Here is a 144179-nt window from a genome sequence, read left to right as displayed (position 1 = left end):
ATGATGTATTTAGTGAGAATGAGTCTGCGTCCTTGCCTCCTCATAGGAGTTATGACTGTGCTATTGAACTAAGCCTGGGGTGTAAATTTCCCAATGGTCGGCTCTTCAATTTATCTATACCCGAGCACGAGGCTATGCGGTCCTATATTAAGGAGGCGTTGGAGAAGGGTCATATTAGACCATCCTCTTCACCCTTAGGTGCCGGTTTTTTTTTGTAGCCAAAAAGGATGGTTCCTTAAGGCCTTGTATTGATTATCGTGCCCTCAATAAAATTACTATTAAATATCAGTATCCGTTACCCCTGATTTCAGATCTATTCTCTAGAGTTAGAGGTGCTTGCTGGTTTACCAAGCTTGACCTCAGGGGGGCGTATAATCTTATCCGCATTAAGCAGGGGGATGAATGGAAGACGGCGTTTAATACTCAGGAGGGACATTTTGAGTACCTGGTGATGCCTTTTGGGCTCACTAATGCCCCTTCTGTCTTCCAGTGCTTCATGAACGATATTTTCCGAGACTTTGTCGATAAATTTTTGATTATCTATCTGGATGATATTTTGATCTTCTCCAAGGATTGGGATTCTCATGTGGAACATATTCGGACTGTGTTCTGGATCTTGAGGGAGAATTCCCTGTATGTCAAAGGATCGAAATGCCTTTTTGGAGTACAGAGGATTTCATTTTTGGGATTTATTTTGTCTCCGTCAACTATTGAAATGGACCCGGCCAAGGTACAGGCCATTTATGATTGGGATCAGCCCACTTCTTTGAAGGCTCTCCAGAAGTTTTTGGGTTTTGCTAATTTTTATCGGAAATTTATAGCAAAATTTTCTAGCATTGCCAAGCCATTGACTGATCTGACTAAGAAGGGTGCTGAAGTGTTGACTTGGTCTCCGGAGGCTGTTGCTTCCTTTCAGTAGCTGAAGCGAAGATTTACCTCCGCCCCGGTTTTGCGGCAACCTGATGTCTCACTCCCGTTCCAGGTAGAGGTGGATGCTTCTGAGATTGGTGCAGGAGCTGTTTTGTCCCAAAAGGATCCTGTAACATCTAAAATGAATCCCTGTGCTTTCTTTTCCCGAAAGTTCTCTCCATCTGAACGTAACTATGATGTGGGGAATCGGGAACTGTTGGCCATGAAATGGGCATTTGAGGAGTGGAGACATTGGTTGGAGGGAGCTAAACATCAAGTTGTGGTCCTCACTGACCACAAGAATTTGATTTACCTACAGTCGGCTAAACGCTTGAACCCTAGACAGGCTAGGTGGGCCTTGTTTTTTACACGTTTTGATTTTGTGGTCTCTTTTCTTCCTGGAACTAAGAATGTCAAGGCAGACGCCCTCTCTAGGAGTTTCTTAGCTGATTCTCCTGTGGTGACCAAGCCTGCTACCATCTTAGGCGAAGGGGCAGTTCTTTCTGCCATCTCGCCCGATTTGAGACTTGCGCTGCAAGAGTTCCAGGAGGACAAACCTGAGCGTTGTCCCAGTGGAAAGTTGTATGTTCCTGACCAGTGGAAGAAGAGAGTGATGTCTGAAGTTCATTGCTCTGCATTGGCTGGTCATCCAGGTATTTTTGGTACTAGAGATCTGGTGAGTCGCTCTTTTTGGTGACCCACCTTGTCTCATGATGTCAGGAATTTTGTGCAGTTCTGTGGCACTTGCTCCCGGTCTAAATCTTGTTCTCGCTCTAGTGGGTTGTTGATGCCTTTGCCGGTCCCCAGGAGGCCATGGACCCATATTTCAATGGATTTCATCTCTGATATGCCGGTCTCTCAAAGAATGACTGTTATTTGGGTGATTTGTGATAGGTTCTCTAAGATGGTTCATCTTGTACCACTCCCTAAGTTGCCATCTTCCTCTGAGTTGGTGCCCCTGTTTTTGCAACAGGTGGTTCGCTTACATGGGATTCCTGAGAACATTGTATCTGACAGAGGAGTTCAGTTTGTGTCTAGATTTTGGAGGACTTTCTGTTCCAAGCTGGGAATTCAGTTGTCCTTCTCCTCTGCTTTTCACCCCCAGACCAATGGGCAGACAGAGAGAACAAACCAGACCTTGGAATCGTATTTGAGATGTTTTATTTCCGCTGATCAGGATGATTGGGTTTCATTTTTGCCCTTGGCCGAATTTGCTTTAAATAATAGAGCTAGTTCTGCCACTTTGATGTCACTTTTTTTTGTAACTTTGGGTTTCATCCTCGATTTTCTTCAGGGCAGGTGGAGCCTTCTGCCTGCCCAGGTGTTGACACTGTGGTGGAGAGAATGCACCAGATCTGGGACCAAGTGGTGGATAAGTTATCTCTCTCCCAGGAAAAGGCCCAGCGGTTTTCCAATCGACATAGGACCATTGGTCCCCATTTTAAGATTGGTGATATGGTGTGGTTATCATCAAAAAATATTGCTATGAAGGTGGCTTCTCCTAAGTTTAAGCCTAGATTTATTGGACCTTACAAGATTTTGGAGATTATTAATCCGGTCTCTTTTCGTTTGGCTCTTCCTGTCACATTTAAAATCCATAATGTGTTCCACAAGTCCTTGTTGAAGAGGTTTGTTGAACCAGTTGTCCCTGGGGTGGCACCTCCGGACCCTGTATTGGTTGAAGGTAACATGGAATATGAGGTAGAGAAAATACTGGATTCCCGTTTGGCTAGACGGAGACTCCAGTATTTGGTTAAGTGGAGGGGTTATGGTCAGGAGGATAATTCCTGGGTCTCTGCCTCTGATATTCATGCCAAAAGATTGGTGCATGCCTTTCATCGGGCTCACCCTGATCGCCCTGGTGGCGTGGTTGAGGGTTCGGTGACCCCTCCTCAAGGGGGAGGTACTGTTGTGAGTTCATTTTCCCCTTCGTCACTGAGGTCTTGTGAACTCCCTATTCTGGTAAAGGAAGGTAATGAGCCTGATTATCAGGCACCTGAGTCTAATGAGGATGACTGGCTGAGTGGAGTCACGGACTGGATATAAGGCTGCCGACGCCCTTCTGCCCTGCGGGTGATTTCTCTGTGGACTTCTAGGACACCAGTCTGATTCCTGCACCCCTAAAGCTAAGTTTTTTGCTTTGCCTGTTGCATTTGTATTTTGTTTTTGTTTTCCTTGCTTTTCTGGATTCTGCCATTACCTGCTGGGGTGAGCTGTATCTCCTTTTGCCTGTTGCTCTGTCTTCAGAATATTTCTGAGTACTGACATAGCTTTTTGAAGCCTAGCGTCTTCAGGGCCTTTTTCACTGTCAGTCTGTTGGCTCTTATTTTCATAGGGTTTTTCAGGGATTGCAGACAGCAGCCTTCCTGTCTTTTCCTATGTAGTTAGCTTGGGCCCCGTCTTTGCTCAGTCTATCTTTCTGTCTGTGTTAGTGTTTTCATCTTGCTTCACCGTCATTATATGTTGGGGGCTGCCTATTGCTTTGGGGTCTGCTCTGGGGCAGTTTAGATTTCCCCTTTCTTTCTTTAGGCCTATTTAACTCTCCGGCTGTGATCGAGGGGTCTAGGGCATCGTAGGAACACCCCACGGCTACTGCTAGTTGTGTTGATAAGTTCAGGGGTCTGCAATCCGATAGCTGCCAACTTCTCTGGTCTTCTGGACTTAGCTAGCATTTCTGTTTTTGCCTCCTACGGTGACTCAATCACAACAGTGTGTGTTGAATCCACTGGTGGGTAAAATACACGTCATATGTTAAATACCAAGGCCTAGTATACTAACTAGAGTTGACCGACTAGGATCTGGTTTCATGAAACACAAACTGGTGAAACTCAGGCAAAAAAAGTCGAGTTTCGTTCGAAACCCTCTCACAATGTTAGTTAATGGGAAATAAAAGTCGGCATTGAGCGGATTACATTCATCCACTCAATGCAGACTTTTATTCCCCATTGACTTGCATTGGGGGTTGGGTTTTGAACGAAACGCCGACTTTTTTTCCACTAGTCGGACCAGTTTCATTTGAAACGAATTTGGTTTCATGAAACCCAATCTTACCAAAGTCGCTCAACTCTAATCATAACTATTTATCAATCATGGCCTGGTTAATACACATATCATATTTAACCTGCAGCGTTGCTTACATACCAATATATTTCACGCAGACTAGCGATGCTGCAGTTTAACTGATATGTGTATTTACCTGCCCAGGTGTGAGAACATCATGAATTCACAGGTATACATGGGAAGTTTTTCTATGTTACTATGTTTTTTATTTTATTGTAGTGTAAAAAACATAGTGCACTCGGTACTGGTATCAAAACAGGTTTTTTATTAACATACACACACGAAAATATTTTTACACCATTTCATCTTGCCAGTGCACCCGTCCTATATCAGAGATAAAGTAGGCCGCAAATTGGTCCCTCATTTGGCCAACTTCAACGGATGACCTGAGAGGGTGCTGAGTGAATTCAGGCAATGGGTTAGGAGCAGCATCATCGAGTTCAAAGTTCAGGTGCTCTTCAGCCATCACAAAATTATGTAGAACCACACACGCCTTCACCACCTCATCCACTTTTTCAAGTTTAAGATTAATGGCTGTGCCGAGAATTCGCCATCTGGAGACAAGAATCCCAAAAGCACACTCTACAGTTCTTCTGGCCCTGGTCAGCCTGTAATTAAAGATTTTTTTGGTGTGGTCCAAGTCACGGCTGGAGTAGGGTTTCAATAGGTTTGCGCACATTTGAAAGCCTCATCCCCAACTATTACAAAGGGCAGTGGCGGAGCTTCGGTGTGGGGAAGAGGCAGTGGCATAGGGAAATTAAATTGGTTGCCATACAACCTCCGGCCCATGTCTGAGTTTTTAAAAGCCTGGGAGTCATTACCATGGCCAAATGCTCCAATGTCCACTGCTACAAACATACATCCGGCATCCGCAATGGCCATGAGTACTATTGAAAAGTACTTTTTGTAATTATAGTAATCAGATCCAGTTCTTTTGGGTTTGATGATCCGTATGTGTTTACCATCAACAGCTCCCAAACAGTTGGGGAAATTGCAGACTGTCCAGAATTTGTCAGCAATTTCCATCCACTTTTCAGTGGTGGGCAGGGGCATAAATTCAGGACAAAGAACGTTCCAGAGAGCCCGGCAGGTGTCCGCAACAATTCCAGACAAGGTAGAGATTCCAATACGGTACTGGAAGTGTAGTGAAGATAGGGTCTCTCCAGTCGCCAGGAATCTGCAAAACAGAGAAAGAAGTAAAATTAATATTTCTGTATTTTTTTGGGTGAGGACAAACAATGTTCAAAAAAACGCAAAAGCACTAAAAACACATACAAACGCATACAAACGCTGCATTTTTTCCTGCATACGCATAAAAATGCCTGAAAAAAACGCAGTGTTTGTATGCATTTTTTCATGTGTTTGTGTGCGCAAAAAACGCAACACAAAAAAACGCAAGTGTGAAAGTAGCCTTAGGCCTGTTTCACACTTCAGTTTTCTGTCGTCAGTCAAAATCCGCCAGAGTGTCAAAAAAACGGATCCGTTTCCATCTTGTGAGAAACGGATGCAACCGTTTTTTGTACGGATCCGCTTTAGACACTAGTGCATGAAATTTAAAGTAACACGACTCTCGAAAAGGAGAGAGAGTTGTTAGCCACCAGAATGGCGGGATTTGGGGTTAATATCATGAAAGGACATTCTTCCGGGCTTGCTCAATATAAAAAGACGGATCCGTTGGCGGATTCCGTCAATTAACAGTTGGCAACGGATCCGCCGCCCATAGGCGTCCATTATAACGCATGGTGGAACAGCGACGGATCCGTTTCTATCCGCTGTTTTAACGCACTCAAAAAATGTTTCATTGTCCGTCCACTCAAGACAGCGGACACCAAAATTATGACGGATCCGCCAAAAAACGGATGGAATGGATGACCATCCGTCAAAATCTGCCACAATGGAAGTCAATGGGAAAGAAAACGGATCCGCCAAAAAGAATGGCGGATCCGGTTTTTTTGCAAAACGACGGATTTTGACTGACGTCAAAAAACTGAAGTGTGAAACAGGCCTTAGTCCAGTTAAGAGCACCCTGAGCAGAAGACGGGTGCCCGAAATCCAGAGCTGTTCCACCTCATCCAGTACCCTTATCAAAAGCTATATTTATATATTTATATTTATTGGTGTAATGTTCTAAAATAGGACAAGTTTAATATTCTTTATTAACCAAAAGTCTCTAAAGATAAGAAACAAATACACATTTTTGGTATCCCTAAAACCATAGTAACTAAAGTTATCATGCTGATGTAGGGGGAAAAAAAACCCTAACATAATATAATTATTGTATTTTATGCCTTCCATCTATAATAATAAAAATCATAGGAATGAAACACCAACTTACACTTAATTCTAAATGATACCTGAAAAATTGTGCAACTTGTCCTCCCCCCAAAAGAAGGTCTAACATTAACAATATAGACACAAAAGTAAAAGAAATGGCTGAAGAAATAAAAGATGGAGCACAGAGAACATTCCTTTGGTGCTTAAGGGGGTTCTCTGGGCATACGATATGGATGACCTATCCGAGGGAAAGATCATCTGTAGCCGATCAGCCGGACGTAAACACGATGATCAGAGATGCTGAGCGCAAATCTGGGAAAAGTTGGGGGCTGCCTGTCTGGTGTCCACATGGGTAAGAATCAGTACTTTACATCCTAGATTGTTCAGTTGCCATTTCATGGGGTCAAACTGTAGTTTTTTACTATATACTTATAGTTATACTCAGTTCGACACTTGTCATGGTATAGTAATTTTTCTTGACCTTCTAATGACATCTGTCCATATCTTTAACTTTTAATACAAATGTTATACTTTTTAGGAACATGATTCCCCTGATCTATGTGCTATTTAGCACTGACCCCAGACCTCTTTACCCTTGTCCTTTATGATTTATTTTGGTCTTTATGCTATCATCTTTTATTGATTCCTGTTACTAAATGCTAATATATGATACTTTAATAAAAGGATATCTTGTATAACATTTAAACAGACCTTTTTGACTCTGTTTTCTCAGTATTGAAGCTCTGGTAAAAGTGTAGTGCTCATTGTTGGCTGCTGCCTGCTTCTGCAATATAGATGCTATTTTGCTGAATAGAAGCTGTGCTGCAATAGCTGTCAACAACCAGCAGAGGCCGCTACACTTTGAATGAAGCTGCGCTCAGCATCTCCATTCAAAGTGTATATATTTGGCTGCTGCCAGAAAAAAAAACAAAAAAAAAAAACCCACTGATTTCTGGGTGATGGACTCCCCAGTGATTGAACTATTGATGATCCATCCTATCGATAATTTATCAATCTTGTGCGCCCGGACTACCCCTTTAAAAAAGTGCTTTGACATTACGGGGTTAATGCTCTTGAATCGCTGAGTGACGGTGATTTCTGCATTTCCAAAACTTGACGGACTACAACATAGCAGCTTCTTTATAAGATTTGTAAGGTTTTTTGTTCCCTAAGATTAAAACAACAGAATTTAGAGTTGGAAACAATGTAATAAAAACTGGACAAACAGTAATTGTTAGGTAATCAGGGGGTCCTGATGGGTTGTTCAGTAAGGCTAATCCAGCGTAGAAATGCAAGTAAATTATTTAGAGAGAAGCCTTAGTTCTAGTCGCTGATAGATGAGTATTGATCCTAGCATGACCATGACCTTTATTGTTCTGTCTCATTCGTTGAGTTGACAAAGCGAGGTGATGATGGCCCCCGGCTGTGAGAAGTATTAGCGAAAAAGCCACAGACGTAGCAAAGTTATAGAACTGAAATATACAGCTACATCTACTTTTCTACTGAGGCGACATTCTAGTTAATTGTAGTGAAGGAAATATTCAAGTAGATGTCCCAGTAGGACGGCATGCCAACGCACCAGGCGAGGACAACTGAGAAGGCGAGCAGCCAGGGCACCATAACTGGAAGCTTCACCTTGTCACATAATGTTCCTCGAAATTGGACAATCTTTACACAGTAGTAAAAGAACAGACAGGTGGAGCACCAGAGACTGCACAAAGAAAGGGACATGACTAGCGCTACAAGTAGGACTGTCGCCTTTTCTTGTATGTAGAAGTCAAAAAACAGAAAGTAGGAAAGTTCTTGGGAGACAATAATTGTTCCTTCCACCGAGGATAACATTACAAGAGTTCTGGTTATGGGTTCTAAGCTAGAAAGTGAACCATCAGGATAAAACTGTTTCCAGTGAAGCCAGTTACCATACTCAGAGTGTGGAAGAGTATATCGAGAGCCACCAAAGATCCCATGGTGAAGATCTTGGATGTTTCACAAATATGTCCCTAAAAGTTTGGCAACAGATGGTGTGCTAGTAAGATTTAGGATTTATCCTAAATGTTAATTTTGGCTTAACACCTTCCTTAAAAGCTGTGCTTTAGGAGCTAATAGCTTCCAAACAAGGCTTCAACTTCATGCAATCCTCACAACCCTTAGAAACACCTTACCTATTACCAGCTGCCCCTGCCCCAGCACAGCTGCCCCTGCCTCAGCACAGCTGCCCCAGCCCCAGCACTGCTGCCCCTGCCCCAGCACAGCTGCCCCTGCCTCAGCGCAGCTGCCCCAGCCCCAGCACAGCTGCCCCTACCCCAGCGCAGCTGCCCCAGCACAACCAACCTGCCCCAGCACAGAGCCGCCACCGCACGAGCCTGGACCACTGAATGACCCCTGTGACTACTTCTCCACCTGTGCCGTATCCCTTCCCAGGTAAGCTGAATTCGGACTGTAAGACGGACCCCCATTTGACACATTATTTTTTTTCCCCCTAATTTCCTACTGAAAATTGGGGTGCGTCTTATGGTCCGATGCGTCTTATAGTCCGAAAAATACGGTAGATGACAATGAGAACATATTGGCAAGTCAATAGCATCGGTGTGAATGACCTTTCACAGCTTCATTTTCAGGAATACAAATCAGGCAGTTTACCAAGAACGTGTAAGGTATAAGTGGTCATTGTAACAAGGTATGGGTTACAGAATAATACATAGATTATATTTTATCATCAGGTCAAACCCTGTTCTAATAAATAACCCATTAGGTCTCAAAGGGTATCTGTGAGCAGCTATTTGTTATGTCATTTGAGAGCAGCATGATGTAGGGGCTGAATCCCTGATTCCAGTTATGTATCACTACTAAGGCTGTTTGTTGCAGTTTCAATAAAATCAGTGTTTTATCAGCAGGCGATTATTATCACTAGAGGACTAGTTGTCTTGTGCCATGCAGTCCTCCTGCTCTGAACAAAGCCGCCTCCACCACTGATTAGCAGTTTTCTGCCAACTTAGGCTAGTTTCACACTTGCGTTTTTTTGCGCTGCGTTTTTGTGCATACAAGCGCATGCGTTTTTCCCTATATTTAACATGAGTGCGCCTTATCATGCGTTTGTACGCGTTTGTATGCACATGCGTTTTTTTGTAGTGTGCGCCCAGGCGCACAAAATGCAACCTGTTGCATTTTTGGTGCGTCCGACCTGTCTCAAAAAAACACATGCGCACGCAATGCGCACGGAATTCACCCAAAAACACATTAAAGTCTATGGGAGCGCATGCTTTTTTTGTAAAAAACCATGCGCAAAAAAATAAGAAAATGCATTAAAAATGCATGATACGTTTTTTATGTGTGTTTGCACTGCGCACGCAGCGCAGCGCAAAAAAAGCCAGTGTGAAAGTAGCCTTACAGTGCGCACAGAGAGCTGCCAATCAGTGGTGTGGGCGGGATTATATAGGGTTCAGTATTCAGAGGATTGGGAGATCTGTAGCAGAGAAAACGGTTATTTAAAAAAACGACATCATGCAGACCAGTAAGTGACAGATCACTGGAATCTTGGTGTTTTTCCTATATCATGCTGCTCTCAGATTATATAGCAAAATCCTGGTTACATATTGCCTTTAATGACGTCTCTGATAAAAAGCTATTTCTCTGTTGAACTTTATTCATGCATTACATCCAGGGGCAGGCTGGGCCATGGGGCAGAGCGGCTTATGTGTCTATGTGCATGTCTGCGAGCTTGTCTATAAGCATGTCTGTGTGTGTGTCTATAAGCGTGTCTGCATGTGTGCGTATCTGCGAGCGTGTCGGCGTGCGTGTCTATAAGCGTGTGTGCGTGCATGTCTTGCCATGTTTGCGTGCGTCTATGTGCATGTTTGCAAGCGTGTCTATGTATGTGTCTGTGTACATGTTTGTGTGCGTGCCGTTGTGTGCATGTAGACTTTTAGACATTACACGTCTACATATGTATGTGTGCCTGTTTGCGTGCATGTGTACGTCCGAAGACTTATAATACTTGATGAGACTATTAAGCGGAATGGTGTGAGGAGACAGTTCTGTATGTGGGGAGAAAAGTGTGAGGAGGCACAGAACAAAGACTGGGTAGTTTGGTGGGACGGTATTGAAAAGGGGTAACATGGAGAGACTGAATGCTGAGGAGGGGGGTTTGATGAGGGGGCACAGTTGGAAAGGAGAGGCAGTGAGGAGAGCATGAACCATAAGAGGGACAGAGCATGGCGTCATTTTGTGCAGTATAGTGGGAGTTGTAGGTTTATATGATAGAAATGTATATGGGTCTGATGTCTGTGTACTGTGTGTGCATGTTTGCGTGTGTGCAAATTTCTGCATACTGTGGGGGCATCCCATTGAGCATCTTGAAATAGCTCTGCCGCCATAGTGATGTGATTGTGTGGAGCGGGTTCAGGAGCTGAGCCTGCTCCATACCAGGCAGATATCAGCTGGGATACGTAGCCGGCATCTGCCTGTAACAGCAGTGATCAGAGCTTGCCTTGATTGCTTCTATTTTAAGTGTTTAAATGCCCTTATCAATCACTGACAGTGACATTTGGATGTCCGATGCCTGGACTCACCTCCTCCATCTGACGCAGTTGCAGGTTGCTGTTGAGTGGCCATTTGTTGCTGCCATGTTGGTTATTCTATGAAGTCAAGCCTGAGGTGGGGCTCCTTGGAAGACGTTTCAAGCAGTGACATTATTATCCCAGTGCAGGGACATTATTACTGCACTCTCACTTTGCTGTGAGCCGTGACCGCAACATCTCCTTGCACAGATCCTATGACAGGAAAGGAGTAGCAGTAGGGAGAATAAAACTTGATTGTCTCCCTGTAGACAATCACTCCATAGTGGCACTCACAGTAAGAACAGAGCTGTTTGAACATGTGCGTAAGACATAAATGATTTTTCTTGCCAAGTGAACTACACCACCATGTGTTTAGTATCAGCATTGCTCGTCAGGTTGACTGCTACAAACCGAGTACACCTGCGCTTTCTTACCTTTGCACTTGACTCAGCATATCCCCAGATGTGTGGCATGAGATTATCAGTTTTGTGAGAAACCCCCCCCCATTATTTTGCAATAGTCTTGTGTCAGGGTATAAATAAGTAAATATACAGTATATATCGCAATATTGTGTTTTTGAGAAAAATGGAGTAAATTCAAGAAAAGGTAGAAGTGGACGCATATGTATGTATACAAGTAGATTTTGGTTGGAAACCTAACCAGAGATGTATTTTGCCTGCATCTCTGATGTAAATTGGAAGCAAATGAGTTTGTAAGAAATTTATTTAAATCTGAGAAATGGCCACTTACTTATAGCAAAAGATTTCCATAGTTATGCTATATCCTGTCATCAATAACCTTCTAAAATGTCTGCTGCTAATTTTGATTGAATGCACATGAAGACTCACAATAATGACTGGCGATTAAGATATTTTTCATTTAAAACTGAGGTTTGTGTGTTTTTTCTGTGCTAGGGCAAATGGATATTAAGGATTGCCTCTTAGGAGTGCAGTAAAATATGTGCGGATTATGTGGTCAGAGCCTCACCATTCATACATAATGTTCAATGACTGTGCCAGTGGTTATACTGAAAATTCGACCAGACCTAAAGGAAAGAAAAGAAAACTTTTTTTCAGTTAAATGGAAAATTTCCATTTGGGACAGGTCTGTTCTGACTTACAAAGCAATGCTGTTCTGTCATTCAGGATTGGAAAAATTAATGCTGTATCCACTTATATTATGAAGAGTGAATGCTAACATCACCACACTCTACCCGAACAATGAGCAATAAAAGATGGTGTGCATTCATTACAGTATGTAGGAGCAGGGCCGGCCCGAGAGATTACGGCGCCCTAGGCGAAACTATTTTGTTGCGCCCCTACTATTCTTGGCAGTAGATGAAAACTTGGGATATAAATTTAGGAGCAAAATAAACCACAACAACAATGATTAATTAACTCTCTAATCTTCTGAGAAGTTGTATAGGACAAATATATACAAAGTAATCAATAACACAAAACAAAAACGACCATAGGTAATTCAAATTTTTGTTTCCTTGCCTTTTTTTTTTTTTTAAAAGGATGACACTAAGTCACTGAGATTAATTTGTTTAGCAACTTCAGATTCTATCGAAATTGTTGCCAACCCAACCAACGTCTCTTGCGTCATATTTGCCCTTAAATATGTACACTTTTCTTTCCATCCCTAAAACTTTTTGCCTTTTGAAAAGATTTTTTATAATTTTTTCTATTTTTTCTCTGGCGCCCCCTTTGGGTCAGCGCCCTAGGCAGCCGCCTAGTTCGCCTATACGTTCGGGCTGGCCCTGTGTAGGAGGAAAGAAGTAAAGGAGGCAATGACAATGGCTTGTAGAGATGGATGATGAGTACCTAGTAGACATGTTGCCAATCAAATCACAGGACTCGATCTAATAGCCAGGTGACAGTCAGAGGTGAGCCCTGGGAACTGCCTTTTATCTGATGGTGTGGCTAAGCCGGCTGATCAAAAGTAGAGCCAAAGAGGTATGTGTCGGTTCTCGGTGCTCCCAGCCGACGGCCACAGAATGCTAACCCGGTCGCTGGATCTGGTCATGCAAATTGATTTGCACCAACTCTAGTTTTTAGTACAACTTATCTGTTATCTGAAATTTGACAACTGAGGGCCATTTCTTATTTCACCATCACTCTCTATATTAAATCTCTATATTAAATGACGTTTCTTAAAAAAAAAAAAGAAGGCCAGGATATACCATATCAACATCTTTTACATCCACCTCTGAATAATCCTCCTAGTTCATGTCTAGCACTTGGATGAGACATAGCATATTTGTCACCAAATCTGACTTCAAAATGGTTTCCTAATAACATTTTAGAAAGGATAGGAGAGAGGGCAGAAGCATGAAACGCTGTCCCAAACGACTGGTAATTTATATTTAACTTTTCACAAAAATGTATTTTCAACATTTATTTTATCTGGAAGGAAATACTACATTTTATTTACTACATAATATACTTTTTAATATTTGTTAGAATGATATCTCTCCAAGGTCTTTCATGAAATTACAGAAACTTTACTATCGCCAGAAATCGATTTTACACCTAAAACGTATCTCAACTTGTTTGATAGCTTTCTGTTTCCGAAAATCAAAATAATAGCATTCGCTGTTGGGAAACTAGAGACCAAGATAAAAGAAGCAAGAAATATTACACTCCATACATCCTGCGTTTTATTAAATATAACAGTCTGAGCTCCGTAGAAAATTAGGTAAAGTACGAGAAGAGAAGTCACAGTTCTGGCGGCTGAGATATGAGCTGATATCCTTGTATTTCCAAAACCTTCATTGTTTTTCTTCATTTGTGCCATGTGCTTGAGAAGAGATTTGATGATGGCCCCAGCAGTGAAGAGGATGATTGTGAAAGCCATAGCAGATTGTGTCATATATACATAAAACATACAATTGCATTTGCTCTTAAAATCCAGGTCAATAGTTGATATGTATGTGGCATTATCAGTAGCATATGGACTTTGTCTGTAAATGTCCCAGTAGGATGGGAGTCCAGCGGACCAAGAAACGACAACAGAGAAAATAAGTAGGCAGGGAACAATGACTGGAAGCTTTGATTTCATCTTGTAGAATATTGTCCCATTGAGATTGATGATCTTCACATAATAGTAGAAGCACAGAGTAGTGGAGCACCAGAGGCTGGAGAATGTCAAAGAAGTCATAATAACAGCCAACGAGTTGACAATCTGGACTTGAACATAAAATTCCACAAAAAGAAAGGAACAGATCTCATTGAAGGCAAAAGATCCTTGGAGTAGTAAGTTCACAAAGCCAATGAAGACAATGATTAAGTCAACAGGGCCCAGTTGATGGGTTTTCAGCCAATCTAAAAACTGCACTGATAGGATAAATAGACTTGAAATCACACCAGTAACAAAGAAAAGGATATGAAATGTTACCGGAACAATAGTGTTGGCATAAAAAATGTCGGGACCTGGATAAAATAATTAGCCAAGGTTAAAAACATCTGAGAATTGTTGTTTAGTAGTTATTTTTTCATAGTACTGACCCCTTCATCTTTTAGATCAGATTAGTTTGTTGAATTCAATGTCATCTTTCCATTCAATAATTTGGCAAAATTAATACTCCATTGTCTTCCTTTTTTTTGCATGCTGGCCGGAAAAGTTGATTTCTGTTGTAATGGAATCATCGAAAAGTGAAATTCTAACGTCAAGAAAAATTGTTGCTGTAATCTTGAATAAAAGAATTAAAATGAAGCCAAAGTGATATCTGTTCAGCGCTCTACAGAGCACAAAGTGGTAGGAAAATTAGTTGCAAATATAGAGAATTGACTACATCTTCTTATTTAAACAGGACATATACAAATCCTGAGGCTTTCACTCTATTTCCTATCTAATTAAACTGAAAATAAATTTGTCATCTGTGAATTAATCCCTATCAATGGATATTGAGGTCAAAATCAGTTTTAACTTTTTTTTTTTTGGAAGGGGGGGTGGCACCTATTAGGGTGAGTCTCCATGGTTCGGACTGTCGGCGCTTTGAACAGAGCGGAGACCCTGCTTCGCCCAAAGCGCCGCCCACTTCTGTACTCGCGGTGATTTCGGATGTGCTCATTGAACACATCGGGAATCGCTGTGTCGTATACATAAAGTAGGCTATTTACCATGCGGTGACTGAGCGTCTCCGCAAGGTAAACAGACATGCTGCGGTCTAAAAAGATGTGCCGCATGTTCGAATGCACAGGGCCGCTGGATGCGGCCCTGCACGCATAGTGAAGACGGGATTTCATAAAATCCCCTCCACTATGCTGTAACATCTGGATGCTGCGGATTGAGCGCTGTGGCTGTACGCAGCGTTCAACCCGCAGCTAATCCATATGTAATCCGGCAAGTGGAAACATACCCTCATTGTAAGAAGCTGAGAACTTTCTAGTAATGCTTTACAAGTTTGACCTCATTCAGCTTACACAAAGAGCAAGATTTGCTGTGCAGCACCTCTTACTTTCACATCGGACTGGCGAGTTACCGCCACTGGTAGAAAGGAACAGTTAGTGAGGCAATTGTCTGATGTCCAGCCTGTATCTTGCATATGTCCTCTTAATCAATAATGTGTCTAGGTTTTTAAGTACCCAGAGCAAGAATTCAGGTGGCAACCCTCTACCTCCCCACCCCCTAAGCATATTTGCAGTTTGCACACTTTTTCACATTACGACTAGCTGCTCTCCCTAATTCTCTCAATGTTCAGTGAAAAATTGAGAGAAGCAGGAAGAAAAGCTAGTTGTCACATGACCGTAAGTATGAAAATCACATATGATTGAAGTGGCCGAGTGATGACTGCTTGAACCAGCAAGCAGAGCTGAATCTTTACAGTGAGGATATTACATGCTGTTAGGATTGGTTACAGTGCTTCATTTTATATTTAAAGGGCTTGTCCCACCCATCCCTTCCTCGTTCAACGAACTGTGTCCTCAAATCTTATTTTTTCTCCCCAAAACTGTGTCCTCAAATCTTATTTCTTCCCCTCAAACAGTGTCTTCAAATTTTATTTAATCTCTCACCCCCAAATTGTGTAACCCATATCTATTTCTTCTCCTCTCCACCCCCAATACAATAAATCCTCAGTGTTCAGCTCCAATGAAGCAATTACCACTGTTTGCGCCTCTGCAGCGCCAGCGAGTGATGTCAGCAGCGTAATTACATTACCTTATCACACTGCTGCTGTTACCCTGAGCCACCAGTTAAGGCTTCAATTAGAATCTTGTTTGAAAGACGTGAGTACAATTGATCACTGAGAGCCAGGGCGCTCCACTTTCTCTGAGCCGGCTCTCAAAGTGAACGGCCAACTCCTGATCTGGATGGTGGCAAAATGCAGCCACAGGGGAGACACCTCAGAGCACCGCATCAGGTGGGCCGATAGCACTTCCCCTGATGACTGCCCCCTCAAATACGACTATCTTAATTAGAGTAAGACATCTGCATAAAATATGAAGGGCTTCGATAGTTGCTTTAGTATCTGTCCTATCCAGCAGTGTCTTTGCCAAGATGAAAGGGGTTTTAAACTCCATTGACAAGTCAATGGAAATTTACTTATTAATTATGCAACTTAAGATTAAATATTAACTATACCATATGCAGTATTATAAGAATATTTACTAGTCATAGTGGTGACTGAATCAGTTAATCTTTCTCTCCTTGGTTTATAACCAGTATATGAATTTCCTATAAAAGGGTTTTATTACACTCTGTGAAGAATATAGGGGGATTTAATGGCAGCTTAAAATCCTCCTTGAGCATGTGTAAGGATACCGTTACACCTAGCGATGCACCAGCGATCCCGACCAGCGATATGACGCGGTCAGGATCGCTGGTGCATCTCTAGGTGGTCGCTAGTGAGCTGCCACACAGGCAGATCTCACCAGCGACATCGCTGGGGACGGGGATCGCTACTTACCTGTCAGACGCGGCGATCCTGCGTCCTCCCATCCGTGTCCACGCTCAACGCTCGTCCGCACCACAGGAAGCGCCGCAGGAAGTGACCGACGAGGAATGGTCCAGGAGCTTCTCGCGCGATCAGCGATAACCAGCGGGGGAGCCAGTCGGAGGAAGTATCACATGCAGCGATATCGCTAGCAATATCGCTGCAACGTCACAAAATCGGTGACTTTACAGCGATATTGCTAGCGATATCGCAGTGTGTAACGGGAGCTTAACTGTAACAGGACATCTGGCTCAGCAGGTGGTCCAGCCCCACCAACTAGTTTCCAGGCCATACAGAATGACCACCTGTGGAGCCTACACTATGTGACTGCTTCATTCAAACTTCCTCCATTCAAGTAGGATTTCATAAGGAGATTTAAGGAGAACATGGAGTTATCATACATCCAAGCCACACACCAATTACATTTTTGAGATCTCTGGAAAGGGCCAAATGCCCTCAATCCATTCTAGCACTCCAGGGTGGGGATCCATTCTAGCACCCCAGGGTGGGGTGCTACACAGAATGACTTGTACAAGACAGGTAGCAAAGCTGTGTTTGGTCTTCAAGCATAACAGGGGCCTGGGCTGATCTGATGGTGCCAGAACAGTCACCCTATGACTTTCAGTTGGGAAGTTATTATGCTTCATAGGTTTTGGGAGTTTGGGCTACAAACACCCAGGGGAAGGGATAAGGCCCAACCTGGGGTGGAAAGGAGTGACCAACCAAGGGGTTAAATGCTTGTACATGGCCATGTGTTAACTCTCTCGTTGTCTTTCTTGCTGTTCACTTCTAAAGGGGGGGCCACGTCTAGTTATGTACCGGAACGAACGGGAACCAGTTGGCATCTCCATGTCCGAAAGTGAGACACTGAGGCTCATACACTGCTGTACATGATTACAGCAGTGTATGAGACAAGTGATCAAAATAAAAGTTATACATGTCCCAAGTAAAATAAAAAGGTAAAAAAGTAAAGTAAGAAAAGTAAAGAAAACACAAAAAAGCACACAAATAACTAAAAACGAACAAATCTGTCTTATCACTTGCCGCAAAAATGGCACAAAAAAAGAAATAAAAATAATAACTGAATAGCTGGGTTTTGTTCACTCTGTGTTTAAAAAATCAGAATAAAAAGCATTAAAAAATTATGTAGCCCAAAATGGTGGCAAAAACATCTGCAACACGTCCCGCAAAAAATAAACCCTCATACTGTACAGCACTGCTGGCCAAAAAAAAAAAAGTTACAGCCCTCAGAATATGGCAACATAAAAAACATACTTTTTTATAAAAAAGCATTTTGTGTGATAGCAGCGAAATCTGAAAACCAAAACTATAGAAATCTGATATCACTGTATTCACACCAACCCAAAGAATAAATTTGCCTTTCTCTTATACCGCATGGTGAACAGTTAACAAATAAAAATAAGAACTACTCTTGTACTGTTGTCTGATTGTTCATTCTACCACCCAAAAATCGGAATAAGGCTCGGCTCATATTTATCCTGCGCTCTTCGTTGAGTGCTTACATCAGAGTTTCTGTGTAAATTCCCCAAAACCACATGATTCAGACAAAATGCCCAACGGAAACACTAACTTATGAGACAGATGGAGTCACTTTGGATTGGTCTGTGTTCCACCGGTGTCCCATTATTTTAGATTTCTTTTTAGTGCACAAGTGTGGGCAACCATAGATCTGTGCATGCCTAAAAAGATGGATACTACCAAAGCAGACACTAAATGGAGTTCAAGTGGTCTTTATCTGTCTCATTATGGTGGGTGGTTCCATTGGGGGTTTCGTCTGAATTACATTTTTGTGGGATTTACACAGAAACCCCAACGTAAGTGCTCAGAGTAGAACAAAAGAATGTGATCCCAGCCTTATACTGGAAGCGATCAAAAAATATTATGTACCCCAAAATCTTACCAATAAAAACCCTAATTTATCCTGCACAAAACCAGCGCCTACTCAGATCTGTCACTGGAACTATAAGGGGCTCCCACGTTACTGGTGGAACAAATAATGTGGAAAAGTGACATGGCTCCCGCCCCCTCAAATGAAATCCTGTGAATTCCGCACCCGCAAATCCAAATGCCCTCCTCCTTCTGAGGCCCACTATTCCTAAACCACAATTAAAGGTCACATGTTTGGCATTATTATAATGGAGAGAAGGCACTTCATTTACTGGTGCATATTGCCAGAAGCACAAGCTGGGCACAATGTATGGGGGTGCTACAATATATAGAGGCTCTACAGTATATGGGGGCACAATGTCTGGGTACTCGACTGGCAGATTTGCAATTCTCTAGAAAAAAAATCCTGGCACAGATGTTATAAAACAGTCACTGCTGCCATAGATGAATTCATTGAGAGGTGCAGTTTCTACAATGGGGGTCAGTTTTGTTTTTTTTTCTGCTGTTTGGGCACCTTATGGGCTCTGCAAATGATGCCCTTAAACTATTCTAGTAAAATCTGTGTTGTAAAAGCCAAATAGCACTACTTCCTTCTCAGCTCTGACGTGTGGCCTAACAGTGATTTCTGACAACATATGGGGCAGCACCGAGTTTGGAAGAAATAGTGCAATAAATTGAGGGGTCTAGTTTCACCTATTAAACCTTGTGTATCTGACAAATTTGAAGCATATTCAAAAATGACATTTTTACAACTAAAATGTCATATTTCCACATCTCAATGTTATAAAATTCTGTGAGGCACCTATGGGTTCAAAATACTCACTATTCCTGTAGATGACTTCGTTGAGGGGTCTAGTTTCCAAAATGGGGTCACTTGTGGGGGATTTCTGCTGTTTTCATACATTCGGGGTTTTTCAAATGTGACATGGCATTCACAACCTATCTGTCACGATTAGTGTTGAGCGATACCAGCCGATACTGAAAAATATCGTATCGGAATGGATCGGCCAATCTAAAAAAAGGATCGGGTATCGCCGATTCCGATCCCGGAAGTCCCATTCAAGTCAATGGGACAGAAATATCGGAATTGAAAAAACCCCTCTCTTGCCTTGTACAGCCTGTTCGGGAGGGGGGGGAGAGTGTGGGCGGTGCGTGGGAGGACACTGTGCGTGCCTGTGTGTGCGGGCGGGGTCTGTACGGGCCTCTCGGTGGTCTGTACGAGCCACTCGGTGATCTGTACGGGCCTCTCGGGGGCCTGTGCCGGCCTGTGGGGGAGCCTGTGCGGCTATCGGTGGTCTGTATGGACCTCTCGGGGGCCTGTGCCGGCCTGCCGGGGGCCTGTGCCGGCTGCCGGTGGTCTGTATGGGCCTCTTGGGGGCCTGTGCCAGCCTGCCGGGGGCCTGTGCCGGCTGTCGGTGGTCTGTACGGGCCTGCCGGGGGTCTTGTGTGTGTGCAGGCATCGTCCGATGGGACTACAAGTCCCATCGGGCGATGCCTGCTACACTGACAGTGATTGACACATTAGCCAATGATGGGACAGTAGTAGTCCCATCATCCGGCTAATGTGTTGAATGTTAGAAAAAAAAAACATACTACATACATACTACATATATACATACTACATACATACTACATATATACATACTACATACACACTACATACAACATACATACTACATACATACTACATATATACATACTACATACATGCTACATACATACTACATATATACAACATTCATACAACATACATACATGCTACATATATACTACATACATACATACTACATACTACATACATGCTTCATATATACTACATTCATACAACATATATATATACTACATACTACATATATACTACATACAACATACATACATACTACATACATACTACATATATACTACATTCATACAACATACATATATACTACATACATACTGTGGGGAATAGATAGCTCAGCTGGGATCTTTGCTTTGGCACAAGCGTGTGGCTATGAAGTCACTTCAGCAGACTAGCAAGTTTCACATGAATATGGACACGGCATATTTATTGTGCACACTTGTTATTCAATGTTACACATGCCAAACATGAAATAAAATATCTAAGGCCGTCTGGCCACTAACTAACAACAGCAGGCTAACTACAAAATAAACCTATATAACAGCAAAGAAGTCCATGTAATCTTACTGTGTCAGCTCCCAGCTCAGCAGACCAGAGAGAGTGAGAGATCCCAGCTCCTCCTGATTATATCAGCTGGACCAGTCAGGAAACCAAAACCTGGATTGAATAAGTGGAGGGGGAGCTACCAGTCCTTTCCATGCTGATCACTAAGGAACCAGGACTGGATTACAGTGAAATAAACTGGCTTCATCATCAGTACAGGGAGACATATGAAATGAAACGGGGAGAAATATACCTGTTTTCTAGTACCTCTCCCCTTGGCACCTCACACACCCCCCTCCTCTGTTTGAGCCCGTGGGGTCGGACACGACGAGTCACCAAGCAGCGCGTTCAAGACAACGCATCCGCATTTCTGTGCGCTGTGCCCGCCCTGTGCTCAACGGAAAATTTAAACCCTTGTAATGCTAAGAACCAGCGTGTCACCCGCGCATTGCCTTCTTTTGCCCGGGACATCCACGTTAGGGGCGAATGGTCCGTCACTAGTCTAAACTGGCGACCTAGTAAATAATAGCGCAAGGTGCACAGGGCCCATTTCACAGCCAGGGCTTCCCGCTCAACTACACTGTAGTTCTTTTCTGCTCTCGTAAGCTTTCTGCTTAGACAGGCCACTGGGTGTTCCTCGCCATTTACTTCTTGGGACAAAACCGCGCCGAGGCCCACCCCAGAGGCGTCCGATTGGACAATAAACTCCCATTTAAAGTCTGGTGCAACCAACACTGGTTGGTCACAGAGGACTGTTTTCAATCGCTGAAAGGCCTCCTCTGCTTCTGCGTTCCACTTTATTGTGACAGATTTCGACCCCTTAGTAAGATCTGTGAGAGGAGCTGCGATGGTCGCAAAATGTTTGATGAACCGCCTATAATAACCAACGATCCCTAAAAAGCTCCAACCTGTTTTTTGGTTACAGGTCGTGGCCAATTTTGAATAGCGTCCACTTTATTGGCTTGAGGCTTCACGACGCCTCTCCCTATGCTATATCCCAGATAGCGAGCCTCTTCCAATCCCAAGGTACATTTCTTGGGATTGGCAGTCAACCCAGCTGTTTTTAGGGAGTCTAAGACGGCTTGTACTTTTGACAAATGCGTCTCCCAGTCATCGCTAAAGATAATGATGTCGTCCAAGTACACGGACGCATACTGGCCATGGGGTTTTAGGACAATATCCATTAGACGTTGGAAGGTGGCTGCGGCACCATGCAACCCAAATGGCATATCTCGGTACTGGAATAATCCCTGGGGCATAACAAAGGCAGTTTTCTCTTTGGCTGATTCCGTGAGGGGAATCTGCCAATAACCTTTTGTTAAGTCAATAGTGGATATGTACCTGGCCGAACCCAGTCTCTCTATCAGTTCATCGACTCTTGGCATCGGGTAGGCATCGAATTTTGATACTTCATTTACTTTCCGAAAATCGTTACAAAATCGGATAGTCCCATCGGGTTTGGGCACCAGTACGATAGGGCTAGCCCAATCACTCCGGGACTCCTCAATGACCCCGAGCTCTAACATCTTCTTCACTTCCCGGGCAATGGCTTGTCTCCGAGCCTCTGGAATTCAATATGGTTTTAGCCGTACCCGCGCCTGTGGATCAGTAACAATGTCATGTTTAATTAGGTGAGTCCGGCCAGGAAGTTCCGAGAAAATATCTGCGTTACTCTGTATGAACTCCCTGGTCTCTTGTTTTTGGCGTGTCTGCAATACCCTCTTCTGGCGGAGCTACCTGGGGGTCCTTTACCTTAGAAGGTGGTGCCCCTCGAGGCCCATCCTCCAGGGCAGCTCCTGCCACCAGACTCTCCCTATCCCGCCAGGCCTTAAGCAAGTTTATGTGGTATATTTGTTCGGGCTTTCTCTTGTCTGGTTGGTGTATCTTATAATTTACTTCACCTATTCATTCCAGCACTTCGTATGGTCCCTGCCATTTCGCAAGAAATTTATTCTCTACGGTAGGCACCAATACCAGCACCCTGTCTCCGGGTTGAAAGACTCGTGTTTTTGCCGCTCGGTTGTATACCGTGCTTTGGGCATGTTGTGCGCGCTCTAAACATTCTTTAACTATTGGCATAACTGCTGCAATTCGGTCCTGCATAAGTGTTATGTGTTCAAATACACTGCGATAAGGAGTCACCTCTTGTTCCCAAGTCTCCTTGGCAATATCTAACAGGCCCCTAGGACACCGCCCATAAACCAACTCAAAAGGTGAAAAGCCTGTGGAGGATTGGGGTACCTCACATATAGCGAACAGGAGGTATGGTAGTAGGGCATCCCAATCTCTCCCGTCCTTATCCACCACCCTTTTCAACATTCCCTTTAAGGTTTTGTTAAAGCGCTCCACCAAACCGTCAGTCTGAGGGTGATATACTGAGGTACGCAAATGGGAGATTTTTAGTAGTTTACATAAATCCTTAAGCATACGAGACATAAAGGGGGTCCCTTGATCCGTAAGTATCTCTTTCGGAATGCAGGTGCGGGAAAACATATTAACCAGCTCCTTTGAAATTGATTTCGCATTGGCATTCCACAAGGGCACTGCTTCGGGATAACGCGTGGTGTAATCCAATACTACCAAAATGTACTGATGACCCCTGGCAGATTTAACTAATGGACCGACTATATCCATTGCTATCCTCTCGAAGGGCTCCTCTATTATTGGTAAGGGCACTAAGGGGCTTCAAAAATGTGACATAGGTGCGGTCAATTGACACGTAGGACATGACCGACAGTACTGGGTCACGTCTCCCACTAGACCCGGCCAAAAGAAACGATGCAGAATACGGTGTTTTGTCTTTTCTACCGCCAGGTGTCCTCCCAAGGGATGTTTATGTGCCAACTCCAAAACCACCTGGCGAAAGGACTTAGGTACCACAAGTTGTTCTACCACCACCCCTCGCACCTTGTCTATGTGATACAACATATCCTGCTGTACCGCCACGTGTGGGAACTCGTTTTGAGCCCCTGGGTACAATGGTCTTCCCTCGGAGACCTTTATGTTTTCCCACGCCCTTGCTAGAGTAGGATCCTGGTGCTGAGCGGTCCCGAACTTACCACGGGCCACCTCAAGATCAGGCATTTCTAAAACCTCCTCTAGCTGGTCTGCCTCGCCTGCATACACAGCCAGAGGAGAGTCCGCAGATTCTAGTACTTCCTCTGAGATGGGTTCTCCGTCGTCTTGCTGCAATGGTTCAGGGGCTAGCTCCGGAGTACCGTCTTCAACTAGAGGGTTCATGCCACTTTTGAAGTTCCACAAGTCCCAAAATAAGGGAAAGTCTCTCAACAGGATTACACTGTGTCCCATAGACTTTATGACTGCCGCCTGATGTCTTTTGGTCCCTACTGGCGTGGCAAGAGTAACCCAGGCAGTGGGGTAGTTCTTAGTATCCCCATGGATGCAACTAATGCCCATGGTTAAGTTCGTTAGGGAACTAGAGTCCACCAAACTGGCATGTACCAAAGTTACTTGACTGCCGGAATCCAAGACGGCATTCACACTATAACCGTCAACCTTGACGTGGCACACGTGTTGTTCATTTCCCGTGAGGGTCTCCGCCACACAGACTGACTGCACATATAACGAAAGACGCCTCATTGCGTTACAGTCCATTGGCTCTGTAGTCATTGGGCAGTTAGCTGCTACATGGCCAAGCCCGCGACATCGCCAACACTGTATAGGCCCTTGTCTCCTCGATGGAGATCCCAGACGAGGTCTGCTGGCTTGATGTGAGCCCGTACCACCTCCATAGTCCTTTGTAGGTCTGCTACCCTTCATTGTGACGTTCTCTTCTTTTGAAGATGAAGTAGGTTTCGCAGGACTCTCCAGCGATTTCTTGGGGAGCCAGTGGGGTGCCAACGTCCCTTGGAGTAGGCTTTCAGAAGCATTGTAGCGTTCGACCATATTCACCAACTGGTCAGCGGTAGTTGGGTCACCCTGTCCAACCCACCTCTGGATCTTAGCGGGTAAGGACCGCAGGTCCTTGTCTAGAACAACACGCTCCACCATCTGTGCGGACGTCAAAGCCTCTGGTTGCAGCCTTTTTTTACTAGATGGATGATATCATGCATTTGTGAGCGGGCTGGCTGATGCTCCACAAAATTCCATAAATGCACCCTCTGTGCGCGTACATACGTGTTTACTCCCAGCCTTGCCAGGATTTCGCCTTTGAGTTTGATATAGTCCATAGCATCCGCTCCACTCAGATCGTAATAGGCTTTTTGTGGATCTCCGCTCAGAAATGGAGCAACTACCTTAGCCCATCTGTCCAGTGGTAAGTGCTCACGTTCTGCAATACGTTCAAACACGGTGAGGTATGCTTCCACATCATCGTCTGCGGTCATTTTAAGCAAAGTCTTCTGTACGGCTTTTTGCACACTAGAAGCGCTTTGTGCACGGTCTCCCTCATCTCGGGGTTGCCGAACCACGGCCTGTTTTATTGCCTCCAACTGCTCTGGCTGCATCTGGTGTTGCTGCTCCAGAGCCTTCTGGAAGCAAGTATTAGTCTGCTGTTGTTGCACATTGGCTTGCAATAACTGCTTCACTAGTTCCTCCATATTACTGGACTCTTGGCTCTTCAAAAGCGCAGAAGCTTTCAGCCAGGACATACACAGCGTTTTCTCTGCAGTCACAGTCCAGCAGCCACAAATGCCCGCATTCGAAACACCATTTGTGGGGAATAGATAGCTCAGCTGGGATCTTTGCTTTGGCACAAGCGTGTGGCTATGAAGTCACTTCAGCAGACTAGCAAGTTTCACATGAATATGGACACGGCATATTTATTGTGCACACTTGTTATTCAATGTTACACATGCCAAACATGAAATAAAACATCTAAGGCCATCTGGCCACTAACTAACAACAGCAGGCTAACTACAAAATAAACCTATATAACAGCAAACAAGTCCATGTAATCTTACTGTGTCAGCTCCCAGCTCAGCAGACCAGAGAGAGTGAGAGATCCCAGCTCCTCCTGATTACATCAGCTGGACCAGTCAGGAAACCAAAACCTGGATTGAATAAGTGGAGGGAGAGCTACCAGTCCTTTCCATGCTGATCACTAAGGAACCAGGACTGGATTACAGTGAAATAAACTGGCTTCATCATCAGTATAGGGAGACATATGAAATGAAACAGGGAGAAATATACCTGTTTTGTAGTACCTCTCCCCTTGGCACCTCACAATACTTACAACATGCTACAGACATACAACATACATACTGCATACAATACATTCATACAATACATACGTAGACATACAGTACATATAACACAGAGTACATACTCACCATTACTTGTCACTTTGATCCCCGAAGCCAGTGTCATCTAAGGAAAAATATGAAAATAACAAACCACCAAATACTCCCTGATCCGCAGAAATTTACGAGTGAGTGTCCCACGCCGATCTCCCGTGGAGAGCAGCAGCATCAGCTGATGCGACCGCTCTCTACGGGGCTCAGGAATCCAGTGTCGGAAGGTAGGTATCCTTCCGCACTGTATTCCTCCGCCACTGTAAAAAAATAGTCCCTGGTAGTATGTAGTATACTACATGTAGTATGAATGTAGTATATATGTAGCATGTATGTAGTATGTAGTATATATGTATATTGTATGAATGTAGTATATATGAAGCATGTATGTAGTATGTATGTATGTTGTATGTAGTATATATGTAGTATGTAGTATATATGTATGTTGTATGAATGTAGTATATATGTAGCATGTATGTAGTATGTAGTATATATGTATGTTGTATATATGTAGCATGTATGTATGTTGTATGAATGTTGTATATATGTAGTATGTATGTAGCATGTATGTAGAATGTATGTAGTATGTATGTAGTATATATGTATGTTGTATGAATGTAGTATATATTTAGTATGTATGTAGTATGTATGTAGTATGTATATAGTATGTATGTAGTATGTATGTAGTATGTATATATGTAGTATGTATGTAGCATGTATGTAGTATGTATGTAGTATATATGTATGCTGTATGTATGTAGTATGCATGTATGTAGTATGTATGTAGTATGTATGTAGTATGTATATAGTATGTATATAGTATGTATATATGTAGTATGTATGTAGCTTGTATGTAGTATGTATGTCGTATATGTATGTTGTATGTATGTAGTATGTATGTATGTAGTATGTATGTAGTATGTTTTTTTGGTTTTTTTTTACATTCAACACATTAGCCGGATGATGGGACTACTACTGTCCCATCATTGGCTAATGTGTCAATCACTGTCAGTGTAGCAGGCATCGCCCAATGGGACTTGTAGTCCCATCGGACGATGCCTGCACACACACAAGCCTCCCGGCAGGCCCGTACAGACCCCCGGCAGCCCGCACAGACCCCCGGCAGGCCCGCACAGACCACCGGCAGCCGGCACAGGCACCCGGCAGTCAGCACAGATCCCCGAGAGGCCCGCACAGACCACCGGCAGCCGGCACAGGCACCCGATAGGCCTGTACAGACCACCGGCAGCTGGCACAGGCCCCCGAGAGGCCCGTACAGACCACCGACAGTCGTCACAGACCCCCCGCAGTCGGCACAGACCGCGCATCATGATGCGCACAGACCGCGCATCATGATGACGTCATTTCAGCAGCCAATCACAGCCATGCCAATAGTTAACATACTCTGATGTAAACTTCCAAAATGGGGTCACTTGTGTGGGGTTTCCACTGTTTAGGCGCGGCAGGGCCTCTCCAAATGCAACATGGTGTCTGCTAATTATTTCAGCAAATTTTACATTCAAGAAGTCAAATGGTGCTCCTTCTCTCCCGAGACTTGCTGTGCGCCCAAACAGTTTATTTCCCCCACAAATGGGGGTATTGGCATACTCAGGAGAAATTGTACAACAAATTTTAAGGTCCACTTTCTCCAGTTAGGCTTGTAGGCTGGTAGGCTGGTGGTGGGCTTGATGTCACTTTACAATACAAAGGTGACATCAATCCCACAAATAAGAACCCCACTTGCCACCGCTACAGGGCAAGTGGGAAAAGCTGGGCAAAGCGCCTGAATTGGTGCATCTAATAGATGTGCCTTTTCTGGACAGCCAAGCAGGGGAGGATGACGAGAGCCGTGTTCTGCACCCGGCACTGGGGAACAGTGCTTACTGTAACGCTTCTTCCCTGGCATCCGTCCTTGTGGTACTGATGTGGCACACGCACACCACACGTGTGCCACAAGTATTACACACACACGGACACTGACATCTCTGGTACTGGAAATATCAGGACGTGTGAATGAGGCATTCTAGCGGGTTTTTATGTTTGGCTGATGTCACACACTAAGGCTAGTTTCCCACTTGCGCCTTTTAGCGCTGCGTTTCGAGCGCACATCAAATGCATGGAAAAAACGTGTGCAAACGCTTGTAAATGCTGCGATTTTTCGTCGCATCATCGTGCGCATTTCGACAAAAAAAGCAGCGTTTGTATGCGTTTTCAAGCGTTTTCTATGCATTTGCGTTTTTAATGCGCATGATGTCACAATCACAGAAGGAAAATTCTAGAAAAATTCTTGCAACAGACACCACCAATGGGACATCAGTGGGCGTGTGTTATGGTAATTCTTTATATAGACCCTGTCTACAGCTGTACTATTCACATTTGCTTTCTTTTTCTCATGTCAACATGGATCTGCGCTGGAAGAGTTTTCACTGTAACGTGGATCTGGACATCAGGATGGCTCAGGCTTATGCAGTTGCTTGCCATCACCAAAGGGAGAGAGAGAAACAGCAAAGATGGCAGCGGCGGCGTTTGTGGATATATCCGATTCTTGAACTCTGGGAGAGCCGGGGAGCGTACCACACACTCTACAGTGAGCTCCAGGCAAACCCGGAGAAATTTACTGATTACACACGGATGTCCCAACAAAGCTTGAGGGATTTACTTGCTCGTGTTGAAAAATCCATCCAGAGACAGGACACACAGCTCCGTCGTACGATTCCTCCTGAGGAACGGCTCCTGGTCACATTACGGTACGTTATATTTACAAACCAATGCCTGCATAATTTTCTTTGTTGTGACATGTACTTTCCAAACCTGGCAGAATTATTTTTATGCTATGTACTAAATTGTTTTTTTCTTTTATTGTTTTAAAAAACCATATACAGAAATATTAATGTTATTTCTTTCTCTGTTTCGCAGATTCCTGGCAACTGGAGAGACCCTATCTTCACTACACTTCCAATACCGGATTGGAATCGCCACCTTGTCGGGAATTGTTGCTGACACCTGGCCCCCGAGAGGCCCGTACAGACCACCGGCAGTCGGCACAGACCCCCCGCAGTCGGCACAGACCGCGCATCATGATGCGCACAGACCGCGCATCATGATGACGTCATTTCAGCAGCCAATCACAGCCATGCCAAAAGTTAACATGCCTAACAGGATGTGCCCACACTTCTGAGAATTCCCATTGGCTGAATCAAATCGAGCAGGCTGATAGCTTTATGGGAACTTCCGATTCTAGTATCCGATACGAAAAAGTATCGGAAGTCGGTATCGGAATTCCGATACAGCTAATATCGGCGATACCCGATACTTGTGGTATCGGAAAGCTCAACACTAGTCACGATCCATTTTTGGGTCTGTGTCAGTTTGGGCTTCTCTGATATAAACTTTTTTCCTTTCAGGTCATCGGGGGTTAATGTCAGTTATTTTCCCCCGGTTGCCGCTGGTGTTAATACATGTTTAGTTAGTCTGCTGGTGGTGACCACTCCCTCCTTCCTAGAAAAGGTCGCCTGAGGCATCAGCTGGGCTTGGTCATACACTTCCTTTTGGATACCAACCGTGGTGAAGACTGGAGCTACCTGGTGCAGTGGTGGTTCACCTTATCAGGAGCATTGATGGTTCTGCTGAAAGCTGAGTTCAGGAGCCTTACTCTGCTGTACGGTGCATTGCAGCAGGTAAAGCTAAGTTTTGTATTTTAGTTGATTTGACCCCGAGGTGTCTAGTTTATCTTTCCTTTGGTTTTTGGTGCAGTTCACTTTTTTCCCTGTCTCACCTCCTGGGGAGGGAGTTGGGGGTTTAGCTCAGGGCTAAACAGGAGATAGGGACAGGTCGGTGACTTGGGCCTCACTACCATCAAGTGTACCCCCAAGTTAAGGAAAGTCAGGGCACCCCCTTAGCCTGAGGGGCAGTTCAGGGGCCCAGGTTCCTCGTTCCCTATTTTCCCCCTACTGCCCAGTGACATTATTACCAACCACCCATTTTTTTCTGGTGAGCCATGGCCCAAATGCAGACCTTTGTCCAATTGCTGCAGACCTTCACTGAAGAGCGTGGGGTGCTGCGTGGTGTGGTGGAGCAGCAGCTGCAGCAGTTGGAGGGGTTCAGGGCCTCAGCTCAGGTGCAGGCTCAACCAGAACCCAAGTTATCTCTCCCAGACAGGTTTTCTGGAGGGATTGATAATTTTTTGTTTTTTCAGGAGGCCCGCAAGCTATACTTCATTAGAGAATGAGGAACAGCGGGTGTAATTCATCATATCCCCCCTTAATGGTGATCCCCAATCCTGTGCCTTCTCCTTGCCGGCCGATTCATCATCTCTACGGTCGGTGTACGAGTTTTTTGCGGCTTTGGCGAATATGCCCCCTGTAGTCCTTGCTAGGGAGGAGGACTCATTGGTGCAGTCGGACGAGCCCAGGCAGGTGGGAGGAGTTGGTTCCCCAACGGTGTTGCCTGCGGTTCGTTGTGGTTTTGGGGCATGTTTTTGCTGTGGGAAGACTGGCCATTTTTTCAGGGTCTGCCCGGCTCGCGCCAAAACTTCTGTACAACCCAAGAAGCTGCGTCCCCCTGGTCGTGTGGAGGGAGGCAACCAGGGAGTGTATATTTCCTCTATTTTGCCCTCTCAGTGTACTATGTCAGCAGAAGTGTTTGTTGGCGGGGTACCTGATGGCATACTTAATGTTATCAAATTATGTGTAGTACCTGTGGGCTTAAAATGCTCACTATACCCCTGGGTAAAATCATTGAGGGGTGTATTTTAAAAAATGAGGTAAGTTGTGGGGAGTTTTCATTGTTTAGGCACATCAGGGGCTCTCCAAAGTTGACATGATGCCCTCAGACCATTTCATCAAAGTCTGCATTCCAAAACGTCACTCCTTCCTTTCCGAGCCCTGCCGTGCACCAACACAGTAGTTTTTCCTCCACATACGGGGTATTGGCATACTCAGGAGAAATTGCACAACAAATTTTGGGGACTATTTTCTCATGTTACCCTTGTGAAAATAAAAAAAATTGGGGCTAAAAGTAGATTTTTTTTGTAAAATGTGATTTTTATTTTCACAGCTCTCCGCTATAAACTTCTGTGCAGCACCTGGGGGTTCAAGGTGCTCACCACACATCTAGATACATTCCTTAATGGGTCTAGTTTCCAAAATGGGGTCACTTGTGTGGGGTTTCCACTGTTTAGGCGCGGCAGGGCCTCTCCAAATGCAACATGGTGTCTGCTAATTATTTCAGCAAATTTTACATTCAAGAAGTCAAATGGTGCTCCTTCTCTCCCGAGACTTGCCGTGCGCCCAAACAGTTTATTTCCCCCACAAATGGGGGTATTGGCATACTCAGGAGAAATTGTACAACAAATTTTAAGGTCCACTTTCTCCAGTTAGGCTTGTAGGCTGGTAGGCTGGTGGTGGGCTTGATGTCACTTTACAATACAAAGGTGACATCAATCCCACAAATAAGAACCCCACTTGCCACCGCTACAGGGCAAGTGGGAAAAGCTGGGCAAAGCGCCTGAATTGGTGCATCTAATAGATGTGCCTTTTCTGGACAGTTGCGGGCTGCTATTTTTAGGCTGGAGGGGTCAATATCCATGGCACCTTACCAGCCTGCAGGGGTAGGCTGATGGAAGTAATAGTCCCATCAGCTGCCGCCTGCTGTCTCTTTTATTACTTAAATGTAACTTTCATCATTCTCCCCTGCTCGCGCCAAGCAGGGGAGGATGATGAGAGCCGTGTTCAGCACCCGGCACTGGGGAACAGTGCTTACTGTAACGCTTCTTCCCTGGCATCCGTCCTTGTGGTACTGATGTGGCACACGCACACCACACGTGTGCCACAAGTATTACACACACACGGACACTGACATCTCTGGTACTGGAAATATCAGGACGTGTGAAAGAGGCGTTCTAGCGGGTTTTTATGTTTGGCTGATGTCACACACTAAGGCTAGTTTCCCACTTGCGCCTTTTAGTGCTGCGTTTCGAGCGCACATCAAATGCATGGAAAAAACGTGTGCAAACGCTTGTAAATGCTGCGATTTTTCGTCGCATCATCGTGCGCATTTCGACAAAAAAAGCAGCGTTTGAATGCGTTTTCAAGCGTTTTCTATGCATTTGCGTTTTTAATGCGCATGATGTCACAATCACAGAAGGAAAATTCTAGAAAAATTCTTGCAACAGACACCACCAATGGGACATCAGTGGGCGTGTGTTATGGTAATTCTTTATATAGACCCTGTCTACAGCTGTACTATTCACATTTGCTTTCTTTTTCTTGTGTCAACATGGATCTGCGCTGGAAGAGTTTTCACTGTAACTTGGATCTGGACATCAGGATGGCTCAGGCTTATGCAGTTGCTTGCCATCACCAAAGGGAGAGAGAGAAACAGCAAAGATGGCAGCGGCGGCGTTTGTGGATACATCCGATTGTTGAACTCTGGGATAGCCGGGGAGCGTACCACACCCTCTACAGTGAGCTCCAGGCAAACCCGGAGAAATTTACTGATTACACACGGATGTCCCAACAAAGCTTGAGGGATTTACTTGCTCATGTTGAAAAATCCATCCAGAGACAGGACACACAGCTCCGTCGTACGATTCCTCCTGAGGAACGGCTCCTGGTCACATTACGGTACGTTATATTTACAAACCAATGCCTGCATAATTTTCTTTGTTGTGACATGTACTTTCCAAACCTGGCAGAATTATTTTTATGCTATGTACTAAATTGTTTTTTTCTTTTATTGTTTTAAAAAACCATATACAGAAATATTAATGTTATTTCTTTCTCTGTTTCGGAGATTCCTGGCAACTGGAGAGACCCTATCTTCACTACACTTCCAATACCAGATTGGAATCGCCACCTTGTCGGGAATTGTTGCTGACACCTGGCCCCCGAGAGGCCCGTACAGACCACCGGCAGTCGGCACAGACCCCCCGCAGTCGGCACAGACCGCGCATCATGATGCGCACAGACCGCGCATCATGATGACGTCATTTCAGCAGCCAATCACAGCCATGCCAAAAGTTAACATGCCTAACAGGATGTGCCCACACTTCTGAGAATTCCCATTGGCTGAATCAAATCGAGCAGGCTGATAGCTTTATGGGAACTTCCGATTCTAGTATCCGATACGAAAAAGTATCGGAAGTCGGTATCGGAATTCCGATACAGCTAATATCGGCGATACCCGATACTTGTGGTATCGGAAAGCTCAACACTAGTCACGATCCATTTTTGGGTCTGTGTCAGTTTGGGCTTCTCTGATATAAACTTTTTTCCTTTCAGGTCATCGGGGGTTAATGTCAGTTATTTTCCCCCGGTTGCCGCTGGTGTTAATACATGTTTAGTTAGTCTGCTGGTGGTGACCACTCCCTCCTTCCTAGAAAAGGTCGCCTGAGGCATCAGCTGGGCTTGGTCATACACTTCCTTTTGGATACCAACCGTGGTGAAGACTGGAGCTACCTGGTGCAGTGGTGGTTCACCTTATCAGGAGCATTGATGGTTCTGCTGAAAGCTGAGTTCAGGAGCCTTACTCTGCTGTACGGTGCATTGCAGCAGGTAAAGCTAAGTTTTATATTTTAGTTGATTTGACCCCGAGGTGTCTAGTTTATCTTTCCTTTGGTTTTTGGTGCAGTTCACTTTTTTCCCTGTCTCACCTCCTGGGGACGGAGTTGGGGGTTTAGCTCAGGGCTAAACAGGAGATAGGGACAGGTCGGTGACTTGGGCCTCACTACCATCAAGTGTACCCCCAAGTTAAGGAAAGTCAGGGCACCCCCTTAGCCTGAGGGGCAGTTCAGGGGCCCAGGTTCCTCGTTCCCTATTTTCCCCCTACTGCCCAGTGACATTATTACCAACCACCCATTTTTTTCTGGTGAGCCATGGCCCAAATGCAGACCTTTGTCCAATTGCTGCAGACCTTCACTGAAGAGCGTGGGGTGCTGCGTGGTGTGGTGGAGCAGCAGCTGCAGCAGTTGGAGGGGTTCAGGGCCTCAGCTCAGGTGCAGGCTCAACCAGAACCCAAGTTATCTCTCCCAGACAGGTTTTCTGGAGGGAGAGATAATTTTTTGTTTTTTCAGGAGGCCCGCAAGCTATACTTCATTAGAGAATGAGGAACAGCGGGTGTAATTCATCATATCCCCCCTTAATGGTGATCCCCAATCCTGGGCCTTCTCCTTGCCGGCCGATTCATCATCTCTACGGTCGGTGTACGAGTTTTTTGCGGCTTTGGCGAATATGCCCCCTGTAGTCCTTGCTAGGGAGGAGGACTCATTGGTGCAGTCGGACGAGCCCAGGCAGGTGGGAGGAGTTGGTTCCCCAACGGTGTTGCCTGCGGTTCGTTGTGGTTTTGGGGCATGTTTTTGCTGTGGGAAGACTGGCCATTTTTTCAGGGTCTGCCCGGCTCGCGCCAAAACTTCTGTACAACCCAAGAAGCTGCGTCCCCCTGGTCGTGTGGAGGGAGGCAACCAGGGAGTGTATATTTCCTCTATTTTGCCCTCTCAGTGTACTATGTCAGCAGAAGTGTTGGTTGGCGGGGTACCTGATGGCATACTTAATGTTATCAAATTATGTGTAGTACCTGTGTGCTTAAAATGCTCACTATACCCCTGGGTAAAATCATTGAGGGGTGTATTTTAAAAAATGAGGTAAGTTGTGGGGAGTTTTCATTGTTTAGGCACATCAGGGGCTCTCCAAAGTTGACATGATGCCCTCAGACCATTTCATCAAAGTCTGCATTCCAAAACGTCACTCCTTCCTTTCCGAGCCCTGCCGTGCACCAACACAGTAGTTTTTCCTCCACATACGGGGTATTGGCATACTCAGGAGAAATTGCACAACAAATTTTGGGGACTATTTTCTCATGTTACCCTTGTGAAAATAAAAAAAATTGGGGCTAAAAGTAGATTTTTTTTTTGTAAAATGTGATTTTTATTTTCACAGCTCTCCGCTATAAACTTCTGTGCAGCACCTGGGGGTTCAAGGTGCTCACCACACATCTAGATACATTCCTTAATGGGTCTAGTTTCCAAAATGGGGTCACTTGTGTGGGGTTTCCACTGTTTAGGCGCGGCAGGGCCTCTCCAAATGCAACATGGTGTCTGCTAATTATTTCAGCAAATTTTACATTCAAGAAGTCAAATGGTGCTCCTTCTCTCCCGAGACTTGCCGTGCGCCCAAACAGTTTATTTCCCCCACAAATGGGGGTATTGGCATACTCAGGAGAAATTGTACAACAAATTTTAAGGTCCACTTTCTCCAGTTAGGCTTGTAGGCTGGTGGTGGGCTTGATGTCACTTTACAATACAAAGGTGACATCAATCCCACAAATAAGAACCCCACTTGCCACCGCTACAGGGCAAGTGGGAAAAGCTGGGCAAAGCGCCTGAATTGGTGCATCTAATAGATGTGCCTTTTCTGGACAGTTGCGGGCTGCTATTTTTAGGCTGGAGGGGTCAATATCCATGGCACCTTACCAGCCTGCAGGGGTAGGCTGATGGAAGTAATAGTCCCATCAGCTGCCGCCTGCTGTCTCTTTTATTACTTAAATGTAACTTTCATCATTCTCCCCTGCTCGCGCCAAGCAGGGGAGGATGATGAGAGCCGTGTTCAGCACCCGGCACTGGGGAACAGTGCTTACTGTAACGCTTCTTCCCTGGCATCTGTCCTTGTGGTACTGATGTGGCACACGCACACCACACGTGTGCCACAAGTATTACACACACACGGACACTGACATCTCTGGTACTGGAAATATCAGGACGTGTGAAAGAGGCGTTCTAGCGGGTTTTTATGTTTGGCTGATGTCACACACTAAGGCTAGTTTCCCACTTGCGCCTTTTAGCGCTGCGTTTCGAGCGCACATCAAATGCATGGAAAAAACGTGTGCAAACGCTTGTAAATGCTGCGATTTTTCGTCGCATCATCGTGCGCATTTCGACAAAAAAAGCAGCGTTTGTATGCGTTTTCAAGCGTTTTCTATGCGTTTGCGTTTTTAATGCGCATGATGTCACAATCACAGAAGGAAAATTCTAGAAAAATTCTTGCAACAGACACCACCAATGGGACATCAGTGGGCGTGTGTTATGGTAATTCTTTATATAGACCCTGTCTACAGCCGTACTATTCACATTTGCTTTCTTTTTCTCGTGTCAACATGGATCTGCGCTGGAAGAGTTTTCACTGTAACTTGGATCTGGACATCAGGATGGCTCAGGCTTATGCAGTTGCTTGCCATCACCAAAGGGAGAGAGAGAAACAGCAAAGATGGCAGCGGCGGCGTTTGTGGATACATCCGATTGTTGAACTCTGGGAGAGCCGGGGAGCGTACCACACCCTCTACAGTGAGCTCCAGGCAAACCCGGAGAAATGTACTGATTACACACGGATGTCCCAACAAAGCTTGAGGGATTTACTTGCTCGTGTTGAACAATCCATCCAGAGACAGGACACACAGCTCCATCGTACGATTCCTCCTGAGGAACGGCTCCTGGTCACATTACGGTACGTTATATTTACAAACCAATGCCTGCATAATTTTCTTTGTTGTGACATGTACTTTCCAAACCTGGCAGAATTATTTTTATGCTATGTACTAAATTGTTTTTTTCTTTTATTGTTTTAAAAAACCATATACAGAAATATTAATGTTATTTCTTTCTCTGTTTCGCAGATTCCTGGCAACTGGAGAGACCCTATCTTCACTACACTTCCAATACCAGATTGGAATCGCCACCTTGTCGGGAATTGTTGCGGACACCTGCCGGGCTTTGTGGAACGTTCTTTGTCCAGAATTTATGCCCCTGCCCACCGCAGAAAAGTGGATGGAAATTGCTGACAAATTCTGGACAGTCTGCAATTTCCCCAACTGTTTGGGAGCTGTTGATGGTAAACACATACAGATCATCAAACCGAAAAGAACTGGATCTGAGTACTATAACTACAAAAAGTACTTTTCTACAGTACTCATGGCCATTGCGGATGATGGATGTATGTTTGTAGCAGTGGACATTGGGGCATTTAGCCGTGGGAATGACTCCCAGGCTTTTAAAAACTTGGACATGGGCCAGAGGTTGTATGGCAACCAATTTAATTTCCCCATGCCATGGCCTCTTCCCCACACTGAAGCTCCGCCACAGCCCTTTGTAATGGTTGGGGATGAGGCTTTTCAAATGTGCGCAAACCTACTGAAACTCTACTCCAGCTGTGACTTGGACCACACCAAAAAAATCTTTAATTACAGGCTGACCAGGGCCAGAAGAACTGTAGAGTGTGCTTTTGGGATTCTTGTCTCCAGATGGCGAATTCTCGGCACAGCCATTAATCTTAAACTGGAAACAGTGGATGAGGTGGTGAAGGCGTGTGTGGTTCTACATAATTTTGTAATGGCTAAAGAGCACCCGACCTTTGAACTCGATATTGCTGCTCCTAACCCATTGCCTGAATTCACTCAGCACCCTCTCAGGTCATCCGTTGAAGTTGGCCAAATGAGGGACCAATTTGCGGCCTACTTCATCTCAGATGATGGACGGGTGGAATGGCAAGATCAAATGGTGTAAAAATATTTTCTTGTATGTATGTTAATAAAAAAGTTAATAAAATAACCTGTTTTGATACCTGTATCGAGTGCACTATGTCTTTTTACACTTCAATACAATAATCAACTGCCCTGCTGTACCTGTGAATTCATGATACTGCGTTTTGTGCATCATGAATTTACTAGCACTCCTGAAAAGGTGACTATACATACACACAATTTGTATGACCTTTATCAACTCTACAGTTTGCAGCGATGGTGGATAATACAAAGCGACGGTGGATAATACAAATAATATTTGTGTCACATGACCTGAATTTAAAATTTGTGAGTTAGTTATGCACTAGCATCCATCATTCGTTATGACACCTGACCATGTGACTCTAAATATTATTTGTAGGATCAACACTGTGGCTTAAGTTTGAACTGAGACTGTAGAGATAATAAAGTTTATAAAACTTCTACAATCCCCAGGCCTAGTGTCATGCTGAAGTGAGGACTAGTGTTGAGCATTCCGATACCGCAAGTATCGGGTATCGGCCGATACTTGCTGTATCGGAATTCCGATACCAACTTCCGATATTTTTTCAATATCGGAAGTCAGCATCGGAATCGGAAGTTGATTGACAGCCGAAATGACGTCATCATGATGCGCGGTGTGTGCGCATCATGATGCGCCGTCATTTCGGGCCTTCCGGGGGTCTCTGCCGGCCTGCCGGGGGGTTGTGTGGACTGCCCGGGGTCTGTACCGGCCTGCCGGTGGTCTGTGCACCCTGTGGGGGTCTGTACCGGCCTGCCGGGGGGCTGTGCCGGCCTCCCGGGGGGCTGTGCTGATGTCCGGGGGTCTGTGCAAGCATCGTCCGATGGGACTGTAAGTCCCATCTGGCGATGCCTGCTACCATGACAGTGATTGACACATTAGCCAATTATGGGACAGTAGTAGTCCCATCATCCGGCTAATGTGTTAAATGTTAAAAAAAAAAAAAAAATACTACATACATACTACATACATACTACATGCATGCTACATACATACTGCATGCTACATACATACTACATATATACTACATGCATGCTACATACATACTGCATGCTACATACATACTACATACATACTACATACATACCACATATATACTACATACATACTACATGCATGCTACATACATACTACATACATACTACATACATACTACATACATACCACATATATACTACATACATACTACATGCATGCTACATACATACCACATACATACTACATACATACTACATGCATGCTACATACATAACACATATATACTACATGCATGCTACATACATACTACATGCTACATACATACTACATACATACTACATGCATGCTACATACATACTACATATATACTACATGCATGCTACATACATACTACATGCTACATACATACTACATGCTACATACATACTACATATATACTACATACATACTACATATATACTACATACATACTACATACATGCTACATGCATGCTACATACATACTACATGCTACATACATACTACATACATACTACATACATACTACATACATACTACATACATACTACATGCATGCTACATACATACTACATGCATGCTACATACATACTACATGCATGCTACATACATACTACATGCATGCTACATACATACTACATGCATGCTACATACATACTACATGCTACATACATACTACATATATACTACATGCATGCTACATACATACTACATGCTACATACATACTACATATATACTACATACATACTACATACATACTACATGCATGCTACATACATACTACATGCTACATACATACCACATACATACTACATACATACTACATGCTACATACATACTACATATATACTACATGCATGCTACATACATACTGCATGCTACATGCATGCTACATACATACTACATACATACTACATGCTACATACATACCACATATATACTACATACATACTACATACAATACATTCATACAATACATACATAGACATACAGTACATATAACATAAAGTAACATACTTACCAATACTTGTTACATTGTGGGAAATTCCCACACAGCAATGGCATAAAGTGAGACTAGGGACTTTTTTTTTTTTAAGTGGCGGAGGAATACAGTGCGGAAGGATACCTACCTTCCGTCATTGGATTCCTGCAGCCCGTAGAGAACGGCAGCATCAGCTGATGCTGCCGTTCTCTACCCAAGATCGTCGTGGGACACACTCGTGGACTGATTCGGATCGTGGGTGAGTATTTTTGTGGTTTGTTATGTTAATATTTATTCCGTAAAAAACAATGGCTTTGGGGAACAATGTGACAAGTATTGGTAAGTATGTTACTCTATGTTATATGTACTGTATGTCTATGTATGTATTGTATGAATGTATTGTATGTAGTATGTATGTAGTATATATGTGGTATGTATGTAGCATGTAGTATGTATGTAGTATGTATGTAGCATGCATGTAGCATGCAGTATGTATGTAGCATGCATGTAGTATATATGTAGTATGTATGTGGTATGTATGTAGCATGTAGTATGTATGTAGCATGCATGTAGTATGTATGTAGTATGTATGTGGTATGTATGTAGCATGCATGTAGTATATATGTAGTATGTATGTAGCATGTAGTATGTATGTAGCATGCATGTAGTATGTATGTAGTATGTATGTAGCATGCATGTAGCATGCAGTATGTATGTAGCATGCATGTAGTATATATGTAGTATGTATGTAGCATATATGTAGTATGTATGTAGCATGTAGTATATATGTAGTATGCATGTTGCATGCATGTAGTATGTATGTTGCATGTAGTATATATGTAGTATGCATGTTGCATGTAGTATATATGTAGTATGTATGTTGCATGTAGTATATATGTAGTATGTATGTTGCATGTAGTATATATGTAGTATGCATGTTGCATGCATGTAGTATATATGTAGTATGTATGTTTCATGTAGTATATATGTAGTATGAATGTAGCAGGTATGTAGTATGTAGTATGAATGTAGCATGTATGTAGTATGCATGTTGTATGTATGTAGCATGTAATTTTTTTTTTTTTATTTTTTTTTTTACATTCAACACATTAGCCGGATGATGGGACTACTACTGTCCCATCATTGGCTAATGTGTCAATCACTGTCATGGTAGCAGGCATCGCCCGATGGGACTTGTAGTCCCATCGGACGATGCCTGCACAGACCCCCGAAGCCTGCACAGACCACCGGCAGGCCGGCACAGACCACCGGAGCCTGCACAGACCACCGGCAGGCCGGCACAGCCCCCCGGCAGGCCGGCACAGACCACCGGAGCCTGCACAGACCCCCTGGCAGGCCGGCACAGCCCCCCGAAAGGCCCGTACAGACCCCAGAGAGGCTGTACAAGGCAAAAACAGGGTTTTTCTTATTCCGATACCGGAAGTCCCATAGACTTGAATGGGACTTCCGGTATCGGAATCGGCGATACCGATACTTTTTTTTAAGATCGGCCGATCCATTCCGATCCAATACTTTGAAGTATCGGACGGTATCGCTCAACTCTAGTGAGGACACCAAAAATAACGCATCCTGACTTCAGAATGTTATCACACCTGGGCAGGTAAATACACATATGAATTAAACTACAGCATCGCTACAGTCTGCGTGAAATATATTCAGACTGAATCAACGCTGCAGGTGAAAAATTATATGTGTATTCACCAACCCAGTTTGGATATATAGTTGTGATACTTGGCCTGGGTATTGTACATATGACGTTTATTTTATGCATCATTTCCTCAGTTTATTCAACACTCACTGAATAGAGGATGTCGTTAATTACAAGGTATATCTAGAATCCTCCGGGTTAGTCTCACAATAACTGAATTGAGGATGGTAGAAAACAGACCATCCTCAATTCAATTTTTATGATACCTTTCAAGGTGACAATAGATATGCCTTGCACTCAACACCATCCTGTATTCAGCAATTTTAGCAAACTGAATAGACTGGTGGCGAAAATACAAGTCATATATTTGTGTTTTTGACAACACAAATCTCCTTGACAGACACAAGAAACATGTGTCAGTAGTGGAGTTATGAGTTGGCAAACACACAAAGTGTACGGCGCAGTGTTTGTATGGCGCAGTGTGTGTGCGGCGCAGTGAGTGTAGGCGACGAAAAACACATTAATCAAACTTTATTATGGTAAAGCAGAAATGAAAATTTATATTTTAAAAAAAAAATATGAAAAAATGACTTTATTTTTTACCGCGTTTGGGAGAAGATGAGAGCAAGTTTGGGGTGTGCAGTGACGATGAACGGCTTACAGTGGATGAAGGTGTTCTAGGGGAAGGGGCCATAAAAGTTGTGGGGGAAGGGAAGTCAGTGATGGAAATGGAGGTAGACTCACTACTAGGAGAGCAGGGAGGTACAGTTAAAGTTTTGCGACCTTTGTTGTTTCTCCTGAGACTGTCCTGCCTGGACCTCCTTGTGCCCCATGACCGCCTTGATTCTTGGCTCCGGCTGGAACTTGGGCAAATAAGGAATTGAGGTCCCCCGTTTGCTGATGCTGCTGCTGTGGCTGCTGCTGCTGTGGCTGCTGCGGCTGCTGCTGCTCAGTGGTGGCAGTGGCAGTGCTTGTCCTCGCATGTGGACTGGTGGCGGTAGTGCTGCTCCATGTTTGCAGAGTGGTGGCAGCAGGGCTACTACATGTAAGAGTGGTGGCGGCAGGGCTGTTCCTCGTTTGAGCAGTGGTCACGGTGACTGTGCTCCAAGCAGGCGTGGGGGTGGCTGTGGTGCTCCAGCTGCACTCCGACTTGTGGTGTAATGTTGGCTGTCAAGGCTTTGAATAGAGGTGGCCATGCAGTGATATGCAGCAGGTCAGTAGTTCGGTGTGTCGAGTCAGTGGTGGCACAGTTGGAAATGACACCACTGACTGCTGTATATACCGATTCTGCTGCATAGCCTGCAAGTAAGCAGTGTTGCAGGCCTGCAACACACTCAGCTGTTGATCAGGACTAAGGTGTACCGCCATGCCCCATTCAATTTTACTGAAAAAATGGTGCGCTGGTCTGTTGAGGTCGGCCTCCAGACAGTCAAGGCACTGTTCGACAGACTGGAAGCAGTGTTCCATGTGGTTAAAACCTCATTCCATGAGTGAAAAACCACTTTCCACTCTGTCTGACGGCGACTTGAGGCTGGCATGAAAGGCCTCGCTCAAGTGCATGAACTCGGGCAAGACAGGCTTGTCCAAGGCCCTCTGCCACTGGCGGGTAATGCCCGCATAAGCAGTGGCAGAGACCTGGGACAGGGGAACACCTGATTGACCAGCTTCCTGGTCCCCAGCTGTCCATATTGCAATCTGCTTCCTGGCTGTCGGAAGGCTGGGACAGGTCCGAGGTCATACAATGAAGGACCGCTCCAGGGACAGGTTGCAGGGTGCTGCTTCAGGTGCTGTGGAAAGAAAAGAAAAACATTACTATCATGCATTTACAAAGAAGCATCAGCTGTGGAATAGAAAAGCATAGATTTAAGAAAAAAAAACCCAAAATACTTACGCTCTTAGGAACTCCAAATTGCGATGGTACCGGTATTTGGTTCTGGTCCTTGCCGCTGACTCACTGCAAACCTGTCCCTCAGCACGAACATCAGTGTTGAAGTGGTCCTTCATCGAGCGCCAACGTGTTCGGACTTTGTTCACTGTTGGAAAAACAAGGAAAATACATTGATGTGTTTAATGCAAGATATATTCTATCAATAAACACAACAGGGCCATCAGGAAAAACAGTAAAGGCAGCACAATTCAGCAATACAATACCCAAAGCAGTCACTGTTGATCCTGATATTACTGTTCTGTTTCCTGCTAGAATACATCTAGCTGGAAACACAACAGTGTCAACAAGGACAATAGTCACTGCGGCATCACAGAGCAGGGAAATACTTACTTTTTGGAGGTTGCAGGGGCGCTATCCCAGGCATCCATCAATGCTGTGGCCACCTCATTCCATAGCCGCCGGGTCACCACATTGTCCTTGTGAAGCAGGTCACGGCTGTCCCACAATGGGACACGCTCCTGGACCAGGTGGATTAGGTGTTCATTATCCAGGTAGATGTCTTCATCCCGTTGTGGAACCTATAAAAAAAATTCATTAGAATATTGGAATGTTGTGTGAATTAAAAAGTTCAAAAAATAAACAAAGCATTAGTACATAATACATTTGACAAGACAGGCATACATTTTAGATGTAAGAATACTCACATTCTTGCTGCTGAAGCTTTAACCCCTTCACCCCCAAGGGTGGTTTGCACGTTCAAGACCGGGCCAATTTTTACAATTCTGACCACTGTAGCTTTATGAGGTCATAACTCCGGAACGCTTCCATGGATCCCGGTGATTCTGACACTGTTTTCTCGTGACATATTGTACTTCATGTTAGTGGTAAAATTTCATTCAAATAACTTGCGTTTATTTGTGAGAAAAACGGAAATTTGGCGAAAATTTTGAAAATTTCGCAATTTTCCAACTTTGAATTTTTTTGCCCTTAAATCACAGAGATACGGCACACAAAAAACTTGATAACTAACATTTCCCACATGTTTACTTTACATCAGCACAATTTTGGAACCAAAATTTTTTTTTGTTAGGAAGTTATAAGGGTTAAAAGTTGACCAGCGATTTCTCATTTTTACAACACCATTTTATTTTTAGGACCACATCACATTTGAAGCCACTTTGAGGGCACCCCTTAAGGTGCTCAAAACCACATTCAAGAAGTTTATTAACCCTTTAGGTGTGTCACAGGAATTTTTTTGAATATTTAAAAAAAAATGAACATCTAACTTTTTTTCATAAAAAAAATACTTCAGGTTCAATTTTTTTATTTTACCAAGGGTAACAGGAGAAATTGAACTGCAAAAGTTATTGTGCAATTTGTCCTGAGTACGCAGATACCTGATATGTGGGGGGGAACGACTGTTTCGGCGCATGGCAGAGCTCAGAATGGAAGGAGCGCCGTTTGACTTTTTCAATGCAAAATTGGCTGGAATTCAGATTGGACGCCATGTCACGTTTGGAGAGTCCCTGATGTACCTAAACAGTGGAAACCCCCTACAAGTGACCCCATTTTGCAAACTAGACCCCCCAAGGAACTTATCTAGATATGTGGTGAGAACTTTGAACCCACAAGGGCTTTACAGAAGTTTATAACGTACAGCGGTACAATTAAAAAATCATATTTTTTCCACAAAAATGATCTTTTCACCCCAATTTTTATTTTCCCAAGGGTAACAGGACCCTAAAAGTTATTGTGCAATTTGTCCTGAGTACGCTGATACCCCACATGTGGGGGTAAACCACTATTTGGGCGCATGGCAGAGCTCGGAAGGGAAGCAGCGCCATTTGACGTTTTTGGCTGGAATTGAGATCGGACACCATGTCGCGTTTGGAAAACCCCTGATGTACCAAAACAGTGGAACCCCCCACAAATGACACCATTTTGGAAACTAGACCCTCTAAGGAACTTATCTAGATGTGTGGTGAGAACTTTGAACCCCCATGGGCTTCACAGAAGTTTATAACATAAAGCCATACAATTAAAAAATCATATTTTTTCCACAAAAATGATCTTTTCACCCTCAATTCTTATTTTTCCAAGGGTAACAGGACCCTAAAAGTTATTGTGCAATTTGTCCTGAGTACGCTGATACCCCACATGTGGGGGTAAACCACTATTTGGGCGCATGGCAGAGCTCGGAAGGGAAGCAGCGCCATTTGACGTTTTTGGCTGGAATTGAGATCGGACACCATGTCGCGTTTGGAAAACTCCTGATGTACCAAAACAGTGGAACCCCCCACAAATGACACCATTTTGGAAACTAGACCCCCTAAGGAACTTATCTAGATGTGTGGTGAGCACTTTGACCCCCCCAGTGCTTCACAGAAGTTTACAACGCCCGGGCGTGAAAATAAAAAATTTGTATTTTTTCCACAAACATGATCTTTTAGTCACCATTTTTTTATTTTCCCAAGAGTACCAGGAGAAATTGGACCCCAAAAGTTGTTGTCCAATTTGTCCTGAGTATGCTGATACCCCATATGTGGGTGAAAACTACTGTATGGGCACACGTCGGGGCTCGGAAGGGAAGTAGTGACGTTTTGGAATGCAGACTTTGATGGAATGGTCTGCGGGTGTCATGTTGCCTTTGGAGAGTCCCTAATGTACCTAAACAGTGGAAACTCCCCACAAATGACACCATTTTGTATACTAGACCCCCCAAGGAACTTATCTAGATGTGTGGTGAGCACTTTGAACCCCCAAGGGATTCACAGAAGTTTATAATGCCAGGGCATGAAAATAAAAAAATCGTATTTTTTCCACAAACATGATCAATTAGTCCCCAATTTTTTTATTTTCCCAAGGGTAACAGGAGAAATTGAACCCCAAAAGTTGTCCAATTTGTCCTGAGTATGCTGACACCCCATATGTGGGATAAAACTACTGTATGGACACACGTCAGGGCTCGGAAGGGAAGTAGTGACGTTTTGGAATGCAGACTTTGATGGAATGGTCTGCGGGTGTCATGTTGCCTTTGGAGAGCCCCTAATGTACCTAAACAGTGGAAACCCCCACAAATGACCCCATTTTGGAAACAAGACCCCCTAAGGAACTTATCTAGATGTGTGGTGAGCGCTTTGAACCCCCAAGGGCTTCACAGAAGTTTATAATGCCCGGGCATGAAAATAAAAAAATCGTATTTTTTTCCACAAACATGATCAATTAGTCCCCAATTTTTTCATTTTCCCAAGGGTAACAGGAGAAATTGGACCCCCAAAAGTTGTTGTCCAATTTGTCCTGAGTACGCTGACACCCCATATGTGGGAGAAAACTACTGTATGGACACACGTCGGGGCTCAGAAGGGAAGCAGTGACGTTTTGGAATGCAGACTTTGATGGAATGGTCTGCGGGTGTCATGTGCGTTTGGAGAGCCCCTGATGTACCTAAACTATTGAAACTCCCCACAAGTGACCCCATTTTGGACACTAGACCCCCCACGGAACTTATCTAGATGTGTGGTGAGCACTTTGAACCCCCAAGTGCTTCACAGAAGTTTATAACACTCGGACGTGAAAATAAAAAAATCATTTTTTTCCACAAAAATGATATTTTTGCCCCCAATTTTTTATTTTCCTAAGGGTAACAGGAGAAATTGGACCCCAAAAATTGTTTTGCAATTTGTCCTGAGTAGGCTGATACCCTACATGTGGGGGTAAAACACTGTTTGGGCGCATAGCAGAGCTTGGAAGGGAAGGAGCACTATTTGACTTTTTCAACTCAGAATTGGCTGGAATTGAGATCAGACGCCATGTTGCATTTGGAGAGCCCCTGATGTGCCCAAACAGTGGAAACCCCCAATTCTAACTCCAACCCGAACCCCAACACGCCCCTACCCCTAACCCTAGCCCTAACCCTAGCCCTAACCCTAACTCTAGCCCTAACCCTAACCCTAGCCCTAACCCTAACCCTAGCCCTAACCCTAACCCTAGCCCTAACCCTACCCCAACAAACCCCTAACCCTAATGGAAAAATGGAAATAAATACTTTTTTTTATTTTATTATTTTTCCCTAACTAAGGGGGTGATAACGGGGGGTTTGATTTACTATTTATGGTGGTTTTTATGTTTGGCGGCTGTCGCACGCTAAAAGACGCTTTTTATTGTAAAAATAGTTTTTGCATCACCACATATTGAGAGCTATCATTTTTCCGTATTTTGACCCACCAAGTCATGTGAGGTCTTATTTTTTGCGGGACTAGTTGACGTTTTTATTGGTACCATTTTCGGGCACGTCGAATTTTTTGATCGCTTTTTATTCTGATTTTTGGGACGCAGAATTAACAAAAACCAGCGTTTCATGAATTTCTTTTGGGGGGGGTGCGTTTACACCGTTCCGCGTGCGGTAAAATTGATAAAGAGGTTTTATTCTTCACATCAGTACGGTTACAGCGATACCTCATTTAGGTCTTTTTTTATGTTTTTGTCGGTTTTATGCAATGAAAACTATTTTATATAAAAAATAATTATTTTTGCATCGCTTTATTCAGCGAGCTATAACTTTTTTATTTTTTCGCTGATGATGCTGTGTGGTGGCTCGTTTTTTGCGGGACAAGATGACGTTTTCAGCGGTACCATGGATATTTATATTCGTCTTTTTGATCGCGCGTTATTACACTTTTTGTTTGGTGGTATGATAATAAATCATTATTTTTTGCTTCGTTTTTTATTTTTATTTTTTAAGGGGTTCGCTAAAGGGGTTAACTAATGGGACAGATTTATAGGGCGGGTCGTTATGGACGTGGCGATACCTAATATGTGTACTTTTATTGTTTTTTTTTTTATTATTTCCAAAAAATGGATTTATTGGGGGAATATTTTTTTTTTTTTTCTAATATATTTGGCGATTTTTTTAAAATTATTTTTACACTTTTTTTATTTTTTTTTTTACTTTATTAAATAGTCCCAGGTGTGACATCACTGTCCTGTGACAGATCGCTGATCTGTCACATCACAGATCACTGTGACAGATCAGCAATCTGTCACAGGCATTGAAGAAGACTTCCTCATGCCTGCTCTTTGCAGGCACTGAGGAAGCCAGCTTCCTCAGGCCCCCGTCGCCATCTTGGATTCGGGGGCCTGGAGGAAAGGAGCCCCCCGCAGCAGCGCTGCACATTGCGCTGCCGTGGGGGGCTCAGGGAAGCACGGAGGGAGCCCCCTCCCTGCCGATGCTTCCCTTTAACCCCCGGTACACCGCGATCGTGTTTGATCGCGGTGTGCAAGGGGTTAACGTGTCGGGGGCGGTCCGTGACCGCCCCTGACACATTGTGCCGGGTGTCAGCTGTGATAACCAGCTGACACCCGGCCGCGATCAGCGGCGCTCACCACGTGGGCGCCGCTGATCGCGGTAGACGTACTATCCCGTCCACGGTCATACGGGCCCGGGTACCGTGGACGGGATAGTACGTCGGATGTCAGGAAGGGGTTAATCCAAAATGCTCTCTTGTTTTGCAAGGTGTCTGCTCTCCAGGCTGTCTGTACAGTTGTGGTATAGTGCAGGCAGACACCTTCTTTTATCTAGACTCATCTTAAACAATGTTTCTTGTGTAGGGGGTGGTTTGAACCAGTGTCTAGACATTGTTTACTCAAACTTTGCATGCGCTGATATGCGCTGACATGCGCTGAGCCAAGCGCTCGCCAGCGCACACATAGACTGTAATGTTATTTTTTTGCGCATTACGTGCGCACACGTGCGCATGCGCTTTTTTTAAGCTGTTGGGCGTAACAAACAATGCAACATGTAGCGTCTGGAGCATCTGGGTGCACACCTGGAAAATGCGCAGCGCATGACAAACGCTGATGAACGCGTGCAAGCGCTTGATCATGCGCACCCATGTTAAAGATAGGGGAGCATTGCGCATGCTTACAATAGCGCACGATGCGCTGCGTGATAAAACGCTAATGTGAAACCAGCCTTAAAGACGCTTTTTATTGCAAAAAATTGTTTTTGTATCACCATATCTTGAGAGCTATCATTTTTCCATATTTTGGCCCATAAAGTCATGTGAGGGCTTCTTTTTTTTGCAGGACGAGCTGACGTTTTTATAGATACCATTTTTTGATCGCTTTCTATTCTGATTTTTGTGGAGGCAGAATGAACAAAAACTAGAATTCATTATTTTATTTTTTTTTTTTGGGGGGGCGTTTATACCATTTTGTGTGTGGTATAATTGGTAAGGCAGGCTTATTCTTTGGATCAGTACGATTACAGCGATACCACATTTAGATTTTTTTATGTTTTGGCATTTTTACACAATAAAAACTTTTATAGAAAAGATAATTATTTTAGCATTGCTTTATTCTGAGAGCTATAACTTTTTTATTTTTCCACTGATGGAGCTGTATGGTGGCTTGTTTTTTGCGGTACAAGATGACGTTTTCAGCAGTACCATGTTTATTTATATCCGTAATTTTTATTGCGTTTTATTTCACTTTTTCCAAGCTCTACGGTGATAAAGCATAATTTGCTACTTTTTTTTGCTTTTCTTTATGGCGTTCACTGAAGGGGTTAACTAGTGTGACACCTTTCTAGATCAGATTTTTATGGACGCGGCAATACCAAACGTGTATTTTTTTTAATTAATTTTTTTACTTAAAAGTGTGTATTTATTAGTGAATTTTTTATTACCGTACTTTTGATATTTTTTAATTTTTTTTTACATATTTTTTTTCTTTTTTCTTTTTTGCTTAGTCCAATTATGGGACTTTCACTTTTTTCACTTTGATGGTTTAATGCATTGAAATGCACTAGCATTGCAGTGCATTATACCTATACTGAAAGCGTCTGGCACCATGCTGTGAGCATGGTCTCATAGGTTTTCCCAAGATTGATGGATGCACACAACTTATTTGCAGCTATGCTCACAGTAGGGCAAAGCATACTGTCCATGCGCTCACAGTAGGGCAAAGCATACTGTGCATGCGCGAGAGCATATTGCAATGCGCATGCGCAAAATATGGCCGCGAACTACGAAAGTTAGAACTATTATGTACAGCAGCCAAGGAGGGGTGGAGTGAAGGACCAAAGACAACGCCCATTGGACCGAACCCAACTCATTAACATACAGCTCAGGTGAAATAAAAAAGGTATTTATGGGTGATACATGGGGAGTCATGGGGGTTCAAAAGTAGTTGGGCAATGCAATGCATAGCTGACACTAAATCCAATGATATTTTTAGCTGATAAGCCTAAAATGTGGTGACAGATTCCCTTTAATATTTTTCTAGAATACTCTTTATGTGACCATGATTTACAAAATTTAAGCCTTATCAGAAGGTCTAAGATATTCATGCCTGTTTTTTTCTTGATTTGTGAGATAGAGAGTCACTTACTAGGGTGGCCGTTCTTCATAAAGCATGACCTATATTGAGTTGTCACTACAATGCTGCTTATAAGAATCCTCTTTCATGTAGGAATGCTAACACTCGTGTTGGTAGATTTAGTGTCTTTCATGCTTATTTAGTTGACTAGCATGAGGAAGACATGAGACAGGGGTCCACTTCCAGTTACATTTGATGGTGAATTGCTAGTTTGTCAGTTTCCTATTTCCGTTCCCAAAGTAAATGTGACGCTAGTCACAAACCATGGCTAGGCCGTGAATAAGCAAAGTCAGATGTTCCGTGGTCAATACCTAAAGATCACGTAATAACCCAAGGGAAAATACGAAGTCGCAAGTCAGGTCACATGCCAGGGTTAGAATGCCAGAGAAATAGAGGATCCAAACATAGTTATTAAAGTTGAAGGAAGACTTTAAGTCCATCTAGTTCAACCCATATCCTATCCTAACTTGCCCTAACATGTTGATCCAGAGGAAGGCAAAAAAAACCCATGTGGCAAACAGTAAGCTTCACATTGGGGAAAAAAAATTCCTTCCCCACTCCACATACGGCAATCAGCCTAGCTCCCTGAATCAATGCAATATTAAGGAAACTAGTGTATATACCCTGTAATATTATGCTTTTCAAAGTCAGCAACAAAATATCAGATGCAAAGTGGCAATGACAAACGGGTAGTCTGAACACGGTCCAAAAGTCAGCAGCAGAATGTCAGATGCAAATGGGCAATGGCAAAGGGGCAATGACAAATGGGTATTCTGAATATGGTCCAAAGGTCAGCACCAAAAGAAGATCAGAACTTACAGCACAGGGTACAGGCGAACACACCAGAGATCACCAGCTTAGAACAAGCTTTTGACTGGCAATGATCTGGGCCAGACAGCTCACCTACAGAAACCCCCAGCACCCCGAATAGGAGATGCATGTATGATAGGTGCAATGTGCATTTAGATTGTGAGCCCCATCGGGGACAGTGCCGATAATGTATGTAAAGCGCTGTGGAATTAATGGTGCTATATAAATGAGTATTATAATAATAACTAGATTAAGGCCCGATGCTATCGCATCGGGAGGATGCGATAGCATCACACCTCTTGCCATGTTAACCCTCAACACACACACTCCTCAACACACACTCCTCTCACCTTTCACCATCTCCACTCACTCTTTCACTGCACATACGACCCCTTCTCTCACTCCGTCTCTCATACTCACGCCGTCATCGCCGCTGCTCCACGATCCCCGACATCTTCTTCCGCCGGCGCCATCCTGGATCCAGACGTTGTCCACGCCGGCGACATGTTCTTGCGGCGACGCCATCTTGAGTATCGTGAAATCCCGCGATAGTCAAGATAGCGTCGCCGGAAGAACATGTCGCCGGCATGGACGACATCGGGATCCAAAATGGCGTCGGCGTAATCTCGCGAGATTTCGCCGACGCCATCTTTTTGGATCCCGAGTCGTCCACGCCAGCAACATGTTCTTGCGGCGACGCCATCTTGAATCTCGCGGGATTTCACGAAATCCAAGATGGTGTCGCCGCAAGAACATGTCGGCGGCCTGGAGAACGTCTGGATCCAGGATCACGGCGGCGGAGGAAGATGTCGGGGCAGCGACGATGACGGTGTGAGTATGAGAAACGGAGTGAGAGAAAGGAACGTATGTGGAGTGAAAGAGTGAGTGGACGTGAGTGGAGGTGAAAGGTGAGAGTAGTGTGTGTTGAGGCGGTGTGGTGTGTTGAGGGTTAACATATGCGTGTGTGTGGTGACGTCACCGGTTACAACTGGATGGAAGTTGTTACAACTGGAAGCTGCTTAGGGCATTTATTATTATAGATGATGAGGAAGAAGCCGTCTGTTGTTGGCGGTGATGGCGTGTAGAGGCTTCTTCAGCCAATGTAATAGATTTAGAGTTAGGGGATTCGTGTGTGAGACGACGGCGTTTATAAGCCTTAATCTTGTCAAGTCGATGCTGTTTTTCCTCAGGAGTCTCATTAGCACGGCGTTGTTTTTGTCGTAGTGCTAAAGCTGCTTTCCTTTCACTGGCTTTGGCATACTGTGCATCGGTATTGAATGGTGGTATTGATAGGGCAGAAACAGATTGCTGATTAGTTATGTCAGTGAACGGCATATGGGATGAAGTGTAGCAGTAAATTGTTCCACTTGCTGATGTGGAAGCATCCTGTTGTGAGTCTAATAATAATGATGAGGAAGAGGCCGTCTGTTGTCGGCGGTGACGGCGTGCAGAGGCTCCTTCAGCCAATCTTATGGATTTAGAGTTAGGGGATTCGTGTGTGAGGCGACAGCGTTTATAAGCCTTAATCTTCTCAAGGCGATGGTGTTTTTCCTCAGGAGTCTCATTAGCACGGCGTTGTTTTTGTTGTAGTGCTAAAGCTGCTTTCCTTTCACTGGCATTGGCATACTTTTTGTTATGACTCATGTTGGCACAGGTAAAGGAGTCTATTTGGCAGTTATCTGGCAGTGAAGAAGGCGTCCTGGAGTATTGTAGAGTAAACAGATACTAATTGACCCTGTAATTGCCCAGCAGTAGTTATGAAGTGGTAGTGGCAAATTGGCCCTGTAGTTAGACACCGGCAGAGGAGCAAGGCAGCAGTAGTTATGGCGGTAGAGGCAAATTGGCCCTGTAATTAGACACCGGCAGAGGAGCAAGGCAGCAGTAGTTATGGCGGTAGAGGCAAATTGGCCCTGTAATTAGACACCGGCAGAGGAGCAAGGCAGCAGTAGTTATGGCGGTAGAGGCAAATTGGCCCTGTAATTAGACACAGGCAGTGAACAGTCAGAGGAGCAAGGCAGCAGTACTTATGGCGGTAGAGGCAAATTGGCCCTGTAATTAGACACCGGCAGAGGAGCAAGGCAGCAGTAGTTATGGCGGTATAGGCAAATTGGCCCTGTAATTAGACACCAGCAGAGGAGCAATGCAGCAGTAGTTATGGCGGTAGAGGCAAATTGATCCTGTAATTAGACACCGGCAGAGGAGCAAGGCAGCAGTAGTTATGGCGGTAGAGGCAAATTGATCCTGTAATTAGACACCAGCAGAGGAGCAAGGCAGCAGTAGTTATGGCGGTATTGGCAAATTGGCCCTGTAATTAGACACCAGCAGAGGAGCAATGCAGCAGTAGTTATGGCGGTAGAGGCAAATTAGCCCTGTAATTAGACACTGGCAGAGGAGCAAGGCAGCAGTAGTTATGGCGGTATAGGCAAATTGGCCCTGTAATTAGACACCGGCAGAGGAGCAAGGCAGCAGTAGTTATGGCGGTATAGGCAAATTGGCCCTGTAATTAGACACCGGCAGAGGAGCAAGGCAGCAGTAGTTATGGCGGTAGAGGCAAATTAGCCCTGTAATTAGACACCGGCAGAGGAGCAAGGCAGCAGTAGTTATGGCGGTATAGGCAAATTAGCCCTGTAATTAGACACCGGCAGAGGAGCAAGGCAGCAGTAGTTATGGCGGTAGAGGCAAATTAGCCCTGTAATTAGACACCGGCAGAGGAGCAAGGCAGCAGTAGTTATGGCGGTATAGGCAAATTGGCCCTGTAATTAGACACCAGCAGAGGAGCAATGCAGCAGTAGTTATGGCGGTAGAGGCAAATTGATCCTGTAATTAGACACCGGCAGAGGAGCAAGGCAGCAGTAGTTATGGCGGTAGAGGCAAATTAGCCCTGTAATTAGACACCGGCAGAGGAGCAAGGCAGCAGTAGTTATGGCGGTAGAGGCAAATTAGCCCTGTAATTAGACACCGGCAGAGGAGCAAGGCAGCAGTAGTTATGGCGGTAGAGGCAAATTAGCCCTGTAATTAGACACAGGCAGAGGAGCAAGGCAGCAGTAGTTATGGCGGTAGAGGCAAATTAGCCCTGTAATTAGACACCGGCAGAGGAGCAAGGCAGCAGTAGTTATGGCAGTATAGGCAAATTGGCCCTGTAATTAGACACCGGCAGTAAACAGGCATAGGACCAAGGCAGCAGTAGTTATGGTGGTACAGGCAATGCCAAGCGTCCGCACAGCAAGTCGGCGTGAGGTTAATGACGCAATTTCACGAATGCAAGATGGCGTCGGTGAAATCTCGCGAGATTTCGCCGACGTCGTTAAGGCTGTGTGCACACGCTGCGGATTAGGTGCGGATTCATCCGCGCGGATTTTGTAAAATCCACAGGTGAAACCGCAGGTCAAAAGACCTGCGATTTTACCTGCGGATTGCTCTGCGGTTTTGCCCTGCGGTTTTTCATCTCCTCAATAGAGGAGATGGCAAACCGCAGGAGAATCCGCAGAAAGAATTGACATGTCAATTCTTTCTGCGGATTGAAAACCGCAGATAATCCGCGTGGAAAATTCCGCACCGTCTGCACTGCGGTTTTTGATTCCCATAGGGAATCATGGTACTGTACACCGCAGCAAAAACTGCTGCGGGTCCGCAGCGGCCAAAACCGCTGCGGAACCGCAGCAAAATCCGCAGCGTGTGCACACAGCCTCACACCTCTTGCCATGTTAACCCTCAACACACCACACCGCCTCAACACACACTCCTCTCACCTTTCACCTCCACTCATGTCCACTCACTCTTTCACTCCACATACGTTCCTTTCTCTCACTCCGTTTCTCATACTCACACCGTCATCGTCGCTGCCCCGACATCTTCCTCCGCCGCCGCGATCCAGGATCCAGACGTTCTCCAGGCCGCCGACATGTTCTTGCGGGACGCCATCTTGGATTTCGTGAAGTCCCGCGATATTCAAGATGGCGTCGCCGCAACAACATGTCGCTGGCATGGGCGACATCGGGATCCAAAATGGCGTCGGCGTAATCTCGCGAGATTTCGCCGACGCCATCTTTTTGGATCCCGATGTCGGCGGCCTGGAGAACGTCTGGATCCTGGATCGCGGCGGCGGAGGAAGATGTCGGGGCAGCGACGATGACGGTGTGAGTATGAGAAACGGAGTGAGAGAAAGGAACGTATGTGGAGTGAAAGAGTGAGTGGACATGAGTGGAGGTGAAAGGTGAGAGGAGTGTGTGTTGAGGCGGTGTGGTGTGTTGAGGGTTAACGTGCGTGTGTGTGTGGTGACGTCACCGGTTACAACTGGACGGAAGTTGTTACAACCGGAAGCTGGTTAGGGCATTTATTATTATAGATAATGTGAGATGCATACCCCTAATGCAGCAACCGACCGGCTGTGACCCCTGGGCAGAGGTAAACGAGATATCCCACTTCTGACCTCCCCCCACCTTTGTAAATCCCACGGTAAATGATCGGGGGTCGCTGGCCACCTGCGGCTATTGTAATGTACGTCTGGCGTCTTAATTGGGAAAAAGGAGGATGAATGAACTCATGGAGATCAACATCCAACACTGCGGAGACACCATCACATGTTTCTCAACGCAGTGATTCTAGAGCAATGCCCCCATCCCTTATGGGAAATATGTAAAAACATGCAAAACACAAGCCGCGGAGACACCATCACATGTTTCTCAACGCAAGCAATGACTAGCCAGGTCTTTCCCTGGGAAGGAACAACCATGGGAAGGGCAGTCTCCAATGGAGGAAACCACCTATGCCAAAACATGGTATCATCCACAGACAGCTGTTTCGGGGTATTGCCCCTCATCAGTGTGGAGTAGGAAACTGGACAGTAGGAGCAATGCCTAGTAGAAGACTGTGAAAAATGTGGATGAATGAACTCATGGAGATCAACATCCAACACTGCGGAGACACCATCACATGTTTCTCAACGCAGTGATTCTAGAGCAATGCCCCCATCCCTTATGGGAAATATGTAAAAACATGCAAAACACAAGCCGCAGAGACACCATCACATGTTTCTCAACGCAACGCCAGCGCATTGGCAAGAGGGGAGACCGCTCCAAGGCCGAATTACACCCCCTCCCCATTGTGGAGGAGCCATTTAGCTGAGTAGCGGTCGATCTGATAGGGCCGTTAGCCAAATCCAGACTGTCAGGGAAAAAGTATATATTGACAGTGGTAGATTATGCCACACGGTATCCAGAGGCGGTTGCATTACCTAACATACTGGCAGAGATGGTGGCGGCTGCCCTGCTCCAGGTTTTCTCATGGGTTGGATTTCCCCGAGAGGTTATCTCAGACCAGGCTACCCAGTTTACAGCAGAGGTGACCAACTGTGGAAGCTGTGCGGCATAAAGTCCATTAGAAGCGCCCCATGTCACCCGCAAACCAATGTGTTGTGTGAACGTTTTAATGGAACATTAAAACAACTCATTGGGACTTTTACCAGGACCTACAGGGACTGGGAGAAATTCTTGCCACACCTCCTGTTTGCCTATCGGGAGGTGCCCCAAGAATCCACGGGGTTCTCCCCGTTCGAACGGTTATACGGGAGGTGGGTGAGGGACCCCTAGACTTAGTGCGAGACCACTGGGAAGGGGAGGGAACCATAGAAGGGATACCTATTGTGCCCTATGTGCTGGAATTCTGGGACCGCCTACAGGAGCTGATTCAGGCTGTATGTGGGAACATGCAGGTGGCCCAATGGCGCCAGCACGTGTGGTACGATCGGAGGGCCAGAGAACGCACCTTTGAGATAGGACAGAAGGTCCTGGTGTTAGAACCAACTAGGCAGAACAAGTTCAAAGCTGCATGGCAGGGCCCTACCAGGTAGTGGGGAAAATAGCCGACACCACCTACAATGTCGCCGATTGTGACGACCCCAGGGTTATCCACATGTTCCACGTGAATATGCTGAAGCCCTACCGGGAGCGCCCTGAAGAGGTAGTGGCCATCTGTGCACCTGAAGCAGAGGATTTAGCAGGACTCCCCTTGCCTGATGTCTTAGGGGAGAGGACTCAGTCTAAAACATGGGACCAGGTACACTTGGGAGAAAACCTAGGGCCCCGGGAGAGACAGCAGGCGGAGGCGTTGTTGAGGCAGTGACAGAGGATGTTTTCAGAGAGACCGGGGTACACCAGCCTGGCACAACACTTGGTTGAGACCCAGGATCAGACCCCCCTGAGACAACCCCCCTTCCACATCCCTGAGTCTGTACGAGAAGGGATGCGACAAGAGATACAAGAGATGTTGTGTTTAGGGGTCATTGAAGAGTCAGATAGTCCCTGGGCATCCCCTGTAGTGTTAGTACTCTAGAAAGATGGGACTACCCGGTTTGTGTAGACTATCGCAAGCTAAATGAGAAAACGGTGACGGATGCATATCCATGCCGCGTGTGGATAAGTTGTTAGACCTGCTGGCGGGGGCAAAGTATTTGACCACCATCGATCTATGCAAAGGCTATAGGCAGATCCCCCTAAGTCCTGATGCTATTTCCAAGTCTGCATTTGTCACCCCGTTCGGCTTACTCCAGTTTCGAGTTATGCCATTCGGGATGAAGAATGCCCCTGCGACCTTCCAGAGGCTGGCTGACCGGCTTCTGGATGGTCTCCAGGACTATGCTTGTGCCTACCTGGATGACATCGCCATCTACAGCGCGACATGGGGTGAGCATCTAAATCACCTAGAGACAGTATTGGACAAGATCCACAAGGCTGGAATCACCTTGAACCCCAACAAGTGTCACGTGGGCAAAGCAGAGGTTCAGTATTTAGGACATTGGGTGGGGAATGGGAAACAGCAACCAGAACCAGTCAAGATTGAGGCCATAGCCAAATGGCCCGCCTCATGCACTAAAACCCAGGTCATGGCGTTTCTAGGGACAGCAGGGTATTATAGGAAATTTGTCCCCAAATACAGCAGCATAGCCAAGCCCCTCACTGATCTGACCCGTAAGAACCTCCCCCACCAGGTAACCTGGACCCCCGAGTGTGAGGAAGTCTTCCACCAGCTACAGAAAGCCCTCACAAATACCCCGGTATTGGCCGCACCCGATCCAACTAAACGTTTCCTTGTTTATACAGATGCTTCTATGTTTGGACTGGGGGCAGTGCTGAGCCAAGTAGGGCCAGCCGGTCAAGACCACCCGGTAGCTTACCTGAGTCGGAAACTACTGCCCCGTGAAGTAAGCTATCCGGCCATCGAGAAGGAGTGCCTGGCAGTAGTATGGGCACTCAAGAAGTTACAACCATATTTGTATGGACGACAGTTTTCCCTCCTAACGGACCATAATCCCCTAGTGTGGCTTAATCGGGTCTCTGGAGACAACGCTAGATTACTGCGGCGGAGTTTAGCCCTACAACCTCTAGACTTCACCATCCACTACAGACCTGGCAAACAAAATGGTAACACCGATGGACTAAGTCGACAAACGGAACTTGTACCAACCCAATAGACTTCGGTCATGCCCAAGTCGATCCGTTAAGGATCAGACTGTGTATGCCGATCGCGTCTCTGAAAAGGGGGAGCCGTGTTACAGAACCCCCCAGCACCCCGAATAGGAGACACACGACATATGATAGGTGCAATGTGAGATGCATACCCCTAATGCAGCAAATGACTGGCTGCGACCCCTGGGCAGAGGTAAACGAGATATCCCACTTCTGATCTCCCCCCACCTTTGTAAATCCCACGGTAAATGATCGGGGGTCGCCGGCCACCTGCGGCTATTGTAATGTACATCTGGCATCTTAATTGGAGCCTGTTATCTACTGGCCCGCCACATATTGATTGTCCTGTCCTCTGTATGTATATATATTATGAGACCAGTGAGTAAAATGTTGTCACACTGGAAATACGTGGAGAAGCATTGATCTTTTATATGTTCCCATGTTACAAAGCCTTTCGAGCTAGCGTCCTTCATCCAGAAGTGAGGAAAAGCATAGTGGACCTCCTGAAACACGGGGTGGTAATGTAAGAGGTATTACAGCACAGAAATCCCCGTTACAACAGGGCAATTACAAAGAATATGGAGCACCTGTGGAAGTCTCTGCACCTTCCAGTCTGATAGGTCAATCAAAGCACCGACAGCTCAGCATGCCCCAGCACAGGATAGGATGCCAGAGCTGTCCATCACAGAGGCCCAGACACTCTGACCAGAGAAATCATGGCAGTAATCAATTTGTTTCATTGCATTTTGGGACTTTTATAAAGATAATTATTTTATGCATTCCATATTTTGTATTTCTTTTTTATATTACTGATGAAAGTTGATACTCCAAGGAAAAACTCGATATGGTCATGTCAGTAGATTTGAATATTAGAGCCAGTTACAAAATCATCTGGATTGAAGTGACTAAGGGGCTTGTCTTTGTAAGAAGAAGGACCGTTCCACGGGTTCCTGTTTTGTGCCGGGTCTGAAACTGTCGGGGCTGTCTCCTCTGTTGTCCTGGGGAAAGCTTAAGGGACCGGACGACTCATTGCAGGTAGAAGCAGGGGGTGTGTCTAAGCGCTTACAGCCACAGCACGTGCGGAAACAGGCAGATTTGGCAGGAACAGGCAGCGCGCAGCAGGGGGAAGTGAGTGCTCCGGCTCTCGAGCATCAGTTCAGCGCAGGCCCACCCTCGAGCATCCCCACCGCTGCTGACAGAGACTGTGAGGAGAGATGTGCAGAGTGCCCGTTGATTACCACGAAGCGAGGTGCCAAACGTCCCGGGCTAATTAGTACCGCACATGTGCTTCCAAAGAAAGACCGAGTGCAGGACCGCCATCTGCGACCCCATTCTCCAGTATATATCTGTTGGGCCACGTTGAGTTTAGACAGTGCAGTGGCCCATACTTCTCCGGTCATAACAGCATAAAGACCAGGGGCTCAATGGAAGGTGACGGAGACCAGCCACTGCCGCCAGAAGATGGATCATCATTGCCCTCAGGACCTCCCTGGACCATCAAATGCTCTTTGGCTACCATGTCTTGAGAAACATCTGACAGGATAAGCTAACCCTTCAAGAACTGTTAATGCTCTTTTTCTACTGTTCCTTAACTCTGCATACCATTTACATTTTGAACTGTTTATTCCCCTGCTAACCGTTTACCTCGCTGCGTGAAGTAGTCCAGTGTTAAAACCGTTAACCCTTGCTCTGTCTCTGGTCCGCCACTGCATCCTGCAACCTGCTCACAGTCTTCATAGCCCAGCTCACGCACTTTGTGAGTTAATTTTCTTTCATTGATCACTTCCATTTTTCTTTTAACCCCTTATCGACCAGGGGTATTTTGGTTGTGCATTTTGATTTTTTGTTCTCCTTCTTCCCAGCGCCATAACGTTTTTATTTTTTGTTCAAAATGGCCATATGAGGGCTTGTTTTTTTGCAGGACGAGTTGTAATTTTGAACAAGACCATTGGTTTTATCAAGTCGAGTACTCGAAAATGGAAAAAAAATTCTAATTGTGGTGAAATTGCAAAAAAGTGCAATCCCATGCTTGTTTTTTGTTTTGCTTTTTTGCTAGGTTAACTATTGCTAAAACTGACCTACCATTACGATTCTCCAGGTCATTATGAGTTCATAGACACCAAACATGTCTAGGTTCTTTTTTATCTAAGTGTTGAAAAAAAATTCTAAACTTTGTTAAAAAAATTTGCGCCGTTTTCAGATACCCTTAGCGTCTCCATTTTTCGTGATCTTGGGTTGGGTGAGAGCTTATTTTTTGTGTGCCGAGCTGATGTTTTTAATACCATTTTGGCACAGATATGATCTTTTGATCTCCTCCCGTTATTGCATTTTATTGCAATTTCACAGCGACCAAAAAAACGTAATTCTGGCATTTTGACTTTTTTCTAAAAAACTGCCATGTGCTGAGAAAGATTTGAGCTCATTGCCGGAGCCCGCATCAAAGGGAGAGAATCTGACATCAGCATAAATTTACGCCTGATGTTGGAAAGGGATTAAAGTTATATTAATGGGATACTGTCAGTACCAAATAACTCTTCAAACAAAGCGCAGGCGCTCAGTGTACTCTTAGATGGCCAGACAGTTCAGTGCACCTTCCCATCTACTTGTTCTCCCTCTATCTGTGCTATTCTCCAGCTCCCATAAGGCTGGAGCAGTCAAGCAAGAATGAAGAAGACAGAGATAGATGGAACGCAAGTATGTTGGAAGTTGTAGTGAACTGTTTGGCCACGCTAAAGGTGCACAAAGCGCCTGTGCTTGATTTGAACCATTACTTTATGCTGATAAACTTTGAGTGATATGAGCTCCTTCCCTTGTACTTTTTTGTGTTTTCTATCCTTTTTATCTGTCTTACCATCCAGCTCCTATTTTCCAGAACAGACTGTTAGACTGGTGGAACGCATCAAATAATAAAGGTGATAATGAGGTGCGTTGGCAGCCTGGGGTCCACCGTGCAGAGATGTAGAACTGCTGCTCGGTAATGGCGGACACTGACTGGCGGTATAGCAAATACACACCAGGTTAACTTCACCCAGTGAACTAGAAGGCGAACCCTGTTACTTCACAGGGCCACAATACCGCAGGATGAACGCTAGGGTTTGGTCACAGGAGCCTTGCCCAATGGCATAGGGTTAGAGTCCTTCTAGACCCCCTAGCATTCGGCACTACAACAGAGGTGCCTGAGTAACCTCACTAAAGATAAAGCACTAGATGTGCATACAGCGCAGTCCACGCAGAAGCCACTAACCACCCTAAGCTTAGGGTAGGAAAGCGCACTATTTTGCGCATGGTGTCACTTCTCATGGATGCTGCTATCAACACAGTACACTTGTGCTTCATGCTGGATGGTCCAGCATGGTGTTATAGCAGAGCCTGAAGGAGTAACCAGATGCCTAGCATCAGCCTGGGCAAGATGCCGGGACCGACGTCTCTGCTGAGCAGGAATCTCTGTGGCCGCAGAGGAATGGGAGAGCACAGAGGACATGGCTTGAGATTCCCCCTGTGCAGTGGGGGAAACTCGACGCCTAGCGCAGACGTCATTCTGAATTGAAAGTTTCAGTCTTTGGCTCCAATTCACCAGAATTCTGGTGTAAATAGCTTTGAAGGTTTAAAAATTATAGAACAACTCAGATATGCACAAACGTTTTGTGACTATTGGTGTATTTGTGAGGGAAGTACAGGGCGGTAGTCGTGGCTAAGAGCATTTGCGTTAGCACGCTCTGACTTCCCATCACATGCACACACTGTCCATAGCTCTTTCACATCATGCAACTCATCCTCTGTCCCTGTCCTTCTCTCTGTGTCACTAAGCTCGCTTCCAGGACGGACTGTATATTTTGGTTCTTCAGCGTCCTCCCTGTGCAGGTTTACTCTGTTTGGGGGTTCCCTTGACCGTTTTGCTCCGGTCCTGAGGGCATCAGCCTACGCAATAAGCTGCCACATGGTGAGTGACCTGCCCGTACTGCTTAGTCTTCCCTAGCAGCTGCAGTTCCCACTAAAGCTGCACTACTAACACGGTTACTGCTGCTTCCTCTGATGATATCCTGGCCACCAATGTAAGATGACTGGGCTTTGTTCCCAAGACGGTTATGGAGGTGAATGATTAATTCATGACAAATTGGTGGTAGTGTTTGGATCGGTAGTGTCAACTTCTGAGAAATTGATGACACTGGTGAGATCGATAGTGTTTGACCATGACACTGAGAATTTAATGTACTTTACTATGCTCTGGTGTCTCTCTAGACATCAGGGCATAATGAACATAAGATGTAAAAAATGAATAAATTACTTATACTCACCTTATCTTTCACCTCTCCGGCCTCTCTGCCCTCGCCGTTACCCATCCAGCCCTTGCCACATTAACAGATCTCCGCTGCTCGCCCTGTAATCCCCAAGCCTCTCACACACTGGGCTGAGACTTTCAGCTTTGGTGGGGCCAAAGAGAACTTTACGCAAGGTCACAACATCATGACTTAACTTTTTATGCACTTACGCAGAACCCTCCTGGGCCCTCATCAAAGCCAGAAGTCCCAGCCCAGCATCAGAGGTCAGGACAGGTAACGCAGAGGTGAGCAGTAAAGAGGATATATATGTATATATATTTATTATTATTATTTTGATGGCCATTTGCGGTTCAGAAGAATGGTATCCAGCCACCGCCTTTTGCTGCATCGCTGATTTTTTGTAAAATTTGAGTACATATTCAATTCCACTCCAATTTATTCGCTTCGCTCTAGTCTTTAGATCTCTATGGAAGCTTTTCTAATGATTATGCACATTGCATACACATTATATGACTGTTGCATCTGAAATTCCAGCACTGAAACCTGTACTTTTCATTCAGTGTACACTTAGGCCTCTTTCACACATCCGGCTTTTGTAATCAGGCACGATGCGGCAAAATTTTTAATAACCGGATCCAGCACCGGATCCGGTTTTGTCCCATAAACTTTCATGGTCGCCGCATAGTGCCGGATGGCTATGCGTCGTGTCTGGTTGTTGCCGGACACGGCAAAAATTACCCATCCGGCATCTGCAAAAAAACGTTCTCTGCAACGTTTTTTGTCAGCGCCGGACCGACTTTTTCCACAGCGCATGCCCGGACTCTGTGAATGTTAACCCCACAAGTGACGGCGAGAGAGAGAGAGATCTCTCTCTCTCGCCGGGCACTTGTGGGTTTAACACTCACAGTGTCTGGGTGAGAGAGAGAGATTTCTCTGTGGGGTTAACCCCACAAGTGCCCGGCAAGAGAGAGAGATTCTCTCGCCTGGACCCTGAGTGTTAACCCCACATGTCTCTCTCTCTCTCCACCCCCCTCTCCCCTCCCCTCCCTTTCAGCAGCTGTCTCTCTCAGCGGCTGCTTCTCTCTTCCACCGGTGTATATGTTCCTCCTGCGGCTCCTTTAAATCATGTCCGAGCCGTATCAGACGCCGCATACACATCCGGTGTCACCGCTGCAGGCCGGATCCGGCGGCCCGGCTTTTCGCCGCACTCCGCCGGACCCCACACACCGGATGTGTGGAAGTAGCCTAACTCACATTTAACATTGTTGAAGGACTTCTTCTAAAGCAACATATCAATTCTACTTGCACACAGAATTGTGTAGCTGCTGCAGAATAGTTCAGCAATAAGTGACAAATTCAGTTGAGAAGGATGTGATCAGTTACTGGGCAGTCTCTATCTGCCAATCTGGCATGCTCTTTACTTGTTGAACTGGCTAAAAAATACAAAAGGGTTTCACTGAAATCCAGTCTACAGTATAGACCTCCATCTGTTGCAATACCATAGGTTTAGACCTTCAACAATTAGGAGAGCCACAGGTTGGAGATCATTAACAAGATAATAATGGATTTGCTAATGTTACTATAATTTATAAGACTGGTTCAGATTGAGGAAAATATTACTATTAGACACAGTTTACATAGTGTATGTATTACCACTCTCTGGATGTGCTTCATATAGAGTCACCTTATGCCCAGCCTGAAAAGTGACTTTACACATGCGTCAAGTGTCTGGTAGGAACTTATGGAGTGGTCTCAAGAGCAGACACCCGCTTAGGCTACTTTCACACATCAGGTTTTCGGCGTCAGGCGCGATCCGGCGTCGTGCCGGAACGCCGGATCCGGCAAATGTTTAGTAAAACCGGATGTGACGGATCCAGTTTTCTGCCGGATCCGTCTTTTTCTTGACAGACAAAACCGGATCCATCTCATCCGGTTCATCCGTTTTTCTATCCGTTTTTCGACGGATTACGCTGGATCCGGTTTTTAAAATTGACCCTTGTGGCCTTCCGAACGGGATTGGCTACTGGAAAACTAGATATAGCATGTTCCTACAGCCCTTCTTTGACAGGTTGTAGAGAAGAAAGTGCAGGTTGGAGAGAAGAGCAAGTTACTGGCGAAGATGGATGTTGTCATTGGAAATATTACCACTAGAAGTTCTGTGACGGTTTCAGGGACAATTTTCCACTATACTTTATGTCACCTCAAGGCAGAGTACACTGGGATGACAGAGTGTGAGAGATTTTTGCCCTAAACTTGTGTACCTTCTGGACCAACAGTATATACCTTTGCCAACCAAAGTTGGCTATCTTGTCATGGTCTTACTATTTTTACCTTTAGGCCACAGGTGTGTACCTGGTTGTGTTTTATGCAAAGTATTTCACCTTTTAACAAAAGTTGTGTACATTGGTAGGAAATCACCAACAATAAACACAACTTTTTAAGTGAAATACTTTGCTTCAAACACAACCAGGAACACAACTGTGGCAAAAAGCTAAAATTTACCCACAGTTATACCTGGTTTTGAATACCTTTTTACCTTTGAAATACCCTGTATTTAACCTTTTTTTAAAACATAGTTCGCCGCAGAAAGAAATGACAGACAACCATTGTGAAACGATAATTTAACTTTTATTTAAATTTTTTTTTTTTTTGTAAAATGTTTTTAAAGTGCAAAAAAACTTTTTTAGAAAGGTTTTAAACCCAATGGGCATTTTTATTACAAAAAACACACATTACAATTCTGTGTACTGTGGGGTGGAAATACTGCTGGAGGGGCTGCGGGACACTTCGACACTGGGTGTGTGGAGAGAGGACTGGGATCTTGGTGGGGAAGGAACAGTTAGAGGTGAAGGTGTGGAAAAAACTACAGAATGGGTGGACATGTGGGAAGCAGAAGAGGTGGTGGGTGGTGGAGTGGAGGGTTGGGCAGGGACTGTAGGAGCAGATGATGTTGATGGAAAGTTGTATGGGGAAGGAGTTTGGTACGGGGAAGGAGTTCGGTACGGGGAAGGAGTTTGGTACGGGGCAGGTTGCTGGAAGTGGGGAGATGACTGGTACTGGGGAGGTTGCTGGTACTGGGGAGGTTGCTGGTACTGGGCAGGTTGCTGGTATGTAGTAGGAGGGGGAGGATGAAAAGTGGCTGGAGGGGGTGCAGATGTAATAGGAGGGGGAGGATGGAAAGTGGCTGGAGGGGGTGCAGGTGGAGGAACTACAGTGGTGGGAGGTGGAGGTTGGGAGGTAACCTGCTGTAGAGCACCGTGGCACGAATGCATTACATGCATCTGCTGGGCAGGAGAAAGCGTTTCCATGCGCTCCACAACAGACCTGAAAAAGGTGTGGTTTGGCGAAGATCTTGCTTCTGAATGCATGGTTTGCAGAAGTGTCTTCACCTCCAGAATGCTGGAGTTGATCTGCTGAAAGCCTGCGGAGATTTGCTCTGACAAGACTTTGAGACAGTTCTGGAAAGATGCATTCAGATGCAATAACTCTTGCGCATAACTCTTTTCCTGACCCCTCTGCCGCTGTCGCCCAGTACCCGCAGGTGTACTAGAGGCGGCAGGGGCAGAAGGGTGGGGTAAAGGGAAAGCGATCTCCTCACCAGCAGCTTCATGTAATGTAGGCGGCCACGATGCTCCTGTGCTGGTGGATGGGACAGATGGGTCGAATGTGTGGGAAGGCAGGGAAGGTGCAGATGTACCGGGGCGGTCGAAGTGTCCCTCGGTGCCGGTCTCCTCAGGGATCGCCTCAGAAGGGTCCAATCGTGCAGGCTCCCGAGTGCTGCTCACCGTGCTGTGGAATAAAGAGAAAAAAAACAATTAAAATACTGACATGGTATGGCCCTGGCTGAAAAAAAAAAATTACATCTAACATTTTTTTCACATGTGGTGTGTAATATTTACCTTCTGGTGAGCATTGTTTCCCGGAGGAACGACAGGGCTTGTGCGTACTTGTACTTGCTCCTGCGTCCTCCAGATCCACTCGGGGCCCGCATCTCTTTATTGAACTCCTTCTTGAAACGATCCCTCACAGACCGCCACCGATTCACAATTCTGTTCCCTGAAACGAGAAAGGAGTGGTTAGTATACAACATCAGTGTTTCACAAACTCCAGTCCTCATGGTCCCCAGGGGTCATGTTTTCAGGATTTCAATAGTAAATAGAAATCCTGAACACATGATCCGTGGGGACCACGAGGACTGGAGTTCGGGAAACACTGGTTTACATCAAGCAACCGTTACTGTATATACTTACGCTCTTTAATCTGGTCCCGAGCTTCGAGGTCCTCCCAGCGGCCCACAAGGAGAGAACAGATTTCCTCCCAGAGTCGTCGGGTAATGATCAGGTCAGCGTGGCGGCGGTCAGCCATATTCCAGAGCGGCTCCCTTTCTCTGACGAGATCGATGAGGCGGTCCACATCAATCCCTCCATCCTCACCGTCAGAGTCGGGAGCACGCTGTGAAGGCTGTTAAAGAAAAAGACAAAAATAACATAATTAGCCTCCACAAAAGAAATGAAATAAAAAGTGCAAAAAAACAAAGCAAAAATATTTATACTTACACGCTGGTGACCGCCGCGTTGCTGTCGCCGACGACCCTGGGAGGCACTGCGAGGACCTCTTGGCCGAGCACCAGATTGGGAAGACTAGAGAAGAAAACAAAAAATGTTATGAGTTTGGATGTAGGCATTTGTTTGCTGTGTGTGGTCTGCAGAACATTGTTTTCTATGTGTTGTGTGTAGTGTGATGTTGTGTTTCTGCGTTTGATGCAAAAAACTTACGAATTGTGAGCCCACTCCAAGCGTCTGTCCACCCCTTCCTTCTTCTTCTGGGAGCTCCTCTTCATCTTGTGATTCCTGTTTTGAAATAAAAGGCAATGAATAGACATATATTACAGAGATGATGGATTTTGGAAATAAAAACTTACCGTCAAACGCTGACGATGCGAGGGAGGGCTCCCAGAAGAAGATGTGCTGTCCTGTTGATGGCCAGACTCCATGGCTGTGGGTATTGCTGCTGCCAGTGATGCCATTTCTGCTGCTGCTGCTGCATCTCTTTGGCGGCTGTTGAATAAAGAGAAACAAAGGGCCAATGAATATCTTGATATTCCATGGCCCTAGTTTGGAGGAATGGGGGATTTGATAATTACCGTCTCTCATCTGCTTCTGGACTCCCCTCCCGTTCAGCATGCTGCTCCATTTGGGGTGGTGCTGATGGTGCTGCTGCTGCATCTCTTTGGCGGCTGTTGAATAAAGAGAAACAAAGGGCCAATGAATATCTTGATATTCCATGGCCCTAGTTTGGAGGAATGGGGGATTTGATAATTACCGTCTCTCATCTGCTGCTGGCCTCCCCTCCTCAGCATGTTCTATTTGCTGCTCCATTTGGGGTGGTGGTGGTGCTGATGGTGCTGCAGTGGTCTCCTGCCTTCTCCTGCTTCGCTTGGTTGCTTTCTTGGGTGGCATGTTGGGTGTGGCTGTGGGTCCCACTGTCTTGCTTTTATATATGTCTTGTGGGCAGAGCTACTGAGCATGCTCAGACCAAAAAACCGGATCCGGCCGCCTGATCCGGCTTTCGCCGGATCCGGCGCATTCCGGCGCTCATAGGCTTTCATTGTGTGAAAAAGCCAGACGCGCTGGATCCGGCGTGTCCGGCTTTTTCGCCGGAGACAAAAAACGTTACAGTAGACGTTTTTTCCAGACGCCGGATCGCGACACATTGCGACACATTGCCGGATCCGGCGAAAACCGGATGAAACGCATGGCCATCCGGCGCGATCCGGCGCAAATGCAAGTCAATGGGGGTGAAACCGGATCCGGCATTGCATTTCGCCGGATCCGGTTTCTGTCAAAAGCGCCGGATCGCGCCTGACGGCGAAAACCTGATGTGTGAAAGAGGCCTTAGAACTGCTGGTATTAGAAAATTTTGTCAGTAAAAGGAGTTTTGCAATTTATTTTTTTTTTATTACTGGTTCAAATTTTCTAGTGGGTCAACAAAATCTGCTAAAATAGTCTCAAAATATTTTCAAAACTATAAAGAACACAAACTATAAAGGTTTACACAATGGTTAAAAACAAAACCTTATGAAACTCCAGCAATCTAAAATTAATGGTTTTGGGTCTCCAAATACAGCAAGACTAAAATGTTTTATTTTGCATTCTTTCTAATGTGGTAAAACATAAAAAATATATATAATATATATAAATATTTGGTGTCATTGCAATCATACTGACCTGAAGAACAAAATGCAAATGTAATTTTTACAAAGTTAATGCCTTAAAAATAGTGATGTCATGGTATGCCTAGGTTACTTTAGGCAAAAACCCCGGGACCCCTGCAATGTCCCTCAGACTAGGGGAACCCTGTCTGTCCCTCTACCCAGGGTTTACACTGAAGGTGTGCCTGCCTGAGCCTCCACCCTGTCCCTGTCTCCTGTCCAGCCCTAAGCTGAACCCACCACCCTCCACCCAGTGAGGGCACCAGACACCAGACCCCACAAATACGTATGGACAGGGGTAAAAGAAACACCACACAGTTAATACACAAGGGAATACAATAATGTGCAAGGGCAACCAAATATATATATAACAGATTGGAGAAAGAACCACTGAGGGATATACTGCACCAGATATCAGACGCTCCAACACCACCACTGCTGACCGGTATTGCTAGCACTAGGCTAAAGCTATAGTCGGCGACGCCTATAGTCAGGACGAACTATTTAAAGACCAAGGGCGTGGCCCAGCCCTCAGCCAGCATGACAACCTGGTTAACCCTATCCCGACTGGAATAGAATACCCAACAGGGTATTACCGCTGTCTGCCAGACACCCTGGTGTGAACAGTGTCCGACATGACAGTACCCCGCCTTCTACGAGGGACCTCCGGAACCTCACCATGTCGAGGACCTGGCTTGTCTGGATGGCGACGATGGAACATAGTAACCAGTCGATCAGCATGAATGTCAGAGGCCGGCACCCATGTCCTCTCCTCAGGACCATAGCCACGCCAGTGGACCAGGTACTGTAGAGTGCGACGCACAACCCTAGAGTCCACCACTTTGGACACCTCAAATTCCAACGCGCCATCCACCAAGACGGGAGGTGGTGGCCCGGGGGAACCATCCACCAAACCCATGACCTTCTTTAGCAATGCTTTGTGAAATACATTATGAATCTTATACACAGCCGGCAACTCCAAACGAAATGCCACTGGGTTGATCACTGCAGAGATTCTAAATGGGCCAATGAACCTGGGACCCAACTTAAGTGACGGTATCTTGAGCTTAATGTTCCTAGTAGATAACCACACCCAATCACCCACACACAGGTCCGGACCTGGCACACGTCTGCAGTCAGCCACCCGTTTGTACCTGGAACCCACCTTCAACAAGCGCTGCTTGACTCTCCTCCAAACAGACGACAATTGAGCTCCCAACTGGTCCTCTTCAGGGACGCCAACTGAGCACCCCTGACGCAAGGTGCAAAATTGAGGATGTTGACCATACACACAAAAAAAAGGAGATTCCCCAGACGATTCCTGGCAATGGTTGTTTATTGCGAATTCTGCCAGAGGAAGAAACGCTGACCACTCTTCCTGATTGTCGGAAATAAAGCAGCGCAAGTATTGCTCCAGGTTTTGGTTCATCCGCTCAGTCTGTCCATTCGACTGAGGGTGGAAAGCCGATGAATGAGATAATTTGATTCCAAGGCGAGAACAAAAAGCTCTCCAAAACTTTGCCACAAACTGCGTACCTCGATCAGACACAATGTCAGACGGGACACCATGAAGTCTGACCACCTCGCGAATAAATATCTGAGCAAGAGTCTTAGCATTGGGCAAAGACGGTAAAGCAACGAAATGTGACATTTTGGAGAACCTATCAACAATTACCAAAATGACCGAGTTCCCTGCCGAGGCGGGCAAGTCAGTAATAAAATCCATGGAAATCTCAGTCCATGGCTTACTGGGCACCCCGAGAGGCTGCAAGCTACCAGCGGGACGGGAACGAGGAGTCTTGGCCCGTGCGCACGTGGTACAGGCAGCCACATATGAGGCCACATACTGCCGGATTTTAGGCCACCAAAAACGACGCGATACCAGTTCCAGAGTGCTCTTAACCCCTGGATGACCTGCCAGTACCGTGCCCAGTGAGTGGCCCCAGTTATGATGCACAGTGAGTGGCCCCAGTTATCATGCACAGTGAGCGGCCCCAATTATCATGCACAGTGAGTGGCCCCAGTTATGCTGCACAGTGAGTGGCCCCAGCTATGATGCACAGTGAGTGGCCCCAGTTATGCACAGTGAGTGGCCCCAGCTTTGCTGCACAGTGTGTGGCCACATCAAGTTGCTGCTGCCGCTGCCTCCCTTAAAAAAAACAAGCAAAAAAAAAAACCTGTATACTCACCTCCGTCGCTGCCCCCTGCTCATCAGCGTTGCGCTCTGCAGTGACTGTGCAGGCAGAGAGCGATAGCACTCTCTGACCTGAATGTCACTGCAGAGGATGCAAGACAGCAGAGCATAGGGACAGGTGAATATGCCTCCCAACCCCCCGTTCATACTCACCGGGTCCTGGCGCTTGTCTCTGCAGCTCCCCAGCTTGTTCCATGTTGTCGGCGCTGCTCTCTTCCTGGTTCAGTGGTCACGTGGTACCCGCTCATTAAATATGCGCATATTTAATGAGCGGGTACCATTTGACAGCTGAAGCAGGAAGAGAGCAGCGCCGACAACATGGAACAAGCAGGGGAGCTGCAGAGAAGGGTGAGTATGATCTGACACCCCCGCTCCCCCTCCCCCGCCAATCCCCCCGGTATATGACTCGTGTATAAGCCGAGTAGGGGACTTTCAGCCCCAAAAAATGGGCTGAAAATCTCGGCTTATACACGAGTATATACGGTAAGCAAATACTGTATATACTCGTGTATAAGCCGAGATTTTCAGCCCATTTTTTTGGGCTGAAAGTCCCCCTCTCGGCTTGTACATGAGTCATATACCGGGGGGATCGGCAGAGGAGGGGGAGCGGGGGTGTTCCATGTTGTCGGCGCTGCTCTCTTCCTGCTTCAGCTGTCAAATGGTACCCGCTCATTAAATATGCACATATGTAATGAGCGGTACCACGTGACCGCTGAAACAGGAAGAGAGCTGCGCCGACAACATGGAACAAGCAGGGGAGCTGCAGAGACAAGCGCCAGGACCAGGTGAGTATGAATGGGGGGGAGGCATATTCACCTGTCCCTGCACTCTGCTGTCTTGCATCCTCCGCAGTGACATTCAGGTCAGAGGGCGCGATCGTGCCCTCTGCCTGCACAGTCACTGCAGAGCCCGCAACGCTGATGAGCAGGGGGCAGCGAGGGAGGTGAGCATACAGTTTTTTTTGTAACGGAGGCAGCGGCAACAGCAGCAATATGATGGGGCCACACACTGTGCAGCATAACTGGGGCCACTCACTGTGCAGCAAAACTGGGGCCACTCACTGTGCAGCAAAACTGGGGCCACTCACTGTGCAGATAACTGGGGCCACACACTGTGCAGATAACTGGGGCCACTCACTGTGCATCATAACTAGGGCCACACACTGTGCAGATAACTGGGGCCACACACTGTGCAGCATAACTGGGGCCACTCACTGTGCAGCAAAACTGGGGCCACTCACTGTGCAGATAACTGGGGCCATTCACTGTGCAGATAACTGGGGCCACTCACTGTGCAGATAACTGGGACCACACACTGTGCAGCATTATCTGGGGCCACTCACTGTGCAGCATAACTGGGGCCACTCGCTGTGCAGCATTATCTGGGGCCACTCACTGTGCACCCTCGGCTTATACGCAAATTAATAAGTTTTCCCACTTCTTTGTGACAAAATTAGGGGGGTCGGCTTATACACGAGTCGGCTTATACACGAGTATATGGTATATTTGAGTAGAATTGAATTCTACTCAAATATTACTAAAATCTACATTTGCCAATATGCAGATTTTTGTAATTCGCTTTTGTGCGAATTCAGCAAAATTTTACAAAATTGCCATCAAAAGGTTAAAAGTGTTAAATCTTAAAAAAATGATTATTCTCACCTCTCACCTCTTCAGCCTCTCCAAAGCTCATCATCATCTGTCCAGTCCAGTCCATGTGGATCAGGATCTTCTTAGAGATACATTGGCAAGACTGCACTTTTTTTTTCCCACCAAGGATATATTCATGCAAAAGATGGAAAGAGTCCAGTGTTGCCTGAGGAGCTGCAGTCTCCAAGTTTTTCCAGACTTATCTGCTGTGACTTTGCTCAAAGGAGGGAGTTTGTAAAGTGTGTAAAGCCCTTCGGGACATTGGTACAAGATATAGATGGGGGTTTAACCCAGTAAAGCTGCTGATTTAATGATGGGCTGATGGTGGTCTGTCATTCCCCTAAACATGTGGAGGATAAACTTACCAGTTGGAAAATTCTTTTGCTCCTAAGCAGCAGTCACAAGGGAAAAAGATTGCCCAGGAGTGGTTTCTGGCCTGACATGGAGGGAGGGGCATGGTCTGTTTTTCTGAAGCCTTGTGAAGGGTTACTTTCTTTGTGATCTAGGACTGTGAGCAACTTCACTGAGCGAAAAAGTGGAGTTGGAAGAGCTCACTTGCCTCATACAGTTATTGTATCTGCAGATTATAACTGATGTTTGTAGGATGCATCTGAAACTTTGCATCCTGCTTTTTGCTTCATATTTTTGTTTTTGTTTTTTGTGTTTGTTCATCTTTGCTGTCCTTTGTATGATCTATACTTTGGTACTTGTATACTTGACAGCATTGTATATGTCGGGTAGACTTGTGATGGTGAGAACGCAGGGAATGTTAACTGTGCTTCAGAGGAATAGGCATAGGAAATTTTGTGTTGTATCATGAGTATCCAAATTTTATCCCTGAATGTACGGGGACTGAATTCCCCAGTGAAAAGATCTATATTATGGAGGGAAGTACGGAAGTCACGGGCCGAAATTATCTGTTTACAGGAGACACATTTGTTGGAGGCTGATAATTGCAGGATACATCATCTGCAATTCCCTCAAACATTCTTTGATAACAATACGAGTAAAAAATCAGGGGTTTGTATAATGATCAAAAATACGGTTCCTTTTAAAAAATCTCCATATGCATGCAGACCCGGGGGGCAGATTTTTTATATTAATTTGCTCCTTAAATGGAGAGGAATACACTCTGGTAGTATTTTATGCCCTAAATGAAGCACAAAACCACTTCATCTGTAATGTTTTTCAGAAAACATCTGAATTAGCCAAAGGTGAGAGAATCATATGTGGGGACTTTAATATTCTAGTGGACGGAGTTGCAGATTGTTCCAATAGGACAGTAAAAGTCCGGAGGGAGTTGAAATAATTAATGAATGAATACCATCTACATGATTTTTGGAGATATTCCCATGCTGATGAAAACTATAATACTTTCTATTCCTTCCGTCATCGGACTTATAGTAGGATAGATTTCTTTCTAGTGGACAATAAGGCATTGGGTAGATGCATTTCAGCGAATATTGGTCTGATTTCATGGTCGGATCATGCCCCTGTATCCCTGAAATTAGCTCTGTGTCACCAGGCTAGTCCTTCCTCCAGATGGCGGCTGAATACGTCTCTCCTTCTGGATGAACAGGTAGTAAAGAGAGTGTCGGCGGAATTGATACATTATTTCCATGAAAATGATAATGAAAATGATAATGAGGAGGTAACTGATGAATCCCTGTGGTCAGCGCATAAGGCTGTTTTAAATGGGTTTTTTTTTACAGCAAGCGTCCTATTTGTTTTGAAGTGCAGTAGAGAAAAATATAGACATATGAAAAAAAAAAGGTACAAGACCTTAGCCAGCTCACCAACTCGACGCGCAGGTGCACGGAACTCCATTTTGACTAGATATCATGTTTCCAATAGTGAAGAAAAAGAATGTTCCAGCTCCTCAAAACAATCTTGAAATTTTATTAGTGCTTTTCAACAAATTTACCTCAGTTCGGTAAAAACTCCATAAGCAGTGTGCACGTAATGGTACAAGTGATGCGTTTCAAAATTGAGCTAATTGTTTAGCAGCTGTCACATAATAGTGACTCACTAATGATGTTCACGTCTGTTTGGTTCCGGAACAGATCATTTTAAAACAGATAATATAAAACAAAATAATATGTACATACAAAACAATAGATCTTTAATAATGAAATATTCAAATGATATATCCAGAAGGCTTCACGTGCGAGAAGACGTCTTTTGACATCTCCTCCACGTTCGGACTTAATGATTTGTTCTATACCGCTGACCTGTAACGGAGCTGTGTTCCCTCTGTGTTCCAAAATGAAGTGCTTTGTCGCTCCAGAAATGTTGCGGCTTATTTCATTTTTATGAATATCCCTCAAATGTTTTGTGAAGCGAGTTTTCAACTTTCGTGTAGTGCACCCTATATATGATACATTACAACTGGAACAATGAATTCTGTACACTGCATTCATAGAATTACAATTAATGTATCTTTTAACCCCTTAACCCCCAAGGGTGGTTTGCACGTTCATGACCGGGCCAATTTTTACAATTCTGACCACTGTCCCTTTATGAGGTATAACTCTGAAACGCTTCCATGGATCCCAGTGATTCTGACACTGTTTTCTCATGACATATTGTACTTCATGTTAGTGATAAAATTTGATTCAAATAACTTGCGTTTATTTGTGAAAAAAACGGAAATTTGGTGAAAATTTCGCAATTTTTCAACTTTGAATTTTTATGCCCTTAAATCACAGACATATGGCACACAAAAAGCTTAATAAATAACATTTCACATATGTTTACTTTACATCAGCACAATTTTGGAACCAAATTTTTTTTGTTAGGAAGTTATAAGGGTTAAAAGTTGACCAGCGATTTCTCATTTTTGCAACACCATTTTATTTTGACGGACCAGATCACATTTGAAGTCACTTTGAGGGGTCTATATGATAGAAAATACCCAAAAGTGATACCATTCTAAAAACTGCGTGCATAAAGGTGCCCAAAACCATATTCAAGAAGTTTATTAACCTTTCAGGTGCTTCACAGGAATTTTTTGAATGTTTAAAAAAAAAAAAAAGAACATTTAACTTTTTTCACAAAAAAATTACTTCAGGTCCAATTTTTTTTATTTTACCAAGGGTAACAGTAGACATTGGACTGCAAAAGTTATTGTGCAATTTGTCCTGAGTACGCTGATACCTGATATGTGGGGGGGAACCACTATTTTGGGGCATGGCAGAGCTCAGAAGGGAAGGAGCACAGTTTGACTTTTTCAATGCAAAATTGGCTGGAATTCAGATCGGTCGCCATGTCACGTTTGGAGAGCCCCTGATGTACCTAAACAGTGAAAACCACCCACAAGTAACCCCATTTTGGAAACTAGACCCCCCAAGGAACTTATCTAGATGTGTTGAGAACTTTGAACCCACAAGGGGTTCACAGAAGTTTATAAAATACAGCCGTACAATTAAAAAATCATATTTTTTCCACAAAGATGATCTTTTCACCCTCAATTTTTATTTTTCCCAGGGTAACAGGACCCCAACAGTTATTGTGCAATTTATCCTGAGTACGCTGATACCCCATATGTGGGGGTAAACCACTATTTGTGCGCATGGCAGAGCTTGTAAGGGAAGCAGCGCCATTTGACTTTTTTGGCTGGAATTGAGATCGGACACCATGTCGCGTTTGGAAAGCCCCTGATGATGTACCTAAACAGTGGAAACCCCCAACAAATGACACCATTTTGGAAACTAGACCCCTAAGGAACTTATCTAGATGTGTGGTGAGCACTTTGAACCCCCTAGTGCTTCACACAAGTTTATAACGCCTGGGCATGAAAATAAAAAAATCATATTTTTTCCACAAACATGATAATTTAGTTCCCAATTTTTTTATTTTCCCAAGGGTAACAGGAGAAATTGGACCCCAAAAGTTGTTGCCCAATTTGTCCTGAGTAGGCTGATACCACATATGTGGGAGAAAACTACTGTATGGGCACACGTCGGGGCTTGGAAGGGAAGTAGTGACGTTTTGGAATGCAGACTTTGATGGAATTGTCTGCTGGTGTCATGTTGCCTTTGGAGAGCCCCTGATCTACCTAAACAGTGGAAATCCCCCACAAGTGACCCCATTTTTGAAACTAGACCCCCTAAGCAACTTATCTAGATGTGTGGTGAGCACTTTGAATCCCCCAGTGCTTCACAGAAGTTTATAACACCCGGGCGTGAAAATAAAAAAATCATATTTTTTCCACAAACATGATATTTTTGCCCCCAATTTTTTATTTTCCCAAGGGTAACAGGAGAAATTGCACCCCAAAAGTTGTTGTCCAATTTGTCTTGAGTATGCTGATACCCCATATGTGGGAGAAAACTACTGTATGGGGACACGTTGGGGCTCAGAAGGGAAGTAGTGACGTTTTGGAATGCAGATTTTGATGGAATGGTCTGCGGGTGTCATGTCGTGTTTGGAGAGCCTCTGATGTGCCTAAACTGTTGAAATTCCCCACAAGTGACCCCATTTTAGAAACTAGACCTCCTAAGGAACTTATATAGATGTGTGGTGAGCACTTTGAACCCCCAAGTGCTTCACAGAAGTTTATAACGCCCGGGCGTGAAAATAAAAAAATCATATTTTTTCCCACAAAAATTATATTTTTGCCCCCAATTTTTTATTTTCCTAAGGGTAACAGGAGAAATTGGACCCCAAAAGTTGCTTTGCAATTTGTCCTGAGTAGGCTGATACACCATATGTGGGGTAAAACACAGTTTGGGCACATGGCAGAGCTTGGAAGGGAAGGAGCACCATTTGATTTTTTCAACGCAGAATTGGCTGGAATTGAGATCAGACGCCATGTTGCGTTTGGAGAGCACCTGATGTGCCCAAACAGTGGAAGTCCCCCAATTCTAACTCGAACCCTAACCCCAACACACCCCTAATCCTAATATCAGCCCTAACCCTAGCCCTAACCCTAGCACTAACCCTAGCCCTAACCCTAGCCCTAACTCTAAAGGGAAAATGGAAATAAATACATTTTTTTAATTTTATTATTTTTCCCTAACTAAGGGGGTGATAAAGGGGGGTTTGATTTACTATTTATGGCGGTTTTTATATTTGGCAGCTGTCACACGCTAAAAGACGCTTTTTATTGTAAAAATAGTTTTTGCATCAACACATTTTGAGAGCTATAATTTTTCTGTATTTTGACCCACCGAGTCGTATGAGGTCTTATTTGTTGCCGGACGAGTTGACGTTTTTATTGGTACCATTTTCGGGCACGTGACATTTTTTGATCGCTTTTTATTCCGATTTTTGGGACGCAGAATGAACAGCATTTCAAGAATTTCTTTTGGGAGGGTGCCCTTACACCGTTCCGCGTGTGGTAAAATTGATAAGGCAGTTTTATTCTTCGAGTCAGTACGGTTACAGCGATACCTCATTTATGTCATTTATGCATCGCTTTATTCTGCGAGCTATAACTTTTTTATTTTTTCACTGATAATGCTGTATGGCAGCTCGTTTTTTGCGGGATAAGATGGCGTTTTCAGCGGTACCATGGTTATTTATATCCGTCTTTTTGATTGCGCGTTATTTCACTTTTTGTTCGGCAGTATGATAATAAAGCATTATTTTTTGCTTTGTTTTTTCATTTTTTAAGTGGTTTGCTAAGGGGGTTAACTAATGGGACAGTTTTATAGGGCGGGTCGTTACAGATGCGGCAATACCAAATATGTGTACTTTTATTGTTTTTTTATTTTCCAAAAAATGAATTTATTAGGGAATTTTTTTTAAAATTTATTTAGCGATTTTTTATAAATTATTTTTACACTTTTTTTTTAACTTTATTACATTGTTCCAGGGGGACATCACTGTCATGTGACAGATTGCTGATCTGTTACATCACAGATCGCTGTGACAGATCAGCGATCTGTCACATGCAGTGCAGAAGGCTTCCTCGTGCCTGCGCCTTGCAGGCATGAGGAAGCCGGCTCCCTGCAGGCCCCCGAAGGTCCCCGACGCCATTTTGGATCCGGGGACCTGCAGGGAAGGAGGGCCCCAGAGCAACGCTACACATCGTGCTGCTCTGGGGGTCTCAGGGAAGCACGGCGGGAGCCCCCTCCCTGCCGATGCTTCCCTAAACGCCCAATACATTGCAATCGTGTTTGATCGCAGTGTGCCAGAGGTTAACGTGTCGGGGGCGGTCCATGACCGCCCCTGACACATAGTGCCGGGTGTTGGCTGTAATAATCAGCTGACACCCGGCCGCGATCAGCAGCGCTCACCACCTGAGCGCCGCTGATCGCTATGACGTACTATCCCGTCCCTGGAAATAAAGTCCCAGGGCACATGGACGGGATAGTACGTCATATGGCAGAAAGGGGTTAATGCTGAACTCTTGTGCATTTTCTTGATTATTAAATGTTTTGGTTACCAAAGCATGTTTGCACGTAGTGCAATTATTACTGCCACATCTGTAAAAACCCCGGACCTCTAACCAAAGGTTAGAGAGTCAACGCACTTCATTTTACATATTATTTTATTTTACATTGTCTGTTTTATAATGATCTGTTCAGGAACCAAACAGACGTGAACATCATCAGTGAGCCACTATTATGTGACAGCTGCTAAACAATTAGCTCAATTTCAGCTGAATCTGATTGGTTACTGCACAGTTTAAATGCTTACAAGCGTAAGAAGGTGCAGAGCTTTGAAAAAGATCTGTATAAGATCGAAACGCATCGCTTGTACCATTACATGCACACTGCTTATGGAGTTTTTACCCCACTGACATATATTTTTTGAAAAGCACTAATAAAATTTCAAGATTTTTTAAGGAGCTGGAACATTCTTTTTCTTCACTATTAGAAAAATATAGAGACAGCCTCATTTCCTGTCTCAAGCAATTAGATTCTCTAAATAAATCGTCCCCATCTCAGGCATTGTCAGAATAGAGCACACAAGAATCCCACAATTCAATTAAGAAGTGGAAAACAGAGAGTTTTTGAAGCTAAATTCACATAAATTTTATTAAATCAAAAATTAAAATACAAAGTGTATACACATAAATGGCCCGGGGTGTACAAAAACAACATTAGTCAGAATTTTTATGTGACTTAATCAACATAGGTCAGCAGTCTTTATTAAGAAACTGACATAAAAAGTCAATGCTTCCTGCTGCCATAGACAAGTATGAGCACACATGCAAATAGTAACTGCCCATCTGACTGCGTAAAGTGCTTCACATGAATGCCTAAAAACAGACAAAAATTGAATGTGACATTGTAATCAAACTGCACTTACATGTTGTGATTGAAACCGCTACTCAGGCCAGCCGCCCCTACACGCGTTACGCAGTGGCTTCCTCAGGAGGCGTGGCTAGATTTATCTGACGTTGGTATATATATCGTGAGCAACCAATAAAACGATCGTCACATAAAGTGACATCATAGCGCATGCGCTCTGTCCTAAAAACGCTGTCCATAGCATACAATGATGCAGTATAATATAAATGGACAGCGCATATATCATAGTATTTAATATCGGATCAGTGCGCTAAGTCCCTCCATAAATATAGAGTAAACAAGCTGCTAATAATAAGCATATGAAACGTGGGTCAAATGAAGAAGGGGCGCATGCGTAGATGTATCCCGGCTTTAAAAACAGAGGCTATCACCCGGCGCTCCCAGAATGCAGAGAGGCAGGTTGCTAAGCAACCTGACACCAACCGCAAACTTAACGGGCACTATGTGAAAGCCTCAAGCAGGGACGCCATCAGGCATGCGCACATCACCCAAAATGAAGAAGATTAGATCAAATACATCTCGATGAGGGCATGATTTTGGTCACGGCGGATGTAGAGGCTTTATACACCTCTATCCGCCATGATCAGGGCCTTAAAGCAGTATCCTGGTTTTTGAGAAACAGTAATTTAGATACACCAATGATAGATCTCTTATTGATTTTGTTGGAATTCATTCTAACACATAACTGCTTTGTATTCAAAGATCAGATTTTTTTACAAACCCAGGGTACAGCCATGGGGGCAGCATGTGCTCCGGCATATGCTAATTTATTTCTTGGCCTTTGGGAAAGAGAAATCTTCCAAAGCTCCCCTGTGATTGGTACTGATAAGGTCCAAAACTGGTTGAGATATATCGATGACGTGCTATTTGTATGGGAGGGTACTATCGATGAACTTAAAACTTTAATGACCACACTTAATAATAATGATTTAAATATTAATCTTACCTACTCATATGGTAAGCATGTCAATTTTTTAGATATTGATATTCGGGTGAATGATGATGGGTCAGTTTCCACAGATTTATTCAGGAAGCCAACAGCTACAAACTCTATCTTGCATGCCGGATCTTCTCATTTAAAATCTACGATACATTCTATACCCATAGGTCAATACTCACGAGCAAAGAGAATCTGCTCTACTGAACAGGCATATCAAAGGCAAGCTAGTGATCTATATTCCAGATTTCGGGAAAGGGGGTATGGACATAGATGTATCCGAAAAGCTTATAATCAGGTGCAAAAAACTTCGAGGGATCATCTATTGTATAAAGAGAAAAACAAGATTGAAGATAGACAATAAGTGAGACTGATCACACCATTCCACTCTCAATGGAAAGAGTTCACTGATGTGATCAACTCTCACTGGTATGTCTTATTAACAGATCCGATTCTTAAAAAAACCCTTGAAACAAAGCCATTAATTACTGCAAAAAGATCTAAAAACCTATCGGACTTACTTGTACGTAGTTATTTTGCCCCCAAGGAAAAAATACAGAGAGGTATTTTGGGGACAATTCAAGGCTTTTTTCCTTGTAAAACTTGCAAAGCATGTGCTAATACGAAAAAGGCTAAAGAATTTTTAAATTCAGATCAAACAAAGACGTTCTCTATTAGAAAATGTCTTAGTTGTTCTTCTAAAGGTGTAGTTTATTATGCCAGTTGCTCATGTAATAAAATCTACATAGGAATGACAACGAGGGAGTTGAGAATAAGAGTACGAGAACATGTTCGTGACATTTTAAAATCCAAGGATGCTGATGAAGGTGAGCAATTGAAGACGTTACCTAGACATTTTAAAATGTTCCACAACTCAGAAGCAAGCAGCCTGAGGGTGTTCGCTATTGATCAGGTATCCTTGGGGATGAGGGGAGGTGATCTCTTCAAGACTCTCTCACAAGTAGAAAGCCGCTGGATCTTTAGACTTAATACGATGTGTCCATATGGATTGAATGAAAGTAATGGTTTTGGGTCTTTCCTATAATCATATTTGGGTACTTTTTATCTGGTTTTAATTTTATTTTTTTTGTTTTATTCAGTCTAGCATATGATTCATCTTCAAGTGAAAACTGTGGTGGACTTGAGGTGGTCTGATGGACTATTCATCACTCATCATGGATAAGAACAACTTGAGGATTTTTCTACTCATCACTAAAAGTTGATATGATATTCTTTGTTATTATTATATTGACGTTATTGTCTCTTCACGTTATTGGAAGAAGGTCTTTGAAGAAGAATTTTCTAGATGGTTCCCTTTATAGGGACTTTTTTATACCTAAAATATTCACAGTGTATAAAATCCTTTTTGCTTCAAAATTCTATAGTGTTTGCATCACAGTATACACATATTATTGAATTGTTCATCTTCAGGCACTTTTATATATTTTTTATTTTTTATTTTTTTATTTTTCTAGTATAGTCATTTGTTGTTATTATATTGCACTTTAACACATTTTTCACTGTATCATGAAGGCATTAGTCCTTGCCGGTTTGTCTGTATTATTGATGAATATGTTATTATAGTTTAAACACATGGTTATTTTCAACTATTTTATAAACTATATTTATATTTTACAGGGTATAGTTTACACTTATTCACTTTTATAGTATATATCATATGCTCTAGAAGATTTTTAGTACATTTTGTTGATGTTGCAAGTTCATATCCTATTATATGCCATTTTGGGTGATGTGCGCATGCCTGATGGCGTCCCTGCTTGAGGCTTTCACATAGTGCCCGTTAAGTTTGCGGTTGGTGTCAGGTTGCTTAGCAACCTGCCTCTCTGCATTCTGGGAGCGCCGGGTGATAGCCTCTGTTTTTTAAGCCGGGATACGTCTACGCATGCGCCGCTTCTTCATTTCACCCACGTTTCACATGCTTATTATTAGCAGCTTGTTTACTCTATATTTATGGAGCGACTTAGCGCACTGATCCGATATTAAATACTATGATATATGCGCTGTCCATTTATATTATACTGCATCATTGTATGCTATGGACAGCGTTTTTAGGACAGAGCGCATGCGCTATGACGTCACTTTATGTGACGATCGTTTTTATTGGTTGCTCACGATATATATACCAACGTCAGATAAATCTAGCCACGCCTCCTGAGGAAGCCACGGCGTAACGCGCGTAGGGGCGGCTGGCCTGAGTAGCGGTTTCAATCACAACATGTAAGTGCAGTTTGATTACAATGTCACATTCAATTTTTGGCTGTTTTTAGGCATTCATGTGAAGCACTTTACGCAGTCAGATGGGCAGTTACTATTTGCATGTGTGCTCATACTTGTCTATGGCAGCAGGAAGCATTGACTTTTTATGTCAGTTTCTTAATAAAGACTGCTGACCTATGTTGATTAAGTCACATAAAAATTCTGACTAATGTTGTTTTTGTACACCCCGGGCCATTTATGTGTATACACTTTGTATTTTAATTTTTGATTTAATAAAATTTATGTGAATTTAGCTTCAAAAACTCTCTGTTTTCCACTTCTTAATTGAATTGTGGGATTCTTGTGTGCTCATAGTTCTGTGAGTTGTGCTATTTCCTATTGGTAGGGGAATGTGTATCTAATTGTCAGAATAGATTTGCAATATTAGATTTAAATTGAGAGAGAATCTCCCATCGGTGTATGAACATAACCTTTAAAAGCTTAAATCAAAATTCTACGCAACTGGGGACAGAGCCGTTGCTGTTTTAGCCCATAGAGTCAAGAAAAGAGAGGTAACATCCATGATTGATCATTTGGTGGATCCCCAGGGGAAACATATCAGAAACCCAATGGAGATTTTGAATGAGTTTTCTAGATATTATACTCAACTTTATAATTTAGGGGAAGATACTGATACGCCCCAGCCTTCTCCAGTGGCGATTGATCAGTTCTTGAAAAGCATTAACTTACCAAAGGTTTCACAGGAACAACTGAATTTCCTTAACGCGCCCTTTACTAAAGAGGAAATTTGGACCACCATTAGGTCCACCAAAGGTCATAAGGCCCCGGATGGGTTACCAAATGAGAACTATGGTCAGTTCCAGAAGATTCTAACCCCCTTTCTTCTACGTTTGTATACATTATGGTGGGATAAGGAGTCTATATCTAAAACTAACTTAGAAGCTAAGATCACTAGAGTTGAGTGAAACGGGTCGAAAAATTTCAAAAGTCGCCGACTTTTGGCAAAGTCGGGTTTCATGAAACGAAACCCGACCCTAGGATGTGGTCGGCCACGAGGTCGGCGACTTACGCGCCAAAGTCGCGTTTCAAAAGTTTGTTTTGCGCTCTTTTACAGCCAATCAGGATCCACGGACACTGTGGGCAACGTGATGACCTAGGCAGGGGTCACCACCATCTTTCAGAAGGGCATGCAAGTGATTGGCTTGCTTTGGTGGGCGTCACAGGGGGTATAAAAGGGCGTGCACGCCGACCGCCATCTTACTTCTGCCGATCTCAGTATAGGGAGAGGTTGCTGCTGATTCTGTAGGGAGAGCGTTAGGCAGGGAAGAAGACAAAAAAACTGCTTCTGCTGCTAGCGATTTGGCCTGCACAACACACCAGTCACTGTGTGTGCAGTGCAAGGGGAGGCTATATAGTGGTGTATCAGTGGTGTTGGTTGTTGGGCTGCCTTCTAAGGCTTCCTGACATTCCTGCATTGCTGTTTACCCACTGCTCCGCAAACTGCTTTTTTAAAAGCAATCCAAATTTTTTTTTTTTGTCCTGAGAAGAAAAAAAAAATGCTTCTGCTGCTAGCAATTTGGCCTGCACAACACACCAGTCACTGTGTGTGCAGTGCAAGGGGAGGCTATATTGTGGTGTATCAGTGGTGTTGGTTGTTGGGCTGCCTTTTAAGGCTTCCTGACAGGCTGGCATTGCTGTTTACCCACTGCTCCGCAAACTGCTTTTTTAAAAGCAATCCAATCTCCCTTATCCTCTAGTCCCTTTTGTCACAGCTGTGCCATCGAGCCTGTGACATAGCGCTCAGATATCAGTGGGCCTCACACAATCCAAAACTGTCCACAAGTGTCTGCAGAAATTCAAAATCTCCCTTATCCTCTAGTCCCTTTTGTCACAGCTGTGCCATCGAGCCTGTCACATAGCGCTCAGATATCAGTGGGCCTCACACAATCCAAAACTGTCCGCAAGTGTCTGCAGAAATTCAAAATCTCCCTTATCCTCTCGTCACTTTTGTCACAGCTGTGCCATCGAGCCTGTCACATAGCGCTCAGATATCAGTGGGCCTCACACAATCCAAAACTGTCCACAAGTGTCTGCAGAAATTCAAAATCTCCCTTATCCTCTAGTCCCTTTTGTCACAGCTGTGCCATCGAGCCTGTCACATAGCGCTCAGATATCAGTGGGCCTCACACAATCCAAAACTGTCCACAAGTGTCTGCAGAAATTCAATATCTCCCTTATCCTCTCGTCACTTTTGTCACAGCTGTGCCATCGAGCCTGTCACATAGCGCTCAGATATCAGTGGGCCTCACACAATCCAAAACTGTCCACAAGTGTCTGCAGAAATTCAAAATCTCCCTTATCCTCTCGTCACTTTTGTCACAGCTGTGCCATCGAGCCTGTCACATAGCGCTCAGATATCAGTGGGCCTCACACAATCCAAAACTGTCCACAAGTGTCTGCAGAAATTCAAAATCTCCCTTATCCTCTCATCACTTTTGTCACAGCTGTGCCATCGAGCCTGTGACATAGCGCTCAGATATCAGTGGGCCTCACACAATCCAAAACTGTCCACAAGTGTCTGCAGAAATTCAAAATCTCCCTTATCCTCTCGTCACTTTTGTCACAGCTGTGCCATCGAGCCTGTGACATAGCGCTCAGATATCAGTGGGCCTCACACAATCCAAAACTGTCCACAAGTGTCTGCAGAAATTCAAAATCTCCCTTATCCTCTCGTCACTTTTGTCACAGCTGTGCCATCGAGCCTGTCACATAGCGCTCAGATATCAGTGGGCCTCACACAATCCAAAACTGTCCACAAGTGTCTGCAGAAATTCAAAATCTCCCTTATCCTCTCGTCACTTTTGTCACAGCTGTGCCATTGAGCCTGTGACATAGCACTCAGATATCAGTGGGCCTCACACAATACAAAACTGTCCACAAGTGTCTGCAGAAATTCAAAATCTCCCTTATCCTCTCGTCACTTTTGTCACAGCTGTGCCATCGAGCCTGTGACATAGCGCTCAGATATCAGTGGGCCTCACACAATACAAAACTGTCCACAAGTGTCTGCAGAAATTCAAAATCTCCCTTATCCTCTCGTCACTTTTGTCACAGCTGTGCCATCGAGCCTGTCACATAGCGCTCAGATATCAGTGGGCCTCACACAATCCAAAACTGTCCACAAGTGTCTGCAGAAATTCAAAATCTCCCTTATCCTCTCGTCACTTTTGTCACAGTTGTGCCATCGAGCCTGTGACATAGCGCTCAGATATCAGTGGGCCTCACACAGTCCAAAACTGTCCACAAGTGTCTGCAGAAATTCAAAATCTCCCTTATCCTCTCGTCACTTTTGTCACAGCTGTGCCATCGAGCCTGTGACATAGCGCTCAGATATCAGTGGGCCTCACACAATCCAAAACTGTCCACAAGTGTCTGCAGAAATTCAAAATCTCCCTTATCCTCTTGTCACTTTTGTCACAGCTGTGCCATCGAGCCTGTGACATAGCGCTCAGATATCAGTGGGCCTCACACAATCCAAAACTGTCCACAAGTGTCTGCAGAAATTCAAAATCTCCCTTATCCTCTCGTCACTTTTGTCACAGCTGTGCCATCGAGCCTGTGACATAGCGCTCAGATATCAGTGGGCCTCACACAATCCAAAACTGTCCACAAGTGTCTGCAGAAATTCAAAATCTCCCCTGTCCTATAGACACCTTGTACCTTGTTTTACATTACTATATAGTTTGTTGGATTTTGTCTACATTTCTACCAAAAATGAGGAAGGCTGGTGGAAGAGGCCATGGAATTGGGCGGGGGTTGGCAGCTGGTAATGATGGTGTTGGTGGTGGATCTGATGGTAGTGGCAAGAGCAAAATAGGACCGAATGCAGGAGGTGTTGAGCCTGTGTCATCGTCTGGCTACATAAGGCCTCGAACGCTTAGTTTTCTAGGAGTTGGCAAACCGCTTTTAAAGCCAGAGCATCAGAAAAAAGTTTTGTCTTACATTGCTGACTCAGCCTCCAGCTCTATCGCCTCCTCTTCTTCAGTTGTAAAAAGTAAAAGCACTGAGTCGTCATTGGAGGCTCATGTTCATGAACCACACCTTTCCTTGTGTCCTTCACCCCAACCAAGATTGAAGGATGACGCAGGCCATACTACTGATTACTCCATGGAGCTGTTTTCACATACCATGCCTGGATTATCAAGTGAAATGGTGAATTACCCAGGCCAAGATGAATCTGACATGGAGTGCACTGATGCACAGCCGCTGATGGATGATTCTGCTGGTACATTCACTCAGAGCACTACATTGTCCTCGCAGTGTACAGAGCCAGATTCTGACCCTGATGAGACTCAGGTGCCCCTTCCCGCACACTATACCACCATACACGGTGACACAGAGGAAGGTGCACATGACATAGAAGAGGAGGTGATGGATGACCCAGTTGTTGACCCAGATTGGCATCCATTGGGGGAAGAGGGTGCTGCTTCCAATAGCTCAGATGAGGAGCATCCACAGCAGACATCGACATCGCAACAGCTGTTATCTGGCAGGCCCGGAGCACTCCAAAGACAGGTTCCAAACATCAAAAGAGTTGCTGGACAGCTTGTCCAGAGGGTCAAAAGATCACAGCGTGCTAGGCCGCAAAATGTCTGCCAAAGTAGGAAGAGTGCAGTGTGGCACTTTTTTGAACAAAATCCTCATGATCAGGCCAAGGTTATCTGTAAGAAGTGCACAAAGACCTTTAGCCGAGGGAAAAATCTGAAAAATTTGAATACCAGTTGCATGCTTAGACATTTAACCAGCATGCACTTGCAAGCGTGGACACAACACCAAACCTCAAGTGCCACATGTGCAACTGATCACAACGAAGGTAGTCAGCAACGCTACATTGTTTCCCCCACTGTAAGGCCACCGGTTAGCACAGCAGCAAATGTTGAGGTGTCGTTGCAAGGCCACAGCAGTCAGGGAATCCCACTGTTATATCAACGAAAGACTGATTCTAGGCCAGCAGAAAGAACACCAACTCCATCACCATCATCAACCCTCTCTCAGTCCGCCCTGTCCACCGCTACTTCCACCATATGCAGCTCTCAAGTCCAGCTCACCCTCCCAGACACTATGAGTAGGTCAAGAAAGTACTCACTCTCTCATCCGCGTACACTGGGTTTGAACGCCCACATTGCCAAACTAATCTCGTTTGAGATGATGCCCTTTCGGTTGGTGGAAAGCACAGCTTTCCGCGAACTCATGGCCTATGCAGTACCATGCTATGACCTACCCAGTCGCCACTTCTTCTCTCGCAAAGCCATCCCAGCCCTCCACCATCATGTGAAAGACCGCATTGTCCGTGCACTCAAGCTGTCAGTGAGCGGAAAGGTGCACCTCACAACTGATGCATGGTCCAGTCGGCATGGCCAGGGCCGTTACGTGTCCATCACTGCGCACTGGGTTAATGTGGTGGATGCAGGGTCCACAGGGGACAGCGGTGGTGGGACAGTGCTGCCTAGCCCACGGTATAGGAAACAGTTGGCTGTAGGCGTTCGACCCTCCTCCTCCTCCTCCTCCAGAAGCGAAAGCTCGTCCACAGAGCGCAGTCGTACGAGCACTCCATCTGCAGCTGCCACTGTTGCACACGATGTGTCCCCCTATCGAGCAGCTAGTGGAAAGCGTCACCAGGCTGTGTTGCAGATGATGTGTTTGGGCGACAGACACACCGCCGAGGTGCTGGCCGAATACTTGAAGCGACAAACTGAGTCATGGCTGGGCAGTGTACATCTTGAGGCAAGCAAGGTAGTTAGTGATAATGGCCGTAATTTTGTGGCAGCCATAGCCCTTTCAAAACTCAGCCACATACCTTGCTTGGCTCACACCTTGAACCTGGTGGTGCAGTGCTTCCTCAAAAATTATCCGGAGTTAACAGCCCTGCTCCAGAAGGTGCGAAGACTGTGCGCGCACATCCGCCGGTCGCCTGTACACTCCGTTCGTATGCAGAAGCTGCAGCGATTGCTCCACCTTCCCAACCACCGCCTCATTATCGACATTGCAACAAGGTGGAACTCCACCCTGCACATGGTGGAGCGGCTGTGCGAGCAGAGGCAGGCCATAATGCATTTGTGGGAGGATACACGGCCAGGCACTTTGAGAGCAGACATGGAGTTGACAGGTGTGCAGTGGTCGAAGCTAAAAGACCTCTGTAAAGTCCTTCAGTGTTTTGAGGAATGCACACGGCTGGTAAGCGCAGACGACGCCATCCTAAGCATGAGCATCCCACTTATGCGTCTGCTCATGCAAACTTTGACGCACCTTAAGGAGCAGGCGTCTGCAGCCAATGTTGATGAGGAGGAAGAGGAGGAGGGAAACCTTGATGACATTCAGCCATTGTCTGCTCAGGGACCTCTCCTGGACGAGGTGGAGGAAGAAGAGGAGGAGGAGGATGATGATGGGGATGATTACTTAGGGGAGGAGGATGCATCTCGTGGGGCAAGTGAAAATGTTGGCGTGGTAAGGTCTGGTACAGGGTTTGTGCGTGACTGGAGGGATGTGGATTTGCCAGAAAGTGCTCCTCCACCCAGCACTCGCAGTGCATCATTGACATCGGGAACATTGGCCCACATGTCAGATTATGCCTTGCGGATCCTAAAAAGGGACCCCCGCATTGCCAAAATGATGAACGATGACGACTACTGGTTGGCCAGCATCCTGGATCCACGCTATAAAGGCAAATTACAAAACATCATGCCACAGGAGAACCTTGACCTAATATTGGCTAATAAACAAGCAACTCTGGTAAATCGGTTGCTTGAGGCATTCCCAGCACACAGCAGCGGTGATGGTTCTCACACGAGCCGTACGGGCCGGGGGCAGCTTGGCAGAGGTGTTCGTGGTGCACACAGCAGAAGTGGCGTTGGAGACAGGGGTTTCATGACAATGTTGTGGACTGATTTTTCAAATACCGCTCACACAACTGGTAATACTGCATCGATGGAAAGTGACAGGAGACAGCAGTTGTCAACTATGGTTACAAACTACTTTTCCTCCCATATCGATGTTCTCCCACACAGGTCATTCCCCTTTGACTATTGGGCCGCTAAACTGGACACCTGGCCTGAATTGGCCCAATATGCCTTACAGGAGCTCGCTTGCCCAGCTGCAAGTGTGCTATCGGAAAGAGTCTTCAGTGCAGCTGGATCAATCCTGACAGAAAAAAGGACCCGTCTGTCAACCCAAAATGTGGATGATCTAACCTTCATTAAAATGAACCACGCATGGGTTTCCAAGGATTTTGTCCCACCTTCCCCTGATGACACATAGGGTGACAGAAAAATGGCTTGCTTTGGTCCACCTCTTCCTGGGACTTCACCTATTTCGCCTTTTGCATCAGCTGAATGTCCAACATCAACATATGCCACTTTCTAAAACTCCCTAACTGTGCTGCCTCCCCCCCCATGGCCGGGGTCACCACCTAGCGCACGACACCGTGCGAGTGCCGTTGCTCTGGACAGGTGGGTAGGCCGACTCTTGGGCGCGGGCACTGGCACAGGGTCCCTCATAGTGCAATCAAGTGTCTCTGACGGTGGTGGTGCACACCCGCCGTCAGACACACCGCTGTACTATGAGGGGCCCAGTGCCAGTACCGACGCCCATGAGTGGGCCCCCCTTGCTTGGGCAGGGCCCCAGCATTTGCAATCTTTACCTCTCCCTGCTCCTCCGCTGTGTAATCTGGGCCGTCAAATCCATACTGTACCTGACACCGTCTGAGCCTGCCTCCTGAGACATATATTTTGAATGTGTACGCTATCCATACATGTTATCTGGGGATACGGTACCCTTTCTAACCTTTGTGCAATCACGTGCAATCCATACTGGGCCTAACACCATCTGAGCCTGCCTCCTGAGACATATATTTTGAATGTGTACGCTATCCATACATGTTATCTGGGGAAACGGTACCCTTTCTAACCTTTGTGCAATCACGTGCAATCCATACTGGGCCTAACACCGTCTGAGCCTGCCTCCTGAGACATATATTTTGAATGTGTACGCTATCCATACATGTTATCTGGGGAAACGGTACCCTTTCTAACCTTTGTGCAATCACGTGCAATCCATACTGGGCCTAACACCGTCTGAGCCTGGCTCCTGAGACATATATTTTGAATGTGTACGCTATCCATACATGTTATCTGGGGAAACGGTACCCTTTCTAACCTTTGTGCAATCACGTGCAATCCATACTGGGCCTAACACCGTCTGAGCCTGCCTCCTGAGACATATATTTTGAATGTGTACGCTATCCATACATGTTATCAGGGGAAACGGTACCCTTTCTAACCTTTGTGCAATCACGTGCAATCCATACTGGGCCTAACACCGTCTGAACCTGCCTCCTGAGACATATATTTTGAATGTGTACGCTATCCATACATGTTATCTGGGGATACGGTACCCTTTCTAACCTTTGTGCAATCACGTGCAATCTATACTGGGCCTAACACCGTCTGAGCCTGCCTCCTGAGACATATATTTTGAATGTGTACGCTATCCATACATGTTATCTGGGGAAACGGTACCCTTTCTAACCTTTGTGCAATCACGTGCAATCCATACTGGGCCTAACACCGTCTGAGCCTGCCTCCTGAGACATATATTTTGAATGTGTACGCTATCCATACATGTTATCTGGGGAAACGGTACCCTTTCTAACCTTTGTGCAATCACGTGCAATCCATACTGGGCCTAACACCGTCTGAGCCTGGCTCCTGAGACATATATTTTGAATGTGTACGCTATCCATACATGTTATCTGGGGATACGGTACCCTTTCTAACCTTTGTGCAATCACGTGCAATCCATACTGGGCCTAACACCGTCTGAGCCTGCCTCCTGAGACATATATTTTGAATGTGTACGCTATCCATACATGTTATCTGGGGATACGGTACCCTTTCTAACCTTTGTGCAATCACGTGCAATCCATACTGGGCCTAACACCGTCTGAGCCTGCCTCCTGAGACATATATTTTGAATGTGTACGCTATCCATACATGTTATCTGGGGATACGGTACCCTTTCTAACCTTTGTGCAATCACATGCAATCCATACTGGGCCTAACACGGTCTGAGAATGATAGATGGGGCCCACCATACACTGGAACATTCCAAAGGTGGACATCAGACACTGGAGCAGCATTTACAGGGCCCATTATACACTAGAGCATTAGAAATGGGGCCCATTACGTTTGGAGCATTATTTGGGCCCATAAGACAGTAGAGCTTCATCCATGGGGACCAACATATACTGTAGCATTATGTGGAGCTCATCATATACTGTTTCAAACATTATATGGGACAAATGATTCTGTATGGAGAAATAGATGGGCCTCGTCATGAGATGTAAAAAGTGAGGTATTTTTCATTGTACTATACCGCTATTTCTCTGCCGTATCGGAGCATGATGAGTTGTGGTATGTGTTAAAGGGGCGCTCTTTCGCCCAGGGCACATGAAAACCTGAAGCCAGCCCTCCCCCCCCACAGTCTGTAGCCAAATAACCCCCATTTTTCAGTGCGTAACTTGTATTATGAAGTTAATTAAGGTTGACAAGCTTAAGTAAGAAGAATTGATGCTTTTGACATTCAAATGGGCACTGTTGGTGTGTTTCCTGTCCTCCTCTCACTGCCGACTTTTATTCCCCATTGACTTACATTGGGTTTCGTGTTTCGGGACGACCCCGACTTTTCCCTATAATCGGATGATCTTGCTCGACCCGACTTTTGGAAAAGTCGGGTTTCACGAAACGAAACGCGACCCTAAAAAAACAAAAGTCGCTCAACTCTAACGATCACTACTCTGCCAAAACCAGGGAAATCTCCAAACGTGTCCTAGCAACTTTAGGCCTATTGCACTTCTAAATTGCGATGTAAAAATTTTCTCTAAAATATTAGCTCTAAGATTATATCACATTATTCCCACATTATTTTCCCCCGTTCATGTTGGTTATGTGGCGGGTCGAGAAACAAAAGATGGGACTCGCAGAATGATTAACTTAAACAAAGTGGCAGAGCTCTGTGGACTCCCCAGTGCATTCCTGTCTTTGGATGCTGAAATAGCCTTTGACACTGTGCACTTGGGATATCATAGGAGTGTTTTGACGAAATTTGGCTTGGTGGGCCCTATATTGTCAGCGATCTGTGCCATGTATTCCAACCCCAAATCTATGGTATTGCCGTTGGGATTTTTGTCAAACTCATTTGCAATAACTAACAGAACATGTCAGGTTTGCCCCTTGCCTCCCATCATCTTCGCTTTGTGCATGCAGCCATTAGCTGAAAAAGTACGAGTTTCTCCGAATATAGCGGATATTAAAGTTGGGCAGATAATTCGTAAAATTGGACTATATGCGGATGATGTAATTATCTCGTGCACCGATATAGAATCATCCTTTCCTTTCCTGCTATTGTCATAGAGGAATTCGCTAAAGTATCGCACTATAAACTTAATGCCACTAAATCATTAATTTTTCCTCTTTTGGTTCCGTCCATGACTCAAGGATTATTGGAATGTAAGTTCCCTTTTAAATGGGTGGATGAAGGGATCCCGTATTTAGGTATAGGTCTTTCACACTCTAAACAGCTTATAGAGAGAAACTTCTCCAACCTCCTGAAAGAGACCAAGTTAGAATTAGATGAATTTCAATCTATTCCAGCATCCTGGAAAGCCAGGATCAATATTTTTAAAATGATGGTGCTCCCTAAGATTTTATATTATTATAGGTGTATTCCAGTCAGAGTTCATATTAGATTTCTCTCATCTTTTCAAAAAAAGGCTAGTCATTTTATTTGGGCTCATAAAAGATCGAGGGTAGCTAGAAAGTTGATGTATTACTCATATGATACAGGAGGAATGGGAGTCCCTAACTTGCTTGCTTACCATAGGGTGGCAGTCCTTGTTGGGGCAAGAGATTGGTGGTTAATGGATAATGCTCATAAATGGCTACAGATTGAAGCATTTTATGCTTGTAGGGGATCAACACATCTTACACTATAAAGTGAGACGATTAAGAAAACTTAATTTACCTCACCCCTTCTGATGATGGTGGTTACTATAGACTATTGGGGACAATAGTCCCCAGGGAGCTAGTCTGATTGCCATATGTGGAGTCGGGAAGGAATTTTTTTCCCCAATGTGAAGCCTACTGATTGCCACATGTTTTTTTTTGCCTTCCTCTGGATCAACATGTTAGGGCAGGTTAGGATAGGATATGGGTTGAACTAGGTGGACTTAAAGTCTTCCTTGAACCTTAATAACTATGTTACTATGTTACAAATAGCCTTGAAGTTATTAAAAATCCCCCTCACAGATGTGTCTTTGAAAGCTCTTGAGCAGCATATCCCTTACTTTGGTCTGCATAACTGGATCAATGCAGGGGTTGAAACTCTTCAGAACTTGATGCTCTGAACCTCCTGCCCTTTGACCAGCTGTCCTCAAAACATCCAGATATATGAAGCCTATTTTATCAGTATTTGCAAATTAGTCATCTGATCCACACATCACCAGAGTTGCCGTTTTTTAAGACTCCCTTTGGACCACAGACCGGAGTTGGGACCTTGGGGAATTTCCATCCTATATAGTGCTTTGAATTCACCAGCTATTGATACTAAATTATCATATATGATTCGGTGGGAGGGGGAGCTAGGCATATCCCTTGACCCGGAGACATTGAGGGAGGGTTTAAGAGAGGTGCAAAGAGTATCATCATGCCTAAATCACCTGGAACAGTTAAAAAAGTGCACTTAAGGTGGTACCAATGTCTGGCGCAGTTAGCTCATTTTGGTCCTAACCAATCTCAGGTGTGTTGGAGAGGTTGTGGGCAAAGGGGGACACTGGGTCATATGTGGTGGCCATGTCTGATTATTGCTCAATTTTGAGTAGATATTGGTGACCTAATACAAGAGGTCCTTGGGGTAAAGTTGATTTTGGAGTCCAATATGGGAATCTTACATATTGGCATAGATAAATTACCGCAGGTGCTTAGAGGGTTTTTCTCGCATATTTTGATTGTAGTCAGGTTAGCTCTGGCGGCTAGGTGGAGGGGGATAAGTTTGCCATCCATAAAAGAGGTGATTGAGAAAGTTAATATACATTGCCAATATGAATTAGCGTTGGCTCATTCCATCTTAGCCAAATAGAGAATTCAGGGTATATGGGATCCATGGCTGGATAGCCAGAGGTCAGAACCTTTCCAGTGAAGATGTAAAACCTTATGTAAAACCTTATTTGGCCATATGAAACTTACATTATTGGGATTATGTCATCATGTTTTAACCTGGGAATTCCCGTGATGATACTGTGGAATGGTGAAGAATTCATATTTTAATGAGTATACTTAGAATGTGTACAGGTACCTATTGTATTTATGGTATGTGTTTATGGGTTTTGTTTGACACTTTGTGCGTTCAAAAATTTTCTGAAAATTTAATAAAAAATTATTGGTTAAAAAAAATCTGTGGCCTCTAGATGGAATCTCTGAGAACCGCCTCTTACCTGACGGCATCCCCGACTCCTCCTTTGATTAGCCAACCTAGCTAATCAAAAGAAGAGTTACAGATGTCAGGTGGTGGGAGGCTGGGTTGCAAATTGTCCAGAAATTACTGTACAGTCTGAAATACGGCACTTTCCCTGCCCGAAAAAAAAAAACAGGTGTCTGTGACTTTTTCAGGCTGAAGAAGCATACATATTATTTTCACTATCATCATTTTACAGTTTACAGTGAAAGCAACTGCTTTCTTCATATTAGAATTTTGATCTATAGACATGTGTCACTTATAATCATAACAATTTATTAAGGTTTTCCAATGTGTCCGTAAAAAATATTGTCTGTCCATGATTTCTTGATAAGCAGTCCAGAAAAAAAAAGGACAACCCTGGTAGGAAGAAGTTCTCAGAGTTCCTATCAGAAGGTCAAAGATTACTGACGTGGCCAGTAGACTGTGTCCTGCAAATCAATTTGCAACAACTATACCAATAGTGTATATAGACAGGAGTTGTTTTAATAGGACAAGCCCTTTAAGTCCTTGCTGCCACAGCATGTTTTACCATTTTTTTGCTCCATTTTTTAAATCTGACATGTGGTGCGAATAATTGTTTAATGCTGTTATAATATATTTAACTTTAGTAGCAATTGTTGGTCGATACATTTGGGGCCCTTGAACTTTTTTGTCCTATTTTTGGTGTTTTAAGCCAGAATTATATTTGCGCCAAATTCTTCAATTAATTTGCAGCTTTTTTATTCTACTTAATATGTATTTTTCATGTCCACCATTGTAGCTGTGTTTTTTGTGTTCCAGATGCGTGCGACCGATTGATCAATTGCAACTTTTTTAAAAATCATAAACATTTTTAGCAAATATACTACTCCTGGAGTGATTTTTTTTTGTACACAAGAAATTTTTGTGGAAATGATGCGTGTGACATTTTAATGGTTCATGCAACTTTTGTCTCTAAAAAGGCGTAAATATGATAAAAGTCAAAACTAAACAGCATGTTTGATTTTGCACAAAATTCATCGATCCGTGTGCATCATTTTGAAGAATTTTGGCTCAAAAGAACTGCAACAATCCCCAAGGCAAAATACAATAAGAGAAAATTACAAATGATGAATTGTGCTCTTTGTGTTTTTTTGTAAAAACTCCAAAATGTATCAAACATTTTGAAAAGATTAGCCATTTTCAAGATTTTATGTTTTTGCCGCTATTCAATCATTAGTGACTCCAAGGAATTGACATAACACCTGTGTCTGTGCTGTGTTAAAGGAACATTGATAGTAGTTTACTGTGAACTACTATGAAAAGCAGGTCATACATATGATCAATGCACACATAATAATTCTAAGAGAATATTAGACAATAATTACTTTAATTGTTGTAAAAACAAATTAGAAAATATACAATTTAAAGATTAGTATTAAATTGACATGTAATAACTGCCTCTGATTTGTTTGCGATCACTTTTTAAACAATACTAAAAGCCAAATCAGACAACAACAGGTTCATTTGCATAGTATGAATTATCTTTGCGGGAGAGAGTGAAAAGGTGGCACTTTCTCAACGCAGTAACTATGGGATCAATAGGGCAAAAAATGAGAGAAGTCTCACTCCTGTCTAGATAGCGTGTAAGTCAGGGTGCAGCCAACCTGATATGCTGTTGTGTTATCCTTCAGGAGGGATTCCAGCAGAGTGTGATCCAAGATACAAAACCCAAGTGTTCTGTGCTTCCAAACAATGAATTTCCAAATGTTCATCAAGAATGAACAAAAATGATGAACAACATATTAAATCAACAACACGTTTTGGCTTTGACCAGCCTTCTTCAGGTGTCTGAAGAACATGTTCATTTGGAAAAGTCAGACAATATTACCCCTAAATTTATAGAAATAAATGTTATTAGCCCTACATCCAAATACCTACAGAGAGAAATGTCATCCAATACCAATGTTGGAAGATTAGATTTTATCTTGTGGAAGGATGTCCTTCAAGCTTGATAATCTTTACAGAATTAGCATTCAAAATAGCTATATACTGTTGTCCACATTGGAGAAAATTGGAGAAAATAAAGTTTATGGGCTCTTGGAAATATGGATTAATGGGCTGTTGTAAAATTTATCAGTCTCCTAACAGTCTTATCAAAATTATTTTCTAACCTAATTACAAAAATGTTTTCTACAGTACAACTTCTACATTCGATATACTAAATAAAATATAAATACTTCCTAATATAAGTTACTAGTCATAAGTACAACTCTCAAAGATCTTTTATGTAGAGACAGATACACTAGTATTTCCTGTACTTGAGTTTTTACCCAAGATATACTTCACTCTCTTTGATAGCTTTCTATTTCCAAAAATCAAAATAACTGCATTTGCTGTTGGAAAACTAGAAGCCACAAGAAAAGAAACAATAAATATTGCACTCTGTATATCTTTTGCTTCATTAAATATAGCATTCAGACTTCCATATAATATTAGGTAAATTAGAAGAAGAGAAGTCACAGTTTTGGCAGCCGATACATGAGCTGATAATCTTGCATGTCCCAGACCTTGATTGTTTTTCTTGATTTGTGCCATGTGCTTAAGAAGAGATTTGATGATGGAGCCAGCAGTGAAGAAGATGATTATGAAAGCCACGGAAGATATCCCCATGTATATATGAAAAATACAGCTGCATCTGCTCTTAAAATTCAGCTGATAAGTTAATGGTACATTTGTAGAATTATCAGTGGAAAATTGACTTTGTCTATAAATGTCCCAGTAGGCTGGCAATCCGGCAATCCATGATATGACATTGGAGAAAATGAGTAGCCAGGGAACAATGACTGGAAGTTTTGCTTTCAACTTGTAGAATATTGTCCCATTGAGATTGATGATCTTCACATAATAGCAGAAGCACAGAGTAGTGGAGCACCATAGGCAGGAAAATGCCAAATAATTCATAATAACAACCAATGAGTTGACTATTTGGACCTCAATATAAAATTCCACAAAGAAAACAGAGCAGATTGCATTAAAGACAAAAGCTCCTTGGAATAGTAAGTTTATAAAGCCAATGGTGACAATGATTAAGTCAATTGGGCCCAGTTGATGGGTTTTCAGCCAGTCTGAAATTTGCACTGTTAGTATAAATAAACTTCCAGTAGATCCAGTAACAAGAAAAACGACATGAAAAACTACTGAAATAGTCATAACATAAAACATGCTGGACCTTGATAAATATTTCAGAAAGCTCAAAAAAGTCAGTCAAAAATAGGTTTAGTCTTAGTAATTATTTTTCCAGAATACTGACCTCTTCATGTTTTATATCAGTGCGCTTGGGTGAAATCCCTTTCATCCTGAAATAAATGAAATTCCGTATTTAAGGCTTCTGTGCTTTCAGCTCTTTTTGTTTTTCTGGCTGGAAAGTTTTTGAAATCCGTAACTTCAAGGGAAATTCTGATCTTAAGATATTGACTGTTTATATCTTATTGTAAGCTAGCTTTAAGATTAAATATTGGTGTCAGGAACGCAAATGAAAGCATTCAAATGAAGCCAATGTTATATCTGTTCATTGTTCCACAGTACAACACATGGTATGAAAATATTTGCAAATATACACAATTGATTTGGCAGCTGCACATTCTTCACTTTAAAGTGACATGTACAAATCCTGAGGCTTTCATTCTATATCTCTTATTGCATGTGGCAAAATGGCAAATATATGTTATGTTGCATAAGGGCAAGTAAACTAAAAAAAATTATATTAGTAATAATTACTGTTGATAACACTGTGCTATCAAGGTTTTGTCCCTCGGACAATTTTGAGTGTTCCTGATGGATTTTTTTCATACTGATTTCAGAAATAACTTCCGATTTTTCCTATCACGTAAAGTTTTTGAGAAATGGTATGAAACATTATAATATTCTGTTATAATTCTAAAAACTCATATATGAACTTTTTGTGAAACAGTATATTCTGAATTTTTCTTTTCAAATAATTTTATTGAAGTATATTGTGAATTTTTCACTGAAATAACATAAATTGCTTATCTACACATATGCAAGCACTTTTCATGCAAATTCCGCGCAGGCATATTGAATCATTCGGCTGACGGTGTACGGAGCATACAACATCTCTTGGGCAGGGGAGGAATCAAAAGACAATACTGACATACTTAGAGCATGGCTGAATGGATCACAACCTTTAATGCCGTTCGCTGTCCCAATAATATGGAGAGAGCAGAGAGATCATGTAACAGATTGCTACTTCTGCCTTACAAATGTAACAGGATATTCAGCAAAGAACAAGAAATCAATAGAATATCCTAATCTTCCTTCAGCCATAAGACCAGTGCCACACGATGAAAGTCTTTGTGTTCCAAAGCCGCTCAAAGTATGGACAATGGAGGATGATGAAGATGAACTAACAATGTCGGTGGAAAATGAAACTGCTGCAGACCCAGACTTTGAGCCTTTTACATCTAATCCACATCTGTTCAGTCAAGCTGATCTGAGTGACTTGGTCAGAGATTTGAAATTGTCAAAGAGGCTGGCAGAATTATTGGGATCAAGGCTAAAAGAATGGAATCTCTTATTACCAGGAACAAGAGCTTCTGTTTTTCGCAGTCGTCAAGAAGACCTTAATCAATTTTTCAACCATGTCGACAGTTTACCTTTTGCAACAATGTCTTGGGGTTGTTTGGTACTCTTGCATGCAAACATGACGCGAAGGAATGGCGACTGTTCATTGACTTGTCAGTTTTAAGTCTGAAGGCTGTTTTACTACACAACGGAAATATCTATCCTTCTATACCTATTGGACATTCCTTACACATGAAAGAAACTTATGAGAATATGGAGTTACTGTTGACCCACCTTAATTATAGAAATTATAACTGGAACATATGTGGTGATCTAAAAGTTGTTGCACTTCTTCTTGGACTGCAGCTTGGATATACCAAGTATTGTTGTTTTATTTGAGAGTGGGACAGTCGTGCACAAGAAATGCACTATTTCAGAAAGGACAGGCCACTCCGCGAAAACCTGGTTGCTGGACAGATGAATGTTAAACATAATCCTCTCGTTGATCCAGAAAAGATATTTCTCCCTCCTTTGCATATTAAACTTGGGCTTATGAAGAAATTTTTAAAAGCAGTAAACAAACAATCGGAAGCCTTTTCTTACTTGTGTCAGAAATTTCCAAGAATAAGTGATGCAAAGATTAAAGAAGGTATTTTTACTGGCTCACAGATCAGAGATATAATGAATGACTGTAGCTTTGATGGTCTTTTGTAAGGTGCAGAACAAGGGGCATGGAGAGTGTTTAAAGATGTGACCTTCAACTTCCTTGGCAACAGCAGGGCACCTCACTTTGAACAACTCGAGGACAACATGCTCACAGCATAGCATTTGATGAAATGCAATATGTCACTAAAAATGCATTTTTTACATTCTCACTTGGACTTTTTTCCAGCCAATCTTGGTGCCATTAGTGATGAACATGGTGAAAGGTTTCACCAAGACATTGCGCTGATGGAGAAAAGGTACCCCGGGAAAGTAGAGTACGTCAATGCTGGCTGACTATTGCTGGAATCTTATTTGAGAAGCATCTGACATGGATTATAAATGAAAGTCTTCTGCAAAGCGCTTTTGAATAATTGCTTTTGCTACTGACATCGATGCACATGTATGTAGTGTCTCGGATATCATAATGTAGACTATAAACTGCTGTTTCCTAAAAAAGTTATGTGATACAGACTTTTGGAGCACATATTCATGTTCAGCATATCAAAATCTATAAGATACAATAAAGTTTTCTCAGGGGACAAGAACTTCCCTGAAATTTGTTGTGCAGTGTAATTCATGAAGACCGTATTAATCAAATTTGGGTACATTTTCTATTACAGGATTGTTCTTGTCTCCTACACCACAATGAACATTGTGAACATTGAAATGCAGAACTACAGATCTATGTATCAGCCATGAACTTCTTACAGAAAGCAAACAAGGTACTGTATTAAGAAAATCATCATTCAGCAAAGCACTAAAATGTGAACATTTTTTGACATCTTTGCTGAAAAAACTATTAAAAAAACTTTGTGGAGACCCCTCTATAGATGTTTTATACTGTCAATAAATGATTTAACCAGTGAAATGTCATAATTATTAACCAGATAGTAAATAGGCATAGTAAAAATTCAGTTTCTACGCTCAGTAGAATTAAATTGTATAGCTTAAAGGTACAGAGGTGCAAAAAAGTTTGTGAACCCTTCAGGGTATGTGCAGATGTTCAGTAATTGGCAGTGCTTTGAACGCAGCACATGTCTGCTGTATCCAAAGCGCTGCTGGCTATTGTACACAGGTGATTTCTCTGTGTTCATTGAACCGGTGAAATTTATCTTGCAGAGACTAGCTAGATAATTTGACCTGCTTCGGTCTAGAACGACGCGCCACATGTCCATCTCCGAGGGTGAAATCCCATCCACTATGCTGTAGCATCTGGACGCTTCAGGTTAGACGCTGCGCAAGCACATAGCATCCAACCTGCAACGTTTACTGACCGTTGCACCTACCCTCAGAATTTTTAATATTGTCATGTCAGTTTTTTTGCAAAAAAAAATAATTTTTTTTTTTTGGATTGTTGGTTTTAAATGAAAGAATAATTGTTTTTAATTGTTGTTACAGAGATGTGGTGAGGAAGGCATTGTGTCTATAATAGCCTGATCGACAAGAAACGGCCGTCGTCCTCTGCTGCATCCATGTACTACTTGTATTGCATAAAAAAACAATTGTTTTACTGCATCACATAGTGCTACCCATTTTTTTCTCTTTGGCCTGGACTTTGTACAACTCTGATCATTTCAGGTGTTGCACCCAGGATTTTGCAAGCCGCACACTGCTGGTCTTCCTAGTAAGCTTGAAAAGGTATGTCATAAGTTGTTGTTTGGTTCTGATTGATTGGTTCATTACTTTACACATGTTATTGTGAACAGTTAAGCAAATTATGAAACGATCTCTAAAAGGTCTAAAGTTGAAGACGACACATTTCTCTTGTATTTTAGGCCAATATATAAAATATATATAATTTATATATACAGTGTATATATATATATATATATATATATATATATATATATATACACTCACTGGCCACTTTATTAGGTACACCATGCTAGTAAGGGGTTGGACCCCCTTTTGCCTTCAGAACTGCCTCAATTCTTCGTGGCAGAGATTCAACAAGGTGCTGGAAGCATTCCTCAGAGATTTTGGACCATATTGACATGATGGCATCACACAGTTGGCGCAGATTTGTCGGCTGCACATCCCTGATGCGAATCTCCCGTTCCACCTCATCCCAAAGATGCTCTATTGGATTGAGATCTGGTGACTGAGGAGGCCATTTGAGTACAGTGAACTCATTGTCATGTTCAAGAAACCAATCTGAGATGATTCGAGCTTTATGACATGGCGCATTATCCTGCTGAAAGTAGCCATCAGATGTTGGGTACATTGTGGTCATAAAGGGATGGACATGGTCAGCAACAATACTCAGGTAGGCTGTGGCGTTGCAACGATGCTCAATTGGTACCAAGGGGCCCAAAGAGTGCCAAGAAAAAATTCCCCACACCATGACACCACCACCACCAGCCTGAACCGTTGATACAAGGCAGGATGGATCCATACTTTCATGTTGTATACGCCAAATTCTGACCCTACCATCCGAATGTCGCAGCAGAAATCGAGACTCATCAGACCAGGCAACGTTTTTCCAATCTTCTACTGTCCAATTTCGATGAGCTTGTGCAAATTGTAGCCTCAGTTTCCTGTTCTTAGCTGAGAGGAGTGGTACCCAGTGTGGTCTTCTGCTGCTGTAGCCCATCTGCCTCAAAGTTCGACGCACTGTGCGTTCAGAGATGCTCTTCTGCCTACCTTGGTTGTAACGGGTGGCAATTTGAGTCACTGTTGCCTTTCTATCAGCTCGAACCAGTCTGCCCATTCTCCTCTGACCTCTGGCATCAACAAGGCATTTCCGGCCACAGAACTGCCGCTCACTGGTTTTTTTTTCTTTTTCGGACCATTCTCTGTAAACCCTAGAGATGGTTGTGCGTGAAAATCCCAGTAGATCAGCAGTTTCTGAAATTCTCAGACCAGCCCTTCTGGCACCAACAATCATGCCACGTTCAAAGGCACTCAAATCACCTTTCTTCCCCATACTGATGCTCGGTTTGAAATGCAGGAGATTGTCTTGACCATGTCTACATGCCTAAATGCACTGAGTTGCCGTCATGTGATTGGCTAATTAGAAATTAAGTCTTAACACACAGTTGGACAGGTGTACCTAATAAAGTGGCCAGTGAGTGTATATACGGTGTATATATATATATATATATATATATATATATATATATATATATATATACACACCGTATATATATATATATATATATATATATATATATATAGTTTTGGCACTCTGCATGGTTTGTACCTAGTAACACCCCCTGTTGCAAGTATCACAGCTAGTAAATGCCTTTTGTAGCCAGCCAAGAGTCTTTCAATTCTTGTTTGAGGGATTTTACTTGGAAATGTCTTTCAGTTCTATAAGATTCCTGGGTCGTCTTGCATGCACTGCTATTTTGAGTTCTAGCCACAGATTTTCAATGATGTTCAGATCAGGGGACTGTGAGGGTCATTGTAAAACCTTGTGCATTTTGAGGTAGTCTATTGTGGATTTTGATTGGTGTTTAGGATCATTATCCATTTGTAAAAGCCATCCTCTTTTCAACTTCAGCTTTTTGACAGATGATGTTATGTCTGCATCAAGAATTTGTTGAAATTTAATTGAATCCATTCTTCCCTCTACTTGTGAAATATTCCCCTTGCCATTGACTGCAACACAACCACAAAGCGTGATTGATCCACCCCCATGCAAAATTCTGTGCCTTTTTTTCTCCATACATACCTTTGATCATTGTGGCCAAAGAGTTCTATTTTAACCTTATTGGTCCACAGGTCTTGTTTGCAAAATGCATCAGACTTGTTTAGATGTTCTTTTGCATGCTTCTGATGCTGAAATTTATAATGAGGTTCAGGAGAGGTTTTCTTCTGATAACTCTTCCATGAAGGCCATATTTGTGCAGGCATTTCTGTACAATAGAAAAATCTTTCTGAAGTATGCTGTCAAGCATGGGTTGTGATTTGCCTCTCTAGCAATCCTACGAGTAGCTCTCACTAAAATTTTATTTGGTCTTCCAGATCTTATCTTGACCTTCACAGTTCCTGTTATCTGCCATTTCTAATTACATTTCGAACTGAGGAAAGGGCAACTTGAAAATGCATTGCTACCTTCTTAAAGCCTTCTCCTGCTTTGTGGGCCTCCACCATTTTTATTTTCAGAGTGCTAGGCATCTGCACAGGAGAACCCGTAGTGGCTATTTTTTGGCACAAAGTTAGAGGAGGCTGTGTTTTGATAAAGTTTGGAAATTTGCATCACATGGCCTTTATGAACGATGATAGTGAACAAGCCAGAACCCTAACAGGCTAATTACGGTCTTAAACCTTAATAAAAGTTATCTGAGCACACAATTCTCCAAGGGTGCCCAAACTTTTGCATCAACCCATTTTCCTTTTTTAATTTTTTAATCCTGACTCTCCTATACGTAGCTTCACAGTCCTAGAACAAGGTGTCGGCGGAGAAAGATGCCCGCGGGGCCTCTTTGTATCGATAAAGTTCAGCGATAGAGGTTGAGAGTATACTGTCTGACCCCACGTGGTCCCCCTGGTCAGGCCTGAAGCCCGCTCCGCCAACAGTCAGGGGTGCAGTATGGGACGTCAATTCTATCTGGGAGGTAAGCAAGCCCACATTCATAGGCTGCTCGCCGTCTGTTGGCATCTGGGATGGCAGTAAGCAAAATGGCCTGGCTTTCTGATGTCATGCTGCGGAGAGTGAGCAAAACTTCCCATGCTGTGCACGCTGCCTTCCCACCAAAGACCCCATCTTCTCGCACTGATAGCCTTTTATCTCTGACCCGCCTCCTGCAGTCAGTTGCCTAGTTCTGTCCTGGTCAGAAAGTCTCCCTCCTGGCCACCAGCGTGTCAGCCCCAATAGTTCCGACCCCGAAACGAGAGAAGCACTGCCAGATGTATTACTAGGGATGTTACCGAGAGAAGCACTGCCAGATGTATTGGCGGGGATATTACTGGCCTGGTCCATCTCCCTACACTGTCATGCAGATGACAGCATGAGGAACAACCGATTTTCGGGGTGATGAACTCAAACAGTAACACAGACTTCCTGTAGAAGTCCATGTTCGGGGTCTGTGCCAGAATAGTAGGTGTTCGGTACAGACCTCAACCTTTACTGTTTGGATTCGCCCATCACTAGTCATTTCATCCTCAACTTTCTCAACTGTTCACAATAACAGTAATTTTAACCATGGGTGACCAAATTGTTACATGCCACTGTATATATTAGGATGGGGTCATAGCAGCATTTGGCAATTGTTTGTGTCTGTTCCATTTTAGGAAAAGACAAATAAAATCCATGCTCAAATTAATCTGTTGCATAAGTAATGTAAATGGAATTAGAGGCCCCACTAATTATTTTGGGGTCTGTCTTTTTTTACGTTTTATGTCAGTTTTTATTAAAAAAAAAGTCTTCATGCAGAACTTTTTTGGGGAGGATTATAAAACAGAACATTTCTTTTTGGTTATCGAGCTTCCTTGTTTTTTTTTAATCAGTTATGGAACTGATGCCTTTTGGGCAAGAATTCTATTTATCTGTTTTTCATATGTAACAGAAAGATAGAATTACCAAACATTGGTGTGATCACATTGTTCTGAGTTCACAGTGAGATCACAGTGGGTTGTGAGTTTCATTGCTGGTTTAGAGGGCTGTAAAACTAGCCTTAAGTTGGCTGGTGACTTTGTGGAACACCTCTGTGCATGGATGAACCTGGCATCACTGCTGCTTCCGCGGACATGTGCAGTGCCCTGATGAAGCTGAGGACCTTACACTCAGCTTCACTTCACTAGGCAGGGAGGCAAAATGCTGCACATTTAAGCAAGATTTTCAAACTGACAGATGTCAGTTTGGAGGTGAAAAAGGGCCTCCTCACAGGTTGCACCAATGGTATGTCCGTCCTTACCAGAGAGGCCTGGCAAGGTGCAAGTGGGTCATATTGGCAATTACTCAAACACATTGGGGGACATTCAATAAATGCATGGGACAGCAAGGCAGAGACCCAAAACCAGGACTGACCTGCTGTATATGGGACGGTTGAAGCCCATAGTTATCTGTGTTTGATGGGGCGTAATATATAAAGGTTTTTCAGAAATAATTCTCTGCTTGCAATTAGTTCTTCAGCAGTCTCCAACTACAATTGATAGCATTACATATATGTGTTGCTATACCTTAAAGGAGTTATACCAAGTTTAGAAGTTATCCCCATCTACTATTTATAACTTCTATGGGGGTCCAGACAACCATTGAGACCCCCATCGATCCCAAGACCAGGGGTCATGGAGTTATTTGTGTCTTTAGAACAGTGTTCGATCAAGCTGATCACTGCACTCAGTTACACTGGGTACAGAAATTATTCACACCTCTTTAAATTTTTCACTCTTTGTTTCATTGCATCCATTTTGTAAATTCAAAAAAGTTCATTTTTTTATTTTTTTCTCATTAATGTACACTTTGTACCCCATCTTGATTGAAAAAAAACAGAAATGTTGAAATTTTTGCAAATTTATTAAAAAAGAAAAACTGAAATTTCACATGGTCATAAGTATTCAGACCCTTTGCTCAGACCCTCATATTTAAGTTACATGCTGTCCATTTCCTTGTGATCCTCCTTGAGATGGTTCTACTCCTTCATTAGAGTCCAGCTGGGTTTAATTAAAACTGATAGAACTTGATTTGTAAAGGCACACATCTGTCTATATAAGACCTCACAGCTCACAGTGCATGTCATACCAAATGAGAATCATAAGGTCAAAGGAACTGGCCAAGGAGCTCAGAGATAGAATTGTGGCAAGGCAAAAATCTGGCCAAGGTTACAAAAGAATTTCTGCAGTACTCAAGGTTCCTAAGAGCACAGTGGCCTCAATAATCCTTAAATGGAAGAAGTTTGGGACCACCAGAAGTCTTCCTAGACCTGGCCATCCAGCCAAACTGAGCAATCGTGGGAGAAGAGCCTTGGTGAGAGAGGTAAAGAAGAACCCCAAGATCACTGTGGCTGAGCTCCAGAGATACAGTAGGGAGATGGGAGAAAGTTTCACAAAGCCAACTATCACTGCAGCCCTCCACCAATCAGGCCTTTATGGCAGAGTGACCCGACGGAAGCCTCTCCTCAGTGCCAGACATATGAAAGCCAGCACAGAGTTTGCTAAAAAACACATGAAGGACTCCCAGACTATGAGAAATAAGATTCTCTGGTCTGATGAAACAAAGGTAGAACTTTTTGGTGATAATTCTAAGTGGTATGTGTGGAGAAAACCAGGCACTGCTCATCACCTGCCCAATACAATCCCAACAGTCAAACATGGTAGTGGCAGCATCTTGCTATGGGGGTGTTTTTCAGCTGCAGGGACAGGATAACTGGTTGCAATTGAAGGAAACATGAATGGCGGCCAAGTACAGAGATATCCTCGATGAAAACCTCTTCTAGAGTGCTCTGGACCTCAGACTTGGCCGAAGGTTCACCTTCCCACTAGACAATGACCCTATGCACACAGCTAACTGTTGTGAGCTCATTTTCGGGTTTGCCTCTGGCTTCTGGTGAGGGTTATGGAGCTGGCTGTGCTGACAGAGGAGTAGTGAGTTCTCTATCTGGACTCCCTCTGTTGGTGAAGGGAGGTAATGAAGCTGATCTAAATGGCAGAGACCGGCCACCTGATGAAGAGGACTGCGATTGGACATCAGGAGTTTCTGATTGGATTTAAGGCAGCCGACTCCCTAGTTTCTTGCTGGTGATTTTTCCTGACTGTGGCTCCTGGTTTTCAGTTTGGTTCCTGCCTTCCTAAAGCTAAGTTTTCTCTGCTATTGTTCATATGAGTTTTTGTCTGGTTTACTTAGTTTTTGTGTTCAGCCAGCCCTGGCTGAGACTGGGCTGAATCCCCATTTTGTCTCTGATCAGTTGATCTCTTTTGCTCTGTCTTCAGAATATACCTGAGTGCTGATATAGTGATTTGAAGTCTAGCGACTTCAGGGCCTTTTTCTATCAGACGTGTTGGACATTCTTTTTGGCAGGGTTTTTTGCGTGATTGCAGACAGCAGCTTTTCTTTCCTGTCCTTTCTAGTTAGCGAGGGCCCCATCGTTTGCTCAGCCTATCTTTCTACCTGTGTCTGTGTTTTCATCTTGTTTCACTGACAATACATGTTGGGGGCTGTCTATTGCTTTGGAGTCTGCTCTGGGGCAGTTTAGATTTTCCCTTTCTTTCTTTAGGCTTATTTAGTTCTCCGGCCATGACGAGGGGTCTAGGACCACCGTAGGCATGCTCCACGGCTGCTGCTAGTTGTTGTGAATAGGATCAGGGGTCTGCAATCCGCTAGTTACCAACCTCTCCGGTTTTCTGGGCTTAGCTTGCTTTTTGTTTTTTCCTCTTCGGTGACTCATTCATAACAGCTAACATAACAAAGGAGTGGCTTCAGAACAACTCTGTGACCATTCTTGACTGGCCCAGCCAGAGCCCTGACCTAAACCCAACTGAACATCTTTGGAGAGATCTGAAAATGGCTGTCCATCAACGTTCACCATCCAACCTGACGGAGCTGGAGAGGATCTGCAAGGAAGAATGGCAGAGGATCCCCAAATCCAGGTGTGACAAACTTTTTGGATCATTCTCAAGAAGACTCATGGCTGTACTAACTCAAAACAGTACTATTCAATACTGAGCAAAGCGTCTGAATACTTATGGCCATGTGATATTTCGGTTTTCCTTTTTTAATAAATTTGCAAAAATTTCTACATTTCTGTTTTTTTCAGTCAACATGGGGTGCAGAGCGTACATTAATGAGAAAAAAAATGAACTTTTTTGAATTTACCAAATAGTTGCAATAAAGCAAAGAGTGAAAAATTTAAAACGGTCTGAATACTTTTTGTACCCACTGTATCTTCAACAGTCCAGAGATATAATTTTCTGCTTGCGATAAGTTGCGATAAGTTCTTCAGCTGTCTCCAACCACAAGTTTCAGTATTACTTATATGTGTTGATGTGTCTTAAAAGAGTTATAACAAATTTAGAAATTATGGGGGGGGTCCCAGTGGTTGGACCAATCATTTGGGGTCCTACCACAGGGACCCCCATCGATTCTGAGACCTGCAGCTCTGAAGTGGTCTGTGTGAATATAGCACCTCTATGCCACTGATTTTAATGGGAGTGCCGAATATTGCGCTCAGTTATCTCTGGAGGAATAATTACGATCCTTAGCTGATGTAAAACTACAGGTGTGATTTTGCAACAGCCAGAGAGCCACAAATTCGATTTATTGAGTAACGGGACAAATAATGAATTTGTTCAAAATTCCAAATGTTGTATACAATATATTGACTCGGTTCACACATAGCATACATTAACTGTCTATGAATGTCTTATAAAGTCTATCTATAAGAAGAGCGTGCAGGGCTCACAAATAAACTTAAACTCACCTTCCAATGACCACTCATCTCGTGGAATAATGCATAATTAAACATAAGCACGACAAACAAAAGAAATGTTTATTTGTTACAGAAATAACAAGACAGATCACAAATGATTTATAGTTCTATAATGACAGGTAGAGAGACAATACGAATGTAGTTTAACTCATAATAGTGGGTCAGCATAACTAAAACCCTCTAGTGTGTGGTTACAGTGACTTCAGTATTAGCAGCATGAGGTCTAATACATGAGAGCTTCTTCAGGCTGTATGACAACTTTCGATTTCCCATTATCAAAATAATTGAGTTAAATGTTGGAAAAGCAGAAACTACAATATAGGAAAAAAAAAATATAAAGTTGCTGTCTTCCTCTACCCCATTAAATAATGAGCTCAGGGACCCATAAAATATTACATACAAAAGAAGCAGATAAGTTACTGTTTTAGCTGCTGATAAATGAGAATTAATTCTTGAATTTCCAGACGCTTCATTGCTTTTCTTCATCCGTATCATGTGCTTACACAAAGAGGTGACAATGGCTCCAGCAGTGAGAAATATTACAGTAAAAGCAATGGCAGCAAACAGCATGTAAATCTGGAACAGACATTTGCATCTGCTTCTAAGATTGTAAGATAATGTTAAAGTTAGATTTCCAGCTGTAAGACCAGTCACAGGCTCAATGTCCATGTCTAGATCCAAGTAGGCTGATACTCCAACGGACCAAGATGCAGCGATAGAAATAATGAGCAGCCAAGGAACATATAAAGGGGCCTTTGCCTTGAGCTTGTAGAAGAAAGACCAGTTGAAATTGGCAATCTTAGTGCAGTAATAGAAGCAAAGGCAGGTGGAACTCCAAAGACTTGAGAACGCCAATGACGACAGTATGACCACAAAAAGCTTCGACACCCAGTCTTGCATGTAGAACTTCACAGACATATAGAGAGTGACCCTATCAGTTGTAATTGCTGCTTGACCCACAATATTGATAAGGGCAATGCTGTTGATTATTAGCATGGATGGATTACAATCACTGGTCTTTAACCAGTTTAGAAAATGAACTGTTAGGATGAAAAGATTTCCTGATACGCCAGTCACTAGAAAGAAGACATAGATTCCAAAAGCCCAAGTGGGTTCAATAAAAGACATGTTGGATTGACTGCAATTTGGCTTCTGAATAATATTCTCTCCTTTCATGAATAACAATGGCAAACATTGACCTGTACACTAGGTTTTCCTACTTAACTATACATACCCATTTTGCATGGACGGTCATACTTTGTTCAGCTCTCGGTGATGGCAAAATGCAGATAAATTGAGAATTGCCCACAAATGGAATGTTTTTTTTTGCCTTTTGTAAAAAGTAAATGAGAAATTAAAACTAGGCAAATGCTGTATAAGTGACAGATAAATTCAGTGTTTACTTCCTGCATGTAATGTATATGTGGTTTCTTATACAAGGTAATTATTTTACCCACAACCTATTTTTGATCCAGCATTGTAAATGCACATTACCATAGAAAGCTGCACACAACATAGCACATGGAAATGCTTGCAAAGTAACCAAATTTCCCATTTTGACATATGCAAAGTTTCTGTATTTCTAATATCTATCTATGTTAACCTCATTTAGTGTGTTTGGGATTTCTTATTTTCAAAGTCACACATGTATATCTATGAAAATGACTTTAAATGTCTGTATTTTGTACGTTTTATATACTCTAGTATTTAAAACCTTTTCACTTGCCAAGTGACGTGAATGTGAACAAGGATTGAGGGACTGACCCACTAGTAAAAGCATAGGCCAGACTGGATGGCTTTCCCAGCTCAGAAAGAGGGCGGTCACACCCTTATATGCACTGAATGCACAATGAAGTGAATAAAAAAAACTGGAGTCTGAACTGAGAAAGTAAATTAATGTGTATGCACAATGTAGGTGTATATTAACACATGACCATTAACCAGAGAAAACAAAAAGCAAAAAGCACAAATATCCTGAAATAAAAAGTAAAAAATAAACTGCAAATAATGCATAAAGGTAATAATAATAATAATAATAATAATAATAATAAGGGTATTTAGTAAACATAATTTTGATCAAAATAATGTACAAGCCATCCAGTCTGGCCTATGCTTTTACTAGTGGGTCAGCCCCTCAATCCTTGTTCACATTCACGTCACTTGGCAAGTGAAAAGGTTTTAAATACTAGAGTAGGACTGTCCCACAAGGGTTGCCGTGACGTGGTGGGATGGCTTGTACATTATTATTATTATTATTATTTTTTATTCATTTCATTGTGCATTCAGTGCATATAAGGAGAGCAGTAACATCACGATGGGGGCATCTTTGTGGTGCTGGGGATGGCGGCCCACCCACTTCCATGCAGTCACAACCGGCAGGAAAGATGGTGTTTTGCGGCCTGTGCTGGAGATGGTGTGCGGCGCCACCAGAGAGTGGCCGCACCCAATCTCCAGCACAGGCCTCAAGCCGCGGTCTTTCCTGCCAGCTGTGACTGCACGGAGGTGGGTGGGCAGGCAGTGGTGGGATCCGGCACGTGTAGTCAGGCGGTGGGTCCTGGCGGGGGTCCGGCGGCATCCCTCTCATTACTCCCCCCTCATTACACCCTCTCATTACACCCCCTCATTACACCCTCTCATTATACCCCCTTCATTACACCCCTCTCGTTATACCCCCTCATTACACCTCTTTCACATCCTTGTGATTGCAGCAGTGGCCTGGATCTGAGCGGCAGCTGGGATCCGAGCGGCATCCGGGTTCCAAGCAGCGGCCGGGATCCCAGCGGCGGTCGAGATTGCAGCGGCATTCGGGATCACAGCAGCAGCCTGGATCCGAGCGGCAGCTGGGATCCCAGCGGCAGTTGGGATCCCAGCGGCGGCCTGGATCGGAGCGACGGTCAAGATCGCAGCAGCGTTCGGGATCGCAGCTGCATCCTGTATCAGAGCGGCATCACTTACTTGGGTGTTCCAAAATGGCGGTCGGCGTACTTCCGGTGCGGCGCAGTGGATTGTGGGATTTGGGGACATCCAAACGGAAGCGGAGGACAGACAATTTAAGGCAATTATATATATTTATGTAATAAATATATAATATATATACATATATGTCATATATATCTGTGTGTATATATATGTCAATATATATATGTCATGAATATATGTAGAAAGGGAAAAAGCAGCACAAAAATGAACAGACAATGCGGGTGCAAGCCATCCAGGCATATACCAAACCTCAAAAATAGTCCTCAAGATGAAAGCAGCACACCAAAAGAATTCCAGACAAAGTGCTATTTATTAGCCCATCTGGCTAGTTGCCCATACAGCGTTGTTTCGGTCCTGGGAGTTATGGACCTTTCTCAAGCCTTGCTGACTTGAGGAAGGTCCACAACTCCCAGGACCGAAACGTCGCTGTATGGGCAACTAGCCAGATGGGTTAATAAATAGCACTTTGACTGGAAATCTTTTGGTGTGCTGCTTTCATCTTGAGGACTATGTCATGAATATATATATATTCATGGCCGAAAATGTTGAGACCCTTGATATTGTTCCAGAAAATGAAGTATTTCTCCCATAAAATCATTGCAATTACAGATGTTTATTATGTTTTGTCATACATATGTTTATTTTATTTGTGTGCATTGGAAGAACACGAACAAAAAACAGAGAAAAAAAAGCAAATTGGACATAATTTCACACTCAACCCCTAAAATGGGCAATACAAAATTCTAGCCATCTTTCCAAAATTGAGGGTATCAACTTTGTTTCAAGCATGTTATGCTCATTCAAACTCACCTGTGGCAAATAACAGTTGTGGACAATATGAAACTCACACCTGTAACCAGATGTAAAGGGGAGACGGTGACTCAATCTTTACACTTAGAATGGGGAACAGAAAGAAGACTGTCTGAGGACTTGAGGACCAAAATTGTTGAAAAATATCAACAATCTTAGGGGTAGAATAGAAGTCCATCTTCAGAGATCTTGATGTTCCTTCATCCACAGTGTACAACATGATCAAGAAATTACAACCCATGGCACTGTAGCTAATATTCCTGGACGTGAACTGCAGAGAAAAATTAATAAAAGGTTGCAATGCAGGATAGTCTGGATAGTGTATAAGCAGCCCCAATACACTTCCAAAAAAATTCAAGCTGCCCTTTAGGCTCACGGTGCATCAGTGTCAGCTCAAACTATTGGTCAACATTTGAATAAAATGAAACGCTATGGCAAGAGACCAAGGAGGACCCCTCTGCTGACAAAGAGGCATTAAAAAAGCTAGAATGCAGTTCGTTAAAATGTATGTGAGTAAGGCAAAATCCTTCTGGGAAAGCATTTTGTAGATAGATGAGACCAAGATAAACTGTTTTGGTAAAACACATTATTCTACTGTTTACCAAAAACAAAATGAGGCCTACATTGTAAAGAACAGAGTCATCTTTGGTGGAAGTTCAAAATTGTTTTGGGGTTGCTTTTCTGTCTCTGGCAATGGTTGCACTGGAAATTTCAGAAATCATAATTCCAGCTCCAGTAGCATAAAGTCTCCACCACTACCTCTTCAGTACAAATGCTATAGAGAAACTGCGAATGGACACATTAAATCAATTAAATTTGCCTGCTTTAATACATTTATCAGAGCAGATTACCGTAAAAAAAACACATATGTCAAAAAGTATATGGAAAGAAAACAATAAAGTAATTGACTGTGGAAGAGATTTATGTGACCAGAATGAACACTCATTTCCAGCAAATGATACCTAGCACCTATTTCTATACTAAATGCAGCTAACAGCGGTATTAATAGAGAATAGAATAGATGTTACCTTAATATTTGTTTTTAAGTTACAGTAGCAAGAATTATAATTTGTAAGGCAAAAATCCCTGACTAGATGCCTATAATACACTATCTCTACTATGACAGCTCACCCTACAAGAATTGCAGATAAGAGCAGTATTATAGAATATAGAATGGATTTGAATTGGCCCTGAAAAGATTTTTTCTTGCACAAGGCAGCAACAAACTATGGAGCAACTCAAGCAACCTGCCTGCTTTGATGAATTTCTGAGTCCAGATCACAGTAAAAAACATGAATCTGTCAATGATTGTTTGGAAAAAATCAATAAAATTAAGGACTGTGGAAGAGATGTATGTGGCCAGAATGACCACTCATTTCCAGCAGATGATGCCAAGCACCTATCCCTACACTAAACACAGCTAACAGGTAATAGGGTATAGAATAGATGTTACCTTGATATATTGCTTTTAAGGTTGCAGCAGCAAGGATTATAATTTATAAGGCAATAATCCCTGACTAGATGCCTGTAATACACTATCCCTACTGCAACAGCTCAACCTACATGAACTTCAGATAAGATCGGTATTATTAGAGAATAGAATCTATTTGATTTAGCCCTAAAAAATGCTATTAGCTCATCTCAGTACCTAATGGCAGTCAGACTACCTCTGGTGCACGCATGGAGGGCTGTGCAGCCCTCCAAAGAAATGCCACTCCACACTAATGCTTACCCACTGTCAAACTGGTCATGCTGAAGGATGTTGCAGGCAGCAGATTGCTCTCCACGACATCTCCAAACTCTGTCACATGTGCGCAGTGTGAACCTGCTTTCATCTGTGAAGAGCACAGTGCGCCAGTGGCGAATCTGCCAATCCTGGTGTTCTATGGCAAATGCCAAGCATCCTGCACGGTGTTGGGCTGTGAGAACAGCCCCATTCTGTGGACATCGGGCCCTCAGACCATCCAAATGGAGTCGGTTTCTAACCGTTTGAGCAGACGCATGCACATTTGTGGCCTGCTGGAGGTCATTTTGCAGGGCTCTGGCAGTGCTCCTCCTGTTCCTCCTTGCACAAAGTTGGAGGTAGCGGTCTTGCTGCTGGTTTGTTGCCCTCCTATTGCCCCCTCCACATCTCCTGGTGTACTGGCCTGTCTCTTGGTAGCGCCTCCAGCCTCTGGACACTATGCTGACAGACACAGCAAACCTTCTTGCCGCAGCTCGCATTGATGTGCCATCCTGGATGAGCTGCACTACCTGAGCCACTTGTGTGGGTTGTAGGGTCTGTCTCATGCTACCACGAGTGTGAAAGCACAACCACCATTCAAAAGTGACCAAAGCATCAGCCAGAAAGCATTGGTACTGAGATGTGGTCTGTGGTCCCCACCTGCAGAACCACTCCTTTATTGAGGGTGTCTTGATAATTGCCAATAATATCCATCTGTTTTCTATTCCATTTGCACAACAGCATATTAAATTGATTGTCAATCAGTGTTGCTTCCTATGTGGACAGTTTGATTTCACAGAAGTTTGATTTGCTTGGAGATATATTCTGTTGTTTAAGTGTTCCCTTTATTTTTTGAGCAGTGTATATATATATACAATTCATCAAGAGGAATATTTATTCATTTTACTTGCGTATATAGCGCCATCATATTCTGTAGTACTTTACAGATATTATCCTCACTGTCCCCATTGGCACTCACATTAAAATTTCCCTATCAACATGTTTTTTGGGGCTTTTGTGTTAGGTTACTGTAGGAGACAGGAATAGGTCCATTGAGGATGAAATGTGGAAGATGAGGAGGTGGAAAAATGATGCTTTATATTGGAAACAGAGCCACTAAACCAAGGAGGTTTTACTATAATAATAATAATAATAAATTTTATTTTTATAGCGCCGACATATTCCGCAGCACTTTAAATTTCAGAGGGGATTTGTACAGACAATAGACATTACAGCATAACAATAATCACATACAGTAGATTATAACAAATACCAAGAGGAGTGAGGGCCCTGCTCGCAAGCTTACAGTCTATGAGGAAAGAGGTAGACACGAAAGGTGGGTGGTAACAGTTGCCCTGATTGTATGGACCAGCCATAATGTTAAGTGTGTAACAGTACAGACACAGAGGGCTAATGGATGCATAAAGCATGTGGGAACATGATGCTGGGAACCTGGTTATGGTAAAACTTTTGGCTCTGCCACACAGGGATAGGTTAGGTTAATGTGTTGAGGCGATAGGCCAGTCTGAATAAATGCGTTTTCAGGACATGCTTAAAATTGTGGGGATTGGGGACTAATCGTATTGACCTGGGAAGTGCATTCCAAAGAATTGGCGCGGCACGTGTAAAGTCTTGGAGACGGGAGTGGGAGGTTCTGACTATTGAGGATACTATCCTCAGGTCATCAGCAGAACGGAGGGCGCGGGTAGGGTGGTATACTGAAACAAGGGAGGAGATGTAGGGTGGTGCTGAGCTATGGAGGGCTTTGTGGGTGAGGGTAATAAGTTTATACTGAATTCTGGAGTGGATGGGTAGCCAGTGTAATGACTGGCACAAGGTAGAGGCATCGGTGTAACGATTGGTGAGGAATATGATCCTGGCTGCAGCATTCAAGACAGATTGGAGAGGGGAGAGTTTGGTAAGAGGGAGACCGATTAGAAGAGAGTTACAATAGTCGAGACGAGAATGAATAAGAGAAACAGTAAGAGTTTTTGCAGAGTCAAAAGTAAGAAAAGGTCGAATTCTAGAAATGTTTTTGAGGTGCAGATGACAAGAGCGAGCCAGTGATCGAATGTGGGGGGCAAAGGAAAGCTCGGAATCAAGTATGACCCCAAGACAGCGGGCATGTTGCTGGGGAGTAATAGTGGAACCACAGACGGAAATGGCAATGTCGGGTGTAGGTACATTAGTAGCGGGAGGAAACACAAGGAGTTCAGTCTTTGACAGGTTCAGTTTCAGATATAGTGAGGACATGATATTAGACACAGCGTTTAGACAATCGCCAGTGTTTTCTAGAAAGGCTGGCGTGATGTCAGGAGAAGAAGCGTATAATTGGGTGTCATCAGCATAGAGATGGTACTGGAAACCAAATCTACTGATTGTTTGACCAATAGGGGCAGTGTACAAGGAGAAGCGGAGGGGGCCTAGAACCGATCCTTGAGGAACCCCAACAGTAAGGGGAAGGTGAGAGGAGGAGGAACCGGCAAAACAGTAAAGGAGCGGTTGGAGAGATAGGAGGAGAACCAGGAGAGAACGGTGTCCTTGAGGCCAATGGAATGGAGCATAGTGAGGAGGAGCTGATGATCCACAGTGTCGAATGCTGCAGAGAGATCCAAGAGAATTAGCATGGAGTAATGACCATTTGATTTAGCTGTTAGCAGATCATTAGAGACTTTAGTGAGGGCAGTTTCAGTGGAGTGTAAAGAGCGGAAACCGGATTGGAGAGGGTCGAGAACAGAGTTTTCTGAGAGATAGCGGATAAGACGGGAGTGGACCAGGCGTTCCAGGAGTTTAGAGATGAAGGGAAGATTAGAGACAGGTCTATAGTTAGCGGCACAGTTTTGGTCGAGGGATGGTTTTTTAAGTAGTGGATGTATGATAGCATGCTTAAATGAGGAGGGAAAAATACCAGAAGAGAGAGAGAGGTTAAATATTTTAGTTAGGTGAGGGGTGACAGCAGGGGAAAGGGACTGGAGGAGATGTGACGGAAATGGGTCACTGGTGCAAGTAGTTGGGCGAGAAGCCCAACAAGGAGCCTGCTTACTTCTTCTTCTGTGACTGGTTCAAAATCAGAGAGTGAGTTAGATGCAGTGGGGGAGGGAGGACAGTGCATGGTATGAGGGGATTTGGAGATAATTTCCTGTCGGATCTGGTCAATTTTTTCTTTGAAGTAATTGGCCAGATCGTCAGCTCGGAGCTCCGTGGTTGGGGCCTGTACTCTTGGATTGAGTAGAGAATGAAAAGTGTCAAAGAGACGTTTCGGGTTATTGGACCTATTACTAGCACCTTGTCCTGTTTCACCGGAAAATCGTTGTTGCTGTTACACAAAAGATTGACCTAGTGCACTGTGAAAGCCGTGTACTTAAGACATGTACTTTCCCTGGCACTAATGGTTGCACCACATATTGATAGAGGAGTGCACCTTGCTGAATAATGACATTTCCAAGGAGCAGCACACATTCTTCACCATATGACAGCACAAGATAGTGACTTCTTTATTGGGGAAATACATACGTGGTCAAAATTGTTGGTACCCCTCGTTTAATGACATTAAAACCCACAAAGGTCACAGAAATAACTTGAATCTGTCAAAAGTAGTAATAAATCAAAAATCTATGAAAATGAACAAATGAAAGTCAGATATTGCTTTTCAACCATGCTTTCACAGAATTAAAAAAAAAAAACTCATGAAATAGGCCTGGACAGAAATGATAGTCCCCCTGAAAATAATGTGACAAAAGGGACATGTTAAATCAAGGTGTGTAAATAATTAGCATCACAGGTGTCTACAATCGGAATCAGTGAGTGGGCCTGTATAGAGGGCAACAGATACTCACTGTGCTGTTTGGTGACATGGTATGTATCACACTCAACATGGATCAGAGGAAGCAAAGTAAAGTGTTGTCTTCGGAGATTAGAAAGAAAATTATTGACAAACATATTAAAGGTAAAAGTTAAAAGACCATCTCCAAGCAGGTTGAAGTTCATGTGACTACAGTTGCACATATAATTCAGAAATTTAAGCTCCATGGGACTGTAGCCAACCTCCCTGGACATGGTCGCAGGAGGAAAATTGATGACAAATCAAAGAGACAGATAATACGAATGATAACAAAAGAGCCCAGAAAAAACTTCTAAACAGATTAAAGGTGAATGTCAAGCTCAAGGAACATCACTGTCAGATCACATCATCCATCATTGTATGAGCCAAAGTGGACTTCATGGGAGATGACCAAGGAGGACACCATTGTTGAAAAAAAAATCATAAAAAAGCCATGCTGGAATTTGCCAAATTACAAGTTGACAAGCCACAAAACTTCTGGGAGAATGTCCTATGGACAGATGAGACAAAAATGGAACTTTTTGGCAAGGCATATCAGCTCTATATTCACAGATGCAAAAATGAATCATATCAAGAAAAGAACACTGTCCCTACTGTGAAACATGGAGGATGCTTTATGTTCTGGAGCTGCTTTGCTGCATTTGGCACAGGGTATCTAGAATTTGTGCAGAATACAATGAAATCTCAAAACTATCAAGGGATTATAGAGAGAAATGTGCTGCCCAGTGTCAGAAAGCTTGGTCTCAGTCGCAGGACATGGGTCTTGCAACAGGAAAATGACCCAAAACACACAGCTAAAAACACCCAAGAATGGCTAAGAGGAAAGCATTGGACTATTCTGAAGTGGTCTTCTATGAGCCCTGACCTAAATCCTATTGAGCATCTTTGGAAAGAGCTGAAACATGCCGTATGGAAAAGGCAACCTTCAAACACAAGACAACTGGAGCAGTTTGCTCTTGAGGAGTGGGCCAAAATGCCTGTCGAGAGGTGCAGAAGTCTCATTGACAGTTACAGGAATCGTTTGATGCAGTGATTGCCTCAAAAGGTTGCGCAACAAAATATTAAGTTAAGGGTACCATCATTTCTGTCATCATCATCATTAACATCATTCCTGCCTTTTCTCAGTCTGTGAAATCTGTGCCCTCCTTCATGATTCATGCCTCTAAATTTGCCTTGAGTGCCACTACCACAACAGCTGCTTGTGCCCCTAACTCTACCTCTACTATGGCTGCAAGTGCCGCTACCACTATCACCATAACCGTGGCTACAAGCGCCGCAATACTGGGTGCGGAAGTCCCAGACATTACACAGGTACAATAAAATGAGTGCTGTGCTTGTCACTAGAGTTGAGCAAAACGGGTCGAAAAAATTCAAAAGTCGCCGACTTTCGCGAAAGTCGGGTTTCATGAAACGAAACCCAACCTTAGCGTGAGGTCGGCCACGAGGTCGGCGACTTTAGCGCCAAAGTCGCGTTTCAGAAGATGCTTTAGCACCCTTTTTCAGACAATCAGGAAGAACGGACACTGTGGGCAACGTGATGACATAGGCAGCGGTCACCACCTTCTTGGAGAAGGGCATGCAAGTGATTGGCTTGCTTTGTGTGGTATCACAGGGGGTATAAATGGGCGAGGGCGCCGACCGCCATGTTACTCATGCTGATCTCGGAATAGGGAGAGCTGCTGCAGCTGCTGATTCTGTAGGGAGAGCGCTAGGAAGGCAAAAAGAAAAAAAAAACTGCTTCTGCTGCTAGCGCTTTTCACTGTAGTTACTGTGAAAACAAAAAGCAAAAAACACAAATATCCTGAACTAAAAAGTAAAAAATATACTGCAAATAATGCATAAAGGTAATAATAATAATAATAATAATAAGGGTATTTAGTAAACATAATTTTGATCAAAATAATGTACAAGCCATCCCGCCACGTCACGGCAACCCTTGTGGGACAGTACCTACTCTAGTATTTAAAACCTTTTCACTTGCCAAGTGGCATGAATGTGAATAAGGGTCAAGCGGCTGAACCACTAGTAACAGCTTAGGCCAGACTGGATGGCTTTCCCAGCTCAGAAAAAGGGCGGTCACACCCATATATGCACTGAATGCACAATGAAATGAATAAAAAACAAATCTGAACTGAGAAAAGTAAGTTAATGTGTATGCACAATGTAAGTGCATATTAACACACGACCATTAACCAGAGAAAACAAAAAGCAAAAAACACAAATATCCTGAACTAAAAAGTAAAAAATATACTGCAAATAATGCATAAAGGTAATAATAATAATAATAATAATAAGGGTATTTCGTAAACATAATTTTGATCAAAATAATGTACAAGCCATCCCGCCACGTCACGGCAACCCTTGTGGGACAGTACCTACTCTAGTATTTAAAACCTTTTCACTTGCCAAGTGGCATGAATGTGAATAAGGGTCGAGCGGCTGAACCACTAGTAACAGCTTAGGCCAGACTGGATGGCTTTCCCAGCTCAGAAAAAGGGCGGTCACACCCATATATGCACTGAATGCACAATGAAATGAATAAAAAACAAATCTGAACTGAGAAAAGTAAGTTAATGTGTATGCACAATGCAAGTGCACGTCAACACATGACCATTAACCAGAGAAAACAAAAAGCAAAAAACACAAATATCCCGAACTAAAAAGTAAAAAATATACTGCAAATAATGCATAAAGGTAATAATAATAATAAGGGTATTTAGTAAACATAATTTTGATCAAAATAATGTACAAGCCATCCCGCCACGTCACGGCAACCCTTGTGGGACAGTACCTACTCTAGTATTTAAAACCTTTTCACTTGCCAAGTGGCGTGAATGTGAATAAGGGTCGAGCGGCTGAACCACTAGTAACAGCTTAGGCCAGACTGGATGGCTTTCCCAGCTCAGAAAAAGGGCGGTCACACCCACTCATGTGTTAATATGCACTTACATTGTGCATACACATTAACTTACTTTTCTCAGTTCAGATTTGTTTTTTATTCATTTCATTGTGCATTCAGTGCATATATGGGTGTGACCGCCCTTTTTCTGAGTTGGGAAAGCCATCCAGTCTGGCCTAAGCTGTTACTAGAGGTTCAGCCGCTCGACCCTTATTCACATTTAAATACTAGAGTAGGTACTGTCCCACAAGGGTTGCCGTGACGTGGCGGGATGGCTTGTACATTATTTTGATCAAAATTATGTTTACTAAATACCCTTCTTATTATTATTATTATTACCTTTATGCATTATTTGCAGTATATTTTTTACTTTTTAGTTCAGGATATTTGTGTTTTTTGCTTTTTGTTTTCTCTGGTTAATGGTCATGTGTTAATATGCACTTACATTGTGCATACACATTAACTTACTTTTCTCAGTTCAGACTTGTTTTTTATTCATTTCATTGTGCATTCAGTGCATATATGGGTGTGACCGCCCTTTTTCTGAGCTGGGAAAGCCATCCAGTCTGGCCTAAGCTGTTACTAGTGGTTCAGCCGCTCGACCCTTATTCACATTCATGCCACTTGGCAAGTGAAAAGGTTTTAAATACTAGAGTAGGTACTGTCCCACAAGGGTTGCCGTGACGTGGTGGGATGGCTTGTACATTATTTTGATCAAAATTATGTTTACTAAATACCCTTATTATTATTATTATTATTACCTTTATGCATTATTTGCAGTATATTTTTTACTTTTTAGTTCAGGATATTTGTGTTTTTTGCTTTTTGTTTTCTCTGGTTAATGGTCATGTGTTAATATGCACTTACATTGTGCATACACATTAACTTACTTTTCTCAGTTCAGATTTGTTTTTTATTTATTTTTTTTTTACTGTAGTTACTGTGTAGTGAAAGGTGAAGATTTTTGCTTTTGTGCAGCAGCGCTGGTGCTGATTAGCCTGCCTTTTAAGGCTAGCTGCATTGCTGTGTGCACACTGGTGTTCAAACTGCTTTTTTAAAAGCAATCCAAATTGTATTGTTTTGTCCTGGTGAGGTAGTGAGCGTTCATTTTTTCACACACAGTACAGCGGTGTACGCTCCTCACACAGTACCGTGTAACGGCTGTTATCACGGCCAAATTGAAGCTATCTAAGTGTGTGACTCTGTAAAGAAAAACCGAGGAGTTTGTCCGTTCTTACAGACCTACACCTTATAGCTTTGTCCGTTTTTCAAACAGTTTAGTATATTTGCTGTTTGATTACATTCAAAACTAGAGAGAGACAGCGTGTGTCAGTCTGTATTCAAAAACATGGAGCTTGACAATTTTACATACACCGTACAGCGGTGTACGTGCACGCTCCTCTCTCAGTACCGTGTAACGGCTGTTATCATGGCCAAATTGAAGCTATCTACGTGTGTGACTCTGTAAGGAAAAGTTGAGGAGTTTGTCCATTTTTCAAGCAGTTTAGTATATTTGCTGTTTGATTACATTCAAAACTAGAGAGAGACAGCGTGTGTCAGTCTGTATTAAAAAACATGGAGCTTGACAATTTTACATACACCGTACAGCGGTGTACGTACACGCTCCTCTCTCAGTACTGTGTAACGGCTGTTATCACGGCCAAATTGAAGCTATCTACGTGTGTGACTCTGTAAGGAAAAGTCGAGGAGTTTGTCCGTTCTTACAGACCTACACCTTATAGTTTTGTCCGTTTTTCAAACAGTTTAGTATATTTGCTGTTTGATTACATTCAAAACTAGAGAGAGACAGCGTGTGTCAGTCCGTATACAAAGTGAAAATGAGGATGAATGAACTCATGGAGATCAACATCCAACACTGCAGAGACACCATCACATGTTTCTCAACGCAGTGATTCTAGGGCATTGTCCCCACCCTTATGGGAAATATGTAAATATATGCAAAACACAAGCCGCGGAGACACCATCACATGTTTCTCAATGCAAGCAATGACTAGCCAGGTCTTTCCCCGGGAGGGACAACCACGGGAAGGGCAGTCTCCAATGAAGGAAACCACCTATGCCAAAACATGGTATCCATCCACAGACAGCTGTTTCGGGGTATTGCCCCTCATCAGTGTGGAGTAGGAATCTGGCCAGTAGGAGCAATGCCTAGTAGAAAACTGTGAAAATGAGGATGAATGAACTCATGGCGATCAACATCCAACACTGCGGAGACACCATCACATGTTTCTCAATGCAGTAATTCTAGGGCAATGCCCCCACCCTTATGGAAAATATGTAAATATATGCAAAACACAAGCCGCGGTTACACCATCACATGTTTCTCAGCGCAAGCAATGACTAGCCAGGTCTTTCCCCGGGAGGGAACAACCACGGGAAGGGCAGTCTCCAATGAAGGAAACCACCTATGCCAAAACATGGTATCCATCCACAGACAGCTGTTTCGGGGTATTGCCCCTCATGTGATGGTGTCTCCGCAGTGTTGGATGTTGATCTCCATGAGTTCATTCATCCTCATTTTCACAGTCTTCTACTAGGCATTGCTCCTACTGGCCAGATTCCTACTCCACACTGATGAGGGGCAATACCCTGAAACAGCTGTCTGTGGATGGATACCATGTTTTGGCATAGGTGGTTTCCTTCATTGGAGACTGCCCTTCCCGTGGTTGTTCCCTCCCGGGGAAAGACCTGGCTAGTCATTGCTTGCGCTGAGAAACATGTGATGGTGTAACCGCGGCTTGTGTTTTGCATATATTTACATATTTTCCATAAGGGTGGGGGCATTGCCCTAGAATCACTGCATTGAGAAACATGTGATGGTGTCTCCGCAGTGTTGGATGTTGATCGCCATGAGTTCATTCATCCTCATTTTCACAGTTTTCTACTAGGCATTGCTCCTACTGGCCAGATTCCTACTCCACACTGATGAGGGGCAATACCCTGAAACAGCTGTATGTGGATGGATACCATGTTTTGGCATAGGTGGTTTCCTTCATTGGAGACTGCCCTTCCCGTTTTTGTTCCCTGCCGGGGAAAGACCTGGCTAGTCATTGCTTGCATTGAGAAACATGTAATGGTGTCTCCGTGGCTTGTGTTTTGCATATATTTACATATTTCCCATAAGAGTGGGGGCATTGCCCTAGAATCACTGCGTTGAGAAACATGTGATGGTGTCTCCGCAGTGTTGGATGTTGATCTCCATGAGTTCATTCATCCTCATTTTCACAGTCTTCTACTAGGCATTGCTCCTACTGGACAGATTCCTACTCCACACTGATGTGATGATTTTGGCATAGGTGGTTTCCTTCATTGGAGATTGCCCTTCCTGTGGTTGTTCCCCTCCTGGGGAAAGACCTGGCTAGTCATTGCTTGCATTGAGAAACATGTGATGGTGTCCCCGCGGCTTGTGTTTTGCTTATAGTCCGTATACAAAAACACGGAGCTTGACAATTTTACATACACCGTACAGCGGTGTACGTGCACGCTTCTCTCTCAGTACCGTGTGACGGCTGTTATCACGGCCAAATTGAAGCTAAGTGTGTGACTCTGTAAGGAAAAGCCAAGGAGTTTGTCTGTTCTTACAGACCTACACTCTAGGGAGATTCCAATTCTGCCGAATTCTATATACACCTTGTAGTTTGTCATACACTAGCCAATTTCTGCCGGTCACATTGCGGTGTTATAGACACAGGGCCTGACAGAATCCAACTCTGTCCTGAAGTGTAGAGAGATTCCAATTCTCCACAGTCCTCTATCCACCTTTCTTACAACATCCAGAACCTGCCTGTCACATTGCGGTGTAAAATAAACAGGGCCTGACAGAATCCAACTGTGTCCTGAAGTCTACAGAGATTCCAATTCTCCCCACTACTATATACACCTTGTACCTTGTTTTACAGTACCATATAGTTGGTGGTTTTTGGGGTACATTTTCCCCAAAAATGAGGAAGTGTGGTGGATAGTGTTGAGCTTTCCGATACCGCAAGTATCGGGTATCGGCCGATATTTGCCGTATCGGAATTCCGATACCGAGTACCGATACTTTTTTCGTATCGTACCGGAATCGGAAGTCCAAAATGCAATGAGCCACTTTTGTGGCTCTGATTGGCTGCCGAAATGACGTCATCATGATGCGCTGTCTGTGCACATCATGATGCGCCGTCAGTTCGGGCCTTCGGGGGGGCTGTGCCGACTGTCCGGGGGTCTGTGCCGGCCTGCCGGAGGTCTGTGCAAGCTCCGGGGGTCTGTGCCGGCCTGCCGGGGGGGCTGTGCAGGCTCCGGGGGGGCTGTGCCGGCCTGCCGGGGGGGCTGTGCCGGCCTGCCGGTGGTCTGTGCAGGCTCCGGTGGTCTGTGCCGGCCTGCCGGGGGGCTGTGCCGGCCTGCCGGTGGGCTGTGCAGGCTCCGGGGGTCTGTGCAGGCATCGTCCGATGGGACTACAAGTCCCATCGGGCGATGCCTGCTACCATGACAGTGATTGACACATTAGCCAATGATGGGACAGTAGTAGTCCCATCATCCGGCTAATGTGTTGAATGTAAAAAAAAAAAAAAAAAAAAAAAATTTACATGCTACATACATGCTACATACATGCTACATACATACAACATGCATACTACATATATACTACATGTAACATACATACTACATGCAACATGCATACTACATACATGCTACATACTACATGCATGCTACATACATGCTACATACTACATACATGCTACATACATACTACATACATAATACATATATACTACATGCATGCAACATACATACATACAACATGCATGCAACATGCATACTACATATATACTATATATACTACATGTAACATACATACTACATATATACTACATGCTACATACATGCTACATACTACATACATGCTACATACTACATACATAATACATATATATTACATGCATGCAACATACATACAACATATATACTACATGCATACTACATATATACTAGTATGCATGTAGTATCTATGATTCTATAAAAACTTTTTGACAGTTAGAGTGATCAATGAGTGGAACAGGCTGCCACGAGAAGTGGTGAGTTCTCCTTCAATGGAAGTCTTCAAACAGAAGCTGGACAGACATCTGACTGGGATGATTTAGCGAATCCTGCTTTGAGCAGGGGGTTGGACCAGATGGCCCAGGAGGTCCCTTCCAACTCTACGATTCTATGATTCTATGATTCTATATACTACATGTAACATACATATTACATATATACTACATGCAACATACATACTACATACATGCTACATACATACTACATACATAATACATATATACTACATGCATGCAACATACATACAACATATATACTACATGCATGCAACATGCATACTACATATATACTATATATACTACATGTAACATACATACTACATATATACTACATGCTACATACATGCAACATACATACAACATGCATACTACATATATACTACATGTAACATACATACTACATGCAACATGCATACTACATACATGCTACATACTACATGCATGCTACATACATGCTACATACTACATACATGCTACATACATACTACATACATAATACATATATACTACATGCATGCAACATACATACAACATGCATGTAACATGCATACTACATATATACTATATATACTACATGTAACATACATACTACATATATACTACATGCTACATACATGCTACATACATACAACATGCATACTACATATATACTACATGTAACATACATACTACATGCAACATGCATACTACATACATGTTACATACTACATGCATGCTACATACATGCTACATACTACATACATGCTACATACATACTACATACATAATACATATATACTACATGCATGCAACATACATACAACGTGCATGCAACATGCATACTACATATATACTATATATACTACATGTAACATACATACTACATATATACTACATGCTACATACATGCTACATACTACATACATGCTACATACTACATACATAATACATATATACTACATGCATGCAACATACATACAACATATATACTACATGCATGCAACATGCATACTACATATATACTATATATACTACATGTAACATACATGCATTTAACATGCATACTACATATATACTATATATACTACATGTAACATACATACTACATATATACTACATGCTACATACATGCTACATACATACAACATGCATACTACATATATACTACATGTAACATACATACTACATGCAACATGCATACTACATACATGCTACATACTACATGCATGCTACATACATGCTACATACTACATACATGCTACATACATACTACATACATAATACATATATACTACATGCATGCAACATACATACAACATGCATGCAACATGCATACTACATATATACTATATATACTACATGTAACATACATACTACATATATACTACATGCTACATACATGCTACATACTACATACATAATACATATATACTACATGCATGCAACATACATACAACATATATACTACATGCATGCAACATGCATACTACATATATACTATATATACTACATGTAACATACATACTACATATATACTACATGCTACATACATGCAACAACGTTTCGGCCACATCGGCCTTTATCACAAAGTCGCCTTTTCAATTGAATGTAGGGTCTGTTTTCACCAAATCGATAGTGTCACTGCTAGGCATAAATGAGTTGATAGCATATTCAAAGTTGCCGCTAAATCCTGTTCCTTGAAGAGGTGGTGGACTGGTAAATATGCCACTGTATTATTGGTGGCTCAGTGGAGTGTGAAGTCTGCACAATGGTGCCAGAGCACTATCGATTTGGTGAAAACAGACCCTACATTCAATTGAAAAGGCGACTTTGTGATAAAGGCCGATGTGGCCGAAACGTCGTTTGATATCGCTTCCTCACTGTCAAGCAATAAATTTACTTCACATTAAGTACAATCAGCGTGTGCAGTGACTATACATTGTTTATGCGATTCTGGGACTATCCGTTCCTTCTCACTGGCACCGCGAACTCGAACCCTCTGGCCGAGTGCTAACCATCTGTATTACCTACATACATGCAACATACACACTACATGCTACATACATGCAACATACATACTACATACATGCTACATACATACACACTACATGCTACATACATGCAACATACATACTACATACATGCTACATACTACATACATGCTACATACATACTACATATATACCACATGCATGCAACATGCATACTACATATATACCACATATATACTACATGCATGCAACATACATATATACTACATACAATACATACATATAGACATACAGTACATATAACATAGAGTACATACTCACCGTCACTTGTCACTTTGATCCCCCACTTTAAAAAAAAAAGTCCCTAGTCTCACTTTATGCCATTGCTGCGTGGGAATTTCCCACGCAGCAATGGCATAAAGTGAGACTAGGGACTTTTTTTTTTTTTTTTAAAGTGGTGGAGGAATACAGTGCGGAAGGATACCTACCTTCCGTCATTGTATTCCTGGAGCTGGTAGAGAACGGTAGCATCAGCTGATGCTGCTGTTCTCCACGCAAGATGGACGTGGGACCCTCGTGGACTTCTGCGGATCGGGGTAAGTATATTGGTGTTTTTTTATTTTGATATTTATTCCTCAAGGGGACAATGGCTTCGGGGATCAAAGTGACAAGTGACGGTGAGAATGTACTCTATGTTATATGTACTGTATGTCTATATGTATGTATTGTATGTAGTATATATGTATGTTGCATGCATGTAGTATATATGCAGTATATATGTAGTATGCATGTTGCATGCATGGGGTATATATGTAGTATGTATGTAGCATGTATGTAGTATGTAGCATGTATGTAGTATGTATGTTGCATGTATGTAGCATGTAGTGTGTATGTATGTAGCATGTATGTAGTATGTATGTTGCATGTATGTAGCATGTAGTATATATGTAGTATGTATGTTACATGTAGTATATATAGTATAAATGTAGTATGCATTTTGCATGCATGTAGTATATATGTTGTATGTATGTTGCATGCATGTAGTATATATGTATTATGTATGTAGCATGTATGTAGTATGTATGTTGCATGTATGTAGCATGTAGTATATATGTAGTAAGTATGTTACATGTAGTATATATGTAGTATTCATGTTGCATGCATGTAGTATATATGTTGTATGTATGTTGCATGCATGTAGTATATATGTATTATGTATGTAGTATGTAGCATGTATGTAGTATGTAGCATGTATGTAGCATGTAGTATATATGTAGTATGTACGTTACATGTAGTATATATAGTATATATGTAGTATGCATGTTGCATGCATGTAGTATATATGTTGTATGTATGTTGCATGCATGTAGTATATATGTATTATGTATGTAGTATGTATGTAGTATGTAGCATGTATGTAGCATGCATGTAGTATGTAGCATGTATGTAGTATGCATGTTGCATGTTGTATGTATGTAGCATGTAATTTTTTTTTTTTTTACATTCAACACATTAGCCGGATGATGGGACTACTACTGTCCCATCATTGGCTAATGTGTCAATCACTGTCATGGTAGCAGGCATTGCCCGATGGGACTTGTAGTCCCATCGGACGATGCCTGCACAGACCCCCGGAGCCTGCACAGACCACCGGCAGGCCGGCACAGCCCCCCCGGCAGGCCGGCACAGACCCCCGGAGCCTGCACAGACCACTGGCAGGCCGGCACAGCCCCCCGGCAGGCCGGCACAGACCCCCGGAGCCTGCACAGACCACCGGAGCCTGCACAGACCCCCCGGCAGGCCGGCACAGCCCCCCGGCAGGCCGGCACAGCCCACCGAAAGGCCCGTACAGACCCCAGAGAGGCTGTAAAAGGCAAAAATAGGGTTTTTCTTATTCCGATACCGGAAGTCCCATAGACTTGAATGGGACTTCCGGTATCGGAATCGGCGATACCCGATATTTTTTTTTAGATCGGCCGATACCATCCGATACGATACTTTTAAGTATCGGACGGTATCGCTCAACACTAGTGGTGGAAGAGTCCGTGGAAGTGGGCGGGGGTTGGCAGCTGGTAATGATGGTGTTGGTGTTGGTGGTGGATCTGCTGGTAGTGACAAAAGCAAAATAGCACCTAATGCAGGAAGTGTTGAGCCTGCGTCATCATCTGGCTCCACAAGGCATCGAAGGCTCCCTTTTCTGGGAGTAGGTAAACCGCTTTTAAAGCCAGAGCTTCAAGAACAAGTTTTGGCTTACGTTGCTGACTCAGCCTCCAGCTCTATCGCCTCCTCTTCTGAAGTTTTAAAAAATAAAAGCACTGAGTCAGCATTGGAGGCTCATGTTCATGAACCACACCTTTCCTTGTGTCCTTCACCCCAACCAAAATTGAAGGATGCGGCAGGCCACACTACAGAGTTGTTTTCACATACCATGCCTGGGTTATCAAGTCAAATTGTGAATTATCCAGGCAAAGATGAATCTGACATGGAGTGTACTGATGCACAGCCACTGATAGATGATTCTGCTGGTACATTCACTCAGAGCACTACATTGTCCTCGCAGTGTACTGAGCCAGAATCTGACCCAGATGAAACTCAGGTGCCCCTTGCCACAAACTATACCACCATACACGGTGACACAGAGGAAGGTGCACATGACATTGAAGAGGAGGTGATGGATGACCCAGTTGTTGACCCAGATTGGCATCCATTGGGGGTAGAGGGTGCCGCTGCCAATAGCTCAGAAGAGGAGGAGGAGCATCCGCAGCGGGCATCGACATCGCAACAGCTGTTATCTGGCAGGCCTGGAGCAGTCCAAAAACAGGTTACAAAAACCAAAAGAGTTGCAGGACAGCTTGGCCAGACGGTCAAAATAGCACAGCGTGCAAGGCCTCAAAATGTCTTCCATAGTAGGAAGAGTGCAGTGTGGCACTTTTTTGAACAAAATCCTAATGATCAGGCAAAGGTTATCTGTAAAAAGTGCGCAAAGACCTTTAGCCGAGGGAAAAATCTGAGAAATTTGAATACCAGTTGCATGCTAAGACATTTAACCACCATGCACTTGCAAGCGTGGGCGGACTACCAAAACTCACGTACCACATGTGCTACTGCTCCCAAAGAAGGTTGTCAGCAACGCTACATTGTTTCCCCCACTGTAAGTCCACCGGTTTGCACACCACCAGCAGCAAATGTTGAGTTGTCGTCGCAAGGGCAAATCAGTCAGGGAATCACACTGTTATAGCAACGAAAGACTGAATCTAGGCCATCAGAAAGAACACCAACTCCATCACCATCAACAACCCTCTCTCAGTCCGCCATGTCCACCGCTAGTTCCACCATCTGCAGCTCTCAAGTCCAGCTAACCCTACCAGAGACTATGAGTAAGACAAGAAAGTACTTATCCTCTCATCCGTGTACACTGGGTTTGAACGCCCACATTGCCAAACTAATCTTGTTAGAGATGAAGCCCTATCGGTTGGTTGAAAGCGCAGCTTTCCGCGAACTCACGGCCTACGCAGTACCACGCTATGACCTACCGAGTCGCCACTTCTTTTCTCGCAAAGCCATCCCAGCCCTCCACCTTCATGTGAAAGACCACATTGTCCATGCACTCAAGCAATCAGTGAGTGGAAAGGTGCACCTCAAAACTGATGCATGGTCCAGTAGGCATGGCCAGGGCCGTTACATGTCCATCACTGCGCACTGGGTTAATGTGGTGGATGCAGGGTCCACAGGGGACAGCTGTGATGGCACAGTGCTGCCTAGCCCACGGTATAGGAAACAGTTGGCTGTAGGCGTTCGACCCTCCTCCTCCTCCTCCTCCAAAAGTGAAAGCTCGTCCACAGAGCGCAGTCGCACGAGTACTGCATCCGCAGCTGACAGTAGTGCACATGATGTGTCCCACTATCGATCAGCTAGTGAAAAGCGTCAGCAGGCTGTTTTGCAGATGATGTGTTTGGGCGACCGACACACGGCGGAGGTACTGGCCGACTACTTTAAGCGACACACTGAGTCATGGCTGGGCAGTCTACATCTTGAGGCAGGCAAGGTAGTTAGTGATAACGGCCGTAATTTTGTGGCAGCCATAGCCCTTTCAAAACTCAGCCACATACCTTGCTTGGCTCACACCTTGAACCTGGTGGTGCAGTGCTTTCTCACTAATTATTCGGAGTTAACAGGCCTGCTCCATAAGGTTCGAAGACTGTGCTCGCACATCCGCTGGTCGCCTGTACACTCCAGTCGTATGCAGAAGCTGCAGCGCTTGCTCCACCTTCCCAAGCACCGCCTAACTATCGACGTTGCAACAAGGTGAAACTCCACCCTGCACATGGTTGAGCGGCTGTGCGAACAGAGGCAGGCCGTAATGCATTTGTGGGAGGATACACGGGCAGGCACTTTGAGGGCAGACATGGAGTTGACAAGTGTGCAGTGGTCGTAGCTGAAAGACCTCTGTAAAGTCCTTCAATGCTTTGAGGAATGCACACGGCTGGTAAGCGCAGACGACGCCATCATAAGCATGAGCATCCCACTTATGTGTCTGCTCATGCAAACTTTGACGCACATCAAGGAGCAGGCGTCTGCAGCCGAGGATGATGAGGAAGAGGAGGAGGGAAGCCTTGATGACAGTCAGCCATTGTCTGTTCAGGGAACTGTCGTGGACGAGGTGGAGGAAGAAGAGGAGGAGGAGGATGATGATGGGGATGATTATTTAGGGGAGGAGGATGCTTCTCGTGGGAATAAGAGAAAATGTTGGCGTGGCAAGGTCTGGTACTGGGTTTGTGCGTGACTGGAGGGATGTGGATTTGCCTGAAAGTGCTCCTCCACCCAGCACTCGCAGTGCATCATTAACACCGCGAACATTGGCCCACATGTCAGATTATGCCTTGCAGATCCTAAAAAGGGACCCCCGCATTGCCAAAATGATGAACGATGATGACTACTGGTTGGCCAGCATCCTGGATCCACGCTATAAAGGCAAATTCCAAAACATCATGCCACAGGAGAACCTTGACATAATATTGGCTAACAAACAAGCAACTCTGGTAAACCGGTTGAGGCATTCCCAGCACACAGCAGCGGTGATGGTTGTCACACGAGCCGTAGGGGCCGGGGGCAACTTGGAAGAGGTATTGGTGGTGCACACATCAGAAGTGGCGTTGGAGACAGGGGTTTCATGACCATGTTGTGGACTGATTTTTCAAGTCCTGCTCACACGACTGGTCATACTGCATCAATTGAAAGTGACAGGAGACAGCACTTGTCAACTATGGTTACAAACTACTTTTCCTCCCATATCGATGTTCTCCCTCACAGGTCATTCCCATTTAACTATTGGGCAGCTAAACTGGACACCTGGCCTGAATTGGTACAATATGCCTTACAGGAGCTCGCTTGCCCAGCTGCAAGTGTGCTATCGGAAAGAGTCTTCAGTGCTGCTGGATCAATCCTGACAGAAAAAAGGACCCGTCTGTCGACCCAAAATTTGGATGATCTAACCTTCATTAAAATGAACCATGCATGGGTTTCCAAGGATTTTGTCACACCTTACCCTGATGACACATATGTTGAAAGAAAAATTGCTTTCTTTGGTCCGCCTCTTCTTGGGACTTGACCAATTTCGCCTTTAGCAGCAGGTGAATGTCCCACATTAACATATGCCATTTTGTAAACCTCCCTAGCTGGGCTGCCTCCTCCCGCCATGGCCGGAGTCACCACCTAGCGCACGCAACCGTGCGAGTGCCGTTGCCCTGGACAGGTGGGTGGACCGACTCTTGGGCGCAGGCACTGGCACAGGGTCCCTCATAGTGCAATCAAATGTCTCTGACGGTGGGGGTGCACAGCCGCCTTCAGACACACCGCCGTACTATGAGGGGCCCAGTGCCAGTACCGACGCCCATGAGTGGGCCCCCTTGCTTGGGCAGGGCCCCAGCATTTGCAATGTTTAACTCTCCCTGCTCCTCTGCTGTGTAGTCTGGGCTGTCAAATCCTTCACTGGGACTGCCACTACAAATTTGGTGAACTGATAGAAGATGATGGTTAAGACGTAGCTATGCCCTGTCCCGCTGGCCGGGATCTAGCTTCAGATGATCAATGGCTTCCATTTCTTATGGACGTCGACTCACAATGAGATGCAGTGGTGGTTTCTCATCAGCTTTCACAGTTTTCCTACCCACAGACGTGTGACATTCCAGCGCACATTTTTAAATGTGCCCTCTCATGCCAATCCAAATGAATCGCCTACGGCCTGTGGCTTCTGTCTTTTGCACTCCAAAGTTACGTGACAGAGCATGATAGGCAGTGAGCACCATGTTTACATCTCTCCCTGTGATCAAAATTATATGGATATGAGTAATGGCGATAGGATCAACGGTACTGCGATACAACAACACTTTCTTCACAAAGAAAGGTTTTCGCTGTCTCCACACACTAATTAATTGAGGGTCTGCATCGCCTCTGAGAATTGTGACGGAAGTTTATCCCGTGAACAGGAATTCCTAGATTTCTGCAATCACTAGAATTTATGTCAGTAATTGTATGCATCTCATTTCCTATTGCGGAGAGTCTGGACTGTCTTACTGAGACAGAAATATATATGAAGATTTAAAAATACCACCAAAAGTGTATACTGGTGTACGCTTCAAATACATTTCCTTTTTTCTACTTTTTATATTGTTGTCTAATCCATACTGAGAACATGGAGATTTTAAATATTTAAACTATGCTATATATACCTGCTATCCAGTGATAATGTACCCTTTCTCAACTTTATACAAGCTGGTCAAATCCATACTGGGTCTGAGACCTTCTGAGCCTGCCTCCTGATCTATAGACATAGGTTTTTAATGTGTAAACTATGCTATACATACCTGTAATCAGGTGATACGTTACCCTTTCTCACCTTTGTCCAATCACGTCTAATCCATACAGGGCCTGAGACCGTCTGAGCCTGCCTCCTGTTATATAGACATAGGTTTTTAATGTGTAAACTATGCTATACATACCTGTTATCCAGTGATACGGTACCCTTTCTCACCTTTGTCCAATCACGTCTAATCCATACTGGGCCTGAGACTGTCTGAGCCTGCCTCCTGATATATAGACATAGGTTTTTAATGTGTAAACTATGCTACATATATACGTGTTACCCGGTGAAACTGTACCCTTTATCAACTTTCTAGAATCTTGTCGAATTCACACTGGGCCTGAGAACGGCTGCCGAGCTGTTAAGCAAGCTACAGCAACTGTGGTTTGGACACGTAATTTTTTGCATTTTTTCGGTTAGGCCTAATTCAGGAATTGCGGTTGACCTGCACTTACTGGGAAATCATCGTTCGCGGGGAATAATTTGAATCACAGATCCCCATCACTAACGGTGTTCTGCTGGTTATCTGCACCTGTAAGCGACAAAAAGCTGGTCCTTTCAGTGTAGCGCGCATGCAGCCCCGGACATGTAACGCCATGATAGACCATGATAGTGCCAGAGCCTCGCGTATCCCTCTAGTAAGCTTGACGCGTACTGCGGAGGCATGCCGGAGTCTCGTTCATTAACGGAATAAAGCTGAAAAATTGCTAGCACAACTACAAACGGACATACCACACCACACACACAATCGACAAAGCTTTCAATATGTGCATCTTTTCTTGAGGTGGCATGGTTGTGGTTTCCCGGGTGGAGTCCAATTAAGCCGCAGGCTCCACTACTGGTGTTGCCCTTTTGGACATTCCTTTAAGGTTCAGCTTTGCAATCATACTGCCCCGGGAAAGCAAACACTTTGCCTTCATGGACGCTGTTTGGAGGTTCATGGGAATAACGCCGCCCGATCGCCAGTTGGCATAATTTATTTGTGGGAAGTCCGACGGTATATGATCGTGTTCGATTTCAGAATTTTTTTTTTTGGGTTGGTATTTTACATTTTTATTCCAGCCTTTCTTGACTTCATAAGGGAATGACAAGCCTATATCTGTGTCTTTTTTTGTGCAAAATTCTGAAGTTTGGTGGAAGAGACCGCGGACGTGGGCGCGGGGGGGCCAGCTGGTGATGATGGTGGTGGTGCATCTGCTGGTAGTGGCAAAAGCACAATAGCAGCTAAGGCAGAAGGTGTTGAGCCTGCGTCATGGTCTGGCTCCGGAACGCCTGGAATGATACCTTTCCTGGGAGTAGGTTAACCGCTTTTAAAGGCGGACCATGAGGAACTGGTTTTGGCTTACATTGCCGAAACAGACTCCATCAAATATGCCCGCCTCTTCTGAAGTTTCAAAAAATGCAAGCACTGAGTGGTCAATTGCTGGCTCCTGGTCAGGAAGAACCCCTTTCCTTGTGTCCTGCACCCCACCCAAACTGAATGAGGCAGCAGGCCACACTTCACATTAGTCCATGTAGCTCTTTCTATCATACCATGCCTAGGTTATCAAGTCAAATCGTGAATTCCCCAGTCCAAGATGAATCTAACATGGAGTGTGGGTGGCCAGCCAGGGCAGTGGGGTTAATCGGTACCGGGCCGGTGTCTCACAGGGATGTGTCACGGTGGTGGTGACCCGTTCCGTGGCCCTGGGCATCCATGCAAAGGGGTGAATTACGTTTATAGGTGAATGATACGTGACACCACCTCTGGTTTCTGATTAGATTGACCAGCGCTGCAGTGTCGCTTCTGTGGGACAGATGTTGTGGTGCAGCTAAGATGTAGAAGACCTGCACAGGTAAGGCCGTAGTCGCAGGGCAGATGAAAGAGTTGGGAGATGGTGTGCAGTGCAGGATGTAGCTGAGCCATGCGCCTGGCACAGGAGAAAGATGACAGACTGTTGTGAGCTCATCTGTACATTCACCTTTTGTGTCCGAGGATCTCCCTGAAGGAAGGTAGTGAGGCTGATTTGGATGAAAGAAACCAAACACCTGATCAGGTGGATTATGACTGGGTAACAGGAACTTCAGATGGGATATAAGGCAGCCGACTACCTTCTGAGTGGCTGGTGATTTCTCTGCTGGATTCTTGGAGACCAGTCTGATTCCTGCTTCCCAAAGATAAGTTTTTGCTCTGCTATTGAACTTATTAGTTTTGGTTTTGTTTACCTTGTTTTTTGAGTTCAGCCATCCCCGGCCGGGGATGTGCTGGATTCTTATTCCTTGATCAGTGATCTCTTTTGCTCTGCTTTCAGAATGCTGATATAGGGTTTCAAGTTTAGTGACTTCAGGGTCCTTTTTGCTTATCAGTTGTGTTGGTAATATTTTTAGCAGGGTTTTCTCAGATTGCAGACAGCAGCTTTTCTGTCCTGTCCTTTTTAGTAAGCTTGGGCCCCATCGTTTGCTCAATCTATCTTTCTATCTGTGTTAGTGTTTTCATCTCGCTTCACTGTCATTATATGTTGGGGGCTGCCTATTGCTTTGGGGTCTGCTCTGGGGCATTCAGTTTTTCCCTTTTCTCTCTTTAGGCTTATTTAGATCTCTGGCTGTGACAAGGTGTCTAGGATCACCATAGGAATACTCCACGGCTACTGCTAGTTGTGTGATAGGATTAGGGGTCTGCAATCCGCTAGTTTCCATCCTCTCTGATTTTCTGGGCTGAGCTTGTGTTTTGTTTTTTCCTCCTCGGTGACTCAATCATAACAACAGACACAGTCGTGCAGTTCCTTTACCTGTACTTGGTAGGTGCTGTCCAGGATCCAGAGTACAGATCGAGGAGTTGGTCAGCCTGGAAGCCAATTTGGATTTCTCTCTCTGCAGATAGGTAGTGTGGCCTCCGTTCTAGCGCTTATCTGAGGTACTCACAGTGCTGAGTTCAATGAAGTTCCCCCTGTTGACTCTCTTTTGGAATTTTCTCGTATGGCTGGCAGCCGTAGCCTTTTCCTTCTGGCTCACACACGTCGATGCTGGGGCCTCAGAGCCTCAGTTGGGTACAGTGCATTTACAGCTGCTACTTCCTCCGGATTCTGCTGCAGGAAAGTCAGTGTCCCTACAAACTCGGAGATCGGAATCCGGACCATGCGCTCCAGCTAGGAGTGAGCCTTAACTCTGCTCATCCTCCAGCTCCCCTTCTCACGTCCACACACTTCCCCTTCCCTGCACAGAATGGCCTAACTTACCACCTCCCGACCACAGAGAGCAGCTCCTCAGCAGTCATCTTCAGAGGTCTCCCTGCTGGCGTGGAGTGGGAAATGTGTTGTGTGTTGGTTTAACTGCTAGAGAGATCCTTCGTTGCTCCCAAGCATGTCATCACACTCCCTAGGAGGAAGGTAATGCCACTGTGGCGACCATACGCCTGGGGACGCCACAAGTGCACTGATGCTCGGCCACTGCTAGATGATTCTGCTGGTACATTGACCCAGACCACTACATTCCTCTCACACTCTACACAGCCAGAATCTGACCCAGAGGAAACTCAGGTTCCCCTTCCCACATACTATGCCACCTTACACGGTGACAAAGAGGAAGGTGCAGATGAAAGTGCAGGTTCCTTGAGCTGGTGGGGGGCATACTCATGGGTGATGGCACTAGCTCAGGGCCCCTCATAGTATGCAAAAGTGTCTGCCGGTGGGAGGGCCCACAGAGGGCCCACCCCCACCCGCCGTCAGACACACCGCCACACACCGCCATACTATTAGAGGGGCCCTGTGCCACTGCCGTCGCCAACGAGCCCCCCCTGCTTGCTCAGGATCACAGCACTTGCAAAGTTGAAATACTTACCTCTGGACGACGACGGGGACGACGGGGAGTCCAGACTAGTACAGGGATTCCATAGCGAGGAGACTTACCGTGTTTCCCCGAAAGTAAGACCCTGTCTTACATTAATTTTACCCCAAAAAGTCCCACCCTGTCTTACTTTCGGGGGAGGTCTTACATTAGCCGAAAAAAAATGACAATTTCTTTTTAACCAATAAATTAACATTTATTAACATGCTGTTATACCCCATAACAGTGCCGTATCCCACTGCACACAGCCCCACACCCCATAACAGTGCCTTATCCCACTGCACACAGCCCCACACCCCATAACAGTGCCGTATCCCACTGCACACAGCCCCACACCCCATAACAGTGCCGTATCCCACTGCACACAGCCCCACACCCCATAACAGTGCCGTATCCCACTGCACACAGCCCCATACCCTATACAGTACATGTTTCCCTACTTGGTTTTTAAATGATGGACGTTTTCCTCTGCGGTGCGGCTGTGGGTGCGGAAGGCCCGTGCTGCAGGGAACGCTGTGCCAATCAGCAGGGAAACAGCGGTGACGTGGGGCTGGGGCGGCCAATTACAGCCCGAGCTGCTGGACCAATCAGTGCTCGAGCCGGGGGCCGGCGGTGACGTGGGGAACAGGGGCGGCCAATGAGCTGTTGAGCTGGGCGGATTGCGGGGTTAACACGGCGAGTTAACCCCATGAGCGCTGGACCCGCCCAGCTGCACCTGAGGACACCTCTGGAGCCTGGGGACCCAATGGGGGACAGTGGCGGCCCAAAGGTAAGGGCCTTACATTTCACAGTGGCCCCCAACCCTGCCTTACATTCGGGGGAGGCCTTACATTGAAGGACCCCCCCGTAACCCCCACCCTGTCTTACTTTCGGGGGGGTCCTACTTTCGGGGAAACACGGTACTTAATTGTTTTCAATGTTGGGACAGCAATTTTTAGGGAGCACTATACTCTGGAGAATGATATATGGGGCCCACCATACACTGGAGCATTCCAAAAGTGGACATCAGACACTGGAGCAGCATTTACAGGTCACATTATACACTAGAGCTTTAGAAATGGGGCCCATAATGTATGGAGCATTATTTGGGCCCATAAAACAGTGTAGCTTCATCCATGGGGACCAACATATACTGTAGCATTATGTGGAGCTCATCATATACTGTTTCAAACATTATATGGGACCAATGATTCTGTATGGAGAAATATATGGGCCTCATTACCCTGTATAGCGCACTATGCGGTGGCCATAATACTGTATGGAGTAATATACTGTCCGTTTTTGGAGCTATTAAAAATGGATATCAGTCATGAGATGTAAAAAGTGAAGTATTTTTCATTGTACTATGCCGCTATTTCTCTGCGGTATCGGAGCATCTTGAGTTGTGGTATGTGTTAAAGGGGCGCTCTTTGGCCCAGGGCACATGAAAACCTGGAGCCAGCCCTACCCCCCCACAAATTTAGCCAATTAACCCCCATTTTTCAGTGTGCAACTAGTATAATGAAGTAAATTAAGGTTGAAAAGCTTTAGTAATCAGAATTGATGTTTTTGGCATTCAAAAGGGCACTGTAGGTGTGTTTCCTGTCCTCCACTCCGTGCCGACTTTGCTTCCCCATTGACTTGCATTGGGTTTCGTGTTTCAGTCGGCCTTCGACTTTTCACGATAATCGGCTGATTTCGTTCGACCCGACTTTTGCGAAAGTTGGGTTTCATGAAACCCGACTCGACCAGAAAAAAGGCAAAGTTGCTCATCTCTACTTGTCACTTTACTTAATTTCCCTTCAGAAAATTAATTGTGTGATTGTGAATTACAGCACTGACATCAGCAGCCATCTATCCATGTCTGACCGTCCCTACTAAACATTGTCAACAACAGTGTTGGTGGTTCAGATCCTGTATTCCCATACTGATGTTGGTTCTGGTTCTGTATCCTTGAAATGATGATGATTCTGATCCTGTACACGTGTAGCAACCCATAACTTGTCTGATAACGTGCTACATGGCTATGTATTCTAGTATTCTATTTTGGCTTTTGTGCTATATGCTGTATAATTTCATAGCAGACAATGATTTGACCTATATACTGCAATACTTCAGTATTGCAGTATATAATACAAGAAAATTCAAGTTCTATAGCAAAAAAAGTAAAACATATATATTTTTAACAATATAAAAAAGTTCAACTCACTTCCCCCTCATCTACCTCATTAAAAATAAAGAAATTAAAAAATATTTGGTATCGACACTTGTTATCGCCACTACGAAAGTTCAAGCTATCAATATTATCAAAATGTAAAATTGATTAACCTGTATACTTCAAAATGTGATCAAAATATTGTTATTTATTCCAAATTGCTATCAAATCACTTAAAAAACATGTCTTCATGGACGAAGAAGGTTAAGAGACTCAAAAACTGGCATTATAAACCAAATATTTTTTTTTTTCAAAATATAATGATGAAAGTTTGATATCACCGGAATCCCACTGTTTCGGAGAATTGTGTTCTCACAGGTCATTTTTGCCATTCAATAAAGGAAAATCCCTCCAAAATTACCGGATTGAGTTTATTCACTGAGACTTAAATCGCACCACAGAGAGGGTCACAATTTCAATTGTAGCCTCATCAGGAAAGCTAGAATTGGCCCTGACAAGTGTAATTTTCAAAAGCCGGAGAACCACAGGTTAGGACAATTGAGTCACATAACAATCAAGGAATTTGTTTTAAATTCGAAGCTATTAGGTTAGCACATATTTATATGGATATGGATGCATCCTGTTCATAGAGTCTACCTATAAAAAGAGCACACGGGAGGCACAAATTACTTACACTGCTCTTATGACAAATCGCTAGCTAGAATAATACATAAGCAAATAATTTTGATACAGGCAAAATAAACATTTATTTTTTACAGCAACAACATTTTCACAAGACAAAACGTGAATAAATTATAGTTCTTATGATGAAACATGGAGACAATAATTAGGTAGGTTAACCAAGATATACATAACTAAAACCCTCTAGTGTGTGGTTACAGTGACTTCAGTATTAGCAGCATGAGGTCTCATACATAAGAGCTTTTTCAGGCTGTCTGACAACTTCCGGTTTCCCATTATCAAAATAATTGAGTTAAATGTTGGAAAACCTGAAACCACAATATAAGAAATGAGAAATATTAAGTTGCCAGCATTCTCCACTTCATTAAATAATGAGCTCAGGAACCCATAGAATATCAAATACAATAGAAGAAGAGAAGTTACTGTTTTAGTCGCTGATAAATGAGATCGAATTCTTGAATTTCCAGAAGCTTCATTGTTTTTCTTCATCCGTATCATGTGCTTACACAAAGAGGTGACAATGGCTCCAGCAGTGAGAAATATTATTCCAAATGCAATGGCAGAAAACAGCATGT

At 44.0% G+C, this 144179-nt stretch overlaps 4 protein-coding genes and 1 long non-coding RNA gene across 5 annotated transcripts in view; 1 reads left to right on the top strand and 4 right to left on the bottom strand.

Moving 5' to 3' along the window:
• Positions 1-13286: 13286 nt before the first annotated feature.
• Positions 13287-14926, bottom strand: LOC141051237 (taste receptor type 2 member 40-like). The gene is made up of 2 exons (XM_073548108.1): positions 14842-14926; positions 13287-14233 (listed from the first exon to the last, which is right to left on the bottom strand). Exons 1-2 carry the CDS (start codon positions 14924-14926, stop codon positions 13287-13289), a joined length of 1032 nt encoding a protein of 343 aa, XP_073404209.1.
• An 18556-nt stretch (positions 14927-33482) lies between these two features.
• LOC141051262 (uncharacterized) lies at positions 33483-83886 on the top strand. The gene is made up of 2 exons (XR_012220612.1): positions 33483-33614; positions 82447-83886. It is a non-coding gene; the product is annotated as an uncharacterized lncRNA (long non-coding RNA).
• Positions 83887-98395: 14509 nt separating this feature from the next.
• LOC141051236 (taste receptor type 2 member 40-like) lies at positions 98396-99073 on the bottom strand. Its single transcript, XM_073548107.1, has one exon. The coding sequence runs from the start codon at positions 99071-99073 to the stop codon at positions 98396-98398; it is 678 nt and encodes a 225-aa protein (XP_073404208.1).
• An 11876-nt stretch (positions 99074-110949) lies between these two features.
• Positions 110950-111897, bottom strand: LOC141051235 (taste receptor type 2 member 39-like). Its single transcript, XM_073548106.1, has one exon. The coding sequence runs from the start codon at positions 111895-111897 to the stop codon at positions 110950-110952; it is 948 nt and encodes a 315-aa protein (XP_073404207.1).
• A 31890-nt stretch (positions 111898-143787) lies between these two features.
• Positions 143788-144179, bottom strand: part of LOC141051233 (taste receptor type 2 member 9-like) — a 948-nt gene continuing 556 nt past the window's right edge. The window contains exon 1 of the mRNA XM_073548105.1: positions 143788-144179. This exon is cut by the window's right edge and continues 556 nt beyond it. Coding sequence (XP_073404206.1) covers positions 143788-144179 — 392 coding nt within the window.

The sequence above is a fragment of the Dendrobates tinctorius genome, unplaced genomic scaffold, assembly GCF_039654945.1.
Source record: "Dendrobates tinctorius isolate UK_male_01 unplaced genomic scaffold, ASM3965494v1 ptg000156l, whole genome shotgun sequence".
Taxonomy (NCBI): domain Eukaryota; kingdom Metazoa; phylum Chordata; class Amphibia; order Anura; family Dendrobatidae; genus Dendrobates; species Dendrobates tinctorius.
This window is presented reverse-complemented; position numbering and strand designations above follow the sequence as displayed.

Bases quoted from the DNA above. Each gene is read 5' to 3' on its own strand.
- LOC141051237 (XM_073548108.1), bottom strand. From the start codon at position 14,926: ATGGTAAATAGCCTACTTTATGTATACGACACAGCGATTCCCGATGTG. The intron at 14,234-14,841 runs GTGGGCGGCGCT...TATTTTATCCAG, and splicing joins AAATCACCGCGAGTACAGAA to GTCCCGACATTTTTTATGCC.
- LOC141051236 (XM_073548107.1), bottom strand. From the start codon at position 99,073: ATGAATTATTTGGCATTTTCCTGCCTATGGTGCTCCACTACTCTGTGC.
- LOC141051235 (XM_073548106.1), bottom strand. From the start codon at position 111,897: ATGTCTTTTATTGAACCCACTTGGGCTTTTGGAATCTATGTCTTCTTT.